The 144,179-nt window shown below is 34.5% G+C and overlaps 1 long non-coding RNA gene across 2 annotated transcripts; it reads right to left on the bottom strand.

Annotated features, from left to right (window-relative positions):
- Positions 1-34,910: 34,910 nt before the first annotated feature.
- On the bottom strand, positions 34,911-136,860 carry LOC126940562 (uncharacterized). 2 transcript variants are annotated; one of them, XR_007720804.1, is made up of 2 exons: positions 136,411-136,860; positions 34,911-35,226 (listed from the first exon to the last, which is right to left on the bottom strand). It is a non-coding gene; the product is annotated as an uncharacterized LOC126940562 (long non-coding RNA). The 2 variants fall into 2 exon arrangements; XR_007720803.1 differs by lacking the exon at positions 136,411-136,860 and adding an exon at positions 131,476-132,493.
- Positions 136,861-144,179: the final 7,319 nt, after the last annotated feature.

Raw genomic sequence — 144,179 nt, 5'->3', positions numbered from 1 at the left:
AATCTACCATGTGGTAAAATTTCAGAGAACAATTCACACCCACATACATATAGAAACAAATAAATGCATGCAAAAACTGGATAAATCTCTTTAAAGTCTGTAGTTTAGTTGGTAATGTTGTCCCAATCAATATCCTGATTATGCTATTTTACTGTATTATCTAAACTGTTACCACTGGGGTAATCTGGATGAAAGATACACAGTTTGTCTTTGTACTGGCTTTGTAGTGAGTCCATGAATATTTCAAAATAAAAAATTTGAAGAAAGGAGGCAGACCAAGTTGGCTTGTGAACCATAGTTTGCTGAGTCATATATTTCTCAATTGTAGATTATAGAATTGATAAAAAATTAAATCAAACTTATTAATTAACTTTTTAAAAATGTTGTGACAAGAGATTAAAAAAAACAAAAAACAAAAAAACAACCTAATGTCATATGTGTCTTTGGAAAAAGGTGTTCCACTATATCTTGAAAATTTGGAATGATCTAAAGGCAAAGGATAACGAGGTCTTGCTATGCAAAATGTAGCTTAGAACACTGTAATAAGTTGTAGAAGAGCGATGTTTGACTCAGTGTTTCCTGAACATGTGTCTTAGAGCAGCCCTTCTGATTTGCAGACATCAGGAAGCATCTTTTGATGCTTGAGAAAGCATCTAAAACTTTTCTTTTCCCCAAGACATTTGTTGGACATGAAACAAATAAACTTGAAGCCATAAGGCAGATCTTTATAGATAATAGGAAATTTAGAGGACTATATGAGTTATGGGAGCTAGGCTGTAACACAGTAAACATATCCTTTCACGCACACAGAAAAACCCAGTAGCTTAACATAAAAGCACATTATTATTATTATTATTTTCCCACACTACTTTCCTAGTGCAGGCTGACTTAGACTTCGCTCATTACTGTTCCTAGCAGTCTTGTTTTGAAGATACAGGCTAACACAGGCTCCATTTTGAAACATGCTTTCCACAATCATCTTGGCAAGTAGAAGAGAATTCTGTAAGATTATAAAAAGCAACTCAATAATTGACACATTTTGCTTCTGTTGCTGAAACAAGTCAAACACTGTAAAATATTGAAAATATTTAATCTGAGCCAAATATGATTGATCATGGCCCATGACAGCCCTCACGAGGTCCTGAGAATGTGTGCTTAAGGTACTTGGGGTGCTACTTGGTTTTATGCATTTTAGGGAGACATGGACTTCAATAAAACACATTTAAGAAATACATTGGTTTGGTCCAGAAAGTTGGGGCAACTCGAAGTGGGGGTGGAGGTGGGGAGGCACAAATCTAATATAGGTAAATTTAAAATTTTTCTGGTTGACAGTTGGTTGAGTTTATCTAAAGACCTGGGATCAATAGAAACGAATGCCTGAGTTGAGATAAAGGATTATGGAGACCCAAGTTCTTATTTGCAGGGGAAGCCTTTAGGTACTAGGCTTCAGAGATAATAGTTTGTAAAATGTTTCTTAACAGACTTAAAGTCTGTGTTGATGTTAGTGCCAGAGAGGCATAGTGAAGCATGTTTGACCCCTATTTCCCCGCATGGCCTGAAACAGTCTGTCAGGTTAAGTTTTAAAAGATCCCTGGCTGAGGAGGAAGTTCATTCAGAAGTTTGGTGGCGGGGTTGGCGGGGGGGTGGGAGGGTGCTTCGAATTTTGTTTTTAGTTTACATTTTCATTCAATTTATTTTCTAGGATTCATTCCAACTTCCAAAGCTGCTCACAAAGGTACTAGTCATTTCAGTCTTTGATTAGCCTGGAAGGAGTGGGAAACTAATTATGAGAAAGAAGGTTGAGTGGCTACCTAAAATGTATTAAGATGAAACATAATTTCATGGACAGCTGAAGAACACAAAGGATGAAAGGATGAAATGTACTGTTTTCCCTTCTCTGTTAACACTGTGTCAATAATTGAGCATCCCATTTCCACAATTCCACATACTTGGGGTGTGGGGTACATTTGAACTAATCAAAATTAAATTTGCAAACTCAGCTTCTGACAAGTGAGTTTTGTCTTTTACAGAAACATTATTTTTAGGAATTGTTTAGTAAAGAAACCTGGTAACTTTGTTTGTTAAATTGTCTTATTACTAAATGCCTATTGATATGTTTTAGGAATCTTATGTGTCACAGAAAAGAGTTTGGGAAATTCTGCTTAAAGAGTAAAGAATATATTACCATCTCTTTTTCTCTTATTCTATTGATTGAAAGACTCATTTTTGTTAAGATGTCCAGCCTCTCTAAATACCTCTACTGATTCAATGCTATGCCAATCAAAATCCAAGATAACTCAATATGGAGGTTAATCTTTTTTATTTTTCAACAAATAGTGTTGAAATGACTCAATAAACTAAAAGAAAAAAAAAACACAACAAAGTAACAATAAAAAAAACTCTTTGATCTTTTTCCCACACTACATACAATATCAGTTCAAAATGAGTAAGAGTCATAAGCATGAGTTAAACTATAAATGTATAAAAGTAACTGTGAAAGAATAAGATAAAAATAACTCTAGAAGAAAACAAATTTTAAAAATCATCATGGCCTTGAATAAGATAAAGATTTATTGGACAGGACAAAATTACTCCCAGAAAAAGGAAGTAAAGCAAGAAAAGCAACAATGAAATACAGGCAAGGCTTACTCGTTTTTATTTGTTATTAATTTTCATGCTCAGCTACTAGCAAGCACTAATTTACCTTCTGTCACTACAATTTTGCCACTTATAAGAATTTCCTATACAAAGACTCATACACAAATTGTTGTGTCTGCCCTTTTTAATTTAGCATAATACTTGTTTTGTTGTTACATGCATTGATAGCATTTCTTTGTGTGATTACACCGTGAGTTTTTAGTCAATTTACCCATTGATGGACATTTAGGTGGCTAGTTTCGAACTATATAAACAGAGGTACTGTCAATCTTCATATAACGGTTTTGTGTGTGCATATGTCTATATATATATATATATGTATACACACATATAAAAGGGGTAGTCAAAATTACATTGAAGATGCATATTATTAAGAAAAACATGCAACAAAATTAATTTATGCTTTGTTATGACATGTCTGAAGAAGATCTAGTATGAAGCAGCATCCAGAAAGATAAGACAATTTGAAAAGAACCTGTATCAGAGCAACACGAATTCTGCTAAAATTGAAACAAGAAAAAACATCAAATTTACAGTGAAGTTTGGGTGGAATAATGGTGAAATAGTTTATGCTTTACAAAAAGTTTGTAGGAACAATGCCTCAACGAAAACAGCAGTGTATAAATGTATAACTCATTTTAAGAAGAGACAATGTTAAAGGTGAAGCCTACAGCAGCATACCATCCACCTCATTTTCAATAAAAAACTCATCTTGTATGTCCCCTAATTTAAAAGGACTGACAATTAAAAGCACAAACAATAGCCAACATCACAGATATCTCATTTGGCTCAGCTTACACAATTCTGACTGAAAATTGAAGTTGAACGAACTTTTCACTCAATGGGTGTCAATATTGTTGCACCCAGATAAGTTGCCCAATAGAGCAGACCTTTTCATGGACATTTTAAAGAAGTGGGATCAAGATTGTGAAGTATATCCTCAAAGAACTGAAACAGCAGAGAGCTTTACTAGTATGATCTTGAAGACAAAATACAATCAAAACAATGGCTGCCAAAAGACAGAAGTAGTCCAGTCAAAGCAAAAGCAGACCCATCAAGAGCAAAGGTCATGGCAACATTTTGTGGAATGCTCAAGGCATTTCCAGCTTGCTGACCTACCCTACAGATTTTGCACTTGCTGACCCCCACAAACATGTGAGGGAGTTCCTTAAAATATATAATCTCTCTCTGAGTGTGTCTCTCTATCTCTGCCTGTTTTGGTTCTATAGTCTATTTCTCTGGAGAATCCCCACTGTTATAACACTGAAAAACCCAGTCATAAAATTATTAAAGCACCAGCAATTCGCTTGTTTATAATAAAATGAATCATTTAAAATTCTAGTTAATGGAAAAGATATTTGCTGTCCTAATTAACAAAATTAAATTTTAGAAAATCTAGTATTACAAATAAAGTTTCAAACAGAAGACAATAATTAAAAGTACATCTGTTAGTAGGTTTATAAATAAGGTTTTGATATTTTGCTCTTTTCTCAATCACTATTCATTTTATTTATGACTTTGTTTTAATTATCTCCTATAAGTTGATGATTCTCAAATATATATGCTAAGTCAAACAACTCATATAAGATCTATATCTTTGTTAAAAATTGCCTCCACAGAAGTTCCCTATAGGACTTCAAACAGCATTTTAAAACTAAGTTTGTTATTTTCTTACTTCATAACATGCTCTCCTTCCTCCTTCTAATTTTCCAGTCATTATCCATACTGATACCCATGATAAATCCTAATTTTTCAGACTCCCTCTCACCCCAAATTCAATGGATAACTAACATTTTTTTTCAGTGCAACCCCTTTACTTCCTCCCCAATATATCCTTTCCACTAAATGCTGTCAATACTCTAGACCAAGCCTTAATCATCTTTGACTATGAAAATTATAGTATAGCTATCTCATAATCTCTCATGTAATCCTTTTCTCTCAACATCTGTATTGCTGCTTCAGTTACCTTTCTAACCTATAATACTGATCCTATTAAGCTAGGAGGTAGTACTCTACTCCTGAGGTGGAGCTCAAATACGAGACCAAACTGAGGACTACCTAACATAGGTCAGGAGCAGAAGCAGCTTTCCATAAAACACACTCACCAGTGTGCCACGTCAGTTTACCATTGCCATGGCAGCAGCTGGATGTTAGAGCCCCTTCCAGGGCAACAACCTGATTATCCAGTTACCACACTCGTCCTAGAAATTGCTTTATAAATGGTCCCTCAATTTGCAAATAATTAGAAATGGGCATAAATAAGATTGCAGAACTACCTCTGAGTTGTTACTCTGGGCACAGAGTACTCTGCCTGTGGGATATCTGCTCCACAAGAAGCAGTACCTGCTCCTACTGTACACTGCTGCTTAAATAAAAGTTGCTGTTTAACACCACTGGCTCACCCTTGAATTCTTTTCTGGGTGAAGCCAAGAACCCTCCTGGGTTAAGCCTCAATTTGGGGGCTTGCCTGTCCTGCATCGCTACACTATTTGAAATACTTCAATATCTCTCCATAGTAGTATGTTCTACAGATATTAGCTCTGACAAGCCAAAGACCACCAAGAAGTGTGTTCGCTTAACAGGAACACATTTTTGTTTTTTCTGTTTTGAATAGAATTTGAATATCCTTTGGTCTATCTACTTGACAGGGGCCAACACTCCTGTTTCCTTTACATTCCAGGATCTCATATTTGCCCAATTTGCTTGATTCCTGCACACATTGACTTTGCACAACTTATGCCTGATTTATAAGATCCTTCATGTTCTGACCTCTGTTTATTTTTCTAACTTAACGACACCAGCCCTTTTTCTCCTGATCACTGTCCTTTGACCCTATTTTATAGGGACACTGAGGACCTTTAAGGCTCTGTAGATGCTGTTTTGTAATATTATGTGTCTTAGCACCTGCTGTCTTCTGCAACTGGAGTTGTCTCCCTCTCTTACACTTCATCTGCTTAGCAAAATTCCTCTCAATGTGCACTTCCTTTGGTAGAAGTGTCAGTTCTCAAAAACATTTATTTGGCTTTCATGCCTTCTAAAATATTCAAGGTGCAAAAATATAATCATATAGTCTTTACTCATCGGCTTTAACGATTGCTATAAAAATAAGACGCTCTATTTAAATGATTTGCCATTACAGATGATTTGGAATAAACCAGATGTTATTTAACAAATATACAAAATAATTGCTTTCTCTACTGAGACCACATTGACCTCTCTTTAGTCATTATCTATAATGTATCTATTGTCTAGACAAAACAAAACTCTGTCTCCATATGAATTTAAAAGGTTTATTTTACATTATAATTATATTTTATAATATTCTCCCCTTTCCTCTCAGAATTTAATCAATTTCTTGCAAACATAATGTTAAAAAATATATAGACATTTATATAGCAACAAATTTGAAATATAATATTATGACATTCAGCAATATAAAAATCTCCATTCAACAATATAGAGGGGAGCAGTGTCATGTTAACTCAAAACAAAACCAAACAAAAAACTTATATTTATAAAAAATTATATTGTTGCATGAGGAAGACTCATTAATTAGAACATGTAGGGTAATGAAATTGAATATGGTCTAGGTTCGATTAGTTAACATGAAATTCAAATCCAATAACCAGTAACCTTCAAGAAATATAGACCAACTATAGTAATAATTAATTTACCTTGCAGAGAAACCATTTAAATTCAAAGATTCAGCAACATCAAATAGGTGTTGGAGGTGTGCAGGAAAAAATTGCAACAGTGGTTAAGGTACTTGAAAACAACAGCATTGATTCATTTTTTCCTTCTTCCCTATACTACTATTTTCTATTGGCATGGTATTTTAAAAAGAAAATAGGGACTAGAGTTAAACTAAACTGAATTCAAACATTGGGTCTATTTATTCATATGTGCCCTTTATTGAGTTACTTAGATCTCTAACTCTTTAGATGAGTTTTCTCATCTAAAATTAAGTAATAGAATACCTACTATTAAGAATGATCATGAATATTGGAAATATACATCACTTACCAAGCCAAAATTATCATTAAAAAGTGTTCTTGGATAAGCAACTGCACTGATGACCTGTATTTATTGAGTATCATCTGTGACCCAGGTTCTGTTTTAGGCATTTGAGATTTTCGTTGAAAGGCTATCACAACTTAGTCCACAGATGCATCTGCAATCTACAGAGGAAGACAAAACTGCAAATCCAGCGAGACAGAGGTACAGACAAAGTGGTAAATAAATAGCATCTATAAGCATTGTTGACTTATTGAACTTGTTGTTTATTAAGGAACAAAAATATTAAAAATTGATAAGAAATTTGGAAACTAGTCTGGAAGCAAAAATCAGAGTTTGGAAATTAAAAGCAATATGGGAAAATATTTTGATTTTTTTTTTTGATAACATAAGAGAAAATGACAGGTCCGAATATGTTTACAATCTGAAAAGAAAGGGTTGGTGGAAAGGGAGATGCTAAAGTATGTAGGGGATTTTTCTATAGTAACTTAAGAAGCAACAGAAATCTTCTCCTATCTCCAAAATTTATTCCCCACTGGCCTATTATTTTCTCCAAAATTCTATGTTTGAGTACTTTATGCCAAGAAATTGTTTCCATTCCCAGTTCTACTAAAATAAACCTGTGTTACTTGTGTTAGCTGGGGGAAGTCTGCAGTTTTGTGCAAAGGATTCGAGGATTTAGGGTATTAGCTAACTATAAATCAAAAGTCCTAAACATAAAGAGGTAAAAAACAATTTTGTCGTGTATTTTTGTGTTGTTGAATTTATTAAAGGCAAATATAATTTCTACATGGGAATATTATCAAAAATGAATGAGGTTACTGGTAAGACCAAGAGCATTATGAGCCAAAAGCACATAATAGGCCTAAAGTAAATCTCTTTCTGGATTACAAAACTGAGGTAAGATAGATGCTTACTAGTTTCAGAGATAGACACTCAGTTCATTCTGAGTTACAAAGAATAAAATGCTGAGCTTTAACTCAGAATTTCTAAATAATGGCAATGGGGAAATATTTCATAACATGAGGATAGCATACTTGTTATTAGACTTGCCTTTCTAACAAAAGAGCTAAGACTGCTCTTTTAGAATTAATACAGATGAGATGAAAAATGATTACTGTTCACAGAAAGTAATGTGCCAATCAATGATTCACTTTTCTAAGTACTGTATTTCCTATATATGCTTGTGCTTGCAATTACTAAATTAACCTCATAACAGGAAATCAGAAGAGCCCTTAAGTTTGCATTATATCCCAGTATGGAGGGACATTAAACTGCCAGCTGTTCACTTTTAATAAAACAATATAATGTTTATGAAGTCCAACAGCGTCTTAGAAAGCTCTGTGTCATCGCAGTTTTTCTGTTTTGCCCTGCCCCCCATGAATAGAAAAGAAACTCTTCTATCATATGATGAATTCTTGTAATATCCCAAAGTGACTTTAAAAATTTCAATAGCCTTTCCCTCTGAAAAATAACACTTCTTTCATTCTCTTGTAGCATATTTGTGCTTTACTTTATTAAGTGAACACTGAAGAGGATATTTGAGAGCTCTAATAGCTTCTGTTGTGTTCTTGTAATAGTAACGTTTTTAGCATCGCTGTATTTAAGAACTTGTCAGCACTTATAAACCTCTACTTTAGTGAAATTTCACTTGGCATATGAGCTTTCAGCCCAGGAGCAATTTTCATTCTAAGCTTTAAAATCATCTCTCAGGATATTTGTGATGGTGTGGTTAAACTTAAAACAAAAAGCTTACTATTCTCAGATGATTCCAAATCCCCTCCAAAATTGCTCTTTGCAAATTTCTTCCTCCATAAAAATCAATTAGCTGATAATAGTGACAGAGAGTGGGAATATTTTAACAGTTGTAATGATGGATGCAATACAGTATTACACATCAAAATTACACAATTTTAAAGTGTCAAAGACAAAAATGTTGATGAATAGGAATTGTGTACACTTCAGTATTTGACAAATATCATTTGATAAACCAAGTTGTAGATGATATCTAAAATATGAAGGTGAAATGCTTTCAGTACGAGCCTTAATGTTAACCTTAAATATCACATTTTGATGTTTCAAATGAATGCAAAATTTTACTGGTTTTATTTTTAATATCTAGCAAACTAAAGAATTTGAGATTGTTAGTGTATCTCTCAGTTTTTTGGGTGTTTCCTCTTTGTTTGCTTTCCTGGCTTCTCCTTTTCTACTACATTTTAGAGTTTCCGAGAGCACTTCCCTCAACCTGTGCCTCTCTTTAGGTCATCTCACCTTGTCACATGACTTTAAATGTCATATCAATCTAATAAATCTCAAACTTTTATCTCTACATTGGAAATTTTCAGAGTTCACATAGTTACTTGGGATATTTTACAGGCATCAAAAATTTAAACTGCATATATTAGAATCTTGATTCTTCCTCTTTCATCAACCCACAATCTGTTTCTCTCGGTCTTAGCAACCCCGCTGCTCATGAAAACAAAAGTAGATATCATTCTTGAGTCTTTCTTTTCCCTCTCCCCCGCACTGAATCAATCAGCCAGTACTTCCAGTTTCACCTCAAAACATACCTCAAATCTGTTTCTCTCTATTTTCATTTGCTACTAAAATCTCTAATCAATTATCTCCCAATCTGTAAAGAAGAGTAAAAGGGACATTTTAAAATACAAATGCCATAATGACTTTGCCCTCAAAACCTCCCTATACACTACTAACAGCATTCAAATGCCTTAGCTTGATTGGCAAGGTTGTATGCTATCTGTACCATCCTAAATCTCAAGCTTTATCTTCCATCATGTTCTAGTCAACCTCAGGATGCTCTAGGCACATGAATCATTTTTTGGACATTGGACAAAAGAGAAATTTAAAATTTTTTTTAATTCTCACCCTTTGTTAGGATTTTTCACTTGCTCGTTCATTTTAAGAAATTTCTTAAAGAGTAATTGAACAGTATATCAAAAAGTAATCCAGGAAATTGAGCACCAAAACTTATAATGAGATATTGAGGGTAATGAATTTTAACTAACTGATTACATAAAAGTCCCTGAGTTTTTAGTGATAGTAAACAAATGAAAGATAGATAAAATTCTGACAAAGGAAAGTTCTTCTTTCAGAGGAATGTCAGCTACATCACCTAATATATACAGAAGAAATAGTAGAATTAGAAAATTACCATCTTGTAACCCCCACATAATGATTGGCTCAGGCAGGAATCCTCAATTGATGCCAAAATGATTGAAAGTTTTAGGTAAATAGGTAATTCTGATCATCTCAAATTATAATCTCACTATTTGCCTATTAAATGCAAAGGTGAATATCAGCTTTATTAAGAGGTCTCACAGTAACCAACTTACATAAATATCTACATATGGTATTGCTAATAGCCCCATAGCGTGACAATATGAGTCTTTTGATGTGATTCACCATTCCTATGTAGTGTTGGCCAGAATAGTTCAACATTGATCAAATCATGAGGAAGCCATAAGAAAACAAGCAAAAAGCAGGGTATATTCTAGGACAGTGAGCCAGAAACATTTAACATAAACAATATTTCAAAGAACAAAGAAATGGATGAAGTACTTTAGATTGGGAAAGAATAAAAGATGTAACAGTCAAATCCTGTATGTGAAACACATTGGATTCTAGATCTTGCTTAAAATGAAAAATAATGTAAGCAGACAATGGAGTATTTTCCAGCACTAAAAAGAAATGTGCTATCAAGTCATGAAAAGACATGGAAGTAACCTTAAATGTGTATTGTTAAGTTGAAGAAGTCAATCTGAACAGGCTACATAGTATATGATTCCAATTATATGACATTCTGAAAAAGGCAAAACTATGGAGACCATAAAAAGATCATAAATGCCAGGGGTTTGGAAGGAAGGGAGAGATCAACTAGTGGAGCACAGAGGAGTTTTAGGGCACTGAAGCTATTCTGTATGACACAATAACGGTGAGTACATTTCATTATACATTTGTCAAAACCCATAGAATGTACAGTGCAAAGAGTGAACTCTAATGTAAACTACAGATTTGTTAATTATATTGTCAAGGTAGGTTCATCAATTGTCGGTTGTAACAAATGTACCATTCTGGTGTGTGCGTGTATGTGTGTGTTTGAGAGAGATATATATATATATATATGTATATATATGTATATGTATGTGTGTGTGTATGTGTGTGTAATATATACATGTTTAAAATATATAAATAAATAAATAAATAAATAAATAAATAAATAAATAAATATAATTTTGGTCTGCTATCCAGGCTGGAATGCAGTGGCATGGTCATAGCTCACTGCAGCCTCAAACCTCAAATGATTCTCCTGCCTCAGTCTCCAAAGTAGCTGAGACTAGGTGCATGCTGTAAATATAAAACCACTCTAAAAATTAAAGTCTATTGAAATAATATAAGCAGACAGCAGTCTCTAAGTATCTTTCTCTTTGTAAATTCATCTACCTGGAATTTTGCAGGGAGGGGTCCTACTGGATTTTTGTGTGGGAGAAAGTAGATACATATATAAAGTTAATGAGATATGTGAAAGCACCAGTTTTGAATTGGAATTGGAGAAATCTGTATATATTAATTTTTTATTTTAAAAATACTTGTTTCTTGTCCCTATCTATTGAAAAGACTCCATAGAAAAGAGCAGTTCTAGCTCCATATTTTGGGTTCTATATACTATTTCCATATAAAATGAGCCCATGCTCTTGGTTGAAATGGCTTATTCAAAGGATGGGTCAGTAAATACGTAAATACGTAAGATGAGCCTGGCATATTTGTTTGTCATAATAGAAAGGAGAAAAGCTATTATGACCACCAAGGTAATGTAATAAAAAAATACTCAGGTACCCGTATGAAAAATACTCAGGTACCAGTGTGAAAAGGCTGTCACTGGACAAAGTAGAGATTTGTCCAGTAATTCAAGAATAACTGGAATTAATTGAAACACACAAATTATTTAAAAAAATTTTAAAAAACTCCTTAGTTATGTTTAGATAATGCTGATAAACCAAATCATTAGATGGAAAACTGGTAAATACATGAAAAGAAGCAAGCACTTATCCAGCCTTTTCTATACAGATTTTACCTCAACATAAGGGCACGTTTTTAATGGAATGATCCAGTTAACAGTTGAAGCCTGCGTGACAGAACTTTACTTTACAAGCACTAATAAAATAATGGATCATCAATTCCTTATACTATCACCGAAAGAGACTTTACGAATCTCCTGGTGAAAATACACCTCTGTACAAAATATTCATAGGAAAATTTCAAACTTGAATTTAATCAAACCTAAATCTGACTAATACTCACAGAAATCAGAAAAAGAGGTATATAAAGGAAACTATGGACATATAATCAACAAACTAAAATCTTTTGATACATTATCTCATGAAATCACTCACATGAGTAAAACAAAGATGAGAAGGATAAATAAAGAACTTACAGGTTAAAGAGATTTAGAAATTTAAACTCAGTTAAATCTTTATTCCTATTTAGCTATTAATTTGGCCAAACCAATTATTATAAATATATTTGAGACAATAAGGGAAATATTAACATTGACTGAATAGTTTTTAAAGAGTATTTACATTTAGAGATAAATATCAAAATATTCACATATATAAAGTTATTCAAAATAATTTAGAAGAGTCAGGCATGCTTGTAAGCTCATGCTTGTAATCCCAGCCCTTTGGGAGGTTGGGGGTGGAGGATTAATTGAGACCAGGAGTTCAAACCAGCCTGAGAAACATAGTAAGACCTTGTGTCTACAAAAAATACAAAATAAATTAGTTGGACATGGTAGTGTATGCTTGTAGTTCCAGCTACTGGGGAGCTGAGGTGGGAGAATCGTTTGAGCCAGGAAGTCAAGACTACAGTGAGCCTTGCCTTCCACTGCATTCCAGCCTGGACAACAGAGTGAGACCCTGTCTCAAAAATAAATAAAGGAAACAAAATAAAGTAATTCAGAAGAGCTGAGAGTGGTGGCTCACACCTGTAATCCCAACACTTTGGGAGGGTGAGGCGGGCAGATGATGAGGTCAGAAGTTCAAGATCAGCCTGGCCAACATGATGAAACTCCGTCTCTACAAAAAATTAAAAAATTAGCTGGGCATGGTGGCACAAGTCTGTAATCCCAGCTACTCAGGAGGCTGAGGCAGAAGAATTTGCTTGAACCTGGGAGGTGGAGGTTGCAGTGAGCCGAGATGGCACCATTGCACTCCAGCCTGGGTGACTAAGAGCAAGACTCCATCTCAAAAATAATAATAAAAATAATAATAACACTGATAATTCAGAAGAAAAGAAGAAGAACGTAAGTGGGCATATGAAAATAAGTAGATAATTGTTAAAGCTGGGCAATGGGGACATTATGTTGTTCTCTCTATTCCTGTATATTTTGTAATTTTTCTTAATAAATTATCTTGAATTGATATTACCTTGTAGAAGCTTAGTTGATGTGTGGTAATTAAAGTATATGGTATTGACTTATTTAACAAACATTTCCAAATGGTTTATTTTAAGGTTAAATATTTAAACAGAGATTTTAGTAGATGAGAATATCAAGCAATGTAATGATCTATTAAATTACTTACATGTTACCTAACTTATTTGTCTGCCTATAATTACAGTCTTAAAAAGTTTAAATGTATGTTTTAGAATAAATTCCTAGTACACAGAAAGTAAACACATCAAAATAAGTTAATATTTTAAGAAACAATACATACTCTGGAAATTAACAAAGTAATCCTTAAATAGGCAAAACTGATGCAAGTAATCAGTAGTAGAAGGTTGGGGTGTTCAAAGTGGACTTAAACCAATTTCCATTGAGTTTTGAGATTTACTCCAGAAGTAGAAAACAGTATTTTCTTTAATCCATGCAAGCTGAAAATAGCAAAGAGGAAAGCTTCCAAATGGAATAGAAAACCACTAGAAAATATCTTTTTATTTTTATTTACTTGTCTTTTTTATTATACTTTAAATTCATGTGCAGAATGTGCAGTTTTATTACATGCGTATACATGTGCCATGGTGGTTTGCTGCACCCATCAACTCGTTATCTACATTAGGTATTTCTCCTAATACTATCCCTCCCCCAGCCCCCCACTCCCCGACAGGCCCCGGTGTGTGATGCCTGCCCCCACTCACAACCCCTGTTCATGTGTTCTCATTGTTCAACTCCCACTTATGAGTGAGAGCATGTGGTGTTTGGTTATCTGTTCTTGTGTTAGTTTGCTGAGAATGACGGTTTCCAGCTTCATCCATGTCCCTGTAAAGGACATGAATTCATCATTGTTTATGGCTGCATAGTATTCCATGGTATATATGCCACATTTCCTTTATCCAGTCTATCACTGATGGGCATTTGGGTTGGTTCCAGACTTTGCTTTGTGAATGGTGTTGCAATAAACATATATGTGCGTGTGTCTTTATAGCAGCATGATATATAATCCTTCGGGTATACACCCAGTAATGGGATTGCTAGTCAAATGATATTTCTAGTTCTAGATCCTTGAGGAATCGCCACACTCTCTTCCACAATGGTTGAACTAATTTACACTCCCACCGACAGTGTAAAAGCATTCCTATTTCTCCACATCCTCTCCAGCATCTCCTGACTTTTTGATGATCACCATTCTAACTGGTATGAGATGGTATCCCATTGTGGCTTTGATTTGCATTTTTCTAATGACCTGTGAAGATGAACATTTTTTCATATGTTTGTTGGCTACATAAATATCTTCTTTTGAAAAGTGTCTATTACAATGACCAAAACAGCATTATATTGGTACCAAAACAAATATATAGACCAATAGAAGAGAACAGAGGCCTCAGAAATAACACCACACATCTAAAACCATCTGATTTTTGACAAACATGACAAAAACAAGCAATTGGAAAAGGATTCCCTATTTAATAAATGGTGTTGGGAAATCTGGCTAGCCATAGGCAGATGGTGAAACCGGATCCCTTCCTTATGCCTTATACAAAAATTAACTCAAGATGGATTAAAGACATAAATGTAAGTCCTAAAAGCATAACAATACTAGAAGAAAACCTAGGCAGTACTATTCAGGACATAGGTATGGGCAAAGACTTCATCACTAAAACATCAAAAGCAATGGCAACAAAGCCAAAATTGACAAATGGGATCTAATTAAACAAAGAGCTTCTGCACAGCAAAGGAAACTATCTTCAGAGCGAACAGGCAACCTACAGAATGGGAGAAAAATTTTGCAATCTGTACATCAGACAAAGGGTTAATATCCAGAATCTACCAAGAACTTAAACAAATATGCAAGGAAAAAAATCATCAAAAAGTGGGTTTTTGTTTATTTTTTACAAATAATCTTCCAAATAGTGTTTGGCCTGCAAAGTTTCCCATATCCATCTCATTCCAGTACCAAACATGAAGAAATGATAAGTCATGCTTCCAATAGTGTGTATATTAAGACCTGACGGAGTACTGTGGCAAAAAATGCCAGCTATAAAATGGAAATGGAATGGAAATCCATTCGGAAAATTTACAGGAGATACCCATAATTAGGTATATAATGGCAATTTTGAATTCAATATTTTGAAATCTATCTGATTACAAAATAAAAATTGTGTTACTTAACTACTGAGAAAAATATGATTATAGCCCAACATAGACACCACTAATGACCACATTTTCTTGGTTTCATATGGTCAGATCTAGAATAACTTACAGAAAAATGTCTAAGTCTTTTCTTTGCATTACAAGTATCTAAACTCTATAGTGAGTACCAATAACCTTGAAAAGAAGCAAGTGAGATACTAAGCTCAGAATGAATAAATGCAACATGTAGATATGCTAACATCGGAAGTTTCTGAAAAAGCAGATGAAGCAATATGACAAAGAATCATTCAATATAAATGTACTATAAAATATTGCAATGAACATATGAATTATCAGTTTGAAAGTTCCTGCAGTCAAATATGAGTACATAGGAATCAAGGCTTGATTAGAGATTGGGCATCTAGAATTGGCTATAGGTGTTTGGAGAGACAATATCAGTTAGTGCTTAGGCATTGACTTTGACAATTAACTGACTTCAAGTTATAGCTTGGTCATTTTTGGAGTTGCAATACCATGTAAGTCACTATTTCTCACTGGTTTCATTTTTAATATGTGGATGAAATTATTGGCCAGCTCATGTGGTTGATTTGAGGATTAAGTAAGATCATAGGGGCAAATTAATGAACTCGTGCTTTGTTTAAAATTATTAAATGATACAGTGTTTGTGATGTACAATTTGTAACTAGTCTTATTCATCTGAATCGTTAGCTCAATAATCCTCTATTAAGAGTGCCTCTGAGAATAGAGAGAAATCAGAGCATTAAGTAGTGTTAAAAACAAAAACACTGAAAACCATAGCAAAGCTACAGCTAGGAAAGAACTGCTGAAGATTAAGTGATTGAGTTGTGCAAATTGTAGTTGCCACCAATTTAAGAATTTATGTGTAATGTAGCTAAGTGATATTTGTTATGTACTGTTTCTTATAATTAAACATACATAAATTCCTGGTGAGTGTGAATACAAACACTTTAGATATTTTCAGAATTACTTTACAGGATACCTAAGAAAGGAAAGAAACTCATCATCAGTCAACCTTCAATTAAAAAATTATTTGGGGAAACTCAATGTTACCTTACACTGGTGTGTCTATTATACAACAGCTGTGTTTGGTTTAATGCATGGACATCATTAAATACATAAAACATACTGAATTCCTGGCAGACGATAGTCACTGAATTGTTTAAAGACATGGTTAAACATATAAGCTGGGCTTAGAGCACAGAGAGCCTCGGAGGAAGCCAAAGAGTTTATGCTGTATTCAATAAGCACCAGATAGTACCCACAAGGGCATAGGACCAAAGCTTACTTTTGGAAAACATCAATGTGTTGCCATTTTGTCATGTGCTCAAAGAATGAGAGATTGAAGCAGCAATTTGTAGTAGGCAACTCTGATTTTATAGGTACGTTTTCATAGTTATTTGTTTATATTCACATATGTGAAAATAAATGCTTCTAATGGATACTTATTTACAATTATAAAGAAAATAATATTTTTACAAAATCTTCTGTAACATAAGGTGGTTGGTTTTGAAATTCTATTTAAGGCCATTCTGAAAGTTTTGGTCATTATGGCTGAAGTGCTTCTGTCCATGTAATTCATTAAAGTAATAAAAATAAACACAAAAGAATATATTTTCCTAAGAGTATTTACAATCTTTTTGTTAAAAAAAATTATTAAAATGGATTTTTCTTAAATAAAATTTAAAGCTACAAATTGATGTTCTGTGTCATTAAATGAAGATCAACTATTATGGCTTCATAGCAATATCGTATTTGAAATATAAAGTGTGTATAAATGAAAAGTTTTCTAGTATTATACAAATTGGTATATTTCCTTTTTTAAAATTGTTCCAAAATTGTTCTATTATATTAAGTACTTTGAAAATCACATTTGTGTTCTGATTTTAATAAAATGAGATTCAAAGTAAGAGAAAAGTACATATGAACATTGTTGTGTGATTTTCCGTATTAGTTGCTATAAAATTTAAATGCCTTGGATTGGTAAATAGAATAGTCCTGCCTTTCTCTTCATCAAAACTATTATATTAATGTGTAATGTGCTTAATATGCCAGTGGCATTTTAAAGATAAAATCTCTATTATATGTATATGCAAATACTTAGTTATATTATTGTCCAAGACTCAAATAAACTATTGTTTTTTGTGAAAATAAACAGTATAAATTGTTTTTCTTTCAATAAGCTTTGACAACAAATGAAAGGTAGCAGAATATGCTAAAGAATATCAAGAGCACAACCCTTTTACCAGCACAATGATTAAAACATGCAATTTAATCTTATTTTCAGTTAGTTTCAAGTTTGGAAAACTGATTTTTGAATACAGTGGGAGAAATGCTTTACACACTAAATCATCATTATACAGTAGCCATGTAATGCTTTCAAGAGAAAATAATAAAATATGCAAAAGGGAGAATGACAGTCACTCCTTAAAGTTTTCAGCTACAATAAAGAATAAAGTACTGTTATTTGCCACAACATGAATTAACCTGGAAAACATTATGTTAAGTGAAATAAGCCAGGCATAGAAAGACAAATACTGCATGACCTAACTTATGTGTGGAATCTAAAAATGTTGGTTTCATAAAAGTAGAGAGCAGAATGGTGGTTAGCAGAGTCTGTGGAGGGTTGGAGAAAGGAGAGGACTGTCAGAGGTTAATCCGCTGGTAATAAGTTAGAAGGAAGAATAAATTCTGGTGTTCTATTACACAGAAGCAAAGAGCAAGGTATCATATATTTCAAAATAAGTAGGAGAGAAGATTTTGAATATTATCACATAAAAATAAATTCTGGTGTTCTATTACACAGAAGCAAAGAGCAAGGTATCGTATATTTCAAAATAACTAGGAGAAAAGATTTTGAATATTATCACCATAAAGAAATGGTAAGTGTTTAAAGTGAAGACATGGTAATTACCCCAATTTGATCATTATACTATGCATACATGCATCAAAGCATCACATTGTATTTCACAAAGATGTACAATTATTGTGTGTCAATTATAAACTAATGTAAAAAGTTAATAAATTAATGTTTTAAAAGTTCATTGGAGAGTATTAACTAGGAGTAGTTACTTGGAAAGTACTATCAGTAGTCACAGTGGAGAAAAAGTGTGCAAAAGTAGTGCCAGAGCACTAAGTGCTGAGCATGTGTGTGGGCTCCGTACTTACACACAATGAAACGTGCACATACAATTTTTTGCCTACTAAAATAACATTATTTTACTTTTGAAATTAGAATATTTAGATTTACACATCATGTATGCTGAGCTTGTTTACATACTTATTCAAAAAATTTGACTATATTTTTTTTATTATTTATTTATTTATTTATTTATTTTTAATTATACTTTAAGTTCTAGGGTACATGTGGATAACGTGCAGGTTTGTTACATATGTATACCTGTGCCATGTTGGCGTGCTGCACCAATCAACTTGTCAGCACCCATCAACTCGTCATTTACCTCAGGTATAACTCCCAATGCAATCCCTCCCCCCTCCCCCCTCCCCATGATAGGCCCTGGTGTGTGATGTTCCCCTTCCCGAGTCCAAGTGATCTCATTGTTCAGTTCCCACCTATGAGTGAGAACATGCAGTGTTTAGTTTTCTGTTCTTGCGATAGTTTGCTGAGAATGATGGTTTCCAGCTGTATCCATGTCCCTACAAAGGACACAAACTCATCCTTTTTTATGGCTGCATAGTATTCCATGGTGTATATGTGCCACATTTTCTTAATCCAGTCTGTCACTGATGGACATTTGGGTTGCTTTCCAAGTCTTTGCTATTGTGAATAGTGCCACAATAAACATATGTGTGCATGTGTCTTTATAGCAGCATGATTTATAATCCTTTGGGTATATACCCCGTAATGGGATGGCTGGGTCATATGGTACTTCTAGTTCTAGATCCTTGAGGAATCGCCATACTGTTTTCCATAATGGTTGAACTAGATAACAATCTCACCAACAGTATAAAAGTGTTCCTATTTCTCCACGTCCTCTCCAGCACCTGTTGTTTCCTGACTTTTTAATGATTGCCATTCAAACTGGTGTGAGATGGTATCTCATTGTGGTTTTGATTTGCATTTCTCTGATGGCCAGTGATGATGAGCATTTTTTCATGTGTCTGTTGGCTGTGTGAATGTCTTCTTTTGAGAAATGTCTGTTCATATCCTTTACCCACTTTTCGATGGGGTTGTTTGTTTTTTTCTTGTAAATTTGTTTGAGTTATTTGTAGATTCTGTATATTAGCCCTTTGTCAGATGAGTAGATTGCAAAAATTTTCTCCCATTCTGTAGGTTGCCTGTTCACTCTGAGGGTAGTTTCTTTTGCTGTGCAGAAGCTCTTTAGTTTAATTAGATCCCATTTGTCAATTTTGGCTTTTGTTGCCATTGTTGTTGGTGTTTTAGACATGAAGTCCTTGCCCTTGCCTATGTCCTGAATGGTACTACCTAGGTTTTCTTCTAGGGTTTTTATGGTATTAAGTCTAACATTTAAGTCTCTAATCCATCTTGAATTAATTTTCGTATAAGGAGTAAGGAAAGGATCCAGTTTCAGCTTTCTACTTATGGCTAGCAAATTTTCCCAGCACCATTTATTAAATAGGGAATCCTTTCCCCATTTCTTCTTTCTCTCAGGTTAGTCAAAGATCAGATGGCTGTAGATGTGTGGTATTATTTCTGAGGACTCTGTTCTGTTCCATTGGTCTATATCTCTGTTTTGGTACCAGTACCATACTGTTTTGGTTATAGCAGCCTTGTAGTATAGTTTGAAGTCAGGTAGCATGATGCCTCCAGCATTGTTCTTTTGACTTAGGATTGTCTTGGCCATGCGGGCTCTTTTTTGGTTCCATATGAACTTTGAAGCGGTTTTTTTCAATTCTGTGAAGAAACTCATTGGTAGCTTCATGGGGATGGCATTGAATCTATAAATTACCTTGGGCAGTATGGCCATTTTCACGATATTGATTCTTCCTATCCATGAGCATGGTATGTTCTTCCATTTGTTTGTGTCCTCTTTTATTTCACTGAGCAGTGGCTTGTAGTTCTCCTTGAAGAGGTCCTTTACATCCCTAGTAAGTTGGATTCCTAGGTATTTTATTCTCTTTGAAGCAATTGTGAATGGAAGTTCATTCATGATTTGGTTGTCTGTTCATCTGTTACTGGTATAAGAATGATTGTAATTTTTGCACATTGATTTTGTATCCTGAGACTTTGCTGAAGTTTCTTATCAGCTTAAGGAGATTTTGGGCTGAGACAATAGGGTTTTCTAAATATACAATCATGTCATCCGCAAACAGGGACAATTCGACTTCTTCTTTTCCTAACTGAATACTTTGATTTCTTTCTCTTGCCAGATTGCCCTAGCCAGAACTTCCAACACTATGTTGAATAGGAGTGGTGAGAGAGGGCATCCCTGTCTTGTGCCAGTTTTCAAAGGGAATTTTGCCAGTTTTTACCCATTCAGTATGATATTGAATGTGGGTTTTTCATAAATAGCTCTTATGATTTTGAGATACGTTCCATCAATACCGAATTTATTGAGCGTTTTTAGCATGAAGGGCTGTTGAATTTTCTCAAAGGCCTTTTCTGCATCTATTGAGATAATCATGTGGTTTTTGTCTTTGGTTCTGTTTATATGCTGGATTACATTTATTGACCTGTGAATGTTGAATCAACCTTGCATCCCAGGGATGAAGCCCACTTGATCATGGTGGATAAGCTTTTTGATGTGCTGCTGGATCCAGTTTGCCAGTATTTTGTTGAGGATTTTTGCATCAATTTTCATCAGGGATATTGATCTAAAATTCTCTTTTTTGTTGGGTCTCTGCCAGGCTTTGGTATCAGGATGATGTTGGCTTCATAAAAGGAGTTAGGGAGGATTCCCTCTTTTTCTATTGATTGGAATAGTTTCAGAAGGAATGGTACCAGCTCCTCCTTGTACCTCTGGTAGAATTCAGCTGTGAATCCATCTGGTTCTGGACTTTTTTTGGTTGGTAGGCTATTAATTATTGCCTCAATTTCAGAGCCTGCTATTGGTCTATTCAGGAATTCAGCTTCTTCCTGGTTTAGTCTTGGGAAAGTGTAAGTGTCCAGGAAATTATCCATTTCTTATAGATTTTGTAGTTTATTTGCGAAGAAGTGTTTATAGTATTCTCTCATGGGAGTTTGTATTTCTGGGGGGTCGGTGGTGATAACCCCTTTATCATTTTTTATTGCCTCTATTTGATTCTTCTCTCTTTTCTTCTTTATTAGTCTTGCTAGCAGTCTATCAATTTTGTTGATCTTTTCAAAAACCAACTCCTGGATTCATTGATTTTTTGGAGGGATTTTGTGTCTCTATCTCCTTCAGTTCTGCTCTGATCTTAGTTATTTCTTGCCTTCTGCTAGCTTTGGAATGTGTTTGCTCTTGCTTCTCTAGTTCTTTTAATTGTGATGTTAGAGTGTCAATTTTAGATCTTTCCTGCTTTCTCTTGTGTGAATTTAGTGTTATAAATTTCTCTCTACACACTGCTTTAAATGTGTCCCAGAGATTCTGGTATGTTGTATCTATGTTGTCATTGGTTTCAAAGAACATCTTTATTTCTGCCTTCATTTCGTTATGTACCCAGTAGTCATTCAGGAGCAGGTTGTTCAGTTTCCAGGTAGTTGAGTGGTTTTGATTGAGTTTCTTAGTCCTGAGTTCTAGTTTGATTGCACTGTGGTCTGAGAGACAGTTTGTTATAATTTCTGTTCTTGTACATTTGCTGAGGGGTGCTTTACTTCCAATTATGTGGTCAATTTTGGAATAAGTGTGATGTGGTGCTGAGAAGAATCTATATTCTGTTGATTTGGGGTGGAGAGTTCTGTAGATGTCTATTAGATCTGCTTACTGCAGAGAGGAGTTCAATTCCTGGATATCCTTGTTAACTTTCTGTCTCGTTGATCTGTCTAATTTTGACAGTGGAGTGTTGAAGTCTCCCATTATTATTGCATGGGAATATAAGTCTCTTTGTAAGTCTCTAAGGACTTGCTTTATGAATCGGGGTGCTCCTGTATTGGGTGCATATATATTTAGGATAGTTAGGTCTTCCCGTTGAATTGATCCCTTTACCATTATGTAATGGCCTTCTTTGTCTCTTTTGATCTTTGATGGTTTAAAGTCTGTTTTATCAGAGACTAGTATTGCAACCCCTGCTTTTTTTTGTTCTCCATTTGCTTGGTAGACCTTCCTCCATCCCTTTATTTTGAGTCTATGTATGTCTCTGCATGTGAAATGGATCTCCTGAACACAGCAAACTAATGGGTCTTGACTCTTTATCAAGTTTGCCAGTCTGTGTCTTTTAATTGGAGCATTTAGTCCATTTACATTTAAGGTTAAGATTGTTATGTGTGAACTTGATCCTGCCATTATGATATTAATTGGTTATTTTGCTCTTTAATTGATGCAGTTTCTTCCTAGCCTCGATGGTCTTTACATTTTGGCATGTTTTTGCAATGGCTGGTACCGGTTGTTCCTTTCCATGTTAAGTGCTTCCTTCACGGTCTCTTGTAAGGCAGGCCTGATGATGACAAAATCTCTAAGCATTTGCTTATCTGTAAAGGATTTTATTTCTCCTTCACTTATGAAACTTAGTTTGGCTGGATAGGAAATTCTGGGTTTAAAATTCTTTTCTTTAAGAATGTTGAATATTGGCCCCCACTCTCTTCTGGCTTGGAGAGTTTCTGCCGAGAGATCTGCTGTTCGTCTGATGGGCTTCCCTTTGTGGGTAACCCGACCTTTCTCTCTGGCTGCCCTTAAGATTTTTTCCTTCATTTCAACTTTGGTGAATCTGGCAATTATGTGTCTTGGAGTTGCTCTTCTCGAGGAGTATCTTTGTGGCGTTCTCTGTATTTCCTGGATTTGAATAGTGGCCTGCCCTACTAGATTGGGGAAGTTCTCCTGGATGATATTCTGAAGAGTGTTTTACAACTTGGTTCCATTTTCCCCCTCACTTTCAGGCACCGCAATCAGACGTAGATTTGGTATTTTTACATAATCCCATACTTCTTCCAGGCTTTGTTCATTTCTTTTTCTTCTTTTTTCTTTTGGTTTCTCTTCTCGCTTCATTTCATTCATTTGATCCTCAATCGCTGATACTCTTTCTTCCAGTTGATCGAGTCGGTTACTGAAGCTTGTGCATTTGTCACGTATTTCTCGTGTCATGGTTTTTATCTCTTTCATTTCGTTTAGGACCTTCTCTGCATTAATTACTCTAGCCATCAATTCTTCCACTTTTTTTTCAAGATTTTTAGTTTCTTTGCGCTGGGTACGTAATTCCTCCTTTAGCTCTGAGAAATTTGATGGACTGAAGCCTTCTTCTCTCATCTCGTCAAAGTCATTCTCCGTCCAGCTTTGATCTGTTGCTGGCGATGAGCTGTGTTCCTTTGCAGGGGGCGATGCACTCTTATTTTTTGAATTTCCAGCTTTTCTGCCCTGCTTTTTCCTCATCTTTGTGGTTTTTTCTGCCTCTGGTCTTTGATGATGGTGACGTACTGATGGGGTTTTGGTGTGGGTGTCCTTCCTGTTTGTTAATTTTCCTTCTAACAGTCAGGACCCTCAGCTGTAGGTCTGTTGGAGATTGCTTGAGGTCCACTCCAGTCCCTGTTTGCCTGGGTATCAGCAGCAGAGGCTGCAGAAGATAGAATATTTCTGAACATCGAGTGTACCTGTCTGATTCTTGTTATGGAAGCTTCCTCTCAGGGGTGTACTCCACCCTGTGAGTTGCAGGGTGTCGGTCTGCCCCTGGGGGGGATGTCTCCCAGTTAGTCTACTCAGGGGTCAGGGACCCTTTGAGCAGGTAGTCTGTCTGTTCTCAAATCTCAACCTCCGTGTTGGGAGATCCACTGCTCACTTCAAAGCTGTCAGACAGACTCATTTGCATCTGCAGAGGTTTCTGCTGCTTTTTGTTGTTTTTATTGTTGTTGTTTAGCTGTGCCCTGTCCCCAGAGATGGAGTCTACAGAGGCAGGCAGGACTCCTTGAGCTGCTGTGAGCTCCACCCAGTTGGAGCTTCCCAGCAGCTTTGTTTACCTACTTAAGCCTCAGTAATGGCGGGCGCCCCTTCCCCAGCCTCGCTGCTGCCTTGCTGTGAGATCACAGACTGCTGTGCTAGCAATGAGGGATGCTCCCTGTGTGTTGGACCCTCCAGGCTAGGTGTGGGATATAGTCTCCTGGTGTGCCCGTTTGCTAAGATCCTTGGTAGATTGCAGTATTGGGGTGGGAGTTACCCGATTTTTCAGGTGTTGTGTGTCTCAGTTTCCCTGGCTAGGAAAAAGGATTCCCTTCCCCCTTGCGCTTCCCAGGTGAGGCAATGCCTCGCCCTGCTTCAGCTCTCACTGGTTGGGCTGCAGCAGCTGACCAGCACTGATTGTCAGGCACTCACTAGTGAGATAAACCCAGTACCTCAGTTGAAAATGCAGAAATCACCTGTCTTCTGTGTCGCTCGCGCTGGGAGTTGGAGACTGGAGCTGTTCCTATTCAGCCATCTTGCTCCGCCCCTTGACTATTTTTAATTAAACCTTTAACAATACACTATGCAATTATAGCACTGGTTTGGAACTGCTACAAAAGTCTGCTTACAATTTTTTAAAAATTAGTTTGCTATGTTTTATCATTTTGGGAAAATATAATTATTTTCTATATCTTGTAAATATATTTTTATCACTTTTTTTCTTCTGGAAAGCCTAAGAAGATTCAACTTTTTGATTAGCATATTAATGTTGCAGTTGATAACTGTCTTATAAACAGCACTTACTTTTCTTTAATTTAAAAAACCCTGCCAAACACATAATAACCTGGAAGATCACAAGATTCTGGGTGCAAAATGTTAAGTAATGACTTTTAACCTAATAAATTCAATTTTAAAATTTTGAACATCAACGAAATCCAATAAATAGCTCTGCAGAAATCTCCACTAAAGTAAATGTTTAGGGTAGTGACAGTTAGAAAAGAGTGATTTAACTTAAGATCAATTTTACTTCAGAATGTCAATGGAAGGCAGTTAAAAAAAGTACAATTTAATTTGTGGTTAACCGTGGATCACACTTTTTTTCCTCTTTCTTGCAGTTCATCCTCTAGTCATTTCATTTTTCATTAGCACTTTCCACCAAGGATTGGGATTGGAAGAGACCGGAAATGAAATTCACATAATCAATTAAGCACCTGATTTTCACTCTTTTACAAGGTCAGGTGGAGAAGTGACTGACATTCTTGTTTCTGCTAAATAACTCCATGTAAACTACACTTCTTGGGTTTTTATGCTATTCTGATTGCAAGGACTTTTTTTTTTTTTTTTTTTTTTTTACCAAGAATTTTGTGCAGTAAATGTACGCATTGTTGTAGATACTTAGTTTTTTTTTTTTTTTTTTTTTTTTTTTTTTTTTTTTTGAGACAGAGTCTCGCTCTGTCGCCCAGGCTGGAGTGCAGTGGCCAGATCTCAGCTCACTGCAAGCTCCGCCTCCCGGGTTCACGCCATTCTCCTGCCTCAGCCTCCCAAGTAGCTGGGACTACAGGCACCTGCCACCTCGCCTGGCTAGTTTTTTGTACTTTTTAGTAGAGACGGGGTTTCACCGTATTAACCAGGATGGTCTCGATCTCCTGACCTCGTGATCCACCCGTCTCGGCCTCCCAAAGTGCTGGGATTACAGGCTTGAGCCACCGCGCCCGGCCCGATACTTAGTTTTAATTTGTGGGACAAAATCAGTTTAATGAATTTAAAAAATGTATATACTTATTTTAATATAATCAGTTTATCTCTAATCTGTTATGTCTCTTCACACATAAGCTGTTTATTTTAGTTCACCCTTATCAATATGTTACTTCCCCATTTATTGTTAACTTGTTTATTTTTTCCTTTGAAAAACTCAGATTTTAAAATGTATTAAATATAAGTAATCACAGAAGAATAAAACATATATTTGAAATTACACTTCCTATTCTATTTTCTTATATAAAATACTTATAAATGCCAAACTATTATACTGAAGGGCCCATATGACCAACATGACAGAGACATTTTGCAATGGATATCGTGAACTCATACGCTGTTGTCTCACAGATAGTGAGTACTTATCTGATGATATAATTTCCCCCTTTACATGATGAGAATACCTTCTTTAAAGACATATTAAACATTGAGTTCTCAACATTGAGTTATTTCATTATTTTAATATGAAAGTCAAAGAAGTTTAATAAATGGCAGTCATTTTGTAGAATGGTGAGTAGAGTTAGATTTATTTTTAAATACAAAATTGCTGTTTAGAAAACTGCTTGTTCTTCATTGAATAAAACAGAAAATTAGAAACATTTACTAGATAATTTGTGTGTGTTAGTTATTTTGGCTTTGAAATAGCTCCAACTGTAAATACCCGTACATAATTTTATAACTAATAAAATATTTTTAAATTTCTTTAATATTTATAAAACACATACATAAGACTGTTCAATCTGAAAATGTGAATTTTAATTAAGTAGGAAACAGCATGCAGAGTAGTTAATTACTCAAATTCTGGAACACTAGACCACCTGAGTTCAAGCCTAATTCTACCTAGTCATGTGATCTTGGACAAATTATTTAAATCATTTGTGCCTCAGTGGTGTTGTTAGTTAAATGGGGTTACTAATTCTATCTCCTAAATTGCTGGGAGGATTGCATAAATTAATACATGTAACATTCCTAGATATTGTTTGGCACATAGTAAACACTAAATTATGATTATCTGTTATTATCAGTATTATTGATATTATTTGTAGCAGTATTATGAAGTGGCTAAATCAAAAGCTTTTAAAAGCATGTCATTAAATTAACTTTAATGTAATATTACTACCAGAGGCTTGAAGCAAAAAACAAGTGTAAGAACGATTTTTAAAATAAAATATAAAATAGTACATTTCTTGCCATTAAATTAAGTTCCAGAAAATATTAATCTCTTACCTTATTCATTTGAATGGGACTGCAAATATTAGTAGATATATTATAATCTTTACTGTTCAATATATTTTCATTATTCATTTTCTCCCATTGTAAAATATTGTCATGTAGAAAAATAAAAGCTAAAATTTCCAGGCAAGTAATTTCTCATCAATTGAAAAAAATGTTTAACTTCCTGGGTTTCATTCTTCCCCAAACCAAGTCACTTTTGCCTGATCAGTGAAGCTCATAAACTCAGAACACGGGGGAACCATATATGGCATTATTCTAGTGCTGCTCCAGCACTGACTGTCACTTTTATTGTATAACATATAGCCATGGAGAGAACATGGCCCATTAATACTTTTCACTTATGCAGTGACATAATCCAGATTATTATTTTACTACTTATAAGACCTCAGTGACTTCTTTCAGGGAAATCAAAACAAAATGTTTGCACTTCTTTCATATATTTGGGATATGCCTCTAGTTGATGAAACAAAGGAATTTGGGGTATGCTCACTGTACGACATACACTACAGCAAGGCTTTTCTATTTTCTGGGAATGGTATTTCATAGACTTATACAAGATCAACTTATTTGAGAGTGTATCATATCAGACATAGATAACCCTCATTTGAAGCTACCAAAATATTTTGGTACATTCTGCCCTTGATCTACTTCTTTTTGATATAGCATAATCATTTTTCATTGCACTCCATGTTATAGAAATAACATTTATTTTAAACCACATATTTTAAATTTAAATATAACATTCTGGAGACATAAACTAAACATTTTCTAATGAAATGATTTATTTTTTATTTAAAAAAATATGATAATGGGGCCGGACATGGTGACTCACACCTGTAATCCCAGCACTTTGGGAGGCTGAGGCAAGAGGTTCTCTTCAGGCCAGGAGTTTGAGACTAGCCTGGACAACATAGTAAGACTTCATCTCTACAAAAAAAAAAAAAAAAAAAAAAAAAAAACCTCTCTCTCTCTCTCTCTCTATATATATATATATTTATATACACATATACATATTTTAAATTACCTGGCTGTGGTGGTGTATGCCTATATTCCCAGGTGTATGCCTATATTCCCAGGCACTCCAGAGGCTGAGGCAGGAGGATCACTTGAGCCCAAGAGTTTCAGGCTGCAGTGAGGGATGATCGCATCACTCTACTCCAGCTTGTCTCTAATAAACAAACAAATACATAATCAACATAAATAAATAAAAAGAAAATATGATAATAAATTGATCAAGGTGTAACATTATATATTGAATATTAAAAATTCAGAACAGTTTTTTAATTGTTTCCAAATAAGTGACTTTACATAGGAAATTATTTAGACATAATTATACTAACTACTCTTAATGATTACTGAAATTGTGATAACTACTCACACATCATATAATTTTTGAAAATAATTCTTTCATGATTATCATTTAGTAATGTAGGGAGCAAACAATATTAATTAAATTTTGAAGAATCTCAGTAACTGGGAGATTGTATCATTTATAATTCAAACCTCAAACAGTATGTCCAAAAAACCTGCATGCGTGCCTTCTGAATCTAAAATAAAATATAATATTATTTTAAAAAATAATTTTTTGACATGTCCCCTTAGGATGAAAGGTAAAATGGTATTAGCCAGTGTTATCAGTAGGAATAAAATTTATATAATGCTTATTTTGATTTACAAATATTAGTACAAGTACAACAGCAAAAACAAAATACTTAATTATCAAAGCTTATTAAAGTTCTGTGATGGAAATGAGTCAGAGAAGAAGACCTTGTTTAGCTTAACACATTAATAAATCATTTGGTTTATAAACATGAGCCCTAAGTCTAATACGGAGTAGACTTAACATTGAAAACTGAAAATGCCTTAAATAATAAGATATGATGCTCCTTCTCAAAGCATGATATAGGTAAGCTTGAAAAATAAAAGAGTATAGATTGCCAGAGATCCCAACACATAGCCCACGTGACAGGTCTAAGAAGTAGTGGGAGAAAACAACTTTTAAGACTATAATGTCAAATATTCTATTTTTAGGGAATTGTGTTACTGTAAAATAAAAATGTCTCTGTTACTTCAAGCTTTCAGTAAAACTGTGTTACGAATTGAATGTCTTGTGTAAGCAGAAATCTCTTTGAGAAAATCAAAGAAAAGCTGAGGAGTTACACGTATTTGGAATCTGCTTCTCTGCCTCTAGCTATATGATTTAAATATGAACCCCTATCTGGACCACACTTAAACATCTGCCCATAGCAGAGAAATACAGTAACAACCGAGTGATAAGCAGAAGACCATGAATAAACTTAACAGCACATGGCCATTAAAATTTTACAGACCAAGTGAGAAAAGTAAATCTCCCTGTAAATAGAGAGAGTTAATATCTCATAAGTAGGTAGGTAGATAGATAGATAGATAGATAGATAGATAGATAGATAGATAGATAAAGAGTTTTAATTGCTGTTGTTCCAAAAGTTTTTTCTTGCAAATTTTTAGACTGAAATGAATATTTTTTGCATTAATAACACATTGGCCAGTTCAATTAAGAAATGTATAACACAAATTTGCTTTGAAGAAAAAAGTAACATAGCAATAGAGTATGTATATAAAAATGTTTTAGAAAGAGCAACAAAGTAGACTTTATACACTAAATTTGGTGAGGCATGTTTTCAATTTCTAGCTAAATAGAATTTATAAAATAAAAAATTGCATTTAAAATTCACTGAAGCTGGCTTTATAAAATTACCAGGGGTGCTGCAGGCTTAGTTACTCATTTTTGTCAATTCATTCTAGTTTCATTGCTTCCCTTTATTTATGTCCTCTACATTTCACTGCCTCACCAGAGAGTGATTATGAAGTTTGGCTAAAGACATCTGGTTAGAGTGAACCTCAACAGAAAATGCCATAAACTGCTTCCTAAAGTAGAAACACCATGTAAATAGCACTTCTTCCTGAATACTATGATAATGAAGTATGTTATAGTTGCAGCACATGAAATCTACACAATCTGGATACAGATTGTATTTATGTAGGAAATAGAGCACTGGTGTAGTTATTACTGGTTTCCGGATGATTGTAGTGTGACTATTCTATTGTTTTGTTGTCCAATATTGTGAAGTCTTCCCATGCTACATTTTTACTGCAGTTGTGAATTGTGCATAACCATAAATGAATATTTTTAGAAATGGAAGTATCACAGACATTTCAAGCACATTTTATGCTGAATGTAAGAATAATCAATTGGATACAAATGTAGATGGTCGAGAAATTATATTTGAGTATCTTGTGGTGCAGTTAAGTGAGCATTACTTTCTTATTACAAGGTTTCTTTTGGTTGGTTGAACTAAGGACCAAATTGTCCTTCTGTCCCCTGTACTTTTTGAGTTCAGGCAACTTTAGCATAGAAGCTTTATTTTTGTAACTGAAGGAGAAGGGGGATTTTCTTCAATGTGGTGAGTAGCTATGAATAGAAGAAAGAGTTAACATCACAGTATTGCTTCCATCCCGCCCACAGCACCCACCATGACAGAAATGGGTTTAAATCCTTGTGGTTGCAAGAATGAATATAATAAGATAATGAAACATTTCAGGAGATACTTGGTATAATCTGGGCACGAGCATGAAGTATGACGAAGTGTGATCAGCACTGGAGCAGAACCCCTCTTCCCAAGTCTCAAGGGATTCAAAGGGCTGCTCAGATATAAGACAACTTAGCACCTTTGGCAATGTCTGGCAAGTACTATTTGTTTGAATATCAACATTCATGACTGGTGACAATGAAAACAAAAATTTCCCAAGTCATTCTGATGTGAACAGGTAAGAAAGAGGAAAGGGTAATTGCCCTGTGAATGCAATTGAAAAAGTTCTTCTGGAATACATGTGAAGCACTACTTTATTGACAATGAAATAAAATAATTGAGAATTTGGAGAGGATCTGTAGTCTTGCTATTATAAAAGTAGAAGCTATTTAAGCAGCAAACACCTGGCTTCTGTTCTTTAGGTAATATTGTTACTGGTACAAGCAATATGTGTATGCTAGTGGGGAAGAATGAGGATAATGAAGGAAGGAAACTATTTAGCTTAAGCTATACATTTTCTCTTATTTTGCCAAAAATCTTGGTTAATCTTTATGTCATACAACTTGATTTTTTCAAGCTTCAGAGCAATTTGTTATTCTTTACCTTATCTCTAAAAGTTTAAAAGTAAAAAAAAATAACTGAGAATGGGGTAGCATTGACAACACACTTTATTAATAATCTCTGCCTTGTTAATCAAGTGAGCTTATAGAAGCAGCTTACTCATTACTCTCCTCATTTCACGTTAATACAAGTGAGAAAAATAAAAGGACAAGATAAAAGAAAACATCACATATATAAAGGTCAAACTCCATGTTAAAACACATATATCATAAAAAAATGACCTCTTAGCAATACTCATAGGTTCAAAACTTCGATATTTTTAAAGTTACTCTTTTCAATAGGCAGATTTTAGTAAATTGATGAAGCTTATAACTTGGGATCAATTCCATTTTACTATAACTTATTTTACTAAGGCCAAGTTTGGGTTACTCCATTCTTATTATTCCTTTGGAAGATTACTCATCTTTCTACCTTCCTCCCATTGCTTCCTCTTAAATATGGACCAAATGTAAATCTATGTCTTCTATATAATCTTAAACCCTAGGCAGAGTGATTGGACTCAGGATGGGCAGTTACAACTCTCAGTATTTCTAGCCAGGGTAATTTTTGGCCAGTTGGACTAGGATAAGCAGCATCCTTACTGGGATTCATAGATAAGCAGAATGGGGGGAAACATGAATTTCTTCAGAGTGCTGAAGCTGAAGGTCATTTGCCAGAAACCATATGCTCAGCAAGAAGGAGAAAGTCTATGTCTAATAGGACACAGAAGATTACATTAACAGAGAAAAGCATAGAGTACTGAAGCCACCTTCTCCTTAGTCCTAGTTCTCTCTGAGGCTAGATTCCATTCTACAATACTCAGAGCTTGGTCACACACACAAATATATTTCTCTTTTTGCTTAGGTTGGTTCTAGTTGGATTACTGTCACATGCAAAGAGCACAGAATGGGTCATGGCTTTTCAGTGCTGATTAACTGATAAAAGAAGAGATGATGAAAAGAAAATACAATTTTGGGTACAAAATGTGCAGGCCCCTGCAGGAAAATAAAGCACATGTGAAAATAAAGTGGATAAACATAAAATTATGAATGTATAATTTGAAAATTACATGAACTCTGTATTTTAACTTTAAAATTACATATAGTTTATTAAACTATCTATATCATTAATAAAGATGTTCTTACTACTTCATTCTGCCCACTTTATTTGCCCTATAGTTTTATTATCATAGTTAGTATTTTTGTCTTTATTCTTTTATGCAATGGACAATCTTATAGCGCATGTAACAAAAATAATTTATACCTGATATTTATGTAAGAATTGAAATGAAGGAGTTTTTGTAAAGCTGAGATAAAATAGTCAATGTAGACATATTTATTTGGAAGTAAAATAAAAATAACAAAATGAGCAAAGTTTTTGAAAATTTAATAGTATGAAACAGAAAGATCAAAAGAGGACACTACTTCTCATTGCTTTTTTTACTGCTTATGAAAACATTCAAAATCACACTGGCAAGCTTTGTTGATTTCTTGTAAAAGTTTGTTGGCTTTCTCTAAAGTCTGGTTCTATGTATTTAAATTTCTGTTGCAAACCTATAATCTACAATTTAAACATAATATCTTTTATAACATATGGCAACTGAGTGCTGCTTTACACGTGGTATACATATGTCAGTTATCACTATACCCTTAGCAATAATATTTAGATTAGTGGCTTAGAAATAAAGTGAGGATAAAATATATAACCCTATAGAAGTAAAAATGATGTTTACAGATTGTAAGAGCTTGTCATTTGTTGTTAGATGTGATTTGTAATGTAACCTAAACAACTTTCATTGCAATTTCACATAAAACAATTCATAGAAATTCAAATAAAGGCTGCTATAATTATATCATACTCTAAAGCCTTCTCAATATTATATGTTACAGTTTATATCTTTTCAAGTTATTTTTCTTTGATTTTTCAGGCAAATAGAATGCTTCTTATAACTATACAACTATGATGGCTTTGCTAAATGCTAGTAAATCTTGAGCCACCATTTTCATTTTCTTTAATGGGAAAATGCTGTTCCTGGATTATTTTAATTTTGCTGCCTAATGTCCTGCCATCACCCTCTCTTCATCTCATGTTACTGCAAAAGCTGTTTCAATCTTTTTATTTCTTTTTAGATAAATTTTGATAACTAAATGTTGAGTAGTAGGAATTTTATTATAAGCATGTTACATTATCATTGTAGGTAATTCTTTGGGGTGCCAAAGATACAGGATTACCTACAATATCTTCTAATTATACTGCACCTACAATATCTTTGTAATTACCAAAGATACAGGATTACCTACAATATCTTTGTAATTATATTGTACCTACAATATCTTTATAATTACCTACAATAACGTTGTAGGTAATCCTTTGGGGTGCCAAAGATACAGGATTCTTTGGGGTGTCGCTTCACCAGCCAGAGACCTCCATGATCAGCGGCCACTCTGCTTGAGTTTCACTTGCCCACTCATCCCAGCAGCTTGTGCTTGGCTCACACTACTGCCCAGGATCCTACACTCGCCATGGGCAAGCCGGGTGTGGAGCAGTGAGGGGTGTGTGCAGAAGCTAGCAAGGAATCCGGCCATGGTGCACAGCCAGGTGAGCCAGCTGCTGCAGCGGGGCAGGCAGCTCCAGGCTCTGGCACAGATGCTGGCTCCATGTGAGGCTGTGTCTGGAACAGGCATACCACAAATGGCTTCTGCCTTGGGTCCTGGCACCTGGACAAAGGGAATGTGGTGGCACCTGAAAACTCAGTAATGCCAGCAACTAACAGAAGCCCCAAGCGGGTGTTATGGCATGTCACAGCTGTGGCTCAGGGAGTTCTCAAGTCTGAGTCCCCAGAAGGGTCACAGCCCTTTACTCCTGTGGTTCAGCAAACAGGAGCATGTCACTTCCTGCAACTTTGTGAGCACGCCAGGAATGTATTACAGCCCTTGTCTCTCCCATTGTTTTTTCAGTTGGTGACAGGTTCTTGTCCCATATCCAAGAAGAATGGGGTTATGTGGACAACTGCAGAGTGAGCAAGGCAATAAAGAGGTTTACTGAGCAACGGAATAGCTCTCAGCAAAGAGGGCACCAGAAGTGGGTAGCTCCTACGTAAAGGCAGGTAGTCCTTATTTGTAGCTGAGTCTGGGGTTCTTATGGGCTCAGAATGTAGGAGTGTGTGCTGATTGGTCCATGGATGGCCTAGAAAAAAAGCACCATTCAATTGGCTAAAAGGCATGGGGGAAATTCTCACTCTGGTCAAGGACTTTACCTGGAACTGGAAGCTTGATTTTCAAGCTTTAATTTGTCTTTGGTTTGAAAGTCAGGTTTCACCTAGGACCCTCCCCTATCTGCCTAGGAATTTGTCTAGCTCCTGCTACTATAATATGTGTGCTGTCATCTACACAAACCTTATTAAATAATGTGGTCTGAAAAACTATAATGCTACTTTAGTAATGGGGCACTGGAAATCAGTTATTGGAGTTACTAAGTATTGAGTCAATATTTATTTATTTTTTTTTTTTTTTTTTTTTTTTTTTTCTTTCTGTCAACTTTATTATTTTCTTTTTTTTTTTTTTTTTTTTTTTTTTAATTTATTTATTATTATTATACTTTAAGTTTTAGGGTACATGTGCATAACGTGCAGGTTTGTTACATATGTATACTTGTGCCATGTTGCTGTGCTGCACCCATCAACTCGTCATTTACATCAGGTATAACTCCCAATGCAATCCCTCCCCCCTCCCCCCTCCCCATGATAGGCCCCAGTGTGTGATGTTCCCCTTCCTGAGTCCGAGTGATCTCATTGTTCAGTTCCCACCTATGAGTGAGAACATGCGGTGCTTGGTTTTCTGTTCTTGTGATAGTTTGCTAAGAATGATGGATTCCAGCTGCATCCAAGTCCCTACAAAGGACTCAAACTCATCCTTTTTTATGGCTGCATAGTATTCCATGGTGTATATGTGCCACATTTTCTTAATCCAATCTGTCACTGATGGACATTTGGGTTGATTCCAAGTCTTTGCTATTGTGAATAGTGCTGCAATAAACATACGTGTGCATGTGTCTTTATAGCTACACATCTGACAAAGGGCTAATATCCAGAACCTACAAAGAACTCAAACAAATTTACAAGAAAAAAACAAACAACCCCATCAAAAAGTGGGCAAAGGACATGAACAGACATTTCTCAAAAGAAGACATTCATACAGCCAACAGACACATGAAAAAATGCTCATCATCACTGGCCATCAGAGAAATGCAAATCAAAACCACAATGAGATACCATCTCACACCAGTTAGAATGGCGATCATTAAAAAGTCAGGAAACAACAGGTGCTGGAGAGGATGTGGAGAAATAGGAACACTTCTACACTGTTGGTGGGATTGTAAACTAGTTCAACCATTATGGAAAACAGTATGGCGATTCCTCAAGGATCTAGAACTAGATGTACCATATGACCCAGCCATCCCATTACTGGGTATATACCCAAAGGATTATAAATTATGAGTCAATATTTAAAGTTAATAATGAGATTTGGTATAAAGCTCATTCTGGTTTGAATACCAGTGATACATTGATGAGCTTTATCAGATATCACAATGACACATAAAAAGAATATACCAAAAGTTTACTCCTACTATGGTATATTTGTAAAACAGAATATTTACAGAGACATTTTATATCAAACTAATTTTATAATTAAAGTAAATCAAAAGCAAATAATTTGAATTATATAAATACAAACAAAATGTAGAAATAAGACATGCAATATTGTATATATAGATTTTTTGAAGGTATTTGCATACATAAATATTTAAAAGCATCAGCTATTAAAATACAGTTATTAAACTGACATAAAAGCAGATACTGGATATATAAAGACAATAAGTCCAATGCATAAATTACAAGAATATGATCTTTTGTTTATGTTTCTGCTACATTTCTTGTATATGGCATGCCCAGTTTTTTCTCTGAAAATCAAATGTGCCTGAAAACCGTTTGCCTGTGAAGTGTGTGATCAAATTTGGTCATTTAAACCTTTCCAAGTGTTCCTTTTTCTCTTCTTTGTGTTTATTTTTGCAGTTAATGTCTGAAATGTGTAAACTAATGTTTACATAATTTGCTTTATTTAAAATTTGATTATTATTTTCTGCTCTAAGGTAAACTACTTTGAAATCTGATAATCAATGATCTAGTCACTAATGTAGAAAGATGACAAAAAATTACCTTTTATGTATAAAGATTATGGCTTAGAAAATAATTTTAACTAACTTTTGATTATAAATAAATTTGGTGATAATAATATCTAATAATAATAATCTTCTTTCCTGATTCCTTCCTGTTGACTAAGAAATATGCTAAGCATTTTACACACCCAGTCAGCCCTCCACATCCACAGGTTTTGCTTATGTAGATTCAATTAACCATGGACTGGAAATATTTTACAAAATAATAACAATAAAAAATAATACATGTAAAAGAACAAGTACAATTTAACAGCTATTTCCATAGCATTTATATTGCATAAGCATTATAAGTAATCTAAAGAAAATTTATAATGATTATTGTAAGTAATCTAGAGGTGAAATGAAAGAATATGAACAGGTTACAGGCAAATCCTATGCCATTTTATGTTAAGAGACTTGAGCATCAGTAGATTTTGGTATCCCCAGGGGGTCCTGGAACCAATCCCCTGTGGATACTCAGGGACGACTGTAATATCTTTTAAAACGTCATTGTATTTCCTATGAAGTATATAGTGCTATTCTCCTTTTCAAGATAATTAAACTATCCTGAGAACTCAATTAGTTCCAGGCTTCCTAGCTAATAAGTGGTAAAAAGCAAGGACTAAATTCAAGTGCACTTCATTCTGAAACTCATGTCTTGAATGGCTTCATTGTGTAGTTCTCAATACAATGTATCATTTTGAAGCTGATTATTATTGTTGTGTTATAGAAAGCTAGCTCTGTAGTAAATCTGTCTAAATGGCAAAACACTAATTAAATGCGAGTTACACTAGTAAAATTGGCTATACAGATTTTCTGATTTAGAAAAATATGATATGTTGCTAAGACAACAAGCATTCCTCTTTCCCAATGTATTGAGTGCTTTTCAACTACCCCAACATTGTTGTACTTTTTCCTATCAGCTTCTCCAGATACAAAAAATGAACAATTAAATTATAAATTGAGAACTTCCAACTCTCAATGCCTATACTTGCATTGGTGTGGTGCCATAGTCAGTTAAAAATGCTTAAGATCATGGCTTGCGTAAATTACAACCAATGACAGTACTTGATTGGTGAGATCAATCTTCAAACTGAATTGAATTATATACCGTTGTCATAAATGTTATACCTCTCTGAAAAATCTAAATTACTATGCAGATTTACTATCTGAAATCTCCCACACCTTATCCATTTATCAGAATAAAATTATGTTACAGTTTTTCATTTGTTCATTATGTAACCTTAAATGATCTCAGCTAATCTAAAAGTAGCAGAAGATGAATAAGTTCAGTTACTCCTCGATGATGTAACTAGAAATGAATGATTTCTCTAAGTGTAGAAATGTAGCCATTTGCTTCATAATGATATAAGGCCAGCTTTATATGCAGACATTTCTCTGAGTAGACAAATACCCAATGTGAAGAATTGGTACTGTAGTCAAAGTAGGAAACTATAAAGAATGTTGTCATCAATTGTATTGTCTTTCTCTATATATTTATTAAGAATACCAACAGTTTTATTTAAAGACAAACCTTACATCAACAAGGTCAGGAAATAACTACAAGTGTATAAATGAAATATTTATTGGTTTTGGTTTGATGTCATTTATAAGTAGATTATAAACAAATGCAATTTGTGATGTATACTAGTTATGATACCTTCATAAGAAAATTTTCTTTCTTCTAACTTGAATGATCAATTACTTGGGCCACAGACAGGCTTTCAATTCACTGGACTACACATCAGCCAAGAGAACAAAGGGCCTTCCTGCCAATTACCAATAGGACTCTGGCACACATTTTAATCTTCAAAAAGGTCACTGGCACACTTTTCTCTGCCACTTTAGTCACTCCACATGGGAGTGTGACTCCACTTAGATGCAGGTCAAATACCCCTAACTAAGCTGACAGAAAGCCCCTTCCAGGAGCCACCTCACTCCTTAGCAATCAGGGATATTCCATCTCTCTCATGATTTTAGTAACCTGTTGGGCTTCCGGTTAGAATGCCTTTACCTAAGATCTTCCTGACTTGCCATCTAAATTCTTGTCTTCCTCCAATGGTAGCTTGCAGGGGTATTCAATATCCCATAAAGGCATTGGGGAAATCTTATAGAACCTCAATGTTATTTTCATGTTCCTCTCCCACTGCTCTAATGAAAGAATCCATTTTATGTCCCCTCTCTGTGTATATTAATCATCCCTAGAAGTCCAAGCCCACCTCACCCCGCTCTCCTGTGTTTACCCATGAATACTAGCATGTTAACATTGATACCTCTTGCTTTATTCCATGTTGTCTCCTATTACCCCCTTTCTCCTTATACCACTTCTTTCCACTGAGCTTTGAGTATCCTAGTCCACAATCAGAAAATTCCTCTGTAGCACCCAAAATCTTCCCACAAATTTCTTCTATCTGTTTTTCTTAACAGAAACCATGCTGTATGTTAATATCTTATCATTCATATAAAGCTTATACCTCTCACATTTAAGGTTCTTGTGTTTCCTGCTTCTCAATGTCATTTTTAGACTATTTCTCCCATTCAATCATTTGAAAATCCATGTTTATAGGAACTCAAGCAGTCTTACTGTACTACTTTTTCTCACCCCTTACTGTACGCTAGAAAACTTTTAATCACATATATAACAATACTTAACTCCTTGCTTCAAATTTTTATTTCAATCCTGCTCACTACTTTCAATGATCTTACGATTTACATGAAGGATGCTTCCAATCCTGACTTCAGTACCCTACCTCTTCCGGAGCTCCCCTTCAAACCCAATTTTGTGTCTATTTTCTAACTTGTTGCTGCAAACAAAACAAAACAAAACAAAACAAAACAAAAACCCTGGAAATTTTCCAAAATCACTCATTCATGTGTTCTACTGTTTGAACAAAACCTCCTATTCCTCCATCTTGCGAAGCAATTTTTCAACTTCACCAAGACTATCAGTCTTATTTATCCTCTAATTTTCATACACTTTATCTGTAGCCCTTCATTTACTTCTCTTCAATCTAACACTCTCCCAACTGAGCTATTTCAGCTTTCTTGGAATTTACTTCTCTTCTTTCCCACTTCTCCAGCTTGAAAACTATGGTTCAGCATTATAGTCACTATTTAGCAGCTATTATTAAGCATTTTACTCTGCACTTTGCTGAGAAACCACCAATTGTGGAGCATCCTGTTTCTATGCATACATACTGATACATCTGAGCATTATTCCTGAAAAAAATGCACAATATGGTAGAATGCCTTTACCTAAAAGCAGGACTTTTGAAAAAATGAAAACTTCAATATATTCTAAACCATTTCTGGGATCTCTACTATAATTCTCTTGTAACCTTTACATAAAGACAAAACTCTACAGTTTTTCTTGTGGTGATATATTGATGATGTGTCCCTTGCTGTATTTTTTTCTTGTTCTCCTACATCCAATCCATCATATGTCTACAAGATTTAATTTCCTAAATAAATCCCTTATCTATTAACTTAAAATATAGGATACAGTATATATTTAATAAGCATTTATTCATCTATTTAATAGTGAATAAATTTAATCATTTCTGAAACATTCTTATTCCAATTTTCTGATTGATAGGTATAATTCTTGTAAGTCTCAACCTGCATGACTCAGTATGGAATATGACTTAAGCCAAGAAAGCATAGTCTGTGCATTTTAAAAAATATTTTGGCCGGGCGCGGTGGCTCAAGCCTGTAATCCCAGCACTTTGGGAGGCCGAGACGGGCGGATCACGAGGTCAGGAGATCGAGACCATCCTGGCTAACACGGTGAAACCCCGTCTCTACTAAAAAATACAAAAATCTAGCCGGGCGAGGTGGCGGGCGCCTGTAGTCCCAGCTGCTCGGGAGGCTGAGGCAGGAGAATGGCGTAAACCCGGGAGGCGGAGCTTGCAGTGAGCTGAGATCCGGCCACTGCACTCCAGCCCGGGCAACAGAGCAAGACTCCGTCTCAAACAAACAAACAAACAAAAATTTTAAAATTCAACAATTTGCTTGTCTCTCAAACTCTGTGAGCTACAGTTAAACAATACTTATTATAATTTCTTTCATCTGTGCCTACATAGTCTGTAAACAATGCACACATTTACGGCTACCTCTAGAAATTCCCTAAATCTTTCCCCTTTGAAAAGTTACTGTCACCTTGCCCTATCCTATGAACTTCCCTTGTTTATCTTGTATAGATAAACATACATACACAAATATAAAGTTTTGGCATGCAATTCCATTAAACTGTGGTAAAAGATAACCTGTATGAGTTTCGTTTTTTTGTGTTGTATCCTTTGCTTCAAAAAGAGAATGTTTATGTGTGTGTGTGCGTGTGTGTGTGTGTGTGTGTGAGAGAGAGAGAGACAGAGAGACAGAGAGAGAGAGACAGAGAGACAGAGACAGAGACAGAGAGAGAGAGAGAATGGTTTCTGCTTGGTCAAATTTATAATCTGATTTAATTATTTGCAAAAAAATAAGGTTACATAGTGTGAGATAAGGCTTTTAGATCATGTTACTTAAATATTTGATCTATTGCTTTCCAAAAACCATGCTCTAAATTCATCTGTCATGATTGTGTATTGGACATTTCTGTATATCCATGTTATCCTGTGGACATTTCAAATATACATCATGGTGTGCATGATGATTCATTATTTTTTAATCTCCATGGTTTTAATTTTTATCAAAACAAAATATTTCTGTCTGTTAACTTTTCTGTTTTTGGTTTGGCATTCTGTTTATTTTATTATCAATATGACTACATCTTTTTATTTTATTTTTTGAGAAGGAGTCTCTCTCTGTCGCCAGGCTGGAGTGCAGTGGTGCCATCTCAGCTCACTGCAACCTCTACCTCTTGGGTTCAATTGATTCTCGTGCCTCAGCCTCCCAAGTAGCTGGGCTTACAGGCATGCGCCACCACACCCAGCTATTTTTTGTATTTTTAGTAGAGATGGGGTTTCACCATGTTGGCCAGGATGGTCTCGATCTCCTGACCTTGTGATCCTCCCGCCTTGGCCTCCCAAAGTGCCGGGATTACAGGCATGAGACACGGAGCCTGGAGATCTTTTTACTTGTTAATAAAATGGTAAATATTTTACATCTTTATGTTAAAACAAATTTTTCTGTTATTTTTATTTTATCTATGTCTTTGGTTTATAGGACATTGTTAGTCAATTTCATTCTTATATGAGGCTCTGTTTTTTAAATGGGTATTTTCGTCCATTTGAACATCTGGAGTAAATGATATATTTGGTGTTATTTCTAATTAGAAGCATAATTAAAGACATAGATTTACAATGTAAACAAAATTCATGTTTTCAATTTATTCTCCTTTTTTCATTTTCTTTAATGCATTTACTCTTTTCTGCTTTTTGTTTGATCAATTGTTGTTATTATCATTTTTCTTCTACTTTGCTGTAGTGATACAGAATACATCCATACTTTTTCCGGGAAATCTAATGATTACTCATAAGTTGTTAATATTAAAATGCATAATTTTCTGTCTTTGTGAAGAATTAACCTCTGACTAAATAGGAAAAGAACACAACATGGCATCAACCACACAAAATATTTTATACATGTTATTGTAAAATTTTTATTATTGATATTTTAATCATAAATACGTTCATAACTTATATCATCAGCTTCCACAGTGAGATCATCTGGATTTCACATTTACACAATTTTAAGCATATGTAAGCAATCACTTAGACAATCTATAATCATTGTTTATTTATAAATAAAAATACATAAATCTTTGTCAACTAATTTTATTTTTCATACCTATTTCTTATTTGAAATCATGCTTTCCTTTTTACTGAAATATGATTTTTTATAATAAACTTTCCACAATTGTAGTTATGTAATTAAACATTTGCCAATTTATGTCAAAAATGTTCTGATTTAATGCTAGTTTTTCTGGATGGATCAATGCTCAAAATAAATTTTGCTGAGAACTTTGAAATTGTCACCTTGTTTTTCCTAGTAAACTGGGTTAAAACAAGGTCTCAATCCACTCTCTCATTGATTTCATAGAGCTTTTACTTTAATTTGTATTTCTTCTTTTTTTATGTTCTGTATTTTTAATTATTTTTTTGTTCCTCACTCTATGAATGTATATTCTAGATTTACAACTTTATAACCTGTACTTAATTTTTTACTAACCCCTTCAAATAATTTATTTTTTTCAAGGAATACTCTTATAATCAACAGGCTTTGAATTTATATATACAATATTCTATCAAACTTACTAATACATAAAGAACAGTGTTGAAATATTTTAAAGTCATTTTCTGTTATCTGAATTATGCTATTTATATTTAATCAATTGCTTTATTTTGGTTCTTTTTAAATTTATTACTTATTCTCAAATGTCTTGCAAGCATTATTGACTCTAATCACATACATGAATAAATGACTTTTTTACACTAGTGATATAGTGGTGAGCTTGGCTGTCTTCACAAATTAATGATTTTTTAAAATTTCTTTTTATTTCAAACTTTTATTTTAAGTTCAGGAGTACATGTGCAGGATGTGCACATTTGTTACATAGGTAGACTTTTGCCATGGTGGTTTGTTGCACAGATAATCCCATCACCCAAGTATTAAACTCAGAATACATTAGCTATTCTTCCTGATTCTCTCTCTCCTCACACCCCCAACCCTCTGGCAGACCCCAGTGTGTGTTGTTTCCCCAGTGTGTATGTGTTCTCATCATTCAACTCTCACCTATAAGTGAGAACATGCAGTTTTTGGGTTTTTGTTTCTGCATTAGTTTGCTAAGGATAATAGCCTGCAACTCCATCCATGTTCCCACAAAGGACATGATCTCATTCCTTTTCATAGCTGCATAGTACTCTATAGTGTATATGTACCACGTTGTCTGTATCCATTCTATCATTGATGGGTGTTTGGGTTGATTCCATGTTTTTGCTATTTTGAGTAGTGCTGTAATGAACATATGTGTGTATGTATCTTTATATTAGAACAATTTGTATTCATTTGAGTATATACCCAGTAATAGGACTGCTAGGCCAAATAACTTCTTTTGTTGTTGAGAAGCTCTTTAATTTAATTAGATCCCATTTATCAATTTTTACTTTTGTTGCAATTGCTTTTGGCATAATTGCTTTTGGTGTCCTCATCATAAAATCTTTGCCCATGCCTATGTCCCGAATGGTACTGGCTAGATTTTCTTCTAGAGTTTTGTAGTTTTGAGTTTTACATTTATCTCTTTAATCCATCTTGAGTTGATTTTTGTATATGATGTAAGGAAAGAGTGTATTTTCAATTTTTGGCATATGGCTAACCAGTTTTCCTGGCACCATTTATTAAATAGGGAATCCTTTCCCCATTGTTTGTTTTTGTCAAGTTTATCGAAGATTAGATGCTTTGAGGTGTGCAGTCTTATTTCTAGACTCTCTATTCTGTTGCATCAGTCAATGTGTTTGTTCTTGTATCAGTATCATGCTGTTTTCGTTACTGTAGCCCTGTAGTATAGTTTGAAATCAGGTAGTATGATGCCTCCTGCTTTGTTATTTTTGCTTAGTATTGCCTTGGCTATTCAGGCTCTTTTTTGGTTCCATATGAATTTTAAAATAGTTTTTTTTTTTTTTTTTTTAATTCTGTGAAGAATGTCAGTGGTAGTTTAATGGGAATAGCATTGAACCTATAAACTGCCTTGGGAAGTATGGCCATTTTTGAAATATTGATTCTTCCTATCCATGAGCCTGGAATGTTTTTTCATCTGTTTGTATCATCTCTGATTTCTCTGAGCAATGGTTTTTACTTCTCCTTGAAGAGGTCCTTCACTTCCCTTGTTAGATGTATTCCTGGGTATTTTATTCTTTCTGCGGCAATTGTGAATGGGAGTTCATTAGTGGTTTGCCTGTTGTTGGCATATAGAAATGCTAGCGATTTTTGCCCATTGATTTTTGTATCATGAGACTTTACTGAAATTGCTTATCAGCATAAAAAGCTTTTGGGCTGAGGAGAGGGGATTTTCTAGATATAGGATTCTGTTATCTGGAAACAAAGATAGTTTGACTTATTTTCTTCCTATTTAAATACCTTTATTTCTTTCTCTTGTGTGATTGCCCTGGCCAGAACTTCCAATACCATCCTGAATAAGTGTGGTGAAAGATGCAACCTTGTCTTTGCTGGTTTTCAAGGGAAATGCTTCCAGTTTTTGTCTATTCGGCATGATATTGGCTGTGGTTTAATAAACAATTATATAGAGAGAAATCTAATATGTTACAACTTTGATATGTTTTGTTCCAATAATAAACTTGTCTCCTAAATTAATACTAATTTTCAGCTTTTTTCCCTAAAGTAAATGGTGTTTTATTAATTCTGTGTCTTTTTTTTCTGTCCTCCATATTTTCTGACTTTTTTTCTTCCAGCTGTCTTTAATCATATCCAATTAGTTTCCTATTTTCTAGGAACTCTTCAAAATTTCTAGTCTACTGATAGTGAATTTTCAATGCCAATGCTGTTTTAGAATTTTCCTTTTAAAATATTTTATTAATTATTTATTTTATAAATCATTGATTTTGTTTTTCTCTTAGAAATTGCTAAGGTTGGCCAATAGGAAATAATTATAATCACATATGACTAAAACCAAACACAAAAACAAACAAACAATAAATATATAAACCTCTGGAGAAATTTACCACTTTTAACTAAAGAATTTTTTTTTTTATTTTTGAGATGGAGTCTCACTGTTGTCACCTGAGCTGGAAATGGCGCAATTTTAGCTGACTGTAACCTCTGCCTCCTGGGTCCCAACAATTCTCCTGCCTCAACCTCTCGAGTAGCTGAGATTACAGGTGCCTGCCACCACTCCCGGATAATTTTTGTATTGTTAGTAGAGACGAGGTTTGACTATGTTAGCCAGGCTTGTCTCAAACTCCTGACCTCAGGTGATACACCTCCCTCGTCCTCCCAAAGTGCTTGGATTACAGATGTGAACCACCGCGCACAGCCGACTAAAGGATTATTATAGGCTCAACAAAGATAGTTGCTTTTTCCTCTTTATTTTAGATGATCTGTGAGTGTTTTCTTAATATATTTTTTTGTTTGTTTGCCGTTTGTTTTATAGCCACTGAGGAGTCATCTGTTGAATGCCACCTGGAAGGTAACTACACTACTGCCTTAGCAACGGATGCCTTAATGCCAAGGTAAGACGCAAATATTTACTTGCATTGAAGACTCCAATTATATCCTTGTTTTAATCTGATTTACGGATACTAACAAACTTGAAGATTTCTATGTTAAATATTGTTCACTACTTAGCAATACACCAACCTTCGTAAGCTCTCCCTTGATACACAAATGATGGAAAGCTAAAAATTATATTTACAGATGAGGAAACTGAAGGCATAAAAGAAAACTATCCCACTGATGGCCACACAACTAGTGAACAGGGCCAGGACTGAGTACCAACCCCAAGAGTCCCACGGCACCTGAGTGACTAAGCACTGTGCCACAGTCTTTGCGAGGTGGCCACCGAACAGTGATGAAAGGTAATGGGCCCTAGCAGCTAAACAATGACAGTCCCAAGCAACTGGTGACCAAATTTGCTGTAGAAAGTTTGTCAACTAGATTGTCAATGGAATTTAATTCTCATTTCTCCAAGGAGAGGCACTTGCTCATGATCAGGAGGTCATAACAGAAAAACTCAGGATACTCCTGCTGTGTTAGCAGATGCTGACTGAGGGCAAATATAAGGTTAACAGAAGTTTCTGGACAAGCTTACAAATCTATGCTTCAATGTTACTAGCAACTGAGAGAAACATGATTGGCTTCCTTCAATGTTAGCAAAGCCAGCAATAGTTCTCCCTGACTTCTCTTCCCAAGACATTTCAACTGTTTTGTAAACATATATTTTCTTTGCTAGGTTTTTTCCTGGAAAATATCTAGAGGAGTTTCTGTTTTCAGAAAGGCTGACTGAAATGACCTCTTAAATGTATCTGGAACTATGTATTGGTTAACCCAAACACAACGATGAATCACCTCACAATAACTGTAAAACAAGAATTAAACAGATACTGGTTGGACTCCTGGATGGAAAGAAAAAAGAAAAAAATAAAACCAGATTTGGTTTTTACAAATTGCAACATTCTGTTGCTCATAAATGAACATAGAGCAATTATTTGCCCTGTGCAGAAAATAAATGGATCTTTATGAATAACTCTCTTATAACTATCTAAATCAGAAGGCAACTCTGGTTGTCGTTCAAAATGGGAAAAATATTGATTCAGCCCTAATATGTGGCATGGAGCCTGTTCACCAGAATTGGCTTTAATTCCCTCTCTACACCAATTGTAAGGACTGCTAAAAGTTCAAGTGTTACCTTGCAGGACTAAAAATACAACTTAACATTGTTGTCTAAGGATTACATTAACTTTTACTCTCTGCCAAGAGATGCTTTGAGTATACTCCTCAAACCCACTTACGAAGTATGTCATGAGTTTTAAGCAAGGATGAGAATAAAATAAGGTTCAGCACCAGTCCAGACTGCAGTTAAAGTTGTTCTTCTACTTGGAAATTAAGACCCAACATATCCAATGATACGCAAAGTTACTGTAGCAAGTACAGATAATGTATTGAGCCTATGGAAATCAGTAGAATACTAGCATAGGCCTCTAGGGTTTGGAAGCAAGTTCATATCCTCTTTAGAAGATAACTATTCTTTCGAGACACAGCTTTCAGCTTTTAGTCAATACTCATAGAGGCTGATACTATATTCAATGATATTCAAAATTTCTGTGAAAAATGTAACTGCTGTATGAAGCCCCTGAAAGTCCCCTATAAGGTGTAACAACACAGCCTTCTAGGCTTTGAGGCTAAATTCCTTTCTTTTGCTGATAAACATTGCCTTTTTGAGAAATATCCTTGGGCTTCTATTCAAGCTTGGTAGCCACTGTAACAATAGGAAATTAGATATTCATTTGCACTAAGATGTTTATCATAAATTGCCCGTATCTTTTCTACAAACTATAAGCTTGTACTTATGGAGAGCAATCAGTCATCTAGTGAAAATGGGAGATAAAAGATCAATTTGGAAGATGCATGAATGCTTCAAGAGCTGGTGTCTCATATTACATCAGTACTAATCCCTGCAACATTGTCTGTCTTCCCTAATCCAGACCAAACTGTGTTCTCATGGATAGTCACTTATGTCCCATTGACTGAGGATGAAAATGAATGTTTCTGATTTATAGATAATCTACATCAAATGCCAGTTACGAATAAAAGTGAATACAGCAGACATACATCCTAATCCAGAAGTGGCTCTGAAGGACAGTAGGGAAGACAGACAAGTCTTTCTAGTAGAAATTCAAGTAGTACATCTGGTTTCCACTTAGTTTGAACTGAGAAATTGCTGTGAATAAAGAATGACATTGATTCATGGGCAGTTTCATTTGTGTACTAACCAAAGATCATCTTCTACAGAAGGGTCTTTCACTAATCAAGTGGACCAAATGACATATAATGTGCATATAATTCAGTTCGTCTCTTTTTTTTTTTTTAAATAGGGTCTTGCTCTATCATCTATGCTGCAGTGCAGTGGTGCAATCATTGCTCACTGTAGCCTTGACCTTCCATGCTCAAGTGATCCTCCTACCTAAGCCTCTCAAGTGTCTGGGGACACAGGCACATCTCACCACGTCTGGCTGTTTTGTTTCTGTTTTTGTTTTAATTATTATTATTCATAGAGACAGGATGTCTCTTTGTTGCCCAGGCTAGTCTTGAACTCTTAGGTTCAAGTGATCCACTTACCATGGTCTTCTAAAGCATTGGGATTATGAGATTACAGACATGAGCCACCGCACTGGCCTCAGTCTCTTTTTAAAGCCATCTTGTGCCTCCGCAACACATCTATGTAAAAAATATTCATGATAATCGTGATGTAAGTACAGAATTTACCCTCCCCAAACTTACGTGGCTATTGCCATATCAGGTATCTAATCTGTCAACAGTAGAGAAAAACAACTTTTTCTATGTGAATCATTTCTTGGTGGTAGACTGTATGCATTAGAACAATTATATCATGTAAGATACAGTTATTTATTCTCACAGAAACAGAAATACATTGTGGATATGGACTTTCTTTCTGCCCATACACTTTGAAGCCTATTATCCATGAACTTATTAACTGCCTAATTCGCCATCATGGTATTGTACACACAATTGATTTTGATAAAGAAACAGATTTTGCAGCATATATAGTAAAGCAATGGGCTCTGGTCCATAGAATTCATAGGTCTCACCGCATGCCCCATTAGCCATAAGCAACTGGTCTGCTGGAATAATCATGTGTCTTTTGAAGACTCAAACAATGCCTGTCAGTTGAGAGAAAAGATCCTTGAAGCATGGTGTTTTATCATGTTCTAGGGGTCAATGGCTTGGTCCTCTGAAGGTCTGCTTAAAAATAAATATGGAAAAGGCTGATTAGTTGGAGAAAAGCCATGCAAATTTACTTAACCTGTATACACGTGAATTTTCAGAATAAAGACCCAAAGAGACAGGGAAAACTGTCTATTTTTATAATGAGGTTTAGTAAAGTATGGCCAACCACGTAGAAATATGACTGGACAGGGCCGTGCACAGTGGCTCACACCTGCAATCCTAGCAATTTGGGAGGCCAAGGCGGGCAGATCACGAGGTCAGGAGATCGAGACCATCCTGACTAACACGGTGAAACCCCCATCTCCACTAAAAATACAAAAAATCAGCCAGGCATGGTGGTGGGTGCCTGTAGTCCCAGCTACTCAGGAGGCTGAGGCAGGAGAATGTCATGAACCTGGGAGGTGGAGCCTGCAGTGAGCCGAGATCGCGCTACTGGGCTCCAGCCCGTGGAGTCTGAGTGAGGCTCTGTCTAATAAATAAATAAATAAATGAATAAATAAATACTAAAAAAAAATGACTGGACAGAAAGTGTACTATCTAATGCTAACAGAATGAGTGGGGAAAACCCAGCAAGTCCTATCTGTCTAGATTCTTCTTGGCCTCTCTGAGGTGTGGAGCAGAACCCTCTCTGGAATGGGGTTCTGGAATGGGGTTCTGGAATGGGGTTCTGGAATGGGGTTCTGGAATGGGGTTCTGGGTATGGGCAGGACTGTCTCTGGAATACGAGTCTTATAACTTACAGTCAAGCAAGATAGGTCAGATGATTTCTTTATGGTCAGCTTTTACACAAAAAAAGGTGGCGGGAAAGGGAGAGTAATATTTTTAGGTTTCACGGTTAGTTTGGGGTAAAAGGAGTTCTTGTTTCTATGACCCACCTTAGGGAAAAGGCGTTCTAGTTTCTCTGGCTAGCCTTTAGAGGAGAATGAGACAGAGACAGGAGGGCAGGAGAAAGTTGAAGAAAAACTTTTGCTTCTGAGGTCTTCATTTTAGGCTATTATTTTCTAAGCCCCAACAATACAAACTGAAGTATATCATTTGAATTAGCAACCGATGTATGATGCAGATTGTAACCATCTGGCAATGACGTAGTAAAAGTGGTAGTAGCTTCTGTCATAATTACACATAATGTCTCACTCCATTTTTTCCCCTTCATTCCAGAAGTTTCAGCTCTGCTGGGGTGGAGATTTTGGTTCCTAAGAGTACTGTTTTCAGAAAGAAATTCCATTGAATTGGAAGCTGAGCTTGCTATTCAGTCATTAGTATGCTTGCTTGCTTTTTCTTTCTTTCTTTCTTTCTTTCTTTCTTTCTTTCTTTCTTTCTTTCTTTCTTTCTTTCTTTCTTTCTTTCTTTCTTTCTTTCTTTCTTTCTTTCTTTCTTTCTTTCCTTCTCTTTTTCTTTCTCTTTCTTTCCTTTCTTTCTCTTTCTCTCTTTCTCTCTTTCTTCTTTCTATGATATCAAACCAGCAAACAAAAATGAGGGTTACCTGATTGGCTGGGTGATTGATTAAGATTACAAAGAGAATAGCATTGCTATTATTCAATAAGGGGTGTCTAGGAAGATTATGTCTGGAATCTCTGCAGGATGCCTCTTAGTACTTTAATGTTGAATAGTAAAAGATAATATAAAATTACAGCAAACAAACAAACAAACAAACAAAAAGCCATTAAGGTTTCAGGGTCTTCAAGAATGAAGATGTTTGTCATTCTAGCAGGTAAAGACCTAGCCCTGCTGAGTTCTAATCTAAGAACAAAGGACATAAGAAATTGACTCTGTAATGGCAAGTAAACCATGGATTCATGAACACATTCAAGAAGGAGAATTATACCACTTATGTATATCTTCCCTTGCTTATTATATGTGTGTTTATGTACGTCTGTGTGTATTATATAATTTTTTTATTTTTGTCTTTCCCTAATTATTTTATAAAAGGATTGTTAGTGGCTATTTTATAACTTAGTCTGCAGGTAAATATATATATATATATATTCAGAAGAGACTGTGAAATAATGGGACAAGCAGTTAACCTAGTCCAGAGATGGATACTGTAACTGTCTTCCAGGCATGGATCTACTGAGTGAATATGGAAACTTTGTATAATTTCCTGGAAAGTGGAAGAGTAATTTTGTTTTTACAAAGAAAAATTGTCTCTTGTTAGGAAAAATCATAGGTTGCTTTTGTTATTGCAGTATGTGTGGATTCTGTACTAGAAAATTACCTAATGGCTTTTACCTTTAAATTTACCCTGCTGTATTCTAGCTGTGCTGGTGATGGGATTTTGTGAATCACATTTATACTTTATCAGCTGGATCTTGTTTAGACTCTGCCAATACAGGATTTTAGAGAGAGAAAGGAAGGATAGAAGTGGAAGAGAGGGCTTACTTAGTACTTTTTATTTTCTATTCCTGTTAGACTCACCCTTGCAATGGTTGTCACCTTGGCAATGACAGTTGTTGCAAGTAAAAGCAGTCAATTTCAGCTTTCAGGCAGAAACAGCCTCACTGCAGCTCCTGAGAGTCACCAGAATAGTTGGCTGACCCTTCATCACCGAGATCTAAATCTTGGCTCCATGAGACCACTTCTCAATTATAAGAATTTCATAGATTTCCCTTCGTTTACTCATAGGGTTGGTGGCTGTTCACTGCAATTACTAATTCTACAAAACCTCACTTTTATCCCAGGTATTTTTAAAATTGTCCAGGCCTGATTAATGGTTTTTATATCAAGTTATCTCCTGTTAAAATAATTCATATGGTTGGGTGTAGTGGCTCACGCCTGTAATCCCAGCACTTTGAGAGGCTGAGGCAGGCAGATAACTTGAGGTCAGGAGTTTGAGACCAGCCTGGAAAACATGATAAAATCCCATTTCTACTAAACATACAAAAATTAGTGGGTGTTGTGTGCATGCTTGTAATCCCAGCTACTTGAGAGGTTGAGTCAGAAGGATACCTTGAACCTGGGAGACGGAGTTGTAGTGAGTGCTACTGTGCAACAGAACAGGACTCATTCTCAAAAATAAAATAAAATAATTCATTTCTGGATTATTTTGGAATAATTCTGGACCCCAACTAATGTAGACATTATACTTGTCTGGATCCCAACTAATACAGACATTATACTAAATATTGTAAGTATAATCATGAGGCAAAGTTTCTGCCTGTAGGTTCACTATAAGGAAGGGAAGGGACAAGTAAACAGGGCACTATAATACAGAATGTTGTAAAGAAGCTTTGTTTTTAAAAAGCCTCAGAAGTAATATAAAACCATATTGAAATACTTGCATTCCTCTCACTGTTGTACTGTTTTCTCTACATAGAACATTAATTCATTCATTCATTCAACTAATATTTATTCAACACTCAGTATATATTTGGAGGATTTCTGGGGATAAATTTTTAGCCAGAACAAAAATGAAAGAAAAAATATATTTCTGCTGTCATGTAGCTCATTATCTATAGCAGATGACTGATATTAAATAAAGAATGACAGTGATCTATAATTACAAACTCCAAATCTACTAATGGTCTGAATATAAAGCATAGGGAGCTAGGGAAATATATTGCAGATGAGTTTCATATATTCTGGAGGGTCAGAACAGAATTAAATTCTTTGATGAAATGGCAAGTGAACTGAAATGACAGATTTTAAAGGAAGTTAATTATGAGAAAATATGTTTTTAAAAATATCTCAACCTTAGGTAGCAGCTTGTGCATAAGCTGTGAGTTAATATCTAAGTCTAGAAAGTGAAAGCAAGGTACCCTATCTTTACACTTTCCTCATTTCTTGCTCTCACTTAAGTATTACCTGTTTATTTATTTTTATCCACAGTTTTATTGAGGTTTAATTGGCACACAAAAAGCTGAACATAATCAACATATATTATTTAGTGAGTTTGAACATGTGTACACACTCATGTTACTATCACAATAATCACGATAATAAATATATCCATCAGCACCAAATAATTGTTTGTGTCTCTTTGCATCTTTTCTGTTGTCATTGTTTTCCATTTTATTTTGTCTTGCTATGGTAAGAACACATAACATGAGATCTATTGTTTTATTAAAAAATTAAGTTCACAATGAATAATTGTTATCTATAAGCACTGTGTTGAACCACAGTTTTCTTGTAGTTAATTTGAATAATTGTTACTTTATACCTATTACAAAGAACACTTTGGGTTGGGCACGGTGGCTCACGCCTGTAATTCCAGCACTTTGGGAGGCCGAGGCAGGCAGATCACCTGAGATCAGGAATTCAAGACCAGCTTGAATGGTGAAACCCCATCTCTACTAAAAATAAAAAATTTAAAAAATTAGCTGGTTGTGGTGGTGGGCACTTGTAATCCCAGCTACTCGGGAAGCTGAGGCAGAATAATCTCTTGAACCTGGGAGGCAGAGGTTGCAGTGAGCCGAGATCGTGCCATTGCACTCCAGCCTGTGCAACAAGAGCAAAACTTCATCTCAAAACAAAACAAAAAAAAACCCCTCCCCATATCTGTCTCCTCTTATCCCCTGGTAAGCACCATTCTACTGTATTTTCTATAAGTCTGACTATTTTAGATGACTCATGTAAGAAGAACCATGCAACGTTTGCCTTTCTATGACTGACATTTCATTTAGCATTTTGTCTTCCATATGCATCTATGTTGTCATAGATGGTACAATTTTTTCTTTTTTTAGTTGAATAATATTTTATTATCTGCATATATCCCATTTTTCTTTTTCCATTCATCAGCTGGGGTACATTGAATTATTTTCCTATCTTGACTATTATAAATAATACCTTCATGAAGAGTGCAGATATATATTTATTATTTTTATTTCAATTATTTTAGATATATAGTGAGAGATGGGTTGCTGGATCATATGATAATTTTATTTTTAATTTTTTGAGGAACTTACATGCTGTTTGCCAAAGCAGTTGCACCATTTTATAGGCCTACCAACAGTGAACAAGGGTTCGAATTTCTTCATAACTTCACCTATACTTATTCTTTTAAAAAATAGTAACCATGCTAATAGTTGTGATGCAATATTTTGTGTGTTTTACATTTGCATTTCTCTGATGGCTAGTGATATTAAACATTTTTTACATACCTGTTGGTCATTTGTCAATCTTCTTTGAAGTCCTTTGCCCATAATTTTTTCTATTTGGGGTCCTGGGCTTACTTTTAAGCAGGTTATTTGCAATTTTGCTATCGAATTGCAATAGTTCATTACATGTTTTGGAAATTAACCCCTTAACAAATATATATTTTGAAGAGATTTTCTCCCATTCCATAGGTTGCCTATAACCAAAAGATGTCATATCAATATATCATTGCTAATTTTTCACAGAGATTAAAAAATCCTAAAATTCATATGGAACCAAAAAGACACCAATGGTCAAAGAAATTCTGTAAAATAAATAAATAAATAAATAAGCAGAAAACAAAACTAGAGACATCATACTTCCTGATTTAAATACATTATAAAGCTATATTAATCAAAACAATATGTGCTGCCATAAATGCAGAAACATATAGCAATAAAACATAAAGGAGAGCTCAGAAATAAACTCATGCATATAGCATTAACTAACATTTGACAAGGGTGTCAAAAGCATACAATGGGAAAGAGACAGTCTCTTTAATAAATGATGTTTGGATAACTGGATATATACACGTAGAAGCATAAAATTAGATCCTTCACTGTCATCATGTACAAAAATCAACTCAAAGTATTTTCAACACAAATGTAAAGCCTGAAATTATAAATCCCTTAGACGAAAGCAAAGAGAAAAAAAATCTCCTTGACATCGATGTTACAATATTTTTTTTTATATAACACCAACAGCAAAAGAGACCAAAACAAAAATATGTGAGTGGGACTACATCAAACCAAGAAGATTCTGTCCTGCAACTGAACAAATCAACAAAATAAAAAAGTAAACTATGGAATGGGAGAAAATGTTTGTAAACCATATATCTGATAAAAGGTTAGTATCTGAAATATATAAGTGACTCCTACAACTCAGTAACAACAACAACAACAAAAAAAAAACAAAACAAAAAAAACAAAAAAACAGATAATCTGATTACAAAATGGGCAAAGGATCTGATTAGGCATTTTCCCTAATAAGATATATGAGTGGACAACACAAATGTGAAGAGGTGCTCCACAAACTGTAGAATGGTGGTTTCCAGGGTCAGGGGAGTTGGAAAAATGGAAAGATGTTTGTCAAAAGGTACAAATTTTAAGTATAAGACTAATAAGTTCTTATGATCTAATGTACAACATGGTGATTGTAGTTAATAACATTGTCTTATATACTTGAAATTTGCTAACATAGGAGATTTTAAGCAGTCTTACCAAAAGAAGTGTGTGAAATGGTAGATGTGTTGACTAACTTGATTATGGTAATTATTTTACAGTGTACACATATGACTGTTTATCATATTGTACACTTCAGATACTCACAATCCTATTAATTATACCTCCATAAATCTGGAGAAAAATATTTAATAATAATCAAGTAAGAAGCCTTTGTGTTCAAAACAAACAGCGAAAAGTTTGTGACTTTCTCCAACTAATTATCAACTATACAACTATAATGGTAAATATGAAAGACATATCAAATAAAAATTTTTCTTTGAAGAAAAGAACCAGTTGATTGAGGCAGGATGGTCTCAATCTCTTGACCTCATGATCCACCCGCCTCGGCCTCCCAAAGTGCTGAGATTACAGGTATGAGCCACTGCGCCTGGCTGGAGTAGCTCTTCTTTTGTTTCTTTTCTTCTCTAATAAACTTGCTTTCACTTTATGAAAAAAATCATATACCATCACCAACTACAAATATTCTCTGGGATGCAAGAATGATTTAACATTTGTAAATCATTCAGTATGATAAACTCCTTTAACAGAACAAAGGACAAATAACAAACACATGATCATCTAAATAGGTGCAGAAAAATAATTTGACAAAATTCAACATCCTTTCATGATAAAAATCATTAACAAAAAAGCATAGAAGGAACTCATCTAAAAAAAAATAAAATGCATATATAAAATGTCCACAACTAGCATCATACTTAATGGTAAAAAACTGAAAGCTTTTTCTCTGAGCTATGAAAGAGGCCAAGGATGCTCACTCTTGCCATGTCTATTTAACATACTGGAAGTACTGAAATTCCAAGCCAAAGCAATTAATCAAGAAAAATAAATAAAATATATTCAAATCAGAAAAGAAGAAATAAAATTATCTCTATTTTCAGATACCGTGACCTTACATATAGAAAGCCCTAAAGACTCTTCACAAAAACTGTTGGAACTAATTAATTCAGTTAAGTTGCAGGATACAAAAAAAACACACACAAAAATCAATTGTTTCTATACACCAACCATTAACAATCTCAAAAGTAAATTAATAAAATAATCTCATTCGCATTAACACCAAAAGGAATAAAATACTTAGGAATAAATCTAAGCAAGAGGTGAAAGACTTGTATGGAAACTACAAAACACTAATTAAAGAAATTAAAACAGATGCAAATAAATGAAAATGTATCCTGCATGTATGGATTAGAAATATCAGGTTTTAAAATGTCCATATTTCCCAAAGTGATCTAAAAATTCAATGCAGTTCCTACTCAAATTTAAAATACATTTTTTACAGAAGTATAAAAAAATAGAAAAACATTTATAAAATGTATATGGAAAACCAAAAGGCCCTGAATAACAAAAGCAATTTTAATCAAGAAGGCCAATGCTGGAAATATCACACTTTCTGCCTTCTAAAGGTATTATAAAGCTACAGTCATTAAAACAGTATGGAAATAGCACAAAAATAGACATGTAGACCATGAAACAAAGTACTATCTAGTAACAATCTTTTTGAGCAATTTCAATGTCATTTTTTTCTAGAAAATATTGTCTGACATCCTGCCCACCCTAGTTCACACTGAAGTCCAGAACTGCTTGCTTAACATGCTCACCTAAATTTCTACCTCATTACAATGACATTTCAGCATGCAAACTGTTTGAATAATTATGTCTCTAACTTCATAGTCAATCAAGCCCAGTGCCTGATACATAGGTATATTTTCCCAAACATCAGACATTCCAATAATATTTCAAGATTTTTGATATATCCAAGTTTACATGCACTATAATTCCCTATTTTTAAAAATGTTGACTCATTACTTAAATGTTTATTGTAAAACATATTATAATTGCTAATTGTACATACATTGTAATATAAAAAGCAAAGGGATAATCAAAAAGCAAAAATAATAAAATATTATATATATAATTTTTACTAAAACATGAATAATAACTTGAAGTAAAGTACACATTACATACATGATAAGAATCCCTCAAGGAAAAGAATAAAACAGTTTGTAATCAGTAGAGAATAAATGGATTTTCACACTACATGATGGTAAATCCAAACTACAAAGTAATAGTTAAGATGTTCTTTGACTCAGACTCCATATTTTTTATTTAAAATTGGCAGCTCATTTGTAGCACAATTGTCAATTGTGTTTTTAATAAATTTAACTGAGTATCCAAGTGATGAGAATTTGGGTGAAAATTCGATCATCAACCTATCTGGATTAAAAGATCATATTTATCCCAGGAAATGAGTTTAAAGAAAAGAACATATAAATGGAATATTTCTCTCTTCTTTTCCTGTTATCTACATTGTCTTTTCATATCACATTCTGAGGAAAGGAAACCTATAGGAGTCTGAGATTAGGGCAAATATCCTTAGGTACCTCTGAGCCACCTATCATCTCGAGCAGCTTTGAAAGCTAAAGAACACAGTTCCTGGCATCAATCATGCCATCATGGCATAGTCTCAATATTGTTTTACCAAGCTATAATGCTGACCTATGATCAAAGAGAAAAATATAGTTCTGACTGAATCTGTGACCTCTTAATTGGTCTTCATCAGAATTATACAGGCTAGATCTGAGAGGAAAGAATGCATCATGAAAACAAAGCTACATCTTGACTGGACTTCAAAGGAAAGAAAGCATAGAATGAAAGGCATCAAGGCTGGAAACCAATAGACCAGTTTGAAAGTTTTTAATAACAACAATAAAAAAGCATCTTCTTTGATCCAGACATTTTTCTAAGTAGTCTGCATGTAATCCTCAAAACATTCCAAATAATTGATTTTCAGTATTATTCCTATTTTGCAGATTACCAAACACTGACCCTCAAAGTTACACAGTAACTATGAGGGTCCGAAGAGGCCTGCAATCTGGCAGGCAGAGCCCCTACTTACTTCCACCTGCTGTTCTTGAGCATTCTCAGGATGGTGTCCCATGCTGCGCTAGTAGTGCTAGCGAAGGGCAGAAGTGTAGAACCATAAGTGATATAATAAAATAAATCAATAAGTCTTAAGCAGTATTTGTATGTCTGACTTTTATTCTTTCATTACATGTGTAGATTTCAACTGAAGCGAGATATTTGATCTAGTGAAAAGCTACTGAATTAACTGACTCTTAATCTATGGTAATTGTTTCCTTGAATCTGAATTTTTCACTAGCCAATACCTTCCTGACAAACTCAACATAATCTCCAAACTAGTAAAAATATTTCCTGACATTCCAGGTATTCTCTATAATATTCCATGGTTAGAGAGTTTGCACCAGGCATAAAAGTATACAGCTTTACTATGAATTCTGTAATGTGGTAACGTGGTTTTACAAGGAAAATCTCTGGCTTATTGAAATTCTAATATGACATGTGTTCAGATTAATGCATTTCATGATCTGAAGTAAAGTACTACTTCTGAAAACCTAAAATAAAACTATCAATACTTGTAAAAAATATCTAATGCCATTCAGAAGCATGTATGCTAATTTAACAATTACCATTACTTTATTACATGGTTATACAGATTAAATCACTTAACCTCTTGTCATGGTTTCTAGTCTCTAAAATGTGATATTTCAGTTATACCCTGACAATGTTGAAAAATTATTATATTAAATTTAATTAGCTTTATCTACTTCTGAAGAACCAGGAATGGGTTATTAACATGCAGAAATCTGCAGGACATGATGAAAAAATAAGTCATGAAGACTAAAATCAAAAGAATGATAGGAATGCATCCCTATTTGCCTAATTTAATAGAATAATAACAAAAGTGCCTGTGTAACATGTTTTCAAAATGTGATCCTTCGAAGGAGTCAGATAATAAGAATTAGTTTTATACTGTAATAATCCGTAATCTTTTTATTGTTGTTTTTGCTGGGTTTCCATCAGCTCTTACTAGATTATTATCTAATATTTTCTAAAAATATATTTAAGAAAACGAGACGATTTTAAACTCTGAAGAATTTAGGGGGCGATTTCTGTACTAAATATATATATATATGTAGTTTTAATGCATATATATGTAGTTTATACATATACACATATATATGTAGTTTTAATGCATGTAGTATACCTGATAGATTACTAAGAGCTGGATAAACAGAGGTTAATGAAATAGACTTAATTTATGATTCATAGAACTTATAGTCTAATGTGAGAAATATACACAGAAGTAAATAATTAGGCACAGGAATAAATATGTAAATGTAACAGATGGTACCACACTCTGATGCTGTGAAAGAAACAGTGCAGAGATTTAAAAATGTAGGGGTTAGGGGATTATTTAGGTGGGATCGTCAGAAAAGTATTTATTTGGAGAAGAAATTGAAGGTAAGCATTAGAAGACAGGAGAAACCAATGACGGGACAGATAAAGAAAAATATATTTAAACAATATGGCATGGAATATAAAATACTACAGGCAGAAGGGAGAATGCTATATAGAAAAACTGAGTGGCATTTAGTGTGATCAAATATTAGTAAGGTGTATTATAGAAGACAAAGAAAGGAGGGAAGTAAAATAGGCCAGCTTAACCATGTAAGAATTTCTGTGTGCAGTAAGACAGTTTGCATTTTATTTGTTACACACTGGGAATTTTTGAAGCATCATATACCTGGATAAAATATTGTTTGATTTATTTTTTTAAAATGGCTCGTTTTCCTTTGGGAGAACTAGCTTAGAGAAGTTAATAAGGGAGGCTGAAGACATGGGGTAAAACAATGTCCTAGTATTCGGAAGACAATAAAATAACCCATGTGATGACAAAGGAGAAAGAAAATAAAGAAATACACATACCATTTTATGAAATAATGGACTTAGAAATAAAAGATGAGGAAGAGGTCACAAATAATAGCAAGAGCTCTAAGCTGAGCAAGTGGCAGCATGTAATTTAAAGACATGCTAAGAAAATGAAGATGAGGTAACTGAGAGAATAACGAGAGAAGAAAAGGGACAATAATAAACCATAGATAGAGAAGGAGGATGAGTAAGACTCTGAGCGGGTTGTTGCTCCTGAAATCAAGGGAAGAGTGTATCTTCAGAAATATGGGTGGCCCCTCTGTAGCAGTCACATCAGAGGTTAAATAAGGTAAGTGCAGTAAGGTTCTACCGCACCTGACAACATGAAAATGATTGGCATCCATGTAAATAGGAATTACTGTGGCAGTGTGGAGTAGACTGCAGACTGAACTTAAAGAATTAATGAGAAGTGAGGAACTGGATATGTCTATAGGCAACTCTTTAAGAAGTTGGCTGTAAATGTTTGTTTAACTGTAAATGTTTCCAGGTTGATTACTACTTGAAAAAGAATGAGGTCATTGTGGTTATCTTTAAAGATTACAGATGTTAAAGGATCTATCAGCGAGGTAGGTAGAGTGTCAAAGAGAGAAAATGACTGAAGAAAGAGTAAAATCTTAGAAGATATGAGAGGAGAAAGAGAAAATTCAGGTTTAATCTGAGAGTCTGACCCTTGGTAGGGGATCGAGGAGTGTCTAAATTGTAACAGGAGGGTACAGAGTAAGATGGTTGCAGGTATGTTTGGAGATTTGGCAGTCAAAATTTAAGAGACTACCTACGTGATAATTTATATATTTTTTTCAGAATGCAAAATGAGCAAGGTTAATCTGCTGAACATTACCAATGAGGAAATGGTAATTTTGGAAATAGAGGAAAAGATTGAAACTGTAATTTTTGGGAATAATACCCAAGTAAGTATTCTAGAAATCCAGTTTATCAATGCTGAGCAGTGTTGAATAAACATTTTACATTCAAAATTTTTAATTTCAAGTGTAGTCAGCCTGTCCCATTGAATGACATTTTTCAGCAGTGCCAATTTTTACATGCTGGGAATGTACAGTTCAGATTAAATCAGGGTTATATTGTTGCCAGGTGAATATGTTAGATAAGGAGTGTCACATCATTTATATATTTTAATAAAGTAATAGTAATTATGAATGATGAATAATGGACCATTAACTGGACAAGTAAACTAGAAAGCATAAGGAGGCTTAAAGTGTTTAGGGAGTGTTAGAATTAATGAATATTCATGAAAAAGTAAAATAATTTTTGCAAACAGTTCCTTCATCTGGTGCACACATAGGAAGGTAAGCTGTGGTAAGAGGTAAATGGTAGAGATTGTAGATACGACAGAGTTTCGGTGAAAATAAATTTCAAAGAAATGTTCATGGAAATTGATGGTTTTAAGAGAGTAAAGGGAAAGGTCATGGAAAATGAGGAAGCCAGGAAAATTACATGTCAGCAGATAATGATTATAGTCAGGGTTGGAGCATAAATATGAGTCAGAAGCCGAATTTTCAATAAACTAGGGCAGTATCCAAGAGGGCAGAAATGAGAGTAATGAATAGTAGACTTGAGTTCATTGGTATATTGAAACGTAAAAGTAAAGGAGCAGTAATTTTGGAGAGAGTAGTATGCTAATACTCTGCTGACAATGATGGTGAACAAAAAAATCCACCAATCACAGACCTTTTGGTCCTATTTATAATAGTAGAAGTAATTACAATAATAAACATAAGTACCACTCAATGTTTTCTATGTGCAAATACAGTGCTAGCCACTTTAGTGTGTAGTTTAATTTAATCATCAAGATAGGGAAAGTTAACTGTTATTGTTTATGCCTTGTAGATGAGCACAGAGTAAAGATTTATGATGTCAAATAAGTAAGTTTTCCTCTCAGTTATTAAATATATAAGTGCAGCTCAAGGATTTGAACAAGAATCTCCTTGAGATTTACAGCATAATTCTACCACACACAAAAGTCATGTGAACTACTGAAAAGAAAAATAATTTAATAATACTTTAATTGTAGTCCTAACTATGATTTAAACTTCGCTGAGTCTGAAGTATTAATGATCTGGCAAACCCCTTGAGTCTTCTTACATGAGTTGATTTGCGTGCCTTGATTATTAGATAGTCAATTCAGGGCATTTTGAGTGAAATTTCTAGGGTTTTAAATCTTGAAAGTTTCCAGGAAGATGAAAAGATGATTATGGTGTCTGTTCTTATGGACTAGTTCTAAGGTCCTTCAGATCAAGGGACTATCATCCCATTTCAAAGCTAAATCTCTCTGGAGAAGGAGAGACTTAAGGGACACTAGTGCCATTTGTTGTACCCTGAAGATTATGCAATATGGGAAACAGTGTAGCAAAGCATCCTGAGAATGACATTCTCACCAAGGGCCCCAGTAAGATTGAATTTGGAGCCAGCAGGCAGAATTAAGGAATGATATACAGTAGAACTTCTCACTCTTAGCACTACTGACATTTTGCACTGAAACACTTCACTGTGGGAGGTTTCCCTGTGTGTGACAGAATGTTTAGCAGATCTCTGAAATATATCCACTGGTGCTAGTTGAACCCTTCCTTCCTCCGGTTGTATAAATCAAAATGTATCTAAACATTGCCTCATGTCCTTGAGGGGACAAAATCATGCCCCCTAGCCTAGATCTCTGAGCTAGGCAAACTCTGAGGGGAATATTGGGAGGAAGCGGAAGACACACAGATTACAATGAAAACCCAGAAATACACTGATGATAATAATGGATAATAGTATAGTAACTATTTATGAGGAAGAACAGAATCAATGAAGTTTAGCTACTTATTTTAATCATCTTATTATACTGTAATGTTTGAAATAGATGACATTTGGGCTGCATGCTATATTCATCCTGTTAATATTTCATTTGCTATAACTATGGGAGGTAAATTCAATTCTTCAATTCAGTGAACTCATTGATACCCTAGAGCCAGCCATTCTAAAACAAAAGGGACTTTCTTTCTTTATGTTATTATGTTTAACAACATAAATTCATCTGTGATTTGAATAAAAAGAGAAAAATAAGTTAAACTAAAGAGCCAATAGTAAAACTACATAGTGCTTACTGTATGCCAGGTATTTTTCTATGTGCTTTATGTACAGGAATTCATAAACCCTGCAACAATCCTCTAAAGTGGGCACTGTTATTGTGCCATTTTGCAGATGAGGAACTATCAGGGAATAAGAAAGTTGTATTGGTAGGCATGACCAGGAGACACACTGAGCGGTAAATAAAAAGGAAACAAAAGCTTAAGACAGACATTAAGACAAGATGGCAAATTGGCACACATACGATCTTAATAAGACTTGTATTTATGTGTTTTTCTGATGAAATGGTTCTCACAATTATTTTAATTCTTGTAACTACCTTAATTTAACTTATTAGGCAATTGGTTAAATTTTATAAAATAATGGATAGAATATTTTAGTCACAATAGCTCCTTTTGCTACAAAGTTCAATACTATGTATTCTGTATGAAATATTTTTGATTGAATTTGTCGATTATTGTCCCAATAACCCCAAACATAAATTAATTGTTTCAAGAACAACCAAAGTGTTAACTTTGGTTAATATTATTTTATAAGTACAGTCTGTAATCAAGATATTATTTTTGTTCCAGCAGATAATGACCCACTTTTCTCTCTCTTTGTGAAAGCAAATTTTACCACTCTTTATTTCAAATAGAAGCATCTGAACTATTAAAGTTAAATTAAATAAATACTAATTTTCTAAAGTATACAAACTATAAATATGAATGAGACTTACTTTCCTTATTTCTAGAGTCCCTGTTTTACCAGTACCAAAACTAATATGAAGTGGTCCAACAGAATTTGTCGAGCTTCCAGAGTGCAAATATTTGAGAAAAAAATATATCTCATTTACTCAGCGATTAGTCTATAAATTGGACATTCACAGAGGCACAAGATCATTAACTATCCTTTCAGAAGTCAATTTTATGCTTCCCAAATTAGATCTAGAGCTAGGCTATTTTGGGTCAGCAGGCTGGGAATAATACACAGATTTTGTGAAATCAGGTTTAGCCCATTTTCAGCTAAATCACATTCAATTCAATAACAACCACTGAAAACAAAGAAGATTCAATAAAAATGAGTTGCAAAAAAACTCCTCTGTAGATATTACTATTAAGCTTTCAAAAGCTTTTATACAATGAAGTTACAGATAATCATAATTGATCAAACTTTGCCTCTGGAACTTTTCACATAAAGGAAAATCAATGGAATTTTGTGTGTGCATGTGTTCAATACGTCCCCAGCATTTCTTTCAATTTTTTATTTCTGTATTTAAGTGTGGTTTGCCTGGGTCTTTGCATGATTGTAAATGTAAAAGTTTGAAAGTAAAAAGCTGTGCTTTACAAAAGAAGGTTGTTTATTATCTATCATGTTTCTGTCAAATGACTATGGGCACAGCAGTATGATCATTTTAATATTCAGCCTCTGCATTCTGATAAGAAAAAGCAAAAATAGACATTGTTTTATGTTTCTTTTTTTTCCCCCCTCTGTGAATGGCTTTATTCAGGAATAATTGACATACAATTAGCTATACATAGTGAACATTTATAGTTTTATAAGTTTCAACACACCTGTGAACCTACCCCCACTATCAAGATAATGAACATACCCATTATTTCAGAAGTTTCCTTGTGCCCCTTTGCAATTCCTCTTCCTGACAGATCTATTTTCTTTTTTTGTTGTTGTTTTTTATTTGTTTGTAGAGACTGGGTCTCAATATCTTTCCCAGGCTGGTCTTGAAATCTTGGCCTGAAGAGATCCTCCTTGCTCAGCCTTCCAAAGAGCTGGAATTACAGGTGTGAGCCACAGATTCAGCCTGGATTTGTTTTCTGTCACTAGATGAGTTGGCACTTCCTAGAATTTTAAACAGATGGAATTATATATGTGCTCTTTTTTTTTTGTCTGGATTCTTTAACTTAGCATAGTTATTTTGAGATTCATCCATGTTGTTGTGTATATCAATAGCTCATTCCCTTTTATCCTTTTTTATTACAATAAAATATACATAAAATTAAGCATTATAACCATATTAACTGTACAGTTGAGTGGCATTAAGCATCATCCCACACCAAATCTCTGTACCCATTTAAACAATTACTCCCCATTTCTCCTTCCCCCATTTCCTGGTAACCACTGTTCTGCTTTCTGTCTATATTATATTTGACTATTCTAGGTACCTCATATAAGTGGAATCATACGATATTTGACCTTTTGTGTCTAGATTATTGATATGGTTCAGCTGCGTCCCTGGCTAAATATCAGCTTGAATTGTATCTCCCAGAATTCCCACATGTTGTGGGAGGGACCAAGGAGGAAGTGGTTGAATCATGAGGCTGGTCTTTGCCGGGTTATTCTCATGATAGTGAATAAGTCTCACCAGATCTAGTGGGTTTATCAGGGGTTCCCACTTTTGCTTCCTCCTCATTTTCTCTTGCCGCTGCCATGTAAGAAGGCCTTTTGCCTCCCGCCATGATTCAGTGGCCTCCCAGCCATAAGGTACTGTAAGTCCGATTAAACCTCTTTTTGTTTCCAGTTTCGGATATGTCTTTATGAGCATCATGAAAACGAACTAATAAAATCATTTTACTTAACATAATGTCCTCAAGATTAATCCATGTTATGGCATGTATCAGAATTTAATTCCTTTTTAAAGATGAGTAATATTCCATTGTATGAATATACTACATTTTGTTGATCAAGTCATCCATTGGCTATTCATAATACCCATCTTTTGGCTATTGTGGATAAAGTTGCTATGAACATTGGTATAAAATATCTGTGTATACAAATATCTGTGTGAGTCTCCACTTTCAGTACTTTTGTGTGTGTGTGTGTATATATATATATATTATACTTTAAGTTCTAGAGTACATGTGCATAAAGTGCAGGTTTGTTACATATGGATACTTGTGCCATGTTGGTGTGCTGCACCCATCAACTCGTCAGCACCCATCAACTCGTCATTTACATCAGAAATAACTCCCAATGCAATCCTGCCCCCCTCCCCCCTCCCCGTGATAGGCCCCGGTGTGTGATGTTCCCCTTCCCCAGTCCAAGTGATCTCATTGTTCAGTTCCCACCTATGAGTGAGAATATGCGGTGTTGGGTTTTCTGTTCTTGTGATAGTTTGCTGAGAATGATGGTTTCCAGCTGCATCCATGTCCCTACAAAGGATACAAACTCATCATTTTTTATGGCTGCATAGTATTCCATGGTGTATATGTGCCACATTTTCTTAATCCAGTCTGCCACTGATGAACATTTGGTTTGATTCCAAGTCTTTGCTATTGTGAATAGTGCCGCAATAAACACACGTGTGCATGTGTCTTTATAGCAGCATGATTTATAATCCTTTGAGTATATACCCAGTAATGGGATGGCTGGGTCATATGGTACTTCTAGTTCTAGATCCTTGAAGAATCGCCATACTGTTTTCCATAATGGTTGAACAGTTTACAATCCCACCAACAGCATAAAAGTGTTCCTTTTCTCCACATCCTCTCCAGCACCTGTTGTTTCCTGACTTTTTAATGATTGCCATTCTAACTGGTGTGAGATAGTATCTCATTGTGGTTTTGATTTGCATTTCTCTGATGGCCAGTAATGATGAGCATTTTTTCATGTGTCTGTTGGCTGTATGAATGTCTTCTTTTGAGAAATGTCTGTTCATATCCTCTGCCCACTTTTTGATGGGGTTGTTTGTTTTTTTCTTGTAAATTTGTTTGAGTTCTTTGTAGGTTCTGGATATTAGCCCTTTGTCAGATGAGTAGATTGCAAAAATTTTCTCCCATTCTGTAGGTTGCCTGTTCAATCTGATGGTAGTTTCTTTTGCTGTGCAGAAGCTCTTTAGTTTAATTAGATCCCATTTGTCAATTTTGGCTTTTGTTGCCATTGCTTTTGATGTTTTAGACATGAAGTCCTTGCCCATGCCTATGTCCTGAATGGTATTACCTAGGGTTTCTTCTAGGGTTTTTATGGTATTAGGTGTAACATTTAAGTCTCTAATCCATCTTGAATTGATTTTCGTATAAGGAGTAAGGAAAGTATCCAGTTTCAGCTTTCTACTTATGACTAGCCAATTATCCCAGCACCATTTATTAAATAGGGAATCCTTTCCCCATTTCTTGTTTTTCTCAGGTTTATCAAAGATCAGATGGCTGTAGATGTGTGGTATTATTTCTGAGGACTCTGTTCTGTTCCATTGGTCTATATCTCTGTTTTAGTACCAGTACCATGCTGTTTTGGTTACTGTAGCCTTGTAGTATAGTTTCAAGTCTCAAGGAGAACTACAAACCACTGCTCAGTGAAATAAAAGAGGACATAAACAAATGGAAGAACATACCATGCTCATGGATAGGAAGAATCAATATTGTGAAAATGGCCATACTGCCCAAGGTAATTTATAGAGTCAATGCCATCCCCATCAAGCTACCAATGAGTTTCTTCACAGAATTGGAAAAAACTGCTTTAAAGTTCATATGGAACCAAAAAAGAGCCCGCATCTCCAAGTCAATCCTAAGTCAAAAGAACAAAGCTGGAGGCATCACGCTACCTGTTTTATGTTTCCATTCCTGTCAAAAAAAAATCAGAAAACTGGTATTCCCCATTCAAGCTGATCATTTCCTTGTTTTGAAATGATGTTATTTTAATCCACCCTATAGTAAAATCTCTTGGTCATGAGCATGGTTTTAAATTTTTGCAGGACATCTACAATATCTTTTATATGGTGTTCCTTCAACTGCTGATGCTTGTCACCTGACATGGTAGTGGTTGCTAAGATAAATGCAGATGTGTATCTCCTGTAGACACAACACTACTTGTATTGTTAATGTTTCATAATAAAAAAAAGAAAATTGTTTCCTATGTTACATTTTATCTTAAATATGATTTAAAATAAAAACAAATAAATTCAATGATATTTATGCTAGCTAATAAAGATATACATAGTTTTTAGATTACTGTTACAATAAAACTTTTTTGCTGAGTATTTTAGGTTGAATCCCTTTTGAGGAAAGAGTTATGTTGAACCATAACAGGGGACTAGGCAAAAACAATCAGCGATAATTATAAAGGTCAGCACTAGACAAACTTGTATAAGTAGAAGGTACACAACTGTTTAAAATGATTTGAGGCTGGGGAAGCAGGAGAACCCAGAAAATGTGATGAGAAATATTCTAATATTTAAAATACACCATATACTAGGTATTTTGATCCCCCTAATAACCACACCCAGTAAGTCATTCATAAGATTTCAGAAGTCCTCTATAGCTTGACATAAGTAACATATGACATTAATCAGGATTGGGAGGAAAGAAAATAAGACAAAAGTTATAGTTTGGATAATAGAGATCTATCTAAGGGATGATTGAGTGTTTTCTGTTATAACCTAAACATGCTTAATACTTAAGCATATATTTGAATTTCATCTAAGCTGTCATCCAATAAATTAAAGAGGAGGGGAAATTACATTTTGAGGGCACCAGGAGATTGGAAGAAATTGACTAGGACATGTACTGAGCACTAAAGGCAGACATCTAGGAACTGAAATAGTAGGGCTTAAATACCTGGTAGCAGAGTTACAATCCATACTGGATACCTGTCAGATTGCATCAGAAGTGGGAAAGGAACCAATAAAAGAATAGGAGCAGAGAAGCACTAAGAGTAAGAAAACAAGTTACTATTTGGTCAGGAGGACTTGCCATTACAACTGCAAAAGTAATTATAAAATGCATAATAATAGAAATTATTGATTTTTAACAATTACTGCAACATTACAAAGCACTTCTATATAATATTTATTGCAGCATATCTAAATCTATCACCTTTGTATCTATCTATCTATCTGAGAAAGAGAGACAGACATATAAACAGAGATATATAATTACTAAGATGTGTTAGTATATGAACTGCTTTTAGGGAGCTGAATAAAAACACTTCTATTTTGATATCAGATAAACATGGATCTAAATACAGTATAAAATGATAAATACTTTAGTCTTTTTGAGCATATTTTCCTCAACACCGTAATGATGCATTACCTTCTTTGCAAATTTGTTGTGTGATGAAATACTTAAGTCTTTACTTCAGGGTTTGGATTGAAATTCTTGACCCCCCCAAAAAAATTAGAAAAAAAATACCTTTTTAAAGTAATTATGAAAAGGACTGGCTCTCAACTAATTGGTGAACCCATCTTTGTGGTTTCATATAAACTATATAAACATGTTAAATAATTGATGGAACCTTGGGACACAATCACAGACTATTTTCATTCTATTTAATTTATTAACATTTCTTAAGCCATGTCTACTCAGGCAGACACTTAGTTGTTTTCACTGTCTTTATGGTGATCACACTACTAAAATGAAATTAATGCTATTTTGTAATTGCTGGAAGAATTATTTTAATTTTTTATATGGTTTAGCTTGGAAAAAAACACAGGCGATGCAAATCATAGAATGGGTCAATTAATAAATGAATAAGTGGATGGTATGCTTTACTTCTAAACCAGACAATAAAAATCATATGTCTACATCTGAATTAGACATGTTATCCAGTTATAATGTAAAAAATTGTAGTCATGATACCATCAGTGGTTTCACTCTTAAAGTGGGATTTCATAATTAGAAAATATATTATGATAACACAATTATCATCCTATATCTTAATGAGATTTCCTCTTACTCTTAAGTCATCATTTAAACTGTATTCAACTTTTGTTAAATGTTGTTCAGTTTTAAAAAGAGAACTCTATCATCCCTTAACTTAAGTAAACTAGATCCATATTACCAAGACTAAAATTTCTGTTTTATTTTATTCCCACAATAATCCTGAAAAGATTTTAAATCACCTAATTTCCTTTTACCTATATTTACTCAGCCTTGAATTTTGAGGGTATATTCAATGAAAATAGTTTAGTGTTCTCCTCTCTTAAAGTCGACATAATTTGTATTTTTCTAAGTTCACCTTCTACTTTTAGTTTTTCTTAAGGCTGCTGAAATTAGTGAAGTTTTAACTCCTCATACATTTAGTTTGCAAAGAGTTTGAATTGAATGATCTTTTAATCATAGCTGCAAATCCTGCATATACATGTTTTGCACTCATTTTATGAAATGCCCTTGAATAAATGTTCTCTCACTGGGACAAAGTTAAATCTTCTAAAGTGCTACCATTTACTTACTATTCTTTTTGATTTGTGTAATCCGTATCCCTAAACAATGTCCCTATTTTATAACAACTTCAACTTCTTCCTTCATTGCTTTCAGTGGTTCTAGTCAGGACATAGAATTTAGGAATTAGTGTAGGAGATGTGTTTATTTCTAATTGCAGGATTGTGTTTTTAAGTCAAATAGGTGGCTTATCTTACTTCTAAAACTCAAAAATGACAGTTTTTAAAGCAAATTACTCGCTATTAGAACTAAAATAGTAATTAGTAATGAGAAAAACAAAATGAAAAATGAATAGAAACTATAGTGTTATACCATTATGTGTACCTTCTTATAAATTAAAGATGCTCACATAGCTTAAGGAAAAATGCATATTATATACAATATATAAGAAGACAGGTCAAAGAAACGATTGACCTGTTGCTCTGGGAAACATGTTTACAAATGATTTTTTTCCAAAGGTAAGCCTTGGAAATTATAAATGGCGTGAAGGATAAAATCTCTCTTTATTGTATCATAATGATAATATTTTAACATCCTAAAGACCCTGTATGTAACAGCTGCAAAACCCCCATCTTTCCTGCATTGCTAAAACTATGGAATTACTGTAGTTATCTTTTATGATTCCTTCTCTCAGTGCCTTCATTCCTTTTTTCATTCTGCCCATTCCTACATCTAAACAGACCCCACAAAAGTATTTGTTCATTTTAGTGTTGTAGTTGCCTAGGGCAGTGGCTGAAGATTCCAGCTGAGCTAAACAGCATATTTGTGCTTTGCTAAAAGATAATATGTTTTTGCTAGCTTTGCAGTTTTTTCCTATTATAGTACTTTTCAAGATTTTATTACCTTTACAGCCTATCTATATGTTTTCCAATGCTGTTCATGGATATTCCAAAAATGTGTACTTGGCATTCTTCTCCACAGATGTTGATGTGGACTCCATATCCTGACCCAGGAGCCCTCTTGATATAAATGCACCCATGATGGATGGTGACCTCCTCTGATATTTATAGTACAGCTTGGGAACTACTGGACAGGATTACTGACCTGTGAAGGAAACCTGCTAAGCTTGCTGAGACATTCTGTTTTAGAATTCAATTATGTGGTTAACAGCAAATAAACGTCCAAGTTAGAAATGTATAATTAAATTCTACTTAAAACTCCTTTTATCACCTAAAGTACAATACATACTACAGTATTTCAGTATGTTTTTGTATTTTTTCCATTATCATATACATCAGAAAGAGGTATCATGTTGGCCAGCTTGAGATATAAGGTTCTTTCTCAAACTACTTAAAACATTGCATTGGTGTGATCTTTAATTTTAATTGGATTTAATGAAAACTTTTAATTTAAAGTCCCACACCTTATTCTTTGTCCCTTTCTAAAAAATCCTTAGAGAACATGCGACTGCCAGTGTGGCAAGTAGAGAGTTTGGAAGTTGTCACTCCCGTCCATACACAACACACACGCAAATTGAACAAACTGAAAATCAACAACTCTTCTTAGATCTATAAGAGAGCTGAGGTCACAGTGCAAACCACTATCCCCTACATTGAAGAGACAGAACAATGGACACAGAGGATTGCAGCTGACTTATGTGCAGAAGCATAAAACTCCACGTGAACTAGTACCAGGGTAGGAAAACGTAAATGGTAATTGGAAAATTGTTGAAGGCTTATTGTGAACAAGTTTGAAAGTTGTCCACACCCCAGAAAAATTCTGGGGGTGGGGGCATAATTAGGAAGATGGGGGACACACGTTTATCAGTGTTACATTCAAGAGTTCTACAAAGATTTTACGGTGAAGATCAGAGAAAAAGACCACAGTGCTACAAGCAGGGAAATGAGGGAAGTATACATTACAAACTATGGCCAGAGGCATTTATTCTTCTTAACAAGGCCTGCCTCAAAAGAAACTGTTTTCCTGACCCTAACTAACTGACAAGAGTATTATGAGAGCCTAACTGACCTAGGGAAAGGGAAATACCCAACTCCAGCCCCCACTATCCTCCCTGCCTCACTTATAGGGGAAGAAAACAAAACAAAGAAAAGCAAAGAAACACCTGTGAAGGCTACAGCCCAAGGACACGGGTTAATTAAAAGACAGGGCCTAATCCTAGGACTCTACAATGCTCCTCCACTCCACCACCGCTTGCCACCTCTTCCCTAAGACTTCTGTGGAATAAAAGGGGATTACAACAGAAATAATTGCACATTTCAGATGTTAAAAAGCAATATCCAAAGAAACTCAAATACAACAGGGGAGACAAAAAACAAAGACCCCAGAGGAAATGGTAACCTTTGACATGTACAGTTATAACCAGTAGTAAGCACAGCCTAACCCCCTAGCAAAATAGATATAAAACTTCATGTTACAGGCTCTTTACCTCCATTACTTTACCCATTACATCATGTCCAATTTTCAGCAAAAGGTTACAAAGCATACTAAAAGACAAAACGGCATGAAAGACAGCTTAGTCTTCAGAACCAGACCACCATATCTAAGGCAGAGATGTTGAATTATCTCTGTTGAATTATTGCTGTTGAATTTAAAGCAGTAATTATTAATATGCTAAGAGTTTTAATGGAAGAAGTGGACAAAATGAAAGAACAGATTACTAATGGACAAACAGATGGATACTCTAAGAAAAATCTCACCATAACAGAAACAAATAGTTTTTAATGGAGACGTAATTATTGTGCATATTTATGAGGTATATGGAATATTTTGATACATGATATTTTGATAATGATCAAACTAGGGTAACTGGGAAATCCACTACCTTAACCATTCATCATTTATTTGTGTTGGAAACAATCCACAGCTTCTCTTATAGCTACTTTGAAATATACAATAAATTATTGTTAACTATAGTTACCTTAGTGTGCTATCAACCATGAGACTTATTTCTTCTATCTTACTGTGTATTTGTACACATTAACTGATCTCTCTTCATAACATCCCTTGTTCTTCCCAAACTCTAGTAACCACCATTCTACTCTTTACCTCCATGAAATCAAATTTTAGCCTCCATATATAAGTGAAAATGTGCTATATTTGTCTTTCTGTACCTTGCTTATTTTTGTTAACAAAATGTCCTTCAAATCCATTCGTGTTGCTGCAAATAATATGAATTTCATTTTAATGGCTGAATACTATTTCATTGTGTATGTATACCACATTTTAAAATCCATTCATCTATTGGTGGACATTTAGGTTGGTTCCATAGTTGACTATTATTATTAGTGCCACAATAATCGTGGGCCTCAACAAATATTGGAGATGCAGGTATCATTTTGATATACCAGTTTCTTTTCCCTTGAGTATATACCCAACAGTGGGATTGCTGTATTCTAAGGTAATTCTATTTTTAGTTGTTTGAGAAACTTCTGTGGCTGTACCAATTTACATTTCTACCAGCAGTGTACTAGTATTCCCCTTTCTCCACATCCTCACTAGCATTTCTTACTTTTTGTCTTTTTAATAATAGCTATTTTATGGGGTGTGATGATATCTCCTGATGGTTTTGGCTTGCATTTGCTTGATGGTTTGTTATGCTGAGCACTTTTTCAAACACCTATTGGCCATTTGCATGCCTTTTTACAAAACAAGCAAACAAACAAACAAACAAACAAACAAACAAAAAACCTATTCAGATGATGTGTCCAATTTTTAATTGAGTAATTTGCTTTTTAATTTTTATTTTATTTTTTTTTCTGTTGAATATTTGAGTACCTTATACAGCCTGAGTATTAGTAAATTGTCAGATGGACAGTTGACAGTTTGCAAATATATTGTTTCATGCTATACATTCTGTAGGTTGTCTTTTCACTTCACATGTATGTGTGTGTATGTGTGTGCATACTGTGTGTGCAGAAACTTTTAGCTTGATATAATACAATTGACCTATTTTTGTTTTCCTACCTGTGCTTTTGAGGTCTTTGTCAAAAAAAATATTGTCCAAACAAATATTCTGAAGCAATTACCCAATGTTTTCTTCTAGTAGTTTCATAGTTCCAAGTTTTGTATTTAAGTGTTTTATTTATTTAGAATTGTTTTTTGTATATGGTGGGAGACAAAGGTCTAGTTCCATTCTTCTGCATATGAACCACCAGTTTTCCCAGCACTCTTTACTAAGAGTGTGTTCTTCGTTCAGAGGATATTCTTTGTTTCTTTGTTGAAAATCAGTTGGCTTTAAACACACGAATTAATTTCGGGGTTCTCTAGTTGGTCTTTGTGTTGGCTTTTATGACAATACCATGCTGTTTTGGTTACTATAGCTTTGTGGTCTATTTTGAAGTTAAGCAGTTTGATGCCTTCAACATTGTTCTTTTTGCTTAAGATTGCTTTGACTATTCTAGTTCTTTTAGAGTTCTATATAAATTTTAAGATTTTTTTTTCTATTTCTGTGAAGAATGCAATTAGTATTTTCATAGAGATGACATGGAATGTGTAGATACCTTTGGGTTGTGTGGACATTGTAACAATATTAATTGTTTCTAATTAATGAACACGATGTACTTTTTTCTACCCTCTTCAATGTCTTTTATCAATAAATGTTTTATAATTTTCATTATACAGATCTTTCACCTCTTTGATTAAATATATTCCCAGGTATTTTTATTTATGTAGCTAATTGCTTTCCTGATTAAAAATAAAGAATGCTTTTGATTGACTCATAAATAGACTGTTCAAAGCCTAGGAAGGAATCAGTGAGCTTGAGAAAATGTTAGTAGATACTTTCATAAGTGAAATTAAAAGAGAAAAAAATATGAAAACAACAGAACAGAATATCCCAAAACTGTAGGGCAATTATAAAAGGTATAAAACACATAGAATATAAATACAACAAAGAAAAGATAGAAATGAGCAGAAAGATATATTTCAGCAATAATGACTCAGAACTTTCCAAAAGTAATGAGAAACAGCAAAACAGAGATTCATCAAGCTTAGAGACCACCAGCAATAAGAATACTCAAAAAATCTGCCCCTAGGCATATCAAATTTAACCTGACAAATATCAAAGACAAGAGAAGAATCTTGAAAGAAGCCAGAGGAAAAATGTCCTGTAGGTCTACTGAGATTCATGATGTCAGTTTATGCACCAACAACGTTATTTGGTAGACTTTGGTCACTTCTAATTCCTTGAAGCTTTATCGAGTGACTCACTCATTCTCTCTACCATTTTCTCTGACCAAATTGATGATTTTAGCATTTAATAATCAGTTATATTTCTCCTCCCATAATATCATTGTATCTTCCCTTGAGTCTCAAAGTTTTATGGTCACACCCAGAAACTGTCATCACCAATAACTGTATCTACCTTATAATAAAAATTTTCAAATATCATATTCTCTGTACACCTGATTTTATGTTTCCAGATAGGACCCACTAAAACCTTGATTCCAACTATTTTATCTCACCAGGAACTTTAATCTGTTGATTCTTCCCTTTGTAACTTTATTCTTTCCTCCATAAATTCTCACTTTCCTTGTTTTTAATGGCCATATTTTTAGAGACATTATTAAACTCTCTCACTACACAAATCTGGTTCTAATTTAAACACTGGCTCAAACGTGTCCTTAATTCTGTCCAGTTATCCTAATACATGTCTCTACTTTTCCACTCTCCTCTCTCTGAGGTAATTATTCACGTCACCTAATGACAACATTTTGTTTCCAGAAGCAATCACAAGAGAAACTTCACATGCCTACCTCCCAAGCCTTTTTATTTTTATCTGCTTTCACATAATCTATCTTCAATCCTTTTAATACAGATCTGTTCAATATCTTATAAATATGCCTCAAGTACCTTTCTCTAAAGTATAATTCAGAATTGTTTCCCAGAATTTTTTTCCTTTATCTTATTCATAATCAGATGTTTTTGCCTCTACCATTCCACCTGATGCATCTGTAAGTGTAGAAAAATATGTTGTTAACACACCTGCTATTAAAAGAAATTTTTCTTGCTATACAGTACTCTACAACTAATATTGTCTCATTTTTTTTTCTCCTTTAGAAGGAGGGCAAAGGCTGAAAACGTTTTATATTATCCCTGTATTTGCTTTCTCTCATATAACCTTTCCAGCCCACTACAGCTATCATTTGACTTCCACTTTGTCAGTCACTAAAATTGATTTTTCCAAAACCACTCCCTCTTTCTTGAACTACTGGCCTCCAACTATCAAGTTCTCTTACTTTTCCTTCTCTCTTCCTAGTCACTTTCCTTTACTCTCCTGTCCTAGAAGACTGAATTTTCCAGCAAATTTCAAACAATGTTCCATTAATGTTTTTCCTATTTCTATATTTACATTAAATTCATGTGATTTCATCCTATCCCATGGCTTCATAGATCATCCGATTATCAGATCTCTCCTTACCATCTTCTCAATCCTTCCATCCTGGACCAAGCACTCTTACTTGTCTCTTACTGACCTTTGCAGAATTCTTTAATGTTTCCTATCTACACTATTTTTTGTTATTTTCATATCATATTCTAAGAAACGTCCCTTGCTCACTTGTGTAAAGTCACAGCAGCCTTCTTTTCATCCCTAGAATGCAATCAGTCAAACTGTGCCTCAGACCTTTAGAAGTGCTGCTGCCTCTGACTAGGAAGCACATCCCTAAAATATTTATATTAGTAGATCCCTCACTTTCTTCACATAGGTGCTCAATGTTCTCTTTTTAGATAAAGTGTTTTTAAACATGATTGGTAAACAACGTGTTAATTCTCATTCTTTTTTGTCTCACTATCCATAGCAATTATTACTTCCTGAAATACATTTGTCTATTTTTCTGTACAATTTAAGCTCCAATAATACATGTCAAAAAAAACTGGAGAAACCAAATCACTTTTTCATTGTTCAAGTACTCAAAGTATCTCTGCTAATATTTCCTTCTCTAATATTTTGTAATGTTAATATCTATCATACGCCACATCGTTTTTTTCTTTTTAATATGACAAAATTGTTTCTTCTAACTAGTTGTTGATTATTAGAGAGGGTTGAATTCCATTAAAAATGTAAGCCAAAATGAATTTGTCTCAGTGATAGCTGTTTAAGAAATATTTTCTTTATGATGAAGATATTCCAAAATTAAGAACTGGGAAATACATGGGTAGACAAGTCAAATCAAAACCTCCTAATCTTTCTTCCATTTGGGCTGTATTTATTTAAACAATCAGAGACAAAACTGTACATAAACTCATGGATGTGCCAGAAATAAAATTAACAGTAATGTCAGGTTTCCTCAAGCTTAAATTAGAGACTAAAAATGGTGGATTACTTCTGTGGTCTTCATGCATTTTAAAAGATCAATACTGCAAGTGACATTTTAAATAAAATTATATGCAGTAATTTCTGTTGCTGTGAGAAACTTTAATACTTAAATAATTTCTGAGTCCAATAATAAAAACAGAAACTGTTTCAAAAGTGATAGCATCAACATAATTTCTTCCTTTTTTGGAGTCTTTATCAGTGTAACTTCCTTATAATCCAAGCAGTTTGTGTGTTTATTCATTTATTTACATTTAACAAAGAGATTCAACATAGTGTTGCATCAAGAACCAAGAGAATGCTCAAGGCAATGACACTTCTTGTCTTGCATTTACTTTAAACACACCACAATGTATTATTTCTGTGATTTTTCTTAGAAATATAATCCTCTGTAGAAATAAGTAGTATTTGCCATCCATTCAACCTTGCAGCCACATTATAGATATATTGTGTTTCAATTTTAATTATATTTACAACTTAAAACGTTAAATGAAGCAGGGTGCGGTGGCTTACGCCTGTAATCCCAGCACTTTGAGAGGCCGAGGTGGGCAGATCACGAGGTCAGGAGATCGAGACCATCCTGGCTAACAGGTGAAACCCCGTCTCTACTGAAAATATGTGCCGGGTGTAGTGGCGGGCGCCTGTAGTCCCAGGTACTCGGGAGGCTGAGGCAGGAGAATGGCATGAACCCAGGAGGTGGAACTTGCCGTGAGCCGAGATCGCGCCACTGCACTCCAGCCTGGGCAACAGAGCTAGACTCCGTCTCAAAAAAAAAAAAAAAAAAAAAAAAAATTAATAATTGTGAACACATTTCTATTGTTATTATAAATAAATTATTAGCATTCTACCTGCCTACTAATATTTCACTGACTTGACACGAACTAAGATAGCATATAGTTACTTGCAAATAAAAATGTTTTAAAAATCTTAAATACTTAGTCATTATGTCTTGATTTTTTTTTTTTTTAACTCAGAGCTTAGAGATTTTGGGAGAAAAACTTCTTATACGATTAGTAGAGGGCGCGGAGCAAGATGGCCGAATAGGAACAGCTCCAGTCTCCAACTCCCAGCGCGAGCGACACAGAAGACCGCTGATTTCTGCATTTTCAACTGAGGTACTGGGTTCATCTCACTGGGGAGTGCCGGACGATTGGTGCTGGTCAGCTGCTGCAGCCCGACCAGCGAGAGCTGAAGCAGGGCGAGGCATTGCCTCACCTGGGAAGCGCAAGGGGGAAGGGAATCCCTTTTCCTAGCCAGGGGAACTGAGACACACAACACTGGAAAATTGGGTAACTCCCACCCCAATACTGCGCTTTAAGCAAACAGGCACACCAGGAGATCATATCCCACACCTGGCCGGGAGGGTCCCACAACCACGGAGCCTCCCTCATTGCTAGAACAGCAGTCTGTGATCTACCGGCAAGGCAGCAGCGAGGCTGGGGGAGGGGCGCCCGCCATTGCTGAGGCTTAAGTAGGTAAACAAAGCTGCTGGGAAACTCGAACTGGGTGGAGCTCACAGCAGCTCAAGGAAACCTGCCTGTCTCTGTAGACTCCACCTCTGGGGACAGGGCACAGTAAACAATAACAAACTCAGCCGAAACCTCTGCAGACACAAACGACTCTGTCTGACAGCTTTGAAGAGAGCAGTGGATCTCCCAACACGGAGGTTGAGATCTGAGAAGGGACAGACTGCCTGCTCAAGTGGGTCCCTGACCCCTGAGTAGCCTAACTGGGAGACATCCCCCACTAGGGGCAGTCTGACACCCCACACCTCACAGGGAGGAGTACACCCCTGAGAGGAAGCTTCCAAAGCAAGAATCAGACAGGTACACTCGCTATTTAGAAATATTCTATCTTCTGCAGCCTCTGCTGCTGATACCCAGGCAAACAGGGTCTGGAGTGGACCTCAAGCAATCTCCAACAGACCTACAGCTGAGGGGCCTGACTGTTAGAAGGAAAACTATCAAACAGGAAGGACACCTACACCAAAACCCCATCAGTACATCACCAACATCAAAGACCAGAGGGAGATAAAACAACAAAGATGGGGAAAAAGCAGGGCAGAAAAGCTGGAAATTCAAAAAATAAGAGCGCATCTCCCCCGCAAAGGAGCGCAGCTCATCGCCAGCAACGGATCAAAGCTGGACGGAGAATGACTTTGACGAGATGAGAGAAGAAGGCTTCAGTCCATCAAATTTCTCAGAGCTGAAGGAGGAATTACGTACCCAGCGCAAAGAAACTAAAAATCTTGAAAAAAAAAGTGGAAGAATTGATGGCTAGAGTAATTAATGCAGAGAAGGTCATAAACGAAATGAAAGAGATGAAAACCATGACACGAGAAATACGTGACAAATGCACAAGCTTCAGTAACTGACTCGATCAACTGGAAGAAAGAGTATCAGCGATTGAGGATCAAATGAATGAAATGAAGCGAGAAGAGAAACCAAAAGAAAAAAGAAGAAAAAGAAATGAACAAAGCCTGCAAGAAGTATGGGATTATGTAAAAAGACCAAATCTACATCTGATTGGGGTGCCTGAAAGTGAGGGGGAAAATGGAACCAAGTTGGAAAACACTCTTCAGGATATCATCCAGGAGAACTTCCCCAACCTAGTAGGGCAGGCCAACATTCAAATCCAGGAAATACAGAGAACGCCACAAAGATACTACTCGAGAAGAGCAACTCCAAGACACATAATTGCCAGATTCACCAAAGTTGAAATGAAGGAAAAAATCTTAAGGGCAGCCAGAGAGAAAGGTCGGGTTACCCACAAAGGGAAGCCCATCAGACTAACAGCAGATCTCTCGCAGAAACTCTCCAAGCCAGAAGAGAGTGGGGGCCAATATTCAACATTCTTAAAGAAAAGAATTTTAAACCCAGAATTTCATATCCAGCCAAACTAAGTTTCATAAGTGAAGGAGAAATAAAATCCTTTACAGATAAGCAAATGCTTAGAGATTTTGTCACCACTAGGCCTGCCTTACAAGAGACCCTGAAGGAAGCATTCAACATGGAAAGGAACAACCGGTACCAGCCATTGCAAAAACATGCCAAAATGTAAAGACCATCGAGGCTAGGAAGAAACTGCATCAACTAACGAGCAAAATAACCAGTTAATATCATAATGGCAGGATCAAGTTCACACATAACAATCTTAATCTTAAATGTAAATGGACTAAATGGTCCAATTAAAAGACACAGACTGGCAAACTGGGTAAAGACTCAAGACCCATCAGTCTGCTGTATTCAGGAGACCTGTCTCACACGCAGAGACATACATAGGCTCAAAATAAAGGGATGGAGGAAGATTTACCAAGCAAATGGAGAACAAAAAAAAGCGGGGGTTGCAATACTAGTCTCTGATAAAACAGACTTTAAACCATCAAAGATCAAAAGAGACAAAGAAGGCCATTACATAATGGTAAAGGGATCAATTCAACAGGAAGAGATAACTATCCTAAATATATATGCACCCAATACAGGAGCACCCAGATTCATAAAGCAAGTCCTTAGAGACTTACAAAGAGACTTAGACTCCCATACAATAATAATGAGAGACTTCAACACTCCACTGACAACATTAGACAGATCAACGAGACAGAAATTTAACAAGGATATCCAGGAATTGAACTCATCTCTGCAGCAAGCAGACCTAATAGACATCTATAGAACTCTCCACCCCCAATCAACAGAATATACATTCTTCTCAGCACCACATCGAACTTACTCCAAAATTGACCACGTAATTGGAAGTAAAGCACTCCTCAGCAAATGTACAAGAACAGAAATTATAACAAACTGTCTCTCAGACCACAGTGCAATCAAACTAGAACTCAGGACTAAGAAACTCAATCAAAACGCTCAACTACATGGAAACTGAACAACCTGCTCCTGAATGACTACTGGGTACATAACGAAATGAAGGCAGAAATAAAGATGTTCTTTGAAACCAATGAGAACAAAGATACAACATACCAGAATCTCTGGGACACATTTAAAGCAGTGTGTAGAGGGAAATTTATAGCACTAAATGCCCACAAGAGAAAGCAGGAAAGATCTAAAATTGACACTCTAACATCGCAATTAAAAGAACTAGTGAAGCAAGAGCAAACACATTCGAAAGCTAGCAGAAGGCAAGAAATAACTAAGATCAGAGCAGAACTGAAGGAGATAGAGACACAAAAAACCCTCCAAAAAATCATGAATCCAGGAGTTGGTTTTTTGAAAAGATCAACAAAATTGACAGACCTCTAGCAAGACTAATAAAGAAGAAAAGAGAGAAGAATCAAATCGACGCAATTAAAAATGATAAAGGGGATATCACCACCAACCCCACAGAAATACAAACTACCATCAGAGAATACTATAAACACCTCTATGCAAATAAACTGGAAAATCTAGAAAAAATGGATAATTTCCTGGACACTTACACTCTTCCAAGACTAAACCAGGAAGAAGTTGAATCCCTGAATAGACCAATAGCAGGCTCTGAAATTGAGGCAATAATTAATAGCCTACCAACCAAAAAAAGTCCAGGACCAGATGGATTCACAGCTGAATTCTACCAGAGGTACAAGGAGGAGTTGGTACCATTCCTTCTGAAACTATTCCAATCAATAGAAAAAGAGGGAATCCTCCCTAACTCATTTTATGAGGCCAACATCATCCTGATACCAAAGCCTGGCAGAGACACAACAAAAAAAAAGAGAATTTTAGACCAATATCCCTGATGAACATCGATGCAAAAATCCTCAATAAAATACTGGCAAACCGGATTCAGCAACACATCAAAAAGCTTATCCACCATGATCAAGTGGGCTTCATCCCTGGGATGCAAGGCTGGTTCAACATTCGCAAATCAATAAACATAATCCAGCATATAAACAGAACCAAAGACAAGAACCACATGATTATCTCAATAATGCAGAAAAGGCTTTTGACAAAATTCAACAGCCCTTCATGCTAAAAACGCTCAATAAATTCGGTATTGATGGAACGTACCTCAAAATAATAAGAGCTATTTATGACAAACCCACAGCCAATATCATACAGAATGGGCAAAAACTGGAAAAATTCCCTTTGAAAACTGGCACAAGACAGGGATGCCCTCTCTCACCACTCCTATTCAACATAGTGTTGGAAGTTCTGGCTAGGGCAATTAGGAAGAGAAAGAAATCAAGGGTATTCAGTTAGGAAAAGAAGAAGTCAAATTGTCCCTCTTTGCAGATGACATGATGATTGTATATTTAGAAAACCCTATTGTCTCAGCCCAAAATCTCCTTAAGCTGATAAGCAACTTCAGCAAAGTCTCAGGATACAAAATTAATGGCAAAAATCACAAGCATTCTTATACACCAGGTAACAGACAAACAGAGAGCCAAATCAGGAATGAACTTCCATTCACAATTGCTTCAAAGAGAATAAAATACCTAGGAATCCAACTTACAAGGATGTAAAGGACCTCTTCAAGGAGAACTACAAACCACTGCTCAGTGAAATAAAAGAGGACACAAACAAATGGAAGAACATACCATGCTCATGGATAGGAAGAATCAATATCGTGAAAATGGCCATACTGCCCATGGTTATTTATAGATTCAATGCCATCCCCATCAAGCTACCAATGAGTTTCTTCACAGAATTGGAAAAAAAAAAACCGCTTTAAAGTTCATATGGAACCAAAAAAGAGCCCGCATCTCCAAGGCAATCCTAAGTCAAAAGAACAAAGCTGGAGGCATCACGCTACCTGACTTCAAACTATACTACAAGGCTACAGTAACCAAAACAGCATGGTACTGGTACCAAAACAGAGATATAGACCAATGGAACAGAACAGAGTCCTCAGAAATAATACCACACATCTACAGCCATCTGATCTTTGACAAACCTGAGAGAAACAAGAAATGGGGAAAGGATTCCCTATTTAATAAATGGTGCTGTGGGAAAATTGGCTAGCCATAAGTAGAAAGCTGAAACTGGATCCTTTTCCTTACTCCTTATACGAAAATTAATTCAAGATGGATTAGAGACTTAAATGTTAGACCTAATACCATAAAAATCCTAGAGGAAAACCTAGGTAGTACCATTCAGGACATAGGCATGGGCAAAGACTTCATGTCTAAAACACCAAAAGCAACGGCAGCAAAAGCCAAAATTGACAAATGGGATCTCATTAAACTAAAGAGCTTCTGCACAGCAAAAGAAACTACCATCAGAGTGAACAGGCAACCTACAGAATGGGAGAAAATTTTTGCAATCTACTCATCTGACAAAGGGCTAATATCCAGAACCTACAAAGAACTCAAACAAATTTACAAGAAAAAAACAAACAACCCCATCAAAAAGTGGGCAAAGATATGAACAGACATTTCTCAAAAGAAGACATTCATACAGCCAACAGACACATGAAAAAATGTTCATCATCACTGGCCATCAGAGAAATGCAAATCAAAACCACAATGAGATACCATCTCACACCAGTTAGAATGGCAATCATTAAAAAGTCAGGAAACAACAGGTGCTGGAGAGGATGTGGAGAAATAGGAACACTTTTACACTGTTGGTGGGATTGTAAACTAGTTCAACCATTACGGAAAACAGTATGGCGATTCTTCAAGGATCTAGAACTAGATGTACCATATGACCCAGCCATCCCATTACTGGGTATATACCCAAAGGATTATAAATTATGCTGCTATAAAGACACATGCACACGTATGTTTATTGCAGCACTATTCACAATAGCAAAGACTTGGAATCAACACAAATGTCCATCAGTGACAGACTGGATTAATAAAATGTGGCACATATACACCAATGAATACTCTGCAGCCATCAAAAAGGAGGAGTTTGTGTCCTTTGTAGGGACATGGATGCAGCTGGAAACCATCATTCTTAGCAAACTATCACAAGAACACAAAACCAAACACCGCATGTTCTCACTCATAGGTGGGAACTGAACAATGAGATCACTTGGACTCAGGAAGGGGAACATCACACACCGGGGCCTATCATGGGGAGGGGGGAGGGTGGAGGGATTGCATTGGGAGTTATACCTGATGTAAATGACGAGTTGATGGGTGCAGCACACCAACATGGCACAAGTATACATATGTAACAAACCTGCACGTTATGCACATGTACCCTACAACTTCAAGTATAATAATAATAAATAAATTTAAAAAAAAAAGATTAGTAGAAAGACAGGTAAATAAATGTTTTCTTGATATGAAAATTAACTTGCAATTTATGAAACTTCTTGAAATAAAGTTTGTTAATGAATAAAAAATAATATCTCTATGCTTAAAATATTTAAGCATAGAGGTAGGCATTCAATTCCTAATATGAAACAAGTCTACCTGGATTCAGATACCATCTCTGTCATCATAGACATATTAACTGCATATGTATCTGAATTTAAATGTAATTTTTGTGATTTGGAGAAAGAAAGTTTTCTCTTTTGTCTTCAATTTACCTGATTATAAATTGAAGGATACTATGATCCTTTTATAAAATATTTTAGTGGTGAGTTTGAAAAGGATTTACAACCACTTGTGACAAATAACCCTAATATGATGTCCTTCTAGGGAAGTAAATAAAATAAACTATTATGTTGCTTTTAACAAGGACATCTAACAAAGTCAAACACCTGAATCAGATTTTACAGTAAATTGTGCTTATTCAGCTTAAATTATATTAAAAATTTTAATTTCATAAAAGTACATATCTGAAAGAGATAATCATCAGCCAAAATTTTGTTTGAAGGTGGAAATTATATTAAGAATGCATCTTTCTTTCTTTGCTCAGATGGGTCCACTTATGTAACCGTGGGTAAGAGCCTTCTATCTGTATTAACCAAAGAAATAAAGAGTATTATTATCCATTATATTTGCAGATGGTATTACAGTTAGCCATATATGGCTTAAAAGACTATACAATCTCATAAATGTCCTTGTTAAATATTGAATTATATTTCCTTTTCAAAAATAAACTAATATTTTTGTTAAACGTAGACATTTCACACATGTGCACACAGGTTTGTATGCATTTATCTCAAGGATTTAATTTCATATTATCATTTTCCTCTTCTTAAATCAACTTTTCAAGAAAACTAAGCACAAAACAAATTTAGTATCAAAGAAAGAGACAATATTTCTAAACCAAGCAATAAACAACTCAGGATATTATTATAGAAAAATATGAAAAAATTAATCTTCAGAAAAACAGATCGATAAAAACAAGGTCTGTCCAAACTCTTCATTAATAATTGAAACACGGGTGCATACGTGAAGTGCTTGGTAAGTAATGAGCACCAGGCATAAATATTTAACAGTTTGCTTATGAAATGTGTCCTAAATTATGTCTAAATGTTCACAAGGATGTCTTATACTGGACAGAACAATGAGGGACATAAATATTTCAAAGCAGTAAGCATGGCAGGTGGAAGCTAAAAAGCACCAGGCAGCTTCCATGTTCCTCGAACACTTCAACCTTCAGATGTGTGCTTTTTAAGTTTAATAGGAGCAAAGTGTTTTCCCATCAAAGCCAATGTTTACATCAGTTACATCAAAGCTATACTGGGATCTTTTTAAAGTACACTTATCAGACAAATAATGCATACAAAGTGATGTGTCTTCGTGGTATAAAAGGAATCGACAAATAAGACAACTTACTTGAAGTGAAACGTTCCCCTTAATAGCTAATGCTCTCTCTGTTGTTTTCTGACCCACTTCCTAACAGAGACACAATGGAGATTGTGAACAATTCTCAATGCTATTGTCACACATACACACACACGAATACATAAACCTAGCAGAAAATGAATTGAGATGGATTGTACATGCTCTTTATCTGAAAAAAAAAAAAATATCCAATAGTGCTACAATAGCATAAAACCAGGTAGGAAATTTATTTATATAATTTATCCAATATTTTCTTTCTTTTCTAAGAGCAGAGGTTTTAATCTAATATACTAGAATGAAGTATAAGTAAAATAGTATAGGTGACTTTGAACAATGAAAATGTAAGGAGAGGATATTAAGATAAAAGCTCAAATTTTATAATAGTTCAGCCACAGAAATATTGCGTATTCTTAGAAAAACCAATCACATTCTTCTGAAATAATATTGCTCCCAACAGAGTAATAAATGTAAAGGTCATCATCATATGCAATTCTACCATGTAATTATTTGACAATATAAAACACAATAAACTAAATGAGCACTGAAACTATTTGACAAAATAATATTTAGGAACCATAACATAGAAGTATTTATATTAATGTGAACATTTAGATTGCTGATACTAGGTAGAGAAAAAAGTAATTTTTACTAAATTTAATGACTTTTACCAGACAATGGCTATTTTTGCTTTTTGTTTTACTTTATTTCACATGATAATAGTCATGCTACATTTTATTTTATTACTATTTCTTCTCTTGTTCCTGCAGTATAATTTCCCTAAAATTACTCTTTCAGTGACTACAAGTAACTTTCTTATAGCTGTGTCAATATTTTATCAGAAAAATATGTTCTCACCCTAAACCACTTGACTACCTACAATGACACTGATCGCTATTCTTTACCTCATTTGTTTATTCATTCACACTATAAAAATATTGATCTTTTAATGTGAATTATGGCTTTAATCATGTACCCCTGGCCTTTTGACTCAGATTTTTACCTTATATTTCTAGTATATATCTTCCTGGAATTGCATATTCATTTCTAATAAAATTAACCAATGATTTCAAACTTTAAAAAATCAGGTAGGCATAGTGGCACACACCTGTAATCCCAGCTATACAGGAGGCTGAGGCAAGAAAATTGTTTGAGCCTAAGGGTTTGAGGCTACAGTGAACCATGATTGTGCCACTGAACTCCAGCCTCGGTAACAGTGTGAGTCTCTGTCTTAAAAAATAGTAACATAATACAATTGGTGGAATGAACTTCAGGGTACTCCTAAAGCTTTCTCTCACAGTAATGTTGGCTTTTAAATTAACAGCTAATTTATGAAGTTTGAAGCCATTGGTAAATTTTATGAGAAATACAAAAGGAAAAGATTTGAGTCAAAAGCTCAGGGGTCATGTTTAAAACTATAATTTACATGTGGGGTCTCTTTTTGTTGATTAGGCTGGTTTTGAACTCCTGAGCTCAAGTCATCCTCCCACCTTGGCCTCTCAAAATGCTGTGATTACAGGCATGAGCCACCATGCCTGGTCCCCACCAACTTTCAATACTAAGTAGTTTTGTTTGGCCAAATTCATCTAGTTCAAATACTTTAGTCTATGGTTCAGTGCCTGCTATTGCTTTAAACTTTGGGGAATTCTCTCATTTCTATCATAGATACCTACATTGTATAAATTTTACTTTCTAATTATTTCTCAAATATCTTTGCTTATCTATGTCACTACTGCTACTATATAATCGAACTATCATCATCTCTCAGGTATATTCTTGAAGTATCACTGGAATTATTTATTTCTTTAATAACTTCTACTATCCATTCTCTACACTTACTGCAAGATGTTCATGTTTAACGGGAAAATCAATCATTTTATTCATCATGAAAGGAAAATAGTACTTTCCTTATTCAAAAAATAAAGGTAAAAATACTTAACCCGAAACACAAGTTCCTTCATAGTTAACGCTGTGTGATACTCTAAGATATCATCCAGCTTCATGTCAGGCCATTCTGCTGCCCATTCTCTCCAATATCCTAAACCCCTTTCAAATCTGTATGTACTTTTGGTTCATTCTGACTATAGGTCCTGTATGCATCAAGTCTCCTCTGTCTAGAATCTTCTCTCCTCTTTTTTATAGATTATTTTCATTCAATGTAGTTCAAATTCATTTATCTAATAAATACTTCTATGATATTCTGACTAATCGTTCTCTCTAATATAGGCCTCACATCACTATGAACTTCTCCTTCAAAATATCTTTCCATGGTCACAATTTCATATAATAATTCAATTAATATCTCTTTCCCATTGCACTGCAAATCCATGACAGCAAAAAGTATTTGAATTCAAATTCACAATTATATTCCAAGCATGTACTAGACACCTAGAATTACCTGGGGAATGAATGAACTTCAAGCATAGCATCTCATCTTGTTCATTTCTGAACCATTGAGGTAAACCTGCCACTGCTTCTTCTGTCTTGTGTGTAGAATACAAATCTCGATTAACCATTGGAATCAAGGCACACTGTTACATTGGTTATCATTTCATTAATTTGTAAAAAGGAAATATTAGGTTGGTACAAAAGTAATTGCAGTCTTTGCCATTGAAAGCAATGGCAAAAAACAAAATTAATTTTGCACCAACCTATATGGCATTTATTATTTGCTTTATTAAAAATAAACTCACTATTAAAACACAATGCAGTATATTTATATAGCATATGTCTTTAGTACAATTGAATGTATTTATTTAGAATTAATTAGTAGCTTTAGAACTAAAGTAAATGGGTATTTTGATAATGAAATATTTTTATTAAAAATACTGGAAAAATAACTGTTGACATAAGCCCATTATATAATATATTCTTTTACTTGTCCAACATGTTATGATACTTTTAGAATTATTATTGTTTTTTCATTATTATTACTGATTTAAAAATGAGAATGCATTTTTTACAGATGTGTCATTTGATTCTATGTACATTTTAGTTTTATTTCATGATTGCTATTTTATGAAAATTTATTTAAAAATAAATGCCTAATCTCATCTCAAATAACGAATTTATTTTTCCACAGAAAAAAACAATTTATGAGAGAAAAAAATTTCAAAATATTATGAGTCATTACCATCTTTATATTCTAAAAGAAATAATTTCATATATTCTCCAGCCTTTATAGATAGCATCCTTCATAACATATAAGCATTACTATCTTATAACTAGCTTCATTTTGTCTTAAAACAGGTAAAATAATCATCTAGAATTTGAGAGACATATTAAAAGCATGTTTTCCAATTCAATTTTACCCATTACATTTACTGCTGGTGTTTTAAACTATGGTCTTAGGTTTAGATATGCAGAGAAAGAAACATAAGGAAAATTTTGCTGAGGACAGGAATAATTGTCTTAGTGTTGGTGCCTTTGTTGACATTGTGTAAAACCAGACAAAGCCATAGCACTCTTTATCGGAGGGGGTGGGAAATTGCTTTTTTATGAAAATACAATGCTTTTCATAGTCTTCTCAGGAAGCAAGGTGTTATATTAAAAAATAATTTTTTATCATTTACTATAAATGTTTCATGAAGGCAACCTCGTATTTGAAAAGGAAACTTGAAATTTAAATCTTATTTATTTTTGAAATGGGAATTGTCAAAATATGACTATGTTTTAGCTGAGTCAGTTTGAAAAAAATAAAATTTAAATAAAATAATCCTGGTACTATGTATCCAGCATGTCTGCATTCAAGAAACATTTTAATCTCACATGATAACAAATACCATATTGTACAATGATAATATTTCTCTTTACAATATTTATACAGGCTAACACATGAGGTTGTTATGGGCAAATTATTGTATGTAATGCTTATCTATCTACAATCCATTTCATAGTACCAGGAATTATACAATAAAAATAATAATTATCTTGAATATTTTTATTTCAACCACATCTTTGTATTTAAAATGTATTATAACTGATTTTCTTTTGTGACTCTATTATTTGGGAAAGGGAATGTCAAGGACATTTAAGGTAAAGGTCGTCTACCTTTGTAATTACTAACCAAAGTAGAAAAGAATATGAAAAAAAAAAAAAAAAAAAAAACTGGTGAAAATGTATATTACTTTCACATGAAAATGTATTGTCAGACCTGATCTTTTGGAATGGAAATTTCTTTCTTTCTTTCTTTTTTTATTATACTTTAAGTTCTAGGGTACATGTGCATAACATGCAGGTTTGTTACTTATGTATACTGTGCCATGTTGGTGTGCTGCATCCATCAACTCGTCAGCATCCATCAACTCGTCATTTACATCAGGTATAACTCCCAATGCAATCCCTCGCCTCTCCCCCCTCCCCGTGATAGGCCCCGGTGTGTGATGTTCCCCTTCCCGAGTCCAAGTGATCTAGTTGTTCAGTTCCCACCTATGAGTGAGAACATGCGGTGTTTCGTTTTCTGTTCTTTCGATAGTTTGCTGAGAATGATGGTTTCCAGCTGCATCCATGTCCCTACAAAGGACACAAACTCATCCTTTTTTATGGCTGCATAGTTGGAATGGAAATTTCTTATCAAGCTCAAAACATTCCTCAACACCGAATGCCTAGGCAGAAAATGATAAAATAATATTTTTATTCACACCTTACCGGATCTTATGTTAGATTGTGTTATTATTGAGCATATATTGTGTGTCCTTAAAATTCTGTCTTCTCTCACACGTGTGTTTCCTACCAATTTAGAAGAACAAAAACTGAGTTTACCCTCCTTTCTAAAACAACTGAAAAATGACAAAATGTATAAAACAGCAGTTTTGAAATATTGAACATTAGGCAGTCTCAGATATTAATTATTAATAGAGGAGAAAGAAATGCTATTGGGTCTATATTTTCTCCCAGCTTATTTGTAGTTTCCAGGAGGCAGAACAAGTGGAGGAAGCCAAACAGAGCCCAGTTATCCCTCCAATTTGAGGACACATAACTACTAGTCAAGCATCACCAAGACGATCATTAGAGGAAGTGGCTGCAAAATCAGTTCCAACTGACAAGGCCCCTTGAAATTTTATTTTAGTTTTGGTAAGACTGCATGCATGAAGGAACTTCAAACTGGGTACCTGAGATCTCTCAATAATGTTTCAAAATATGATGATGCAAGAAAAATGTTAAAAATGAATTATTAGGCTGTTTATTTCATAATGTTGGGACAATATTTTTTTCAGAGATAGATTTATTTGAAAATATAATCCTAATTATCAAAAAGTTTCCCATTTAACTTTTTACTTAATGTATCACTTATATTTACCAAGACTATTTATATCAAATTAAATTTTAAACTATATTTTTAGCCTCTTAAATATTTATAATGTAATTCTAAGCCTATATAAATAGAAGTCTTATTTATTTCAGCTTTAAATTGGGACAGCAAATATAACTGGAAAATATATAAAAGGGGTCTCTAAGAAGTTCATGTACAATTTATATTATGAAAAAACTGTGCATAGATTTTAAATATTTTGTACTAAAATAAACTTGTACTAACTTGCTATAACATGTCTGAACAGAATATGATTAGAGGCACTGAAAAGGATAAACCATCAGTTCTAAGAGTCCCTATCAAAGCAATGTGAATTCTGCTAAAATTGAAGTGTGAGCAAACATCAATTTCATGAAGTTTGGATGGAAGAAAGAGTAATATAGTTAGGCTTTGTGTCCCCACTCAAATCTCATCTCAAATTGTAATCTCCAGGTGTTAAGGAGAGACCTGGTGGGAGGTGACTGGATTATGGGGGCAATTGCAACCATGCTGTTTTTTAGATAGTGAGTGGGTTCTTGAAAGATCTGATGGTTTTATAAGTGTTTGGTAGTTCCTCTCTTGTTCATTTCATCTGTCTCCTGCTGCCTTGTAATGAAGGTGACTGCTTCCACTTCAGCCATGATTGTAAGTTTCCTGAGGCCTCCCCAGCCATACAGAACTGTGAGTCAATTAAACCTCTTTCCTTTATAAATTACCCAGTCTTGGGTATTTTTTATAGCAGAGAGAGAACAGACTAAAATAGTATTGCAGAGAGTTGTGTTCTACTATAACAATAGCCAAAAATGTAGAAATGACTTTGGAACTGGGTAACAGGGAGAGGTTGAAACAGTTTGGATCTAGGAATAAGATAGATCTAGGAAGAATCTAGGAAGAAGAAGATAGAAAAGTTCGGGACATCCTAGTGACTTGGTGAATGGTTTTGACCAAAATGCTGATAATTATGTGGACAATGAAATCCGGGCTGGCATGGTCTCAGATGGAGATGAGAAACTTCTTGGGAACTAGAGTATAGGTCACTTTTGCTATGCTTTACTAAAAAGACTGGCAGCATTTTGCCCTTGCTCTAGAGATCTGTGGAACTTTGGCCCTGAGTGAGATTACCTGAAATTGGAACATGCTTTTAAAAGGGAAGCACAACATAAAAGTTTGGAAAATTTGCAACCTGATGATGCAATAGAAAAGAAAAACCTATTTTCTGAGGAGAAATTCAAGCCAGCTGCAGAAATCTGCATAAGTGACAAGGAGCCAAATGTTAATCACCAAGAAAATGGGGGAAATGTCTCCAGGCATGTCAGAGATCTTCACGGCAGCCCCTCCCATAACAGGCCCAGAGGCACAGGAGGAAAAAATGGTTCCATGGGCCATACCCAGGGCTTTGCTACTTCGTACGGTCTTAAGACTTGGTGCTTTAGGTCCCAGCGATGACGAAAAGGGTCCAACTTACAGCTCAGGCCGTTGCTTCAAAGGGTGCAAGTCCCAAACCTTGCTAGCTTCCAATTGGTGTTGGTTCTATAGATGTACAGAAGTCAAGAATTGAGGTTTGGGAACATCCACCTAGATTTCTGAAAATGTATGGAAATGCCTGATGTCTAGGCAGAAGTTTGCTGCAGGGGTGAAACCCTATGGAAAGCCTCTGCTAGGGCAGGGCAGAAGGGAAATGTGGAGTTAGAGCCCTCACATAGAGTTCCTACTGGGGCACTACCTGATGAAGCTGTGAGAAGAGGGCCATCATTCTCCACACCACAGAATGAAAGATCCACCAACAGCTTGCATCATGCAGCTGGGAAAGCTGTGGACACTAAATATCACTGCATGAATGCAGCCAGGAGGTAGGCTGTGCACTGCAAAGCCACAGGGGTGGAGCTGACCAACACCATGGGAGTCCACCTCTGGCATCAGTGTGCCTTGATTTTAAGCCATTGGGCAAAGGAGATTATTTAGGAGCTTTAAGATTTAATGATTACCCCACTGGATTTTGAACTCTCATGGGGCCTGTAACCCCATTTATTTTGGTCAATTTCTCCCATTTGGAATGGGAACATCTACCCCATCTCTGTACCCACATTGTATCTAGGAAGTAACTATCTTGCTTTTTACTTTCCAAGTTCTCAGCTGGAAGGGATTTGCCTTGTCTCAGGTAAGACTTTGGATAGTGGACTTTTGATTTAATGCTGAAATGAATTAAGACTTAAAGGACTTTGGTAAGACATAATTGGTTTTGAAATGTGAAAATACGTGAGACTTGGAATGGGCCAGGGTCAGAATGATATGGTTAGGGTTTGTGTCCCCAGATAAATCTCTTTTGAACTGTAATCCCCAGGTGTTCAGTAGGAACGGGTGGGAGGTGTTTGTATGATGGAGGTGGTTCTCGCCATACTATTCTCATGATAGTGAGTGAGTTTTCACAAGATTTGATAGTTTTATAAGTGTTTTGTAGTTATTGTCTTGTTCACTTCTCTCTCCTGCTACCTTGTGAAGAAGGTGTTTCCTTCCCCTTCCAACATGATTGTACATTTCCTGACATCTCCCGGCCATGTGGATCTGTGAGCCAATTAAACCTCTTTCCTTTATAAATTACCCAGTCTTGCGTATTTCTTTATAGCAGTGTGAAAACAAACTAATAAAATGATAACTCATTGATGCTGCACATAAAGTTTATTAAAACAATGCCCCCAGGAATTCAGCAGTTTACAAATGGATAACTCATTTTAAGAAGGGACAAGACAATGTTGAAGATGAAGTTTTCAGAGGCAGAATATCCACATCAATTTTCAAGAAAAAATTCATTGTCTTTGTACTCTAATTGAAGAGGACCGAAGATGAACAGTGGAAACATTAGCCAACACCATTGACATTTTCATTGGTTTAGCTTACACAATTCTGACTGAGAAATTAAAGTTGAGCAAATTTTCTGCTCAATGGGTGCCAAAACTGTTGCAGCCAGATCAACTACAAACAGGAGCAGAGCTTTCAATGGACATTTTAAGCAAGTAGGATCAGGATGCTGAAGCATTTCTTCCAAGAGTTGTAACATGAGATGAAACATGGCTCTACCAGTATGATCCTGAAGACAAACCATGATTAAAGCATTGGCTACCAAAGCGTGGAAGTGTCTCAGTCAAGAAAAAAGCGATCTGGTGAAGAACAAACGTTATGTCAGTTTTTTGGGATGCTCAAGGTATTTTACTTTTTTACTTTCTGGAGGGCCAAAGAACAACGTTTGCTTATCATTGAGAGTGTTTTGAGAAACTTAGCTGAATCTTTAGTGGAAAACCATATGGGAATACTTCACCAGAGAGTCCTTCACCATGAAAATGCTCTTGCTTATTTCTCTCATTAAACTAGGGCAATTTTGAGAAAGTTTCAATGGGAAATCACTAGGCATTCAACTTATGGTCCTGACTTGACTCTTTCTACCTTTTTTTTTTTGTTTCTCAATCTGAAATATCTTTAACGCACACTAATTTTTCTTCAGTTAATGTAAAAACAAAAACAACAACAACAACAACAACAACTGAATTGACATGATTGAATTCCGAAGACGCTAATTTTTTAGGGATGGACTAAGTGACCGGTATCATTGCTTACAGAGGTTCCTTGAACTTGATGGAGCTCATGTTGAAAAATGAAATTTACATTTTTCATTTTATCTTTTAATTCCATTTTTTCCACAAACTTTCTGAAGAGGTATGGAAATGCCTGATATCTAGGCAGAAGTTTGCTGCAGTGGTGGAGCCCCATGGAGAGCCTCTGCTAGGGCAAGGCAGAAGGGAAATGTGGAGTTGGACTTTGCACATAGAGTTCCTACTGGTGGAGCTGTGAGAAGAGGGCCATCATTCTCCACACCACAGAATGGAAGAACCTGTGTCCATTGAAAGCTCTGCTCCACAAACTTTTAAAAGTCCTCTTGTACAGTTTGGATTGACTAAATTTTTATTTTGTGAATACATTGTCTTTAGAATCCCTTTAAATGAGGGGAAAGGTGGCTGTTGTAATACTTTATAATATGATTTAGATTATTAAAATGTTGAGTTGTGTACAACATTTCAAGATAATATTTAGCTTAAAATATCTTGAATGCAAAATCATTTTAAAATCAATTTTAGATTTTTTATGAATTTATTATAATCTTTTATAACCATCTTTTATTGGAGGTATTACTAAAAATATATTCACAAATTGATTGATATCATCCCTTCAAATTCCCCTGAAATGTAAATAAGAGTCATTTTGAAGATACAAAACTTTACCCAGTTAGAAGATGCAAAACTTTACTCAGATAGACAATTTGTTATATACATTCAATAACTGATTTTTTCAATTTGGGTTTCCATTTTAGTGTCACATTTTAACTTTGCTGACAGTGCACTTTCTTATATTCCTGATTATTTTTACACTCCAGCATGGTCAATAGTATCATTTTTCATGAGATTTTGGTGAAGGATCTACATCTATAACTAGAAAGTCACAGAAATTAGAACCAAAGAACTAACAGTCAAAACTCGGATTTCCTATGAATAAACTCTATAACTGTAAGAGATTTAATGAAGCGAATTAAGAAAATTATTGGTTTGGTTTGAATAATTTCATTAACCAAATTAAATAAATTATTCAAACTCTCTGTAGACAGTTTTCTCATTTGTAAACTATGCATAATAATAACGTTAAGATCATAAGGTGCTGATGAAGAGTAAATGCCTTATATAAAATGTTTAGAAAAGTCCCTGGCCAGATAAGTTTAATAAAAATGTTTTGCATTTCTACTCTAAAGTATATTTAATCACTATAATCAAATAATACATAATTTAACATCTATTTGTTGCATTCCTGGGTGTTTGCTAAGGACAAAGAATGAGTAAGACCTTTGTTCCCCCCATCATTACAAAGCTAATAGTAAAACATTCTTATTTTAATATCTCTCATAAGATTTATAAAAACTGACACGTTTGTGTTACTCTCTCTTTGTACCAGATCCAAATGGCAACATTGAGCATATTGGTATTCTAGGGCTGTCACAGTAAATGACCACAAACTGGGTGGCATAAAAAAGGAGAAATATATTGTCTCACAATTCTGGAGGCTAGAAGTCCAAAATCAAAGTGTTGACAGAACCATGCTACCTCTGAAACCCATAGGGAAATTGTTCCTTTCTTCTTTCTAGCTTCTGATGGTTTTCTGGCAATCTTTGATTTTTTTTTTTTTTTCTTTTTTTTTTTTTTTTTTTTTTTTTTTTTTTTTTTTTTCCCCCGACAGAGTCTCTCTTTCTGTTGCTCAGGCTGGAGTGCAATTGTGTGATCTCGGCTCACTGCAACATCTGCCTCCCAGGTTCAAGCTATTTTCCTGCCTCAGCCTCCCGAGTAGCTAGCTGAGGTTACAGATGCCCACTACCATGCCTGGCTAATTTTTGCATTTTAGTAGAGACAGGGGTTCACCATGTTGGTCGGGCTGGTCTCAAACTCCTGACCTCAAATGATCCACCCACCTTGGCCTCCCAAAGTGCTGGGATTATAGGCATGAGCCACCGCACCTGACCTTTTGGACGTTTCTTGGCTTGTAGATGTGGCACTCCAATCATTCATCTTCATGTGGTATTCTTTTTGTGTTTCTTTACATCTCCTTTCCTCTATGTGTGTCTCTGTCCAAATTTTCCCTTTTTATAAGGACACCAGTCACACTGGATTGGAATCCTCACTAATGAACTTATCTTAACTTGTGCATACATTGCATGCAGTATCTTATTCTATGCAAAAGTTAGCATAATTCATATCACTGGCAAAAGCCTCCACTAATCTTTGCAACTGTGAGACAGCAAAAGTTTTCTCATGATGCTCTTTACCACCAACTCTATCTGATCTTGGGTTATCATTTTTAAGAGATATGAACAAATAGTTCTGGAGATTCATTTCCTTCTTTTTAGTAACAGAGAGTTGTTTCAATTGAACTGTGTATACCTGTGGAAAGGTAAGACTGTCACATAATCATTCCTGGTAGCAAAGTTCTTTCTAGAGCCCCTTGTATGCACACCTTGTCCCTCATACTCTGTATGCACACTCTGTAGCATACTTCCTGGGCCCAGGAATTCTTGTTAATTTAACAAACTAGGTGTTCACTAACACATTTTATGCTAATCTTTTACTCTATAAATGTCTGCAGAAGTGTAGAGCAGTGTTTACTCTCTCTTAGAACATTGACCATGGCCCATACAGAACAGATGATGTTTATGTATAGTAGTCATGAAAAAAATCAACTTATCAACATAGACGCTTAAAAACTACATGACATAAAATAGTAATAGAAACACATTAATAATAGAAAATAGATTTTAATTAACATTTTAACTCATGACAGTTAAATAGGCAATGTAAAATATATTGGAATATAGAATATTTCTATAATAATGATTAATGAAAGTATAGAAAAAATCATTTTATTTCAATAGAAAATACATGCATAAATTAACAATAACACAGAAAGTAATGAAAAAGCAACATTTGCTTATAAATTTATTAACACAACAGAAAACAAAACAAAACAGAAAACTTTCTCCTAAATCATGGATAAAGAATATAACATATCTAAAATTTCTGAATGCCTAGAATATATTATACCAAAGTGAAATACTCTGTATCAGAAACTATGAAATGACAACAAAGTAATGACCTATGAAATATTCATTTTTTTTAACTCCTAGGTTTTATAAGTTAATAGATATCAATGAAATTGTGATGGTTATGCAGTCAACTCAGTTACAAAAACAACAAAATTAACAAAAAAGTCAAAAGGAAGGCATTAATAAAATATCAACTATTATATTAGAAGTATTAAAATAAATTTATAACTCTAATAGCCAAAAATGTTTTAAATAAAATTATAACATAAAAATATTAGCTAATATGGCAGAACAATTTATCCACATCTATTAAATAAATGTATAGTAATAAAAGAGAAAATCAGTCATAGCCCCTTTGCTAAATGCTTACAAAAGTTATCAGACCTTTAAAGAGGACTCTCTAAATGTACTAAATCTGAATCTAGAAAACAGATAACATGTGATATGGTTTGTGTCCCTGCCAAAATCTCACCTTGAATTACAGCTCTTGTAATCACCATATGTTGTGGGAGGGAGGTAATTGGATCATGGGTGGTGGTTGCCCTCAGGCTGTTCTCTTGATAGTGAGTGAGTTCTTATGAGATCTGATGGTTTTATAAGGAGCCTCCCCTTTGCTGGGCACTCATTCTCTCTCCTGCCACCCTGTGAAGAGATGCCTTCTGCCATAATTTTAAGTTTCCTGAAGCCTCCAAGCCATGCAGAACTGTGAGTCAATTAAACTTCTTTTCTTTATAAACTGCCCAGTCTCAGATATTTCTTCACAGAAGCATACGGATGCATAATGCACCATGTAAAAATTTAATAAATGGTGCTGGGAAAACTGGCAAGCCACATGTAGAATGAAACTGGATCTTCATCTCTCACCTTATATAAAAATCAACTCAAGATAGATGAAATATTTAAATCTAAAACATGAAACCATAAAAATTCTAGAGGATAATAACAACAACAACAACAAAAACTCTTCTAGACATTGGCTTAAGCAAATAATTCAAGACTAAGAACTCAAAAGCAAATGCAAGAAAAACAAAAATAAATTAATGGGACCTAATTAGACTAAAAGCATTTGCACAGCAAGAGAAGTAATCAGCTGAGTAAAAGGACAACCCACAGAGTGGGAGAAAATATTTGCAAACCATGCATCCAACAAATGACTAATACTCAGAATCTACAAGGAAATCAAACAAATCAGCAAGAAAAAAAAAAATATATATATATATATAAACAATCACACCAAAAAGTGGGCAAAGGAAATGAATAGACAATTCTCAAGAGAAGATATACAAACAGTCAACAGACATATGAAAAACTGCTCAACATCACTAATTATCACGGAAATGCAAACCAAAACCACAATGAGATGCCAGTTTATTGCTTCAAGAATTGTCATAATTAAAAAAATCAAAAAGTAATGGATGTTGGTGTGGACGTAGTTAGAAGGGAACAGTTTTTTACACTGCTGGTGAAGTATTAATTAGTATAACCACTACAGAAAACAGTATAGAGATTCTTTAAAGAACTAAAGTAGAACTATCATTCAATCCAGCAATCCCATTACTCAGTGTCTACCCAAAGGACAGATATATGAAAGCTAATATAAGAAAAACATACACATACATTCTTATAGAAGCACAATTTGCAACTGCAAAAATATAGAACCAACCTAAATGCTCATCAACCAACAAGTATATAAGAAAATGTGGTATATATTCACCATGGAACACTTCTCTGTCATAAAACGTAACAAAATAATGGTCTTTGTAGCAACTTGGATGAAGCTGGAGGCCATTATTCTAAGTGAAGTAACTCAGAGATGGTAAACCAAACATTGCATACTCTTATTTGGAAGTAGGAGGTAAACTATAGAGATGCAAAGAAAAAAGAATGATATATTGGGCTTTGGGGCTCCGGAAGGGGTTAAGGCAGTAACGGATAAAAGACTACATTTTGGATACAGTGTACACTGCTTGGGTGATGGGTGCACCAAAATCTCAGAAATCACCAATAAGGAACTTATCCATGTAACCAAAAACCAGCTGTACCCCACACTAAAATATAATAAAAGATTAATCATTTTCTCCAAAAATGATTAGTTATATATATTTTCATAAAGAAACTTTAAGAAACATTCAGGTCAGGTAATTTCTATGGTATGTTAATACTTCCAGAACATGATAGAGGAGTGGGTAGAAAACTCTCAATTTCATTTTCTGAAAGAAGTATGGCATTGAAACCTAAAGAAACACTGAGAAGACTACAAGCCAATATCATATATGGCAATTGACATAAGATCAAAAAGAAAATGTTAGGAAATAAAATTTAGAAACTCATTACAAAAATGATGTATTATATCATGTATATTCTCAGGTTTCAGGTTTCCTTCAATATTAGTAAGGCTATTATTAAACATGAACAGAAACTTGATAAAATCTAATATGTATTCTTGATTTTTAAAATATCAATAAAATAAAGATAGATGTATAAATTCTTACTATTGTAAAATGTATCTGATCAAACCAAAGAGCAATTCTCATATTTGGGGAAAATATTAGAAGTATTTGCATTGAAACGCAGACTGTAGGCTACTTCAGTGTTGAGTGAAAAGTAGTCACAGCATACATTTTTGTACATCATCACTCATTCTTTCACCTTGTCTTCATCCATTCTTCCTTCCCGTCCATTTTTACCTTCTTGCTTTCCTCCTTCCCTCTCTTATTCCTGCCCTCCTTTCCTCTTTTTCTTCTTTCATTCCTTCCTTTCATTTATTTACTGTCTTTCACCCTTCTAATCCATACATACTCTCATCCACTCATGGCCAACATTTCCATTGTGTTTAATTTATGTATTTTGTTTCAATGAGTACTAATAACATGCATGTTGTTGTTTTGTGTGCATGTGTTTTTTAAAATAAACTATTTATTTTATAGCAGATTTGGGTACGGAAAATTGACAGAAAGACACAAAGACTTCCCATATACATTATGTCCCCACACATGCATAGCCTTCTTCATTGTCAATATATACACTAAAAGTAAGAATTTTGGCCTTATCCTAAATAAAATTAGAATTTTACACTAAAATTAGAATTGTATACACTAAAGTGACTTATTTGTTCCAATTGATGAACTTACATTGAAACATTTTTATCACTCAACATCCATAGTTAACATTGGGGTCCACTCTTGGTGTGGTGCATTCCATGAGGCTGGAAAAATGTATTATCACATATAACTATTAGTTTAATATCTTACAGAGTATTTTTTCTGCTATAAAAATCCTCTGTTCTCCATATATTCAGCCCTTCACAACTATTGGAAACCACTATTTCTACTGTTTCAGTAGTTTACCTTTTCCAGAATTTCATGTAGTTGGGGTCATACAGCATGTAGCCTCTTTAGATTGGATTATTTCACTTAGTAGTATTAATTTAAGATTCCTCCTTTTTTTTTTTCTTTTTTCTTTCTTTCTTTATTTATTTTTGAAATGGAGTTTCACCCTTGTTGCCCAGGCTGGAGTACAATGGCATGATCTAGGCTCACTGCAACCTCCGCCTCCTCCTGGGTTCAAGCAATTCTCCTGCCTCAGCCTCCCCAGTAGCTGAGACTACAGGTGCCTGCAAAAATGCCCAGCTAAGTTTTTGTATTTTTAGTAGAGATGGAGTTTCACTATGTTTGCCAGGCTGGTCTCAAACTCCTGACCTCAAGCGATCCACCTGCCATGGCCTCCCAAAGTGCTGGGATTACAGGTGTGAGCCACCATGCCCGGCCCCTTCCATGTCTTTTTATGGACTGATAGCTCATTTTTTTCAACACTGAATAATTTTCCATTTTCTGGATATACCAAGTTTATTTATCAATTCACCTGAAGATATATTTTGGTTGATTCTATGCTTTGGCATTATGAATAAAGCTGCTATAAGCATTGCTGTGTAGACTTTAGGGTGACCATAAGCTTTTGATTATGTCTCTTTTTTCAGACTATGGAACAAGTATGTTGTTATTCCATTTTATTTGCCTTTTGGTGTGCCTTACAATATGTTCTTGAGAGTCAGACATGATATATGGCGTAAAAGGAACTCTGGTAGCAGGCCTTTAGTAGTGACATGTTAAGGTGCAAGGAGATGGGGTGGGTGTGGAGAAGCAGTCTATAGCCCTACAATAAGATCTAAATATTCTAGTGTGCCTGTGCCCCTGGGCTGTCAACTACAGATACCTCTCACCTTCTGCCCTCCCTCCCCTTAAGAGAGAATGGCTAGAATTGGCTGAAGTTGGGTATTTCCCTTCCTCCACAAGAAAGATGAGAGCCAGATATAGTTGAATATTTTCCCATATCACCAGTTAGTTAGGCTCTGTTGAAATGCCAGTAGGCGAGATTCTGCTTAAATAGTCACTCCTGAGGGAAGACTTTGTTAAGAACAGAATGCTCTTGTGCATTTCAGAACGGTTCCTTTTCCCCTCATCTTGCCAGAAGCATAAAAAGACTTTTCTTAGATAGTCAATGTGAGAACCAGGTCAAACTCCTGGAGATAAAACTTACAAAAATACAGATCCTCTCCTGTGACTGGGTCCTCCTGGAGATTTTCACCCTCAGAGTAGTCCGCAGTGAGCTTCCAGCAATTTGTCAATTACAGTTCAGGTTTTCCTGCAAAGCATTGGTTCCTAAAGATGTTTACACTTATGAGTTTCTATCCCTGTAAGTTGTGATTCTCTCTAGATCTGTCCTTTTGGTCTCTCCAGTTTTGGGGGCAGTAGGTTGTCCTGTATCCTTGTTCCTCTTATGGATCTATAAAGAGTTGTTGATTTTTCAGTTTCTCCAGTTGTTTGTTTATTGTGAGGATGGAGTAGCAACTTCCAAACTTCTTACATGCTGAGCCAGGAAACAGAAATCTCCTGCATATATCTTTAATTTTTGAAAATGATATTGTGTTTTATGTTCTATTATTAGCCACTAGCTAATAATAGAACATGAGAAAAATGTTGTGAAAAATGTTGTGAAAAATGAGATGAGAAAAGTGTTGTGAAAGTAGCTCATTGATAATGTATTATTAATCACTTAGAATACAATGTATTTAATAGTGTATTTGGCAATGTGAAGGAGACTTAAAAATATACATTAGTGTTTTTTTTTTTTGTTTTAAAGTAAGCAATTGAATGTGATAATCAGCTAATTGGAGATTTTAAAAATTGGAAAGAAAGTGTTGACGTCATCACCATTTGAACTAATGGTGAAATATAATATAAATTTGAATAGGAAGACACCAACATCATAAGATATACATTCTTCCTACATTAGTATATAGCTTAAACACTATTTTGAATGAAACAGCAAGATGACTCTAAATTTCATATAGAAAACTAAGTTTCAAAAGTAAACACAAAAACAAAAACCGTAAAATGATTGAGGAGAGACTCATTCTACTGGATTTAAAAACATGTAAGAAATTTAGAATTCTATTAATATATTTTGGAGACATGAATAGACAAAAAGATCAACAGACTAACTAGAAAGTAGAGATGATGTGAACTTATTTATATAAGAATTTAGTATATGGATTATCTGCCACTAAACTGACGTTTTAAGAAAATTTAAAAATAATTATATTTCTAGAAATTGAGAGAAGAGAGAGAAAGGAACCAGTTAGGCAGATACTTAGGACAAGGTCCCCAGTAGAAGTCTTTTCAACAAAAAAGCAGCCTGGAAGAAATCAAGCTGCAAGCACTGATAAGGAAGCAAGGTCCAAGGACTTTGGTTCTTGTCCAACCAGCAAGCTCCACCTATACACAGTAGGCTTCAGTGAGCACATTCCTCTCCTTTTTGGGCGTACTCAGATAAGGGAACTTGCACAGGGTTCTTGCCTAAGACAGATCTGCAGCTGGATAGATAAGTTGCACAGAACCAAGCATGTCCGGAGTGGAAAATTCCAGCATCTGATGCATGCGCAGTAACGGAGGTAAAACAATATGGAGTAACTCAGGCTAAGAGCCTGCATACATACTAGAGGGATGGGGTGGGGTTAACAGTAATTTGCAACTTATGAAAATAAAATGTTTTTTTCGCCTTATGCAAATGAAAAACCCCACCCATTAGCTTGTTTATAAAAACTTTTGCATTCAACTGTGTGATGGCAACCCTCTCAGTCCCCCTCTCCACTGTAGAGAACTTTCATCTTTCACTTATTAACTTTCACTCCAACCTCGCCCTTGGTGGCCATGCTCCTTAATTTTCTTGGTTGTGAGACAAAGAACTCCAGGTAATACCTCAGATAAGGAGACTACTGCTTCAGTGACCCTAGACTGCTTCCAAGTAAACATAATATTTTCTGTTTTTACCGGTTATAATGTCTCTCAATATAAATGATACATTCAGTATTTTAAATCTGTACAGTCACTTAAAAATACTAGCATAAAGAGAGAAAGCTAGGGGTTTTAAACATTTGTGATTGTGTATTATTAACACTACTACTGCCACTGATGTCATTTAACATGTGCTTGATGATTGGTTATCATATCTGTATAACAGAATAATTGTGGAAATGGTAAGCACATATTTTTGTCTTTTTCTTGTAATTTTTCTATTATAATGAAATTGTAGGACTGTATTATGTATGTGCCATATCAAATCAATAGCAGAAAGTAAATTAGACTATAAGTGGTATTAGGATAAATAAGTAGCAATCTAGGGAAATTTGAATTCACCAAGATTAATTTCACATACATTACTAAATTTAGTTTTGTGTGTGTGTGTGTATGTGTGTATGTGTGCATTCACCATCATTTTCTCTGTTGAGGATAATTATTTAGCAGAAAGAGAGGAGGAAGTTTGTTCACTGTCTACCTCTTGTGCTATTTAATTTATGTAATTTGTTATTTATTTATATGTCAAGATACATTGATTTAAATTATAAATAAGTAAAATATATGAAAAAGGTAATTAAGATATTGAGAGGCATAAACCCCTTCAATGTATTCATATGTAAATGCAAATAATACCTAACTTACAGATTTACTGTTATATTTAAATTAGATTGTACATTACCGTTACTAGTCCATGAAATACCGTAAGTGCTCAAAATGAATAGAACTTGTTAACAAAACAATACCACAGTATCTTTAGTACTAAATAGAATAAATTTTCTTTCTTCTTATTAAAAGAAAATGGAAGTCAATCTAGTTTTCCAGACTCAATGAGTTATCATTTACCAAACATGATTCAGAAAGATGGGGATAAATCATAAGTTAGAGTGAGGAAATGAAAATCTGTCACAACAGTTTCAATGTTAGAAATTTGTATGCCATCAAAAATTAATCCTTCAAATTTTTATGAAAATAATAAACTAAAAGTGTTAATATATTTTTCATGATCAGTGAGATAATTCATTGGTTATCAATGCATCAATAAATAAGTATTGGTCAGTACAAAATAATTTCCTCAACAAACAGAATATCAATACACAAACATCAAGTGACAATTTTTATTCTATTTTTCATTCTCTTACAAATATTACAATCTGATTTTTATCCTTAATTACTAAGTGTTTCAGATATTACACATCTTAAAAAGTATTAGCAAAACCACAAGTCTTTACAGACTGCTATGTAGCTAAAAGTTTTTTCCTCAATATGTGGTTATAGTGTGAAATGTAACTGTGAAAATGACATTGTGGGCTGCTATATTTATCCTCTCAAAGACTTCAGCAGCACATCAAGTTTACTCAGTTTATGATTATTTTTATTACTTGATGTTGCAGGCACAAACTGAGAGAAAAATGTACTAGCTGCTTTCTGAGTTTTACATCATTGCCCATAATAGAAACTCAGCACTTGAATCTAATTGACAAATTGATTGAGTACTCGAGACACTATGCTGAGTACATTGGCAAAACTTCATTGATACCTAAGTCCTAAGTAGAACTTTATTTTATTGCTATGTTTAGTCTTATATCTGACAATAATGTAAGGCAGAAGAAAAAAATGTTTTCAAAATTTTCCCCAAGAAATATATTTAAACTAGAGAATCAAATTTTTACCTGTTATTAAAGGGAACATTTTAATTGTCTATCATACTTTTTAAAAATATAAAAGTTGTAGCTATTTTAAAAGGTTTTTTTTTTTTTTTTTTACCAGTTTGTTTGTTGTTGTTGTTGTTATTGGTGGTGGTGGTAGAATAAGTGGCAATTGAGGGATAGAGAAGCATCATACAAAAGAAAATCGGTCTGTGTGTGAATGTCCATACTTGTAAAATCAGAAGACTATCTTGGGCACTGATTTATTAACTGGGGAGCATTAATATATGTCAATTTTTTTTAAAAACTATAAAGTGTTGTAGAAATTTAATTAACATCTTGTATTTTTAAAGAAAGTATAACAGTCAAGAAAGACTGTATTTTCATATGGTAGCAAACAATTGTATATCTCAGTGACATAAAACAGCTAACATCTATTTTCAATCCTTTACTTCCAAGAGGGTTCTGTTGATCATATCACACAAAGCCCCAAACTGATGGAGCCATATGTAAACATATAAACAGATATATAAACGTAAAACATATAAAATGTTTATCTGTCCTGTATCAAAAAGAGAATCTATTGCACTGACAAATAAATATCTTGACCAGCACATATATGTGTTGCCTTTTGCTGTAAGCATTTATTGGCTAGCATTAGGAAGCCTACTAGCCAACATAAGCCAGAGAAAGCAAATTTATCATACACCAGCGAGTGGGAAAATGGAAAACAATTGTCAGAAGCAATATCCATTATCACAGAAAATAAATCTTGAAAAATGGAGTAAAATGAGCAGTAAGAGGATCCATTTCACAACATGAGATTAACAATATTTAAGTCTAACATTTCTAAATATTAGCAAGCATGTGGAGCAAAGGGTATTCTTATATACCAGTGGTGGAGTGTAAACTGATGCATGTCATTAGGGAAAATTTTTAGAAAAACCTAAGAAAGTTAAAGATGTAGAAGCCCTAAATCCTAATTCAGCAACAAGTTCTTTTTTAAAAAACAAAAAAGATTGTTTCAAGCACAGAAATAATTATTGAAACTTGCATGTAACAGTGAAATATCAAAAAGAATCTACATGTCTAAAAGTTCATCAGAGAATTCATAAATAAAAATTATGATAAACACAAAAATATTCACATACATAAAAATGAGTAAAGTAAAACTGCATGCAGCTATATAAATTAATACTCAAAATTACAAATATTAAATTTTAAAAAGGAGATTAGAGAATGATATGCATGATATGCTATTACATAAAGAATTTAAAAAGCAAAACACAATTATGTATAATTTATAACAGACAAATACCTAACATGTCATAGATATTTGTTATAACACATTTGTTATTTGTAATCATATATTTAAATTATGTATAAATATTTATACCTATAATTTATTGTTTTCCATTTATAGTTACTATTTACTAAATTTATTTTTTGATGTACTTAGATTTATTATACTTATTTTTAGTTAATTAAGTGTCTTTACATTAAAATATGTGGGGAGTGGGAGAAAATTCTGATAATTGTAAAAATACAATTAAAGTAAAATCAAAAATTCTTAGGCATGGAATGTGGTCAAAAATTAACCTTTATTGGATGATCATTGTATTCAAACCACCAATTCTGCACTGTTACATGTAAAGAGCAAAAACAATTTTTAAAAAAATTCTTAAAAGTCTTGACTATTTTTCCCAAAGGTTGAACTTTAAGTAAGTGCAGAACTCTTCTATGCAGTGAGAAATAATAAATCTACCCCCTATGTCTGCACCACTCAAAATCAGGATAATGTAAATTAAAGGCAAATGTAGGTCTTTATACATTTTTAGAACAAAAAAATTCAACCATTTTTAAGACACCATCAATGCTTATCTTAAAATATTCTGCTCAGCCTTGAGTCAGTACTGGGCTGACTCCCATGGGCTCTGAAAACGAATCATTAAATAATCCAAAATGTTGTGAGTCAGTAGCTAAAATACTTTTATTCAGTCATCGCTGGGATATTTATACTAAATAAACAATACAATTCAAGACTTCAAATTTGTTTAAATGTATTTTTTATTTAAACCAATTTGGTTTATCTGCACAAACACTAGTTATAACACCTCCAAAATTCTTTGCATAGTTTTAAAAACCTTTATCAGTACATGGATTTATTTACAAATATAAATACACTTCCTTTGTCTATTGGAAGTTCATTTCAAATAATCTAGGTTAATAGAATTAAAGTTAAATACTTGCAAGTAAGAGTTAGTATTATTATCTATATTTATTGTTTAATAATGGTATGATGATTCCCTCTGCATTTACACAGGAGGTTAAATACTAAACTTAATGTAAATTAATTAAGGAATTTTTATAAAATGACTTGAGATCTTTGGGAAGTAATTCCTATTTTTAACATGATTTTGAACATTTTATATTTATACATATTTTTACAAATGTACTGTGTGTAGAAATAGGGGTTTCTATTACTTGTGAATCAGTTTATATCATACATTTTGATAGACAACACAGAATTAATGGATGCATTCATAAAGAAAAAAAGTAAAAATAATTTGTGTATGTGATGAATTTTTTTGGTTATACTCTAAGCAAATGGGTTCTGAAAATGTATAGGAAATTTGGAAATTAAGGTAAACATAAGCAGTCTGGAAACAAAATGAATAAAGTTCAAAATATGGAAATTAGAAAATGTATAAAATGTATTTTGAAAACATTAAAGAATTGTTACATGTTTTATTACTTTTTTTGTAGTGGCATGATAATGTGAAGATAAGCTGATGATATTATGGCAATGTCTATTGTTAGATATAGGAATATATCATTATATTTAGAAAATATCACTAGATATAGAGAAATAATTACTAGAAAGATAACATGCTTCTCTCTATTGTATGTTCTTAATCAAATAGATTATGTATTCTCTGAAGAAAGTAAATATAGTTTTTATTAGCCTTTTTATAGATTATTTACATGTTAAAGTATCTACATATCTCTATAATGATGAGTAAATTTTTAAAAATTGTGATTTATAAATAAAATAGAAATAAATGCCCAATAAGGAATCAACAGGAGTTTTCTAAGAACAACTTCTGGAAACTAAACATAGTTTTGAAGGTTTATTGGAATGTATCAGAACAATACCACAGACTTAACGTATTCTGTTTTTCAACAAAAATGGTTTGTGAAAATTTTAGTATTCATAATGTTTATTTGGCAAAAAAATCCATAAAATATTTAACACAAGGTATAACAATGGGTCCTAGTAAGTTAAAAACAACACACTTCTTAAAAAACTCATATTCAGAGATTGGTGACTATATTCAGAGATCACTGAATATAAAAAGAAATCAATCAAGCAGAATAGTTCCCAAGCAGAATTGTAGTCCTCATCTCTATCCTTTCAACCCTTAAAAATTAATGATCCTTACCTAAAAATAACATGAGCCATCTATGGCAAACCAACAGTCAACATCATACTGAATGGGCAAAAGCTAGCAGCATGCCCCTTGAGAATCTAACAAGGCAAGGATGCCCACTCTCCCCACTCCTATTCAGCATAGTACTGAAAGTCCTAGCCAGAGCCATTAGTCAAGAAAAAGAAATAAAAGGCATCCAAATAGAAAGAGGGGAAGTCAAACTGTTTACAGGCTAATGACTTTAAGATTAGAAAACCCCATGGTTTCTGTCCAGAAGCTCCTAGATCTGATAAACAATTTGAGCAAAGTTTCAGGATGCAAAGTCAGTTTATGACAATCATTAGCATTTCTATACACCAACAATGTCCAAGCTGAGTGTTGAATGAAGAATGCAATCAAATTCATGATAGTCCCAATAAAATACAATACAATAAAATAAAACAAAATAAAATACTTAAGAATACAGATAACCAGGGCCTTGAAAGATCTTTATAACTAGAATTACAAAACACTGCTCAAATAAATCAAAGATGACACAAACAAATGAGAAAACATTTCATGCCCATGGATAGGAAGAATCAGTATTTTCAAAATGGCCATGCTACCCACAGTGATTTACAGATCAATGATCTTCCTATCAAGCTACCCATGACATTCTTCATAGAAATAGAAAAAGCTACTCTAAAATTCATATGAACCCAAAAAAGCACCTGAAGAGCGAACATAATCCTAAGCAAAGAGAACAACTTGGAGGCATCATATTATACAACTTCAACCTACAGTACAAGGTTACAATAACCACAATAGCATGGTACTGGTAAAAAACAACAACAACAAAACAGATACATAGACTAATGAAACAGAATAGAAAGCCAAGAAATAAAGTGGCACACCTACAACCATCTAATCTTCTTTGACAAAGCTGACAAAAACAAGCAATGGGGAAAAGACCCCTTATTCAATAAGTGGTGCTGGGATAACTCGGTAGACATACACAGAAGATTGAAACTGGACCCATTTATTACACAATATACAAAAATAAACTCAAGATGGATTAAAGATTTAAATGTAAAACCTAAAACTAAAAAAACCCTTGAAGAAAACCTCGAAAGCACCATTGTGGACATAGGCACTGGCAAATATTTCATGATGAGATTCCAAAAGTAATTTCAACAAAAATAAAAATTGACAAATTTGACCTAATTAAACTAAATCACTTCTTCTCAGGAGAATAAACAGACAACCCACAGAATGAGAGAAAATATTTGCAAGCTATACATCTGAGCAAGGTCTAATATCGAGAATGTACAAGGAACTTAACAAGCAAAAAATGAGCAATTCCATTAAAACTGGGAAAACATGAACAGACATTTTTCAAAAGAATACATACATGTGATCAACAAGCATATGAAAAAGTGTTTAGCATCACCAATAATTAAAGAACTGCAAATCTAAACCCCAATAAGGTACCATCTCACACCAGACAGCATGGCTGTCATTAAAAAGTCAAAAAATAACATGCTGATGAGGTTGCAGAGAAAATGGAATGTGTATACACTGCTGGTGGGAATGTAAATTAGTTCAGTCAATGAGGAAAGGAATTTGGCAATTTCTCAAAGACCATAAAACAGAACTACCCTTCCACCAGTAACCCCATTATTGAGTATATGCCCAAACACATATAACTCATTCTAACATAAAAATATGTGCACATGTGTGTTTGTCATAACTTTATTCACAATAGCAAATATATGGAATAAATCTAAGTGTCCATCAAAAGTAGACTGGATAAAAAAAAGTAGTAGGTATACACTATGAAATGCTATCCAGCCATAAAGAAGAATGAGATGTTATGTTCTCTTCAGCAATATGGATGGATCTGGAAGCCATTATCCTGACTGAAGTAATGCAAGGAAAGAGAATCAAATACTGTATGTTCTCACTTATAAGTACCACTTAAGATATACACTAGAGCATACTTGAAGGTGGAGGATGGGAGGAGGGTGAGGACTGAAAAACTGCCTGTTGGGTACTGTGGTTATTATTTGGGTGGCAAAATAATCTGTACACCAAACCTTCATGACATGAAATTTACCTATATAACAAACCTGCACATGTAACCATGAAATCAAATTAAAAATTTTTTAATGATTCTATGATGAGTTTGGATAAAATAATGATTAAATTTGTTTACTAGATATGCAATAAATCAAATATAATATGACTAAAATGTTGAAACAGACAATAAAAATAATATATGTTTCTTATTATATTGAGATAAGGATCATAGTTACGGGAAAATGTAATTATTATATTTGGATCTCATCACCACACGCATACACACACACACACACACATACTCAAAACTAACACAAACAAAAAAATAGGTTTACTAAGATATGGCCTAACTGCTGAATGAAATATAACTTTAAAGGGATTTTGAATGGCTGTAGGTTTAAAATAAATTATAATGCCTTCTGATTTTCAATGAAGCTAAAACTTGAATTCTTATACTATGATACCACAAGTGCATAAATCTGCAAAGCAGCCTCATACTCATCATTAATCACATCCAACACCATTGAATAATACTAAATGACTAAGTACACAATTTAAAAAGGCAAACTTTAACATTGCAGCATCTCTGGAATGATCCGCACCCATAAGATGCAGCTCCTAAAAAATTCCTTTGATCTATGTGGAGAACCATGAAAATTGTGCTAACTCTGGATATGGTACCACTTAGCTTTAAGAAATCTCTAAATCTGAAACATAGTTTTTATACTTTCTCTTTTTAGTGATGAAGTTAAGAAAATTAAGCAACTAATTTCCATTCTCCAGACACCTGGGTCCCACTACTCCATATATTACAGTTTTATTTTCAAGAAGTCATTTCAGCATATCAGGTATGGTGCTTAAGAAAAACTAAAATAAAGCCGGGTGCGGTGGCTCACGCCTGTAATCCCAGCACTTTGTGGGGCTGAGGAGGGCGGATCACCTGAGGTTGGGAGTTGAAAACCAGCTTGACCAACATGGAGAAACCGCACTTCTACTAAAAATACAAAATTAGCCAGGCCTGGTGGCACATGGCTGTAATCCCAGCCACTCAGGAAGCTGAGGCAAGAGAATCATTTGAACCTGGGAGGCTGAGGTTGTGGTGACCTGAGATCGCACCACTGCACTCCGGCCTGGGCGCCAAGAGGGAAACTCTGTCAAGAAAGAAAAAGAAAAGAAAAGAAAAGAAAAGAAAAGAAAAAGAAAAGAAAAGAAAAGAAAAGAAAAGAAAAGAAAAGAAGGAAGGAAAAAAAAAGGAAAGAAGGAAGGAAGGAAGGAAAGAAAGAAAGAGAGAAGGAAAGAAGGAAGGAAGGAAGGAAGGAAGGAAGGAAGGAAGGAAGGAAGGAAGGAAGGAAGGAAGGAAGGAAGGAAGGAAGGAAAGAAGGAAGGAAGGAAGGAAAGAGAGAAAGAGAGAGAAGGAAGGAAGGAAAGAAAGACAGAGAGAGAGAAGGAAGGAAGGATGGAAAGAAGGAAGGAAGGAAGGAAAGAAGGAAGGAAGGAAGGAAAGAAGGAAGGAAGGAAGGAAGGAAGGAAGGAAGGAAGGAAGGAAGGAAAAATTCAAAAACTAAAATAAGAAGTTCCTTAGTCATCTTCTTGCTAGTAAATTCTAAAATAAAACGTGTTTACAAAATTGTCTGATGGAGTCAACATTGCCTCCAGCATCACCAGGAAGATGAGGATTAGTTATAAAACTCCTCCATCTTCACTACATTTGATACATAAAAGTCTGTATGATATGCTAGACTGCAGATTTTAAAAGACCATCAAGCATTCTGAGCAAAGCCAAAAATGTTATAAAGAAAATAAAAGAATGAATAACTATCAGAATAAGAATGTGTGGAGATCTGACTAAATAATACCTCTATTTTATTATAGAAGGAAATGTAAATGTATGTGGAAGAGTGCTAAAATCAGGTTTAAACCATAGGAATAGGATTTCCAAGAAGGTATATTTTGGCACAGTTGCAAGTTCATGACAATCAAGTAGGTTGCCTTGGAATAAATGAAGGAAAGAAAGTTATCTGCCAATCTGCAATCACACCCCTTACTCCTACTGAACTGGCACATATACTCACAGATACTGTTAGATTTTAGGTTACTGAGTGACATTGATTTGGAGGTGAGAATCATTAGCGTCAAAAGAGTATGTACAAGGAAATGTTTTCCTTCTGTTTCCTTTTAACACATTCCTGAAATTGTTAAATTGAGTAAAGGCATTTTGCCACATGGAAGAAAGCATGGCCATCATCACCCTTCCTTTTTACTGGTATACTTAAACATTCTCATGTTTTTATTTTCTGTTGTCCCACAGTATACTAGTGTTTGAGTGTGGATTACTGGGGAAAAACAGAAACCCCCACATAAATCCCCACTATACTTTACCACCACCACCACCACCACCATATACACACACACACACACACACACACACACACACGATTCCAGTCTTGGCTATATGTTTCACACCCATTCAGTAAGGAATTTTGCGTTTTAATTTTAAACAAAAGTCTAGTTAAAAGACAATTATTCAGTTTTCATTTTGCATTTTTCCTAGGGGGGTATATAAAGTTTGACTTTTGGGACAGCATTGACTCTGATGTAGCATAGGATCAAAACTCTACTCCGAGGTATTCTTATTTTGAGATAGCTATATATTCCTTTGAGAAATCACTACTCCCCAAACATACTCAGAAGAAAGAAGCAGCACAAACTCAATTTTTATTAAAATGAAAACACATGCAATTCTAATCTATGATAAAGTAAAATTGGAAAGCAGGATAAACATGAAAAATTATTTATCAGATACATCAGGAAAAGAAAGCTGATTTCCTCGTCAAATCCATGAAAGAGTCAGGAAGTAGAGGCACATGTGGAAGAATGCTGGATTAAAGAAATCAAAGTCTAAAAACCAGGACCTGACTGAATGTCAGTATCATGAGCCTGACTGATCACTAAATACCACCGTTCTCAGAAACTGGAAGGGGTGTTCTATAGAGACACAGAGCCAAAGACTGAAGACACAGGGACCCAAAGTATAGCAAAACGCCTCCAGGAGGAATCAGAACTGAACTCGGGAATATAAATAACTTAAGACAGGACTTTTGCACTAACAAACAGTGGCACATAGGGCCAAATTTTTTTTCCAGAAGTTTATGGGACTCAAAATGACACTACTCCCATATTTAACATTACTGCTAATAAATGATGCAATGTAATGACAGCATGAGAGTAAGAGTGTGCATCATAGACAGGTGTTCGCTACAGAGAGAGACAGGTTTTCTCTCTCTGTATGGCTCATTCAGGATATGGTTTCTATTTCATACCAGGGATCACCAGCACATGCACAGAACAATTCCCAACAAAAATGCAAAGGTGGAGTCGTCTTTTTTTTTTTTTTTTTTTTTGAGATGGAGTCTCACTCTGTCACCAGGCTGGAGTTCACTGGCACAATCTCGGCTCACTGCAACCTCCGCCTCCAGGTTCAAGTGATTCCCCTGCCTCAGTCTCCTGAGTAGCTGGGACGACAGTCGTGTGCCATTACATCCAGGTAATTTTTTGTATTTTCAGTAGAGACGGGGTTTCACCATGTTGGCCAGGATGGTCTCGATCTCTTGACCTCGTGATCCACCTGCCTTGGCCTCCCAAAGTGCTGGGATTACAGGCATGAGCCACTGCACCCAGCTGTCTGTGGTTTCTTATACCCAGCTGTTCAGGTAGGCAGACTTTTAAAGTATAATCCACCCTAAAGGCATAGACCCTTTCCAATCTTGGCAAGACCAGTTGCAAATCACTAATATTACTATTATCAATAAACAGTTTTGAGAAACTGCTAACAACTTGTTCGGAAACTTGCCTCTGATCCATGATTTGAAAGCAACTTTGATAATCAGTATGTTTTATGCCTCGACCAGCAGTCAGGGCCTTCCATGTATATGTATTATTACGGTAAGACAGCTCAGACCAATTCCAGATCCGCTGCCTTTAATGCTGATGGCACAACTCCCAGCTCTTTCTACCTTCTATCACAAATCCAAATTTCTGACAACCAATTAACATATTCTGAACAAGAAATTCGAGAATCCTTCTGTGAAGTTACTGATTACCTGCACATGCTGATATTTTGAGCAATTAAAATGCTCACTAGCCACCTAATTGTAATACAGTGAAGTCCACAATGCACACAGATGTTCCAATCAACACTTCCATGTCTTGCTTTTAAAGAAGCATGTTAGCACCATAATTACAGAACACCTCTAGTGTCAAAGATGAATAGGAACTCAAAATCATAACCTCAGAGATAGGAAAACATATCTATGACATAGAGTGACTAAAAGAGAAGGAAAAATAATAGAACATTCAACATCTTGAATAATAAATGTTTGTTACATAAAATAAATAGAGATAGACAAACAAAAATGTAAAAAGATAAAGTTAGATAAATCTCCCGAAAGTTAGAAGAGAAAGACAATGACAATAGGTGAAAATGATAATAAGAAAAACAAACCAGGCAGTTCAATATTCAACTAAGACAAGTTCTTTGTGGGAGGAAGAAGAGAAAGGGGTTTAACAAGGACATTTTCAAAGAGATAATAAAAGAAAACTTACCATAATTGAATGAAATAAGTATTCAGACCAAAAAGGCATAACTATTGCCCAGCTAATTAATGAAATAGATTCCTATGAGGGTGCATCAGTGTCAAATTTCAGAGGAAGAACAGGGAAAAAAGTATGAAAACTCCTTATAATAAGCAACACACCAAAATCAGGTCACACTGAAGCAGAATTTGAAATGAAATTTTTTTCTGGTTTCTGAAGATCAATATTGGAAGCTAGTATTCAGCAGTGTAATTTCTTCATGTTATGAAGTAAAATATTTTTTAATGTAGATTCGATAGCCAGACAAATTATTCATCAAGTGTTAGGGTTCAAAACAACAAAAAAAATATTCTCAGATCAGGCTCAACAAATTTACCTGACCTAGATCTTTTTCAGCATATCACACTTCTCTCTCTCCCTATATATAATATGGGGGGAGAGAGCATATATACATACATATATAAATATATATGTATATATTACATATACACACGTACATATAAATATATGTATATATTACATATACGCACATACATATAAATATATATGTATATCTTATATATACACACATACATATAAATAATATGCATATATTATATATGCACATATGAATATATATGCACATATATACACATATGAATATATATGCATATATTATATATACATATATGAACATATGTGTGTATTTTATATACACACATGAATATATGTATATATTATATATGCACACATGAATATATGTATATATTATATATGCACACATAAATATGTATCTATATATTATATATACACACACGTGTATACATATACACACATTTATACAATATTATATCAAGTTTTTATTCTTCTTTCCTTCTCTCTCCCCATATATATGGGGAGAGTATGTATATATGTATATACATATGTATATGTGTGTATGTACGGGTGTGTACATATATATGTGTGTATATATATACACATATATAAACACATAAATGTATTTATATATAGATGAGATCACTCTTGTCACTTTCCTTATACACACATATAGATGTGTGTGTATATATACCTGACCTTCTTCTGTGGAATTCAGTGATTACTGATCATTTCTAAGATTTTTCCCCATTCTTTCTTGCAAACTTTCATTGTTTCTTTTAGTTGTAAGGACCACTCTCTTTCAGGGTTTTTACACTTTCTCATGGTGACAGACCAGAAAAGAATGACAACTAATTATTTTTAATCGGAGGTTCTATATTTACATGTATTGTCTATAGCATTTGCACAATGTAAATCCATTTTTATCCTTACTTATGTACAGATTTTCAAACACTTAAGCAGTGGCACAAAGTTCTAGTAGAGAGACATTGTTGTGAAAACTAAGTTACAATAAACTAAGTGGATTTGACTGTTAATGCTATAGGGATTTCAGAAAAATATAGTATATATACACACATATAGATGTGTGTGTATATATACACACTCATATATATATCATATACTATATATACACACACTATATAGTGTGTGTGTATATATATTATCCCATATATATATATATATATATATATATATATGGGTGAGTGTATAGATATGTATGCACACACAGTTTTGCTCCTTATACATTTATTAGTAAATAGACATTTAAGTTGTTTTCATATCTTGGCTATTGTGAATAATGATGAAATGAACATGAAAGTGTGGATATCTCTTCAAGATCCTGCTTTCAATTCCTTTGGACATATACAGAAGTGGGATAGCTGGATATAAGGTTGTTCTTATATATTTAGGTTAGAGAAATGAATTCAGCAGCAACAATTAAAAGAGTTAAAATTTATTTTGAGAATAGTACTGGAAGAAAATAGATTATTGTTTCTCATGTTGTATTGCCTTTTTCTATTTTTATGTTTAAAAATGTGTAATTACAACCAACGAAAATTTAGATAAAAAGCATTGTCCTTGGATTATTCCAGAAAATCCTAGACACCTCGTTTTAAGAGATATTTCATGTGACGACTTTTTAATACCAACTTTAAATCCTAGGACTCCATACTTCTCTAATTATATTTTTAAAAATATTAGTACTATTCATAAATTTTCTTAAATTCCTCATCATGTCTGTTGGTTAGGGCTTCGATTATATGTTCTTCACAAATATGCGCATGGGGCCATGGTAATTTGAGAGAAATTTCTAAACTAGACTAGATGACAACTAAACTTCAAATAGTGTGTATCTGTCCACATATCTTATATAACAGAGGGCCAAGAATAAGAAAGTTCTTAAATCTAGAGAGCTAGAGAAAGAAGAAAACCTATTCAAGACACATTTTAATTTTCAATTTGCATGTTAGAATCATCTACAGTGATTTCCTTATCACTTTAAGAAGCATTCATATTCAGGCATCTATTCAGGACTTATCTTCCCTATTACCTTCCTTATGTTATCAAGATCAGCTGATGAAGAATGTTCATTCTCTGCTTCACTTTATCTTCATCTATTATCTATCTTTGTTCTGAAGTGAAATTCTAATATATTATTCTAAATACTTCTCTTTCAGCAAAAGCTATCACATTGTGTTAGTTTTCATTTCTCAAAATATTTGACCCTGTATATCGCTACATCGTTCTTAGAATGTTAGGCTTTGTAACTTGTTACTGCAAGTTTTTGTACTTTGTTTTTTTGATCTTTCAAATTGGTTCTCTGTTTTGTTGCCTTATATTTTTACTAAATCACCTTTCCACAATTGTTAATATTTCCCTTCAGAATCTTGCTCTATAAGACCATGTGTTTTATGGATTTCTCCAGCACTTCTCTTCTGACTTTCCATTATACGTCTCCACATGAATCCTTCTTCAAAGCACAATCTATAATTGCTTATAAGATATTGCTACAAAGATGTCATCTCAAACTCAGTGTAACATGTATAGCACAACTATCTAGGAAGGCTTTACAAATATTTACTTATTTCTTTATAATAATCACAGAAAAGAGATGGTACCATTATTCTTATTTTACGGATGAATAAATTAAAGCATAGAATGACTAAGTAACATTTCCAAAATCACAAATCTAGTACATGGCATGCAAAATATTGTTTCTCCATAATCCATAATCTAACCATAAGATAACTATATTGTGAACACATTTGAGCAAAGGAGATACTCCACTTAATTGTTTTATCTATTAAGGATACAAGGTATTTGTTCCTCAGACTTAAAATTGTATAACTATCCCATAGTTTATGAACAATAAATTACCATATACTCTTGATTATGCCTACAAAATAGTTTTCACATCTCCTGTGTTATTCTCAATTCTCTGCCAACATAATTCTGCACCCTCACAACTTAAAAGCGAGTTTTTAACTGGTTCTTCTAACAGTCATCACTTCCCTTCTGCTTTTTCGTTTTTCTTCTTTCCTTTTTTTCTTTTCTTCCTTTCTCCTTTTCTTTAAAAGATATTCCTTTCTCCACTTACTTCATGTTGCCTAAGCGATCAATTTCACTTTCTTACTTAAGACACCCAATATGCAAGCTCAGCTTTAGCCTTCAGATACCTATGTTAATCTCTGGTATTTATATTTACTACTAAATTTTGCTCTTATTTGTTTCCTATAGATTCATTTCCCTTCAAATTCCTTCCTTGACTTTGCTAGATGTGCTCTGTATCAAAGAGCCTGACTCTTGGAGTCTGTGTTTCCCCTGCTACTTTGTCTAATTATTTCAACTGGATTAAGCCAATGAGAGGCCATGACAAACAAGCAGGATGGCAAGCTGTTTCTCCCCTTTCTCTGCCCTAGGCAGATACTGTTACATTACCTTTGTGTTTCCAGCTCCTGTCAGTTAGCTCCAGCTCCAGAATCCAACTTCCACAAAATAATCACAGTCCCTGAGCTCCAATAAGCATGCTAACTCCTTTTATTATTTTTGCTTGGGAGTGATCAGCAGTTCATGCTGTTGCTAATCTCTGTAATGTCTAACCATTCCTTCTGTGGTTTCTGATCTTTTCCCTTTTTGTTCAATATTCTATGTTAAATTTTCTCTATTTAAATACTTGGAGTAGTTTTTGTTTTCTATCTTTAAAAATAAAATAAAACAATGAAAAACTCTTCAAATATTACCATTCCCATGTATGTTTCTTGGACTGGAGCGCTTATTGGTACTTTATTTTTCTGAAATCCCTATAGCATTAACAGTCAAATCCACTTAGTTTATTGTAACTTAGTTTTCACAACGTCTCTCTACTAGAACTTTGTGCCACTCCTTAAGTGTTTGAAAATCTGTACATAAGTAAGGATAAAAATGGATTTACATTGTGCAAATGCTATAGACAATACATGTAAATATAGAACCTCCGATTAAAAATAATTAGTTGTCATTCTTTTCTGGTCTGTCACCATGAGAAAGTGTAAAAACCCTGAAAGAGAGTGGTCCTTACAACTAAAAGAAACAATGAAAGTTTGCAAGAAAGAATGGGGAAAAATCTTAGAAATGATCAGTAATCACTGAATTCCACAGAAGAAGGTCAGGTTTTTCCTGTTCTTGCCCCCTAACACTTTTATTATTACCTCATGTGGGTTATACACCAATAAAATAAATAAAAAGCATACATTTTAATAATTAATATGTAATAATCATATGTATTAATTAATACATTAAATATATATTATAGAAGAAAGTAAAAAGCAATATAAAGAAAAAGAAAGCCAGGAAGGAGGATAGAGAGTTAGGAGATTAAATTGCACTTTAGCTAGAAATTAAAGTATCTGAGCTTCAAACTCAGGTAGTTTGATTCTAAAACTTGTACTCTACTGCTAGTATCAACCTGGTTGATATATAAGTTAAAGTAACAAAGAAGCCCAGTCCATACTTAACTAGCTCCCTTTTCAAAATTTAAGAATGGCTAAAACTCCACTAAAAGTCAAGTTGTTCAGACAGTATGTCCAGGTCATTCACAGAACTCTGAGTAACTCAGTGTGGTAAGTTGTCTTCCTAGGAAAGCATTAGAATTGTGCTTTCAACTGTGTGTCTGGTGTAGGCTGCCTGTGTTTATACTCTGATTTCCCTTTACAGCCTTGTGACCTTGGGCTACTTTCCTTATGGTCTCTATGTCAGTATTAATTAGTATCTAAATTGCACCAATAAAACATGGAAAAAGTAAGATAATATCTAGCCTTCAGTAATTCTCTATAAATGCCAGCTTTTATTAACAGAAATCCAAAGATTTAGCTAACTCTCAAACTAAGAGAAAGATAAGACCACATGCAGAAAAATCTCGGGAATGATGAACAAAAATTTCATTAAGGTATGTTCTCATCTTAAATAACATTACTTAGCAATGATCAAGGTTTCCCTTGCTTAGAGAGTTACATATATTTATCACTCAGGAGGAAGACCCCTTGGGAGTATCACTAAGAAAGAGAGATGAATATTAACATTTACACTACAATATGCCAGAGACCTCTGGAGAGTACTATAACTGTGACATAGGCACAGAAAGTCCTCTGAAACATTTACCTATCCTAATCTTTACACAGGAAGAGCAAGAAGGGCCTACATACCCACCTATTTATGCTTATTCTAAACCCTAGGGAGGTGGAAGGGTAGATCCCCTGTACTTAATCATGGATTTTAATTCGTATCATACAAAATAACAGATATGAAAACAATAACTTATAAACTACAATGCTAATGTAATATTAAAGTTGGTGGTAACCTAAAATTGTTAATTAAATAGTTAAATATTTTCAGCAAGTGGTTATTCTGTACATGTTTGATACTTTTTTCATGAAGCAAAAAAAGCCCATAAGGATTTTCATTTTTGTATATTACTTCACCCACCATGCTATCTTTAGTTTCCAAATAAATTAGACATCATATGTTTATTATAAGAGGTGTTATAAATCAAACATCACATTTCAACCATGAATAACTTATTTAATAAATATATTAAGCCGTGATATTTTTACCATCTATGAGAGCATAAAAGCTCAAAACTTTGTCAAAATTGGGGCAGTCTAGATTGGAGTTTTCAGAGATTTGGAATGAAGACATTATTATCAGATTTATCCATCGATCAATTTTAAAATTCCTTATTATGCACCTATGTACTAGTCCGTGTTCTACACGATAGAAATGTAGCAATAAAATTAAGTTTCTTTCATTTCTCCTTGTGTAGCTTATATTTTAGTGGGTGGGAGAGAGGTGGAAATAATTATCTTTAATATATGTATAACAAAAATTAAGGATATAATTTCAGAGACTAATAATTATTATTAACACAATCATATAAGTAATATAATAAAGAATGACTGAGAGTGAAAGTATGATTATTTTAAATAGAGTGATTTGGAAAGACCCCCTAAAGAGATGGTATTTGATTTGAGATCTGTTGAGGATCATGAGCCACTCATGTACACATCTTCAGGCAGACCACTCTAAACATAATGAACAGCAGGTGTAGAAAAAAAAAAATTCACATTCAATGGCTAAGGCAAATGTATCTGGAGCTTTGTAAATGAGGATAACTGTGATAAGAGATAATAATCTGGAGGTAGTAGGGATAGCAGCACATACATACTTAGAAGGCATTTTAAGATTTTTGCATTTTTTTTTCTAATTTTAATAGGGGCACAAAAGGAACTAGACATTTAGGCAGTGGCAAAAACTGAGAGGAATTGGAACCGAAATCATAAAACGGGAAGAGCAAGCAAGCTGGTTTTAGGAATATTCAACTACGTAAGTGTGCACCAACCAATCTGGGTCCAAACAAGAGTGAACTACTGCATGATAATTTAAGCAGGGCAAGTTTAATATAAAGAATTATTAATTCTAACAGGGAATTAGAATAACAAAAAACTACAAATATGAACGAAGTATAGAGAATACGAAGTATAGAGAATTCTAGAAGTGAATAATGTATATAAGGAATCAGCACTACCTTCAGGACTAAGATAGAGCATTAAGTCTTAACTCCCTACCACCAAGGCTAGCTGACTTCCAGAACTGACTGGAGAGGGGCACAGCCATGAATCACTGAATACAAAAATTTGCTGCAGTTCTGTACCTGTAAAATGCTCTGGAAATCTATCGTTTGGACTTTGTCAGAAATATCCTCAAGACCGTCAATGAAAGTTGTTCATGTAACTAAAAATAGAACTACCATTTGACCCAACAATCCCACTACTGGGTATGTATCCAAAGGAAAATAAATCATTACATAAAAAAATACACCTCCACTTACACGTTTATAACAAGACAATTCACAATAGCAAAATCATGAAATCAACTAAGTGTCCATCAACAGTTGACTGGATAGTGAAAATGTGATATATATATATACACACACATATATATATACACACACACACATACACATATATATGAAGCTGGAGGCCATTATCTTGTATGAAATAACTCAGAAACAGAAAATCAAATGTCACATGTTCTTATTTACAAGTGGGGCTAAATAATGGGTACACATGGACATAAATATGAAAATAATAGACAGTGGGGACTCCAAAGGAAGGGGAGAGTGGAAGCGGGGCCAAGGTTTAAAAAAATTACCTATTGGGTACTATATTCACTAGTGGATGATGGGTGCACTAGGAGCCCAATCTAATCTTCACCATTATAAAATATATCCATGAAACAAACCTACAAATGTACCCCTCAATCTGATATTTTTTTAAAAGCATATTTGATGAGGTAGTCAAGAACTGTTAAAAAAAAAAAAAAAAAAAGTTGTCCATGTAGAGGTATCTCACTATTGCTTTCTACAATGATAACACTCCAAACATGCTGGAAGCCACAAATCCTTCCAATAGGAAATAACACTAAAAAAAAATAAATAAATAAAACTATTGGCCACAGAATGCTGCTCTCCCCCTTGCATATCAAGAGCCAGACACTGAAGAAGTCTGCTGAGCAAGAATAGAACAGCCAGGCAGCAATAGCCATATGTCTACTGCAATGTTTTTTCGGTGCCTTCTGCTGACAAAGCTTAGCCCTATCCAAGTTAGAAGAGGCAAACAATAATGACTCCATTACCTTTTTCATAAACCAGGCGAAAAGGGTGAGTTTGGGGATGATAGGTGGTAAATTAATAATATTGCAAAGTATTTGTGTAAAAAGCTCCTCCAACTTCCATGAAATAATAGTGTTGGTAACATGTAGATATCCAGGCGGACAGAGTACTTTATGCTAGATCATTTCCCAGAATTAGACTGGATTCACACACAATATTATGGTTTGTGCATAAAATACTGGTCTATTATGTTAGAGTTCTCTCTGAGAAATGGAACAGAAACGAGATACATAGGAGATACAAAGGAGATCTCCTATCTATGTATCTCCTATCTATGATAGATAACAAATAGGAGATGCACAGGTAAATGAGAGAGAGAGAGAGACATAGACAGACAGACAGGTCGATAATAAGAAATTTGCTTATACAGTCATGGAGACTGAAATTCTCAAGACGTTTAGGCAGCAAAACAGAGACCCAGGAGAGACAATGGTTCTAATTCTAGTCCAAGTTTAAGTCTGAAGCCAATGAATATTAACGTCCCAGCTTAAAGACAGAGAGAACAAATTTTCCTTTCTCAGATTTTTGCTCTATTCAGGCCTCCAACAGATTGGATGAGGCCAACTCACACTGGCAAGAGCAATATGCTTAACTCAGTATCCAAATTCAAAGGTTAATCTCATCCAGAAACATGCTCACAGACACACCAAGAATAATATTTAACCAAACGTTATGGCACCTCATAGCCCAGGCAAGTTGACACACAAAAATAGCCATGACACCTATTAAATACTGAGAAAAAAAAACTAAAATCTTAAACTCTAAACTTCCAGTTACAGCAAAGGTGGAGCATATGGGACTTAATCTTCCTCTGAAACAAAAACAAAAACTGTGCAAAATATATGAAACAATGGCTTCCAAGAGACTGGGCATTGACCCCTGACAAGGGGGTGAAGTGGGGAAGGGCAGTGATTCCTGAAAGACAAAATACACATGAGGTAAATCCCACCATTACTACATCTCACTGCCTTCTGAGAGTTTCAAGGGTGCAGGTCAAAGAAAGGAATGCAAGTTGAGCCTGGCAGGATCTCTCTGACTTGAAGAAATAAACTTGAATGATTAGGGAAACCAGTGTGGCTAGTGATTACAGTACGCTAGAGCAGAGAGGTATGCACGAAAGAACTACAGAGCTCTTCAGAGGAATCCCCTCCAGCATTCAGCAGAGTATGTGTGTGAGAAAACAGCCTGAATTAGGAGTAAACCACCTGAAAGAGGTAGAGGGAAGTGTCTGATGTCCATACAAAACCTGGAATCGAGGCTGTTCTGTCGAGTAAGATTGGAACACCACATAGTTCATGGGGCATGTAGAAGTGAAACCAAGTGAGGTCTTGATTCAGTAATGAGGAATAATTAGCCCGAAATTCAACACCGCTCTAGTCTCACTTAACAAATTTTAAAAGTAATGTATGAAGCTATCAAACTGTTTCCAAGTAACTTTTACTCCATACCATTGCAAACATCAATAATATTTTGATAATTAAAAATTCTCAAAAGGGAAGTTATTGCAAAAGAAACACAATTGCATTCAATCTTCTGTCTGTAATCTCATTACCCAGGGAAGGTTAATCACCAAAGAGGACACTAAAAGTCATCACCATGCCCACATGAACAGACTTTTCATCCAGTCTTCTGAGGGTTGTTACCCTACAGACTTTATCTGTACAATAAGGAAACATTGTTTACAGTGCAGTTCTGTCCTTCGCCTTCTCAAAACTTATTCCTACCTCTCCCAGAACCCAGAGGAATTTTGTTTCAAAGTATTGTCTACTCTTTGGGCATATTCATCTCCCCTAAAATTCATTTACTGTTTCTCTATAATTCCCTACCTTCTCCACTTTCCTTTCTCCTATGGAAAGAGTATTTAAGATGCAGATGCAACCATCTGACCTTTCTTGGAAGATTCATACTTGTGTAATTGCTGTGTGCTTGTGCATTAATCAATTTGTAAGTCTTTATTCTGTTATTCTGCCTCTTGTCAGTTATTTTTTTCAGCAAACATAATTATTAAACCTTTAGAGGGAAAGTTTAAACTTTCCTACAAGATACAATATCACTATGTCATGATACATTACATATGTATAATATATGTATATTGTTAACCAACCGTTTAGCAAAGATTAAAATTTAAAAATGAGCTTTAGCTAATAAGCATATAAAAGAGATACAACAAAACCTTACATTCTTTTAGTAAAATTCAGATTTCTGATTGGATCAAATTGAGAATGTCCGTTTCAGACTTTTTTTATTCTAGTTTCTCTATCTCCCTGACACCATGTGCTCCCCCTCTCTCTTTTTCTCTTTCACCTGCTCATACTATCTAATAGTTACTCTTTCATAAGCAGCCAGCTGATGGGCTCATTTCACATACTATCTTTTTGTGTTGAGACACACATCAATCAGCCACAGGAAATAAATATTCTTTCCTCTTAGCTAGCATCAGTCACAAACTTACTCTAAGACACATAGATAGGTCTAGACCAAGAAATATGACGCAGAACCCTTTAAGAGGGTTACAGTCACATGGCCTTGTCCCTAAATGCCAAATATTGAAACTTTCAACTTAGGTCAGCTAAATCTATAACAGAGATTGGGAAGGATTCAACAGTACAACACAAAGCAGTACAGCTCAAAGCACAAGATAACCAGCAGGCAGCAGTTCAAAGTCCATGCTGATCTCCAGCAGTGGCCCTATTACCAGGTGGTAATCATTGCCTAGATATCCTGATCATAGTGTCAATTCCTGTGGTCACTCTATAATGACAGGAGAGATTGCTACCTAAAATTTGGTTTGGTTATCAAGACTGAAAATGCCAAACACACATGCCAAGATGGCATGACAATGTTTACTACTTATCTAATTGAGGTGTCTGGGGAGAGCAGAGGATGCCTCTCCCATAAATAGATACAACTATTATGGATCTATAATAATTAAAAATAGAAAGTTTAAATAAATAAAAAACAATGAAGCAGGTCTAAAAAGGCTTGAAAGAGTAAGAAAAAGAGATTGGCTTGGAGCTTTTATTGCGGTTAGGCAGCGGGACAAGGGTGAGAGTTTCTGCAGAGGTTCAGGGGCCTGCTCAGTTTGATTCTCCCACAGTGCCAAAGGAGGGAGCATCAGGCATTCTCATCAGCTTGTTCTGATGTTGGACACAAATGCAAGAGTGAGAGGAGAGGCTTAAGAGCTGTTAGCAGTCAGACATCAAAAAAATGGAGTCAGGTATTCTTTATTACCACTGACAAATTGACAAGAAATAAAAAGATGATTCTAAATTTCATATAAGACATATGTAGACAAAATAAATTTTGAAAACATAAATATAGGATAATTGCTACTTGATTTCAAGATTTATTAGAAATCTGTAGGCATTAGCGAGTATGGCATTGCATAAAGCTTGATAATAGAACAATGGAAAAGAATAGAGAATCCAGAAATGATTACACACATATTTAGACAACTAATTCTTAACAAAACTGCAAAAGTGACTCAATTCAGAGAGTACAGTATCTCAATCAATGGATATTTATATGCAAAAAAATTAAACTTTGCTCCATATCCTGCCTCATAGACAAAAGTTAAATCAAGTAAATAAACATTAAACCTAAAACTATAAAACTTCTAGGAGAAGAGGTAGAAATAAATCTTTGTGATCTGTGGCTAGGCAAATATTTCTTAATAATGTCAAAATCATGATGCATAAAAAACCTGGTAACTTACTTCCATGCTTCAAATTTTACAGTTAAGATAATTAAAAGACAAACCACAGATTAGGAGGGTATGTTTGCATACTAAATATGTAATAAATGACTCATTCCTAAACAGGTTTCTTAATAGCAGCCTTGTTGACATTTTAGCCTATTTCTTTATGGGATCCTTAGCAGCATATTTGGCCTCTATATTCTAGATAGTAGTAATATTACCTTCCAAACCTCCACAATCCTGACAATATGTCCTATGAGATTATGTAATTACTACAGGTTGAAAACTGACATAGACAATGTAAAATATATATATAAAAACAAAATGGATAAAGTGTCCGGAACAAAATGTTTGAACAAAAAATGTTTGTTCAGAAAATGAACAAAATGTTTGAACAGAAAATTCACCCAAAAACATGTGCAGATTGCAAGTAACCACACAAATAAAGGTTCAACTTAAGAATTTATTAGAAAACATAAATGGAGACCACAAAAACATATCACTACAGACCTACTAGAATGGCTACAATTAAACAGACTATCACACTACATGTCAGTGAGAATGAAAATCAAATAGAAACCTCATCCAATGCTGTTGGGAAGGTAGAATAGCTTAGCAACTTTAGAAAACAGTTAGTTTCTTAAAATGTAAAACATACATCTACCATAAAATGTATCCATTCTGCTCCTCAATAATTTTCCAAAAAGAATAAAAGCATACCTTGACACAAAATATAAATATTTATAATATCATTATTTGTAATTGCAAAATAAAATTGAATAATGAGGAAACATGAAATTTCTATCAACAGGCATATGTATCCAAGAATTATAGTATATCCATACAATGGAAGACTACCCTATAATAGGAAGGGATCAGCTATTGACACTTGCAATGACCTGGATAGAGCTGGAGACCATTATCCTTAGCAAACTAATGCAAGAACAGAAAACCAAACACTTCATGTCTCACTTATAAGTGGAAGCTAAATGATAAGGACACATGGTGGGGAAAAACAGACACTGGGACCTAGCTGAGGGTGGAAGGTGGAGGGAGGGAGAGGATCAGGAAAAGTAACTCATGGGTACTAGGCTTAATACCTGGGTGACAAAAAATCTGTACAACAAACACTCGTGACATGAGTTTGCTCATATAACAATCTTGAACAAGTACACCTGAACTTAAAATAAAAATTAAAAAAGAAAGAAGCCAAACACGAATGACTGCAGAGTATATAAATTTCTTTATATAAAACTATAGATAATACAAACAAATCTATACTACCAGAAAGTAATTCAGTGGTTGCCTAGGGAGTGGGTGATATGAGATACAGGAGAGGAATTGTAAAGGAACACACACACACACACACACACACACACACAAAGAAACTTCTGGAGCTATGAATACAATTATCTTGATTTGATCATTTTATGTTGTATACATATGTCAAACCTTGCTAAATTTTATGATTTTAAAAGCATATAGTTTAGTGCATGCCAATTTTGTTTAAATAAAACTGCTTTCAAAACTCCTAGACTGTAAGAAATCAAGATCAGAGACTCCATTGCCAAATGGAGCATTCGATATTATAGATCAGTCATAGGGCGAGACAGATACTCATGAATTAGATCTGAAGAAGAAAATCGAAGTGAAGTGAAAAGAAAATTTGTCTCGATTCTAAATATCTTGAGAATTACATAGAATCACAATAATTCTCTTTTAGTGAAGCAGCAGATTTTGGGGGTATTAATACATTTTATCTTTGGTAATTCCTATTTACCATCATTTCTGTAACTTTCATATCCAGAGCCATGCCTGACGGACACAGATTAGAGGAGGCTTTACATAAAGTAAAAATAATATTTTGTATACATATTATTAAACCAGAGTTGTGGAGTTTATTGCTCTCTTGAAGAAATAAAATAAAAGATTTAGTCACTTTGTAAAAGAAAGAGGAAATTGGAAGTTTGTCCTCTTCTTTCCCAAGAAAATTATTGAAAAGAGAACTAAAATAAAGATTGGGCTATGTGTTGGAGTGGGGAGCCAGGAGTCATATCCACTTGACCTTACAAGGGCAAGGGGAAAGAACAAGAGTCAATGGCAAAGAACATATCAGAAATATCAAGACAGGAATGTGAGAACCAATGAATATTATTAGAACTGTTATCATTTATCTTTTAGCATAAATTAGGTACGTTGCAGCCCATAGAAAAACTCAGGACCTAAATGATATCCAACATGTCATGGAGTTAAAATAGTGCTTTGTCAGAAGGCAGTGGAGGGATATGTAGAAATCAGAAATTTTTGTGCTTTTGTTGAGAGAAAGCAAACCTCTTGGTGGGCCATCAGAGGTCTTGCAGAATGCTCCAAGATGGAGGTATCCCGGGGACTTTAATGACCTTTCCGTACGTGCCAACATTTGTAAGCATCTATTTACGGAAACAATCATTCCTCAGGAACTGACAACAGTTTCAGGCCAGAATCTTTATAAGTACAAGGATACAGATGTCGCTATAAGGTCATGAATCTTCTTTCTCTTATAGTCACGAGTTTCTATACCTCTACACTCAGAAACTATCTCGGAGATGATCAAGGTGAAGTATTTACCCAAACCACACTGAATCATCCAAAAAGGAACCTGAAATAAAAGACATGATAAAACTGTAAATTGTTAAATTAAAATAATATAATAACATTAACATGATAGAGCAATGTTTTGGGATGATTGCATTAATTAAAATAAGAAATACTGTATTTTCTTTGCAAATGTGAGCACAGTGTTTACAGATTTGAACTTTATTGCATCCTTTAAATAAGTAACTGGAATTGAAACAATAGGGCATGTGATTTCAGCTACAATGAGTGGAGCAAAGGGGAAAGAATTAAGTGAAACAAAAGTATAAATAGAAGTATACGCCAGTAAATCAGGATGAAGATGAAGGTTATATACTTTTAAATATGTACTGAATCTGTTTCCATGCAATAAAAAGTAGCATAAAAATTTATCAACTGAAAAAGTGGCATTTATTTTCTTTCAAAATATGTTTATCTTTTTTTTGTCTTTTTTTAAATTATTATTATTATACTTTAAGTTCTAGGGTACATGTGCATAATGTGCAGGTTTGTTACATATGGATACTTGTGCCATGTTGCTGTGCTGCACCCATCAACTCATCAGCACCCATCAACTCGTCATTTACATCAGGTATAACTCCCAATGCAATCCCTCCCCCCTGCCCCCTCCCCATGATAGGCCCCGGTGTGTGATGTTCCCCTTCCCGAGTCCAAGTGATCTCATTGTTCAGTTCCCACCTATGAGTGAGAACATGCGGTGTTTGGTTTTCTGTTCTTGTGATAGTTTGCTAAGAATGATGGTTTCCAGCTGCATCCATGTCCCTACAAAGGACACAAACTCATCCTTTTTTATGGCTGCATAGTATTCCACGGTGTATATGTGCCACATTTTCTTAATCCAGTCTGTCACTGATGGACATTTGGGTTGATTCCAAGTCTTTGCTATTGTGAATAGTGCCGCAGTAAACATATGTGTGCATGTGTCTTTATGGCAGCATGATTTATAATCCTTTGGGTATATACCCAGTAATGGGATGGCTGGGTCATATGGTACATCTAGTTCTAGATCCTTGAGGAATCGCCATACTGTTTTCCATAATGGTTGAACTAGTTTACAATCCCGCCAACAGTATAAAAGTGTTCCTATTTCTCCACATCCTCTCCAGCACCTGTTGTTTCCTGACTTTTTAATGATTGCCATTCTAACTGGTGTGAGATGGTATCTCATTGTGGTTTTGATTTGCATTTCTCTGATGGCCAGTGATGATGAGCATTTTTTCATGTGTCTGTTGGCTGTATGAATGTCTTCTTTTGAGAAATGTCTGTTCATATCCTTTGCCCACTTTTTGATGGGGTTGTTTGTTTTTTTCTTGTAAATTTGTTTGAGTTCTTTGTAGGTTCTGGATATTAGCCCTTTGTCAGAAAATGGGGAAAGGATTCCCTATTTAATAAATGGTGCTGGGAAAATTGGCTAGCCATAAGTAGAAAGCTGAAACTGGATCCTTTCCTTACTCCTTATGTGAAAATTAATTCAAGATGGATTAGAGACTTAAATGTTAGACCTAATGCCATAAAAACCCTAGAGGAAAACCTAGGTAGTACCATTCAGGACATAGGCATGGGCAAAGACTTCATGTCTAAAACACCAAAAGCAACGGCAGCAAAAGCCAAAATTGACAAATGGGATCTCATTAAACTAAGGAGCTTCTGCACAGCAAAAGAAACTACCATCAGAGTGAACAGGCAACCTACAGAATGGGAGAAAATGTTTGCAATCTACTCATCTGATATGTTTATCTTTAATAGTATTTTTAAGGCTACTATTTAGCATGAAAATTTAATACTCTGTGCTTTGTCAATGGGCAAGGGTCTTTCATAAATATTCCCTAAACACTCTTGCAACATTCAAGGTGATTTGCTTTAAATGGCAGATCAAATATCTGAAACTAGTTTCTTAAAGTCAGCTTAGATTTAAGCAGGTCTGAAAAAAGAACAGATTTGTACTTCAATAGTTTCCAAGCAATCTGTTTAGTTCTGCGTATGCTTCAATTCAATTTCACAGCAATTTCATAAACAGGTTGTATTTTAATCCACTCTGCTATTAAACTGATAGCTATCACTTTTGAGTTTCATACTATGGGTATACAATACAAATTAAATTGAGAGAACATTTTTAAAGGATATGTAGTTTGAATTGTTTCTTAATAATTCTTCAATTTTTCCTTTCTGACAATGTAATGATTTGGAGTTGCATTTTTTATTGAGAAGTATTGCTATATTTTCACATTAATAATCTCATTTATGCTGAATATATTCACTTAGCTGGATTAATGTTAGAAAGTTTTGGGAGCAGCTACTTGAACTATAACTCATAGAAGTGACTCTATGTGATTATTAGATGCTAGAAAGATGTTAGAAAGTAAAAGAACGCCTAACTGTAAGCTCTTCCCTGTAAGAGATTTCCAACATATTTTGAAAAAAAATCTCTATTCTATTTTCTCATCTTATTTCTACCTTGTTCCAGTTTTATAAATCAGTAAATAAAGCATTTAGTTTTTTAAATTGTTTTTCTTTTACTATGACAAATACTTATATTAAATTTAGGGAAAATGCAACTTCCTTAAGATATGAGATTAATATTTTTACTATTTGGTATAATATGACATTACTAGAAAACTATAAAAATAAAAAATATTTATCAATGATTCAATTCAAAATTGAAAGTAATGCATAGGCTTTTGTTATATTAAAAATAATTCTCATTTCAATGGCAATCTTTTTACCTAATATTGTTATATATGACAATTAAATACATTTTATATTTTACAGAAAATTTTATATATTTATATTCTAGACTGATGAAATTTGACGTTAAAGATCATAATTAGAAACTCTCCTAGCATCAAATGTACCAATTTGAAAATCTATGTGACTTGCTTAAGAAAATAAAAATGTTAATAAGGTCTTAAAGATGCTACCTTGGAAAAAATTTAGTCATTTCTTCAGTGAAAACACAATCAGAAGAGTTAAATTATACAAGTTAGAATTGTAAGTGAAATAGAAAATAATTGTAATTGAAATGTGAAAAATAATAAACATTTTTATAAGAATCTTTTAGAGCAAGCTGTTTTTAAGTTCAAAGACAATCTCCATCATCATGATTGATTTGCTTTTCATTAGTTTTCTTCTTCCAACTTGACAGCAGCTTGCCCTTTTAAAATAAATAAATAAAATCAGGCACGATGGCGCACACCTCTAAACCTAGCACTTTGGAAGGCCCAGGCGGGAGGATCGCTTGAGGACAGGAGTCCAAGACCATCCTGGAGAACATAGTGAGACCCGATTTCTCCAAAGAAAGTAAAAGATTAGCCAGGCAGGGTGGCACAGGCCTGTAATTCCAGCTACTTGGGAGGGTCATGCTGGAGCCCAAGAATGAGAAGCTGCACTGATCTATGAAAGTGCCACTGCACTCCAGCCTGAGCGACAGAGCAAGACCGCATCTCCAAAAAAAAAAAAAAAAAGTAAAATCTTCATATGTCTTAACATGTAAACTCAGCCTTCTATTTCACTTTATATAAATATTCTTACATTTGGCATGGACCTAGTAAAAGGTCAATATGATCATAGTCCTTAAGTTCTTTAAATTCAACTTCTTATTGGTATGAGAATAACAAAAAGAATAATTAAATCACATGAGATTATGACAAAGTTTACACAAAGAAGACCTGAAAATGTGTACAGTGCTGAAATACAGTGAGTAATAAAGTCTGTAATAATGCCACAGGATATGATTAAAACTTATGGATGACAGTAGACAATGATATGTACCCAAAACAACCTCTTAGATTTCATTTACAATCGTTTTGTTGTCTCCTTAAGTTAGAAGGATCAGGAATTCCAGTGGTCATCAGAGTATCTTTTTTGCAAATCCTGCTAAAATCTTCTGCAAATTATTGCTAATGAGTAATTTGGCTCTTGATTATTGGCTCGTAATTGCCACAGCTATTTCTTATTTGCTCCATGGGTTATTTAAAGGTATGTTTTTTTTAATTTAAAAATTAGAGTTTTCTAAATATATTTTATCATTGTTCTATTTAATTTTATGATGGATTCTGCTTTATGCGCTAGTATGTGATATCATATAGCCCAAGCCACTTAAAATAAGAGGCCATAAGTAATCTCTGTGAGCAAGTAGTCCAGAGTTCATACATCACTGCTCACCCCTCTTGCAGTAGTGGTTCATCCCCAGTTTGCACCTATGAACACGGAGGGTGGGGTCCCACAAAATAAACTGAAAAAGAGAAAGCAAGCTTAACTATGCAAATTTTACTGAAGTCTGTAGACAGTTGAATGAGGCAAGAAAAAGAAATGAAAGGTACACAGATTAGAAAGGAAGAAGTAAAACTGTCTTTAATAACAGATAACATGGTTCTTCATGTAAAAATTCATAAGGAATAAGCACAACACATCTGCACACACTTACACACACACTACTTGAACTATTTAAATTTAGTAAGATCACAGGATGCAAGATTGATACATAAACATCAATTTATATATAACATTTCTGTCCAGGTGACAAGGTGACAATTGCCCACAATGAGCTTTGTTTGGGTGGTCTCCTTCTATGGAAAAATACCCTCTTATGCAACTTGTAAAAGCACTGTCCAAACAGACTGGTATGAAGCTGTCACCCACAAGGGTAGGAGGGTAAGGGAACTCCCAGGGGAAAGGGGAATTGGAGCAGAAGCTCGTGTGTCTGTGTGATGTTGTTCAGCAGCACAATGGAAAATCCTTAGGTTAGAGAAACCAGAAAGGGAGCAGTGAGTTGGCGCCTTATTTAGACTGAGGGTGTGTTTGATGAATGGCTAGCCTATCTTGGGTACAGTTTTGCATGGTATGCAAAGCAGACTAGCTCTAAATGACTAAAACTATGCTTATTTGGGCTATATTTAAAGCAATTTTATATGGGAAATTTTGCATAGTGTCTGTGGGCTTTTGAGCTAACAGACCCAGCCAGCTGTAAAGAAGTTAACAGCATAGAGATCAATACACAGGGCCTATCTTTAACCTATTTATATGACACACACACACACACACACACACACACAGAGATATAAGCAAAAATCAATTTAGCATTAAATTGGGGAACCAATTTGATTTATAACAGGATCAAGAAAAACAAAATACAAGGGAATATATTTCACCAAATAAGCCTATAAGCTGAAAAGTACAAAATATTAATGAGAGATGTAATAAGGTGTGAATAAGTTGAGATAATTCCATATTCATGAATGGAAAGACTCAATACTGCATACATACTAATTCTCCACAAATTGACCTATCAGTTTAATACCAGCACTCTCAAAATTCCAACAGGAATTTTCAGAGAAATTGATAACCTTATTCTTTTTTTTAAATTAATTAATTTATTATTATTATTCTACTTTAAGTTCTAGGGTACATGTGCATAACCTCCAGGTTTGTTACATATGGATACTTGTGCCATGTTGGTGTGCTGCACCCATCAACTCGTCAGCACCCATCAACTCATCATTTACATCAGGTATAACTCCCAATGCCATCCCTCCCCCCTGCCCCCTCCCCATGATAGGCCCCGGTGTGTGATGTTCCCCTTCCTGAGTCCAAGTGATCTCATTGTTCAGTTCCCACCTATGAGTGAGAACATGCGGTGTTTGGTTTTCTGTTCTTGTGATAGTTTGCTAAGAATGATGGTTTCCAGCTGCATCCATGTCCCTACAAAGGACACAAACTCATCCTTTTTTATGGCTGCATAGTATTCCACGGTGTATATGTGCCACATTTTCTTAATCTAGTCTGTCACTGATGGACATTTGGGTTGATTCCAAGTCTTTGCTCTTGTGAATAGTGCCACAATAAACATACGTGTGCATGTGTCTTTATGGCAGCATGATTTATAATCCTTTGGGTATATACCCAGTAATGGGATGGCTGGGTCGTATGGTACATCTAGTTCTAGATCCTTGAGGAATCGCCATACTGTTTTCCATAATGGTTGAACTAGTTTACAATCTCACCAACAGTGTAGAAGTGTTCCTATTTCTCCACATCCTCTCCAGCACCTGTTGTTTCCTGACTTTTTAATGATTGCCATTCTAACTGGTGTTGGAGGGTATCTCATTGTGGTTTTGATTTGCATTTCTCTGATGGCCAGTGATGATGAGCATTTTTTCATGTGTCTGTTGGCTGTATGAATGAACCTTATTCTCAAATTCACAAAATAATTAAAATAACTTAGGATAGCCATAAAAACTTTGACAAAGAACAAGTTTGTGGGCTTGCACTTGGTGATATCATACTTATAAAGCAACAGCAATTTAAATAGTGTGGCATTGATGTCATGACAGACAAGTAAATTAAAGCAAAATCATGGGATCTAGAGACATCTATACACATCTCCTGGGTTGATTTTCAACAAAGTTGCAAGAGAAATTTCCTACAAAAATGTTAGTCTTGGTGACCTTCGTCCCAGTACCCATATGGGACAGGATATCTACCTCCAGGTAAATGAACTTAAATTCTTACTACACATATAGAAAAGTTTAGCTCAAAGTGGATCCCAGACTTCATTGAAAAAGCTATGTATATACAATTTCTAGAAGAAAACAAAGTGCAAAATCTTCATGACCTTTGTTTAGACAGATACTTTGATATGACAACAAAAACATAATATATACAAGGGAAAAAAAATCAATTGAATTTCTTCAAAATTAAAAAAATATAAAATAAAAAAAAACTTATTCTTCCAAAGACGTTAATACGTGGGGAAGGGGTGGGGGGAGGGATAGCATTAGGAGCTATACTTAATGTAAATGACGAGTTAATGGGTGCAGCACACCAACAAGGCACACGTATACATATGCAACAAACCTGCACGTTGTGCACATGTACCCTAGAACTTAAAGTATAATAATAAAAAAAAGTAAAAAAAAAAGTAAAAAAAGAAGTTGTTTGGTTTCCAAGTGTTTGGAGACTTAACTGTTACATTCCTGTTACTGATTTCTAGTGTGATTCTATTATAATCAGATAATATACTCTGATAATTTTAATTCTTATATAATTTTTGATTTGTGAATTTCTCCTTTTAGCTTTCTCAACTTTTATTTAACATGTTTCAAAGCTGTTTTTTGGTATGTATACATTTAGAATTACCTGGTCTTCTTGGTGGATTGACTCTTACGATATAAAGTTCCTCTCAATTCTTTGTTTTTAAATATGATACGAATGTACCCACTCCTGCTGTACATTTTATTCAGTCTTTTACTTTCAGTATACCTTTATTGTTTTATTTAATATAAGTTTCTTGTAGAGATACATAGTTAGTGGGCCATTTTGTGGTTTTTGGTGGTGCTGGTGGTGGTGTGTTTTTTAAATTCTACCAATCTCTGTCTTCTATTTGACATGCTTAGACCATTTAAATGTAATATACTTATTGATATATTAGGGTTTAAGTCTGCTGTTTTATTTTTGTTGTCTATTTGCTCTTTCTGTTGTTCACTTCTCTGTAGTATTTTTTTCCCTGCCTTCCTGGGGGTTACCTGAACATTTAATAAATTCTACTTTGATTAAAAAAAAAAGAAAAGAAAAGAAAAAGAAAGAAAAGCCCAGACTGGGAAAAATTCTTAAAGTTTCATATTTGATGAAGGACTTGTACCCAGTATACACAAGAATACTTCAGGGCTGACGCAGTGGCTCACGCCTGTAATCCCAGCACTTTGGGAGGCTGAGGCGGGCGGATCACGTGGTCAGAAAATCTAGACCATCCTGGCGAACATTAGCTGGGCGTGGTGGCGGACGCCTGTAGTCCCAGCTACTCGAGAGGCTGAGGCAGGAGAATGGCGTGAACCCGGGAGGCGGAGCTTGCAGTGAGCCGAGATCGCGCCACTGCACTCCAGCCTGGGCAACAGAGAGGGACTCTGTCTCAAAAAAAAAAAAAAAAAAATTAAAATTAAAAAAAAAAAGAATACTTACAACTTAATCATAATAAGAAAAATAAGAAAAATAACTCAATTAAAAACTGGAAAAAATATTTGGACAGACACTTTATCAAAAACATTTATGAATGGCAAATAAGCATATGAAAATATGCTTGGCATCAGTGCTAACTTAATATTCAATAAGATACCATTGTAAATATATTGAATGGACTATAATGAAAAAGAATGACCATACAAAATATTGACAGAGATATGAATGAACTAAAATTCTCACACTCTGTGGGTGATAAGGTGAAATATAATCATCACTTTGAAACACAGTTTAGCAGTTTCTTAAAAAATTAGCACATGACTACTTCAGAGCCCAGATTCCAGCATTTTCAATCCTAAGCATGTACCATCAGAATGTAACATTCAGATCCCCAGTTAAAGGGACCCTAATTAATCGACTACCCCAGCTGCTTAACTCAGGTTTTTAAACTTATTAAAATAATTTCAAAAACATTGTATAGTACTTGACCTATAGTAAACTATTCTTATTATTAAATAGTAACCAAAATTATTATTTTATTGTATATATTTTATTTATTTATTTATTTATTATTTATTTATTTTTATTTTTATTTTTTTTGAGACAGAGCCTTGCTCAGTCCCAGGCTGGAGTGCAGTGGCACAATCTCAGGTCACTGCAACCTCCGTCTCCTGAATTCAAGTGATTCTTCTGCCTCAGCCTCCCGAGTAGCTGGGATTATAGGCATGCATCACCACACCTTGCTAATTTTTGTATTTTTAGTAGAGATGGGGTTTCACTATGTTGGCTAGGCTGATCTCCAACTCCTGACCTTGTGTTCCACCCGCCTCAGCCTCCCAAAGTGCTGGGATTCAGGCATGAGCCACTGCACCCGGCCTATGTATTTAATTCTTATATGACAAATAAAAGTTGTATTTATGATGTACAACATGTTTTGATATATGTATACATTGTGAAGTTTCTTAGATAGTGCTTTGACACTCTTGTCATACATATATATGACCCACTTGCACATACGTATTTCCAGGTCTTTGGGGACATATTTGATATACGTATACATTGAAACCTCACATACACATTATCATTTTTTGTTATGTGTATGATGAGGAAACTTAAAGTCTGCTCTTAGTAATTTTCAAGTATACAATACATTGTTCTTAAATATAGTTACCATATGTGCTTTGTATCCTACAACTTTACTAAATGTGTTTATCAAATCTAAGAGTTTTTGGTAAAGTACTTAGGTTTTTCTAAATGTAAAATTATGTCATCTGTAAAGGGGGACAACTTTATTTTCTCCAATTTGGATTCCTTTTATTTTTGTCCTCTTACCTGATTGCTCTGACTAGGACTTCCAGTAACATGTTGCATAGGATATTATTATATGTTATTATTATATAATATTATGCATGTTACAAAATATATATAAATATATAATACATATTATATCATATTATACATATTATATAATATATATCACATACATATATATATATATATAAAACATACCACATTATCTTTATCCGTTGATGAACACCTAGGTTGATTTCATATCTTGTCTGCTGTGAATTGTTGCTGCAGTGAACATGGGCAGGCAGATATCTCGTCAAGATGTTGACATGGTTTTTTGGGGGGTATATAGCCAGTATTGGGATTGGTGAATCATATGGTTTAACTCTGAAATTGACTCTTGTTTTCACACAAGATCACACTTCCCATGAGCTGCTTCTAGGCAATAACTGATCATGATAGAAGTTACTGGCACAGGTTGATTCCTGAGGGATAAAGAATTTCTTTGGTAGTGGACTTTGACTTGATGATTGCCATCTTGCAAAACTGTCCTTTGATGCAGCCTAAGCAGTGCAGGCTAAGATGCTCCCTCTTAGCTATCTTTCCTTTATTCTTTCCTTCATTTGGGGTCAGAGTTGCATTGCAGTCTGGCATCTCTCTCAGCCTCTTCCAACAGTAATTGTCTTTCCCTTTGGAGTAATCTTGATAGTTTTTGTATTATTTATAATTTGGTTACTGAGAATGTTCTTCATTCTCAAAATATATGTGGTATCTCATTATTTTCTTTACTTTCAATTCTTTTGCTTTCAGTATAATATTTTCTTCTCACCCAGTTTTATATTTTAAAATTCTTTTTGGATGTGTTTTTAATCTGCTATTTTTCTAGACATTTAATAATTAATTCATGTTTTTGCATTTTTATAGGCTGAAATTTTTATTTTATTCCATTTTTAGGTTCTCTTCTCTGCTGAAGTGTTCTACCTGTTTTTAATCTTTGAATTTATTTAAGCACAGATATTTTAAAGCTCTTACAAGATAATTCCATTATATGGAATTTCTGTGTGTATATGCATAATTTTCTACTCTCTTGTTTTTCATTCATCATATTTTCTTATTTTGCTTGGTTGTTTCTGATAAGAGTACAAGACATTAAACTAGAAAAAAAATACAGGTAATTTGATGGTGAATAATGTTATCTTACTCCAGAAGAAATTTAAGTTTGCTTCTAGTGATGAATCTAACAACCCTTGCAATCCTAGATTACATTAGTCAATAGAAAATTGATACAATTTGAAACTGGGTTTTATTCTCTGTGAGAGTTTGTACCTCATTCATCATTAGTGCTAGGGCCTAGCATTTCCAAGTACAGACAAAAGTTTTGGGAAGTCTCTGATCTCTAATTTTTTTCCTTTTTGCTCCATGAACCTTCCTACAACTCTGCTCAGGTCCACAGTCTTTTAGCTACTGCTTGTAAAAATGTCAAATTCATCTAGAGGAACGTATTGCCAAATGTTGACTCACCTCTCTGAACATTGTTTCTCAACCAGATTAGAGTTTAGTGCCACATATCTTTTTGCCTTGCTAGTTCTTGAAGGCATTATTTTTTTTAATTGTGTCAAGTTTTTCTGAATGTTCTAAGTGATAAGTTTAGTCTAAAATTTCCTTGCTGAAAAAGCATTACCTAATAGTATTATAATGATACAGCAAATGATTTTTAGCTTTGATAGCCATGTATGGTGCATCAGTCTCATTGAGGAATCCCACTACAGCACCAGCAGCGAGTCTCACACCTGGCAGGGAATTATGGGTATCTGCCATATAGTAGCCAGGTGGTAAGATCCATTACCCACTAATGGCATATGGAAAATGCCTTTTGTCTGAGTCCCTTTGTAACAATTAGGAGGTCAGAATCAAAATTTTGCATCTATATACTATTATGACTTCATTTGCACTCATGGCTGGCAAACTTACATACATTTTTATTATATAAGGAATACATGTCATAAAGAAAACCATATTCTTAGAAATAATCAGAAAGTACTTCTTGTGACTTTTGATCTACAGTGAGCTTCTTAAAATAAGTATAAGAAGCAAAAGTAATTACCATAATTATATTTAGTAGTATTTTTGAGTTTCATAGTTGGTTAATTGAGTCTGAGGTTCACCCATGGAGGATTCCATAAGAAAAGAGAGAGCCAATTCTGTAACCACAGAGATTACTGGAAAGATGATGCCTGTATGAAAATTATCTTAAATAAATAACATTGTCAATAAGGTACTCAAATCAAAGTAAAATGTCTTTTAAAAATCCTTTATTAAGGAAATTGTTCAGTCAAGACTTTTCATTTCACTTAAAGTTGTTTAGTGAAAAGGAAAAGTAACTAGTTTTGTGACTCTTTTTTTAATTTTCACATATAACAAAGTCAACAGTGTCTTAACTCGCATCCTGTACAGAGATGAAAATATATAGTGCTTTATTTTGTATGCATCTAGAAATGTTAAAGTTCACTGAGTATGATCTAGATTCTTAATAAGGACGTTTGAAATTAAATCTCCTTAGATTGTTCATTATTATTACCCATTAATAACAGGCCAATTCTGACTCGTGTCAAAAATTGATTTTGATAAATCTTCATAATTACTCCCCAAATAAAACTTTTTTGGTGCATACAATATTAAAACTTACAATATTGAAAGACAAAACTGTAGAATATGGTTAATATAACTTGATCACATTATTGTGAAAAGTTAAGAGAACAATCATTTTAAGATAAATTCAAAAGCAATCATTTATAGGATAATTTTGAAAATAATTGCATATAATGGAAATACATATAGCTGGGGATAGCAAGTAGCTCTATCATATCAATTCAGCTTGGACTCAGCTGATTTATATTATCCCTTTCACTTATCCATTGTTTAAAAAAGGCTAGAATTCAACCAGTTTTCAAAATTTATGAAGTATACTTTATTAATCTGTTATATTAATATTATTTAAACTCTTACAAAACTACTTAAGATATACAAATGAAAAAAGTCGTTTACAAGAATTTGTCACTGCAAATGGATGAGAATGCTGCTCTGATGAGTATTTGCCACCTTTCAAAAAAGAATATGGCAGTTCTCATAAATGTTAAAATAAAAGAAATGGAAAAAAGATGGTGATATTATTACTTAACACAACACTGTGAAGTAGTTGATATTATTATTTTATAGATAACCAAGTTGTTAATTGGTTACATAATTTTGTCTGTATCATATAGACATTTATTTTCAGAAGTTTTATAAAATTAAGGTCTGATTTAATTTTCAAGGTATGAAATAGGAACATAGAAGGGAAAGGTAAGGTTGGAAAAAATTTGTAAATATCAAAGGTTGGAATAGTATTTTGAATTTCATTTTCATGGAAAAAAAGTGAATCCATATCTGTAGGTCAAAATACCAGAGAAAACTATAACCCCCCAAACAATCTTCATATCATAACCAAAAGGAATAAATATAAAGTAAAAATAGGAAAATGTATCAAGGCATCCAACTGTCTCATGCACTATAACAAAATATCTGGATATTCCAAAATAGTCAGAAAATTGGATTTCTGTTAACAAGTGCAATAATGAGTTTTGATGTTGAATCATTTAAGTCTTACATTATTGAAGGCAAAGTTCTCCTTAATAATGTTCTTTTTCAGAGAAAATTAACAGCTGACATTTATACTCTCTGTTCCTTCACTTTTTCTTGTTCCACTGAAAATTCATTCGTACATACACACTCATGCACACACAAAATCTCACAATACACTTTTAATATTTCATTCTGGTATTTGCATCTCCAGAAACACCCACTGTTTATTTCATTTACTTCACAAAAGGAGTGTATTAGTCCATTTTTACACTGATATAAAGAAACTGGGTAATTTATAAAGGAGAGAGATTTAATTGACTCACAGTTCAGCATGACTGGGAGGCCTCAGGGAACTTGTAATCATGGCAGAAGGTGAAGAGGAAGTGAGGCACCTTCTTCACAAGGCGGCAGGAAGCAGAATGAACATAGGAGGAACTACCAAACCATAGTTAAAAACCATCTGATGGTTAAAAAACCATCAGATATCCCGAGAACTCACTCATTACCATGACAACAGCATG

This window comes from Macaca thibetana, chromosome 17 (assembly GCF_024542745.1).
Source record: "Macaca thibetana thibetana isolate TM-01 chromosome 17, ASM2454274v1, whole genome shotgun sequence".
Lineage (NCBI taxonomy): Eukaryota > Metazoa > Chordata > Mammalia > Primates > Cercopithecidae > Macaca > Macaca thibetana.
Note: the sequence above shows the minus strand (reverse complement) of the source record. Positions and strands in the feature narration are given on the sequence as shown.